Source organism: Myotis myotis, unplaced genomic scaffold (genome assembly GCF_014108235.1).
Source record: "Myotis myotis isolate mMyoMyo1 unplaced genomic scaffold, mMyoMyo1.p scaffold_m19_p_28, whole genome shotgun sequence".
NCBI classification, from domain to species: Eukaryota; Metazoa; Chordata; class Mammalia; order Chiroptera; family Vespertilionidae; genus Myotis; species Myotis myotis.
The window spans coordinates 3,369,034-3,474,265 of NW_023416333.1; the positions used below are offsets into that span (position 1 = coordinate 3,369,034).

The 105,232-nt window shown below is 60.5% G+C and overlaps 5 protein-coding genes across 8 annotated transcripts; 2 read left to right on the forward strand and 3 right to left on the reverse strand.

Annotated features, from left to right (window-relative positions):
• Positions 1 to 746: 746 nt before the first annotated feature.
• GPR32 (G protein-coupled receptor 32) lies at positions 747 to 1,739 on the reverse strand. The gene has a single exon (XM_036295960.1). It carries the CDS (start codon positions 1,737 to 1,739, stop codon positions 747 to 749), a length of 993 nt encoding a protein of 330 aa, XP_036151853.1.
• Positions 1,740 to 11,226: 9,487 nt separating this feature from the next.
• Positions 11,227 to 16,694, reverse strand: CLEC11A (C-type lectin domain containing 11A). Of its 2 annotated transcripts, none has more exons than XM_036296218.1 (4): positions 16,581 to 16,694; positions 12,991 to 13,186; positions 12,479 to 12,670; positions 11,227 to 11,927 (listed from the first exon to the last, which is right to left on the reverse strand). In XM_036296218.1, the coding sequence occupies exons 1-4, from the start codon at positions 16,668 to 16,670 to the stop codon at positions 11,482 to 11,484; spliced, it is 924 nt and encodes a 307-aa protein (XP_036152111.1). In that variant the 5' UTR covers positions 16,671 to 16,694; the 3' UTR covers positions 11,227 to 11,481. The 2 variants fall into 2 exon arrangements, with proteins under 2 accessions (XP_036152111.1, XP_036152110.1); XM_036296217.1 differs by lacking the exon at positions 16,581 to 16,694 and adding an exon at positions 13,425 to 13,831.
• A 1,139-nt stretch (positions 16,695 to 17,833) lies between these two features.
• SHANK1 (SH3 and multiple ankyrin repeat domains 1) lies at positions 17,834 to 70,426 on the forward strand. 2 transcript variants are annotated; one of them, XM_036296209.1, is made up of 24 exons: positions 17,834 to 17,894; positions 20,300 to 20,597; positions 20,764 to 20,967; positions 21,573 to 21,644; positions 24,109 to 24,217; positions 24,299 to 24,450; positions 27,032 to 27,199; positions 27,559 to 27,675; positions 33,535 to 33,612; positions 33,839 to 33,905; positions 34,192 to 34,522; positions 35,305 to 35,495; positions 39,271 to 39,384; positions 39,569 to 39,644; positions 47,931 to 48,013; positions 48,219 to 48,343; positions 48,829 to 48,964; positions 49,226 to 49,306; positions 49,839 to 49,862; positions 50,055 to 50,123; positions 50,479 to 50,597; positions 60,265 to 60,361; positions 62,455 to 65,527; positions 67,637 to 70,426. In XM_036296209.1, the coding sequence occupies exons 2-24, from the start codon at positions 20,343 to 20,345 to the stop codon at positions 68,346 to 68,348; spliced, it is 6,453 nt and encodes a 2,150-aa protein (XP_036152102.1). In that variant the 5' UTR covers positions 17,834 to 17,894; positions 20,300 to 20,342; the 3' UTR covers positions 68,349 to 70,426. The 2 variants fall into 2 exon arrangements, with proteins under 2 accessions (XP_036152102.1, XP_036152103.1); XM_036296210.1 differs by lacking the exon at positions 49,839 to 49,862.
• Positions 70,427 to 70,606: 180 nt separating this feature from the next.
• On the reverse strand, positions 70,607 to 79,619 carry CUNH19orf81 (chromosome unknown C19orf81 homolog). The gene is made up of 5 exons (XM_036296197.1): positions 79,400 to 79,619; positions 74,310 to 74,382; positions 74,084 to 74,204; positions 72,304 to 72,443; positions 70,607 to 71,333 (listed from the first exon to the last, which is right to left on the reverse strand). Exons 1-5 carry the CDS (start codon positions 79,617 to 79,619, stop codon positions 71,138 to 71,140), a joined length of 750 nt encoding a protein of 249 aa, XP_036152090.1. The 3' UTR covers positions 70,607 to 71,137.
• A 7,490-nt stretch (positions 79,620 to 87,109) lies between these two features.
• On the forward strand, positions 87,110 to 100,403 carry SYT3 (synaptotagmin 3). Of its 2 annotated transcripts, XM_036296224.1 has the most exons (11): positions 87,110 to 87,202; positions 87,837 to 87,968; positions 89,695 to 89,860; positions 91,278 to 91,800; positions 92,849 to 93,236; positions 93,968 to 94,186; positions 96,576 to 96,696; positions 97,116 to 97,287; positions 97,395 to 97,527; positions 99,245 to 99,313; positions 99,914 to 100,403. In XM_036296224.1, exons 3-10 carry the CDS (start codon positions 89,710 to 89,712, stop codon positions 99,308 to 99,310), a joined length of 1,773 nt encoding a protein of 590 aa, XP_036152117.1. In that variant the 5' UTR covers positions 87,110 to 87,202; positions 87,837 to 87,968; positions 89,695 to 89,709; the 3' UTR covers positions 99,311 to 99,313; positions 99,914 to 100,403. The 2 variants fall into 2 exon arrangements, with proteins under 2 accessions (XP_036152117.1, XP_036152118.1); XM_036296225.1 differs by lacking the exon at positions 87,110 to 87,202 and having other exon boundaries at positions 87,764 to 87,968.
• Positions 100,404 to 105,232: the final 4,829 nt, after the last annotated feature.

Consider the following 105,232-nt stretch of genomic DNA (forward strand, 5'->3'; position numbering starts at 1 on the left):
GCGTCCGGGGTGTGGGGGACCCTCCGGTTTTAGGCCTGAGAGCCCCACGTGCGGGAGTCCCGGGTGGGCCGTGAGCCTGGTCCCACGGTCCTACCTTGCGTCTGCATTCCCCGCCCGCGGCTCTCCGTCTCTCGCTGGACTGTGTCCCTGTCCGTCCATCCGTCTCTCCCCACTCCTCCTCCTCCTCCTCGGCTTCGGCCCAATGCCAGCTCCGTCCGTCTGTCCAGCCCCCCCCCCCCCCCCCCCCGCTTCCGTCTCACTCTGGGCCTTTGTCTCCAGGTCTTGTTCTGTCTCGTCTCCCAGGTGGTCCCTCCTGGCGGCCGGACCGTCTCACCCCGCCCCCTCCCTGTGGCGGCCTGGGCCTCCTGGCTGCAGGACCCCATCACCTCTGCGTCACCCACTGCTCCCCCCAGTACCTCTTCTCCCACTTCACCCGCTCTCTTCTGGGTCCCTGTCCCCCTTCACCTGGGCCCCTGTCCCCCTCCACCTGGGTCCCTGTCCCCCTCCACCTGGGTCCCTGTCCCCCTCCATCTGGGTCCCTGTCCCCCTCCATCTGGGTCCCTGTCCCCCTCCATCTGGGTCTCCGTCCCCCTCTCTCTGGTCTCTGTCTCCTTCCTTCCAGATCCCCTCCCACCCCTGCTTCACCTCACCATCTCTCACTACATCTACATCTAGTCTCACACTCTCCCCCCCTCCCCTCACTGCCCCCCTCCCTCACTGCCCCCTCCCCTCACTGCCCCCCTCCCTCACTGCCCCCCCTCAGGTCCCGGCAGGAAGGTTGGACCTGCATCCCCATCGCCCAACCCCCCCTGCCTCCTCCCCAGACCCTCCTCTGGGCAGGACCAGAGGGTCCCCCACAGCCGCTGCCTGAAGGCCTGGTCCCCGTACACATAGAGCAGGGGGTTGAGGCAGCCGCAAGCCCCCGCCAGGGCGAGCCCCAGGGGTCTGAGCAGCACCCAGACCTCGGCCAGGCCCAGACTGGCCTCTCGCGGCCCCAGCAGCCTCAGCAGCATCAGCAGGTGGAAGGGGAACCAGCAGAGGAAGAGCAGGGCCCCCAAGGCCCAGGGCAGCCCCAGCAGCGGCGGCCTCCCCGTGAGCCCGGCCAGGCGCAGCTGGGCCCGCAGGAGGACGTGGAGGGCGCCCAGGACCCCCAGGGGCACCCCAAAGCTGAACACCAGCTGGTTCAGCGCCACGCTGGACAAGTGGGGCAGCCCCCTGGCCGAAGTCCTGTTCTCAGGCCGGGCCGGGCCCCCACAGCCCCCGCCCCGCAGGCCCCGCGCCCCCAGCGCCAGCAGGAGCAGCCAGAACGCGCCGGCCCAGAAGGCCGCCCTGCGGGCACCCCGGTGGCGCAGCGCCCAGGCCGGCCAGAGGGTCGAGGCGCAGCGGTCGGCGGCCCTGCGGGCCAGCAGGCGGCCGCTGGCGTAGAAGGTCAGCAGGGCCAGGCCGGGGTCCAGGCGGCAGAAGGCCGCCCCCAGGGGCCAGCAGGACGGCGTCCAGGTGGCGGCCAGCGGCAGGAGGACCGTGAAGGCGACGTCGGTGGCGGCCTGGTGGCCGAACCAGGCGGCGGACAGCGCGGGAGGCAGGTGGGGCCCCGCCGCTCGGATCACCAGGCCGCGGCTGGCCACCTCCAGCAGGTAGGCGGCCAGGATGGCCAGGGAGTAGGCGAGAGAGAGGGCAACCGCCGGGGGGCACACGACTCCAAAGGGTGCCGGCCGCCGAGCCTCCGAAGGGTCCTCCATGGGCCGCTGGGTGCTGTGGGGACCCGCGGGCCTCTGCGTTAGCCTGTCCCACACCCATACCCCCCTCCGACCCCACCCCAGACGCCGTCCTCTCCCCGTCTCCCCGGCACCTCTCAGTCTCACTCTGACTCTCTCTGCCCTGTCCCTGCGCTCTGTCCCCACAGCCCCGGCCCGGCTCAGCCTCCACCGGCCTCCCTGCCTCCCGCTCCACCTCCCGAGCTGCCCCTCCCCGGCCCACAGGCCTCCCACGGCTCCCCAGTTCCCTGGACAAAGTCCCAGCCCTTCCACGGGGCTGAAACCCCAGTGGCTGCCCCCACCCCCGCCCCCTGCAGCCCCTCCTGCCCTTGAACTGGCCCTTCCCCATTCCCGCAGGGGACCTGTGTCCTGGGAGGGTTGCAGGAGCTGCTCAGTGGCCACTCCTAACAGCTCTGCCTTTCAGAGGGGAAACTGAGGCTGGAGAGGGAGAGTCAGGTGCTCAAAAATCAAAGCAGACAGAGCACAGGCCCAGCCCGGATTTGAACTCACGTCTGTGCGGCCTCAGAGGCCAGGATGTTAACTGGGGGACCTGCCCCCCCCCCCCTGTCCTGCTGTTTGTGGGCCTCCGTTTACCCACACGGTGCCTTTGCTGGTTGTCCTGGACTCACCAGCAGGCGGGGGTGCGGGGGTGCGGGGGTGCGGGGGCAGGCGTCTTCCAGGGCGTCTGAGCAGGAGCTGGCAGCCGGATCTCCCCTGGAGGGCCCGGGCGGGGAGGAGTGAGGAGCAGGCAGCTCACAGTGGGCAGAGGGGGGAGCGGGAGGCAGGGCCCAGGTGGAAATCAGAAGGGTCTGAGCATGAGCCGGGGTTTCCCCACCTGTGGACTGAAGGACTGTGTTCTCTTCCAGGTGCCCCAGGACCAGGTCTGAGCCCCTCAGCCTGGCAACCCGACTGTCGTGGCCCCACCCACACCGCCAGCCTCATAGCTCACCACTTCCCTTCCTTCCGCTCTGGAGTTCCCAAAACAAGCTCCGTGGTTTCACGCTCGCGTGCACACACCCAGCCTCTGTCCTCGCCGCCGGTTCCTCATCCTGGACCACTTGGCTTTACCCCATTGTTTCAGCCGGCAAACTCCTACTCATCCTCCAAAACCCTATTGGCTGCCACCTCCCTCAGAAAGCCTTCTCTGACTGCTGCCCACCCATCCAGACAGGATCAGGTACCCCCCCCTCTCTCTCTTAAATTATTTCTCCTTCTTCTCCTTCTCCTTCTTCTTCTTCTTCTTCTTCTTCTTCTTCTTCTTCTTCTTCTTCTTCTTCTTCTTCTTCTTCTTCTTCTTCTAGAAAGAGAGAGAGAGAGAAACATTGATTTGTTGTTCCACTTACTTACGCATTCAAGGGTTGTCTCTGGCGTGTGAACTGACCAGGCATTGAACCCACAACCTTGGCGTAGTGGGATGACGCTCTAACCAACTGAGCAACCCGGCCAGGGCTCACCTCTCTTGCACGCAGGGCCTCTGAGAGTGGGTTCCAGCTACACCCCTTCCCAGTATCCGTCACTCGCTCTTGGCTTAACCTTCCTGCTCTCCCTCCATTGCCCTGACAATCATGCATCACTTAAACTTTCCGTTTTGTTCCATTGTCTCTCTGCACCCTCCTTGCCCGCCCCGCCCCCCCCCCCCTCCCCCAACACTGTACCATAGATTTTCATCCCAGAGCGGTGCCTGGCACATCGCAGGTGCTCAGGAAATACTGTTGAATAAAGGGATGAGTGGGTGTGAGTAAGGACCCCATATCCATATGGCAGGCAGAGTAATAGTCCCAAAGATGTCCCTGGCCAGGGTGGCTCAGTGGGTTGGGCATCGACCTGTGCACTGAAAGGTTGCCGGTTCGATTCCCGGTCAGGGCACATGCCCGGGGTTTGGGGCTATATCCTCGGTAGGGGGCTCCTTGATGTGTCACTCTCACATCAATGTTTCTCTCTCACCCTCTCCCTCTAAAAAAATCCATTTAAAAGCTATTTAAAATAAATTTTAAACATGTCCATGTCCTTCTCCTCAGATCCTGTCTGTTGCATTAGCTGGAAAACAGGAATTAAGGGTGCTAAGCGGGTGACCCTAAATTAGGGACAGGGCCCTGGATCACCCGGGTGGGCCCAGTGTAGTTAGAGAGAGGGCGGCAGAGAGAGACGGAGATGCTGCCCACGGGCCTTGAAGCTGGAGGAAGGGGCCATGAGCCATGAGCTGGGCACAACCAGAACCAGGAAAAGGAAATGCATTCTCTAGCGCCCATGACCCAGTTAGCACCTCTGGCCCCCGCATCATGAGATAAGTGTGTGTGTGTGTGTGGGGGGGGGGTTATTTTTTAAAAGAGATGTATCCTTCTGTTTTTATTTTTTTATTGATTTTAGAGAGGAAGGGAGAGGGAGAGAGAGAGAGAGAAACATCAATGATGAGAGAGAACCATTGATCGCCTGCCTCCTGCACGCCCCCTACTGGGGATCGAGCCTGCAACCCGGGCATGTGCCCTGACTCAGAATCGAACCCAGGACCCTTCAGGCTGCAGGCCGGCGCTCTATCCACTGAGCCAAACCGGCCGGGGCAAGTTTGTGTTGTTTTGAGTAGCTACGTTTGTGGGAATTTGTTACCGCAGCCTTAGGCAACGAATACGCCCATTTTATAGGCCAGCAAATGGAGGCTCTGTGAAGGTCACGCAGACACTGCATTGCTGGCTTTGCCTCTGGAATGACAGGGGGTTGGAAGTCGGGGACAGGCCCCAGAAAGAAGGGTCTGGACCCAGGAGGGCCAAAGGGGAGGCCTGGAGGCCGAGGCCAGGCTGCGGTGGGAGGGGTGTGGCTGGCCTCCTGGAAGAGGAAAGAATGGGAGCCCTGGGGGGAAGTGGGTGCCGGGCTCTGAGGCTCCTGAGGGCCTCAAGGTGTCCAACAGGGAGGGGGCAAGGTGAGGGAGGAGGAGGGGGGTCCTGGTTTAGAGACGCTCACTCCCCCCTCTCCCTCCTGTCACTCCCTCTGGCCCCTTCTGGCCTGGCCTGCCCCCCCCTTCTCCCTCTCCGTACCTGGGCCCCAGGTGCATCTCTCTGCCCTTGGCATTGATCCTGCCCCTCCCCTGCTCACGCACCTGCCATGGCTCCCCCGGCCCCTGGACAAAGGCCCAGCCCCTCCGCCTGGCCTTGCCCGGAGGCCCATCAGAGCCCTCAACTCTTCCCCGGGAGCTCTGGGCCGCCACCCGCCTGTCACAGAGCGACCCCTCGGCAGCTCCCCGTCTGCGCCCATGGCTGGGGCCTCGTGCAGATGAGAGTCTGGGTCGGGGTCCCCGGGGGTCCCCAGCGTCGTTCACCACAGGAGCCTCACCCAGCCCTCGGTCAGGTCAACCTGAGACTGGGGGCGTGGGGGGCGGACAGCACCCACTCGCCACAGGACGTGTCCCAGGAGGGGGGGCGGGCACAGGGCCAAAGAGACAGACGAGGCCGTTAGGCTGCCGTTTCACCCCAAACAAGCCTGGGACCCAGATGGAATCCGGCCCTGACGTCGGATCGGATCGGACCGGCTGGGACCGTGGGACCGACCGTGACCGGGGCAGGTAGGTCCTACCCCGCGGGCAGCTCCGAACCCAGGAACCCAGTCTGCAGCCAGCAGGGCGGGGTGGGAGCCCCGGGAAGGTGTCGGGTGTCGGGGATGCGCTGTCTCCTGACAGCTGTTTTCCCACTGGGGTGACAGTCTGTCTGTCTCCCGCCCGCGGCTGCGGCTCCGCCTCCCTCTCTCCTTGTTGACAGAACCGGGTTGTGATTGAGAGCGTGAGGCCGCCCTCCCGCCTGGGAGGCAAGTGTCTGTGGGATCGGCAGGCAGGTCGGGGCTGGGGCTGCGAGCTCGGGGGCACGGCTGCGCTCCTGGCAGGCCCCGTGGGTGCCAGGGGGGTGGGCATCTGTAGGGACATGTGCTCCGTGCACACCGCTGGGCACAGAGTGAGCGTGGAGGTGGGGGCTGTGGGGTCTGAAGAATGAGGACTGTCTGCCCCTCCCCGCCCCCTGGCAACCCAGCCCCTCGCCCTGGAAAGTCACCCCAGCTTTGGAAATGGCGGCCCCCCTTCCCCCCCCCCCCCCAATGTAGGCTCCCCTCCCCTCCGTCTTTCTGACGCCAGTGCCTCCAGCCGCCAGTGCCTCCAGCCGTGCGGCTCACCTGGCAGGCCTTCACGAACCAGGCCTGAACGGGCTAGCGGGGTCAGACCATTCAAGTCCCGACGACCACTTACTCGCTGTGTGACCTCTGGGAAGTGGCTTTCCCTCTCTGAGCCTCAGTGGCCTCATCTGTACAATGGGCGTCATTGTGCAAGGCCTCTTTGGGGAGCCCGTGCGTTGATAAGGCTCCGCATGGGACCGGGGGCACAGGACGCGATCCATGCCCGTGAGGGTCCCTGTCTGATGACGGGAGGAGTGAGTCGCCCAATCGGCTCTTAGAGAAATCTCATTGGAGAGGGTCTTCAGTCCTTATCTGGCCCAGTAGGAATCCGAGGTAGGCAGGGCCCACCTGGCTCAGTGGTTGAGCGTTGGCCTGTGAACCAGGAGGCCGCTGTTCGATTCCCGGTCAGGGCACATGCCCGGGTTGCCGGCTCGATCCCCAGTGGGGGGCGTGCAGGAGGCAGCAGATCCATGATTCTCTCTCATCATGGATGTTGCTATCTCTCCTCCATTCCTCTCTGAAATCAATAAAACTATATTTAAAATAATAATAATAATAAAACAGAAGTCTTCCTGGAAAGGAAGGGTGGAAGGAATATGGGAAGATAACCAGGTGTCTCGCATGGAGTGATTGAGATGAGGCCATGCCAGGAAGGCCTCCTGGAGGAAGAGGCCGGGTTGTGCAGGGCCCTGCAGCCTCCCAGGGGAGAGGCTGCAAACTTTAAGGTTCCCATCATCCCCTGGGCACTTCAGCTGGGAAACGGGGTGACTGAGGAACCCCACCTCACTGCGGGCCCTGGCTTGGCATGATGAATAGGCAGTTCTTTCCCCCGTAGCCGTTCTATGTTTTTAAATGTTGAACCCAAATATAGAAAGTCCCTGGCAGAGACCGTGGCTGTGGTTGACACCATCACGCAGACCAGCGTAGGCATCATGGACGTGCCAGGAGAGGAGGGAGAGAAAGGAACGGGAAAGAAATTGAATAAGTAATGGCTGAAACTTTCCAAATCGCACTAACGGACACATCTAGGAAGCTTAGTGAATTCCAGTAGCATCAACATAAACAGACCCACAGTCAGACACATCCTACTAAAAATGTTGAAAGTCGCCCTAACTGATTTGGCTCAATGGATAGAGCATCGGCCTGCGGACTGAAGGGTCCTGGGTTCGATTCTGGTCAAGGGCATATGCAACAGGTTGCAGGCTCGATCCCCAGTGGGGGCCGTGCAGGAGGCAGCCGATCAATGATTCTCTCTCATTGATGTTTCTATCTCTCTCTTCCTCTCTGAAATCAATAAAAGTATTTTTAAAAAGAAATTACATCGGAAAATCTTTAAGAAATTAAAAAGACTTAAAAATTGTATTATTTAAAAATCAATCAATCAATTAATCAATAAAAATAATTGGTCATCCTTATGGGAAAAAATAAAGCTGGATCTCTACATCACATCTCACACACACACACACACACACACACACACACACACACACACACACAAACTTCAGATGATTACAGACTTCAATGTGGAAGTCAGATCTTTTAGAAGATAATGAAGGACAATGTGTTTATCACCTTGGGGTAGGGGAGGACTTCTTAAAAGAGTCCCCAAAAGTACCCAGCATAAATAATTGGAAAACTGACTACATTCAAATTAAGAAACTTCTGCCCTGGCCCAGTGGCTCAGCTGATTAGAGCGTCATCCCTTCCACTCTCTCTAAAAATCAATGAAAAAAATGTCCTCAGGTGCCTGGCCTGCGTGGCTGAGTGGCGACCTGTGAACCAGGAGGTCACGGTTCGATTCCTGGTCAGGGCACATGCCCGGGTTGTGGGTTTGATCGCCACTAGGGGGCGTGCAGGAGGCAGCTGATCCATGATTCTCCCTCATCATTGATGTTTCTCTCTCTCTCTCTCTCTCTCTCTCTCTCTCTCTCTCTCTCTCTCTCCGTCCCTCCCTCTCCATCTCCCTTCCTCTCTGAAATCAATAAAAATATATTTGAAAAAAATAGCAGAACATGGAAACACAGATGCTCATTTGTGAAATGCACAAACGTCAGCCAGAACAAAGCGAATTCGCTGTAGTGTCTGCCCCAGAGAACACCACACCATGGTAACAACGCAGGAACAGAGAGACAGGAGCGAATATTTGTAATACGTTTGCCTTTATTTTTATTATTTTATATTTTTATTTCAGAGAGGGAGAGAGAGCGAGCTGGAAACATCAGTGATGAGAGAGAATCATTTTTTAAAATATGTATATATATTATTGATTTCTTTACAGAGAGGAGGGGATAGAGAGCTAGAAATATGGATGAGAGAGAAACATCGATCAGCTGCCTCCTGCACACCTCCTGCTGGGGATGTGCCCCCAACCAAGGCACATGCCCTTGTTGGGAATCGAACCTGGGACCCTTCAGTCCACAGGCCGACGCTCTATCCACTGAGCCAAACCGGTCAGGGCGAGAGAGAATCATTAATTGGCTGCCTCCTGCAGGCCTCCTACCGGGCATGGAGCCTGCAACCCAGGCATGTGCCCCGAGGGAATCGAACCATGACCTCCTGGTTCATAGGTGATGCCCAACCACTGAGCCATGCTGGCGGGGGCTCAATAACTATTTCTAACCATTTTCCATGAACCTATTTCACTTATTTTAAAAATGGTTATGACCCACCCATGGAAATCCACCCGTATTTTGAAAAAAAAAAAAAAAAAAAAAAAAAAGCTTGTAGGAAAGATCTGAGCGCTAGTTACCGTCTAAACAAAAGTTAGACTCTTGAGGCTTTGGGTTTTTCTACGGATTAACGCGTGACCGGACTACATTTCCCATAGTACCTCGGGCCCAGCCCCGATGGGTTCTGAGCTCTGATTGGAGACTGCTGAGCTCTGTCTTCATTGCGAAGGGCGGGGTCCTAAGCTTGCTGGGAAATGTAGGCGAACCCCACGTGGGAGTAGAGGGCGGGGCTTGCGGAAGGACCTGCGTGAGGCACCCAATGGCTGCCGGGAAATGTGGCGGTAGGCCTGTCGCTCAGCCGCCTGGGATTTGTAGTCCTGACAAGCCCCTGCGGCTACCAGTGCTAGTTCTGCCCCAGGCTGGGTCATCCCCGGCCTTGAGCTCTTCCTCCACCACTTCCCTGGGTCCATGAATGTTTCTACCCTAATAGCTGCTGAGGCTTCCTCTGGTCCGCGGCTCCGGGCTCTCAGAGCAGGTGATCCTCCCGGAGAGCCAGGGAGGGGGCACTGGCAAAAGCTGGCCCTTGGCAGGCCTGGGAGGGTAAGGGGTCCCCTAGGCAGACCTGAGTCAGGAATAAACCCAGAACGCTGTATGTAGGCGAGCTGAGCTGATGTAGAAACTCCTTGCAAATGCCTTCCACTCACCACCTCGGACCTCTCTGCGTGCCCCAGCTCTTTGTTCCTAGGCATCTAGCGTGATGGAGGGTGTGATGGGGAAAGTCTCGGACCTGTGCAAGCCCGGGGATTTGCCAGGAAGAGAGAGCAGCAAGCAGTTCGAGACCCGACTCATCTCAGGGTCCCCGACCTGGCCCCACACAGCCATCCTCGAGGCTTCATTCAAGGGGCTCCCATGTGCCAGCCAGGGTATGCTGGGTACACGGAGTTGCTTATACCCAGCCCTGCCCTGCCCCACAGTGTCCCCCAGTCTGGCTGACCAGTGCAGGGTCAGGAGAGATGTCTCACTCACATCGGCCCAGTAGGAAGTGTCCTAGGCAGGACTAGTACTTGGGCCTTCTGGCTCGAGTCCAGGCAAGGATAGCCATTGAACTGCCCAGAATGTCAAGTCTGTGAGGGTGAACCCCTCCTGGGCCATGGCAGGAACTCATCTGCCTCATCTGCCCTGTGGCTGCCTCTGACATTCTGCTGCCCCGCCTCCAGCCTGGAAAACGAGCTTAAGGGCAAGAATTCTGAGCAAGGTCTTCCTGACCAGTGGCCACCCCCTCTCACTCTCCAGCTGGAGGGGGCGTGGTGCTCCCCCTTTTTGGAAATGACAGGGGTGACTGTCACTGGTTGGCCCAATGGTGACACTTTAGGCTGGTTGGTGCCACAGCTGAGGGAAGGGAAGAAGAAATGTCGTGATCTCTTGGTTTCTAGGATCATATCAGAGTCAGGACCCTGATGCCAGTATTGGGGGGAGACACCGGGGTGATTTCGGGGTGTCCCCATGGCCCCAGGGAATAAAGGTATGAAAAGCGGTGGGGAAGGGGAGGTCTCGCGTGGCTCATGCTCCACCATTTCCCAAGTGCTCACTCACTTCCTGGGCTCATCTGAACACCCCAAGAACCACACAAGGCAGGGGTGAGTGTGCCTGTGTTCAGATGAGGAAACTGAGGCTCAGAGCAGGAAAGGGCCTGGCTCCTGGCCTCACAGGCAGGGAGCAGAGGAGGGAACACTGGGAGGGAGCCACACTTCCAGGCTGGGTAGGTCTTCAAGTTTGCGTCTCGGACACAGGGCCCTGGGGGTGGGGTGGTGCCCCATGGGCCATCTGCTGAAAGGAGCTGGAGGCACACGAAACAAAATTAAACAAGGTCTTGCCCTAACCGGTTTGGCTCAGTGAATAGAGCGTCGGCCTGTAGACTGGAGGGTCACAGTTCGATTCTGTCAAGGGCATGTACCTTGGTTGCGGGCACCTCCCCCCCCCCCCCAGGGGTATGCAGGAGGCAGCTGATCAATGTTTCTCTCTTATCGATATTTCTAACTCTATCCCTCTTCCTCTCTGTAGAAAATCAATAAAATGTATTTTAAAAAAATTAAATGAGGTCTTTCTTGCAGGACTTGTCAGAGCCTTTAGCTCCTCTGCGATTCCCCAGATTTCTCTGATCAGGACCAAGACCTGGGACAATGATTGACAGGCCCGGGGGTCCCAAAGGCCCTGAGCAGCGGGGCACCATGGGGGTGAAGGTGTTAGTGTGTGCACTTAGGTGCTCCCGACATCTGCGTGCAAGCGTGGAGGGCCGTGTGTCACAGATGCATCGGGGTTCTCAGCTGATGGTTCTGGGGTTCAAATAACACCCGCACAAGAGGAACGGGCCAGCCCCGGCCGGTTTGGCTCAGCGGATAGGGCCTCGGCCTGCGGACTGAAGGGTCCCCCATTCGATTCCGGTCAAGGGCGTGTACCTTGGTTGCCGGCACATCCCCAGTGGGAGTGTGCAGGAGGCAGCTGATCGATGTTTCTAACTCTCTATCCCTCTCCCTTCCTCTCTGTAAAAAATCAATAAAATATATTTTAAAAAAAGAAGAATGGGACAGGCGTCCCCAAGGCCAGGTGCTCGCCTTTCCCGGCCTGCCACGCGGCGAGAGAAAGGCCCAAAGTGCTCCCACTGCCCGCTCCGGTCAGATTCCAGAGGCTTTATTGTCACCGGACCTCGCCGCTCTCAGGAGAAACACAGGCAAGGAAGGGGTTCCGGCCCCGTGGGAACCCCGCCTCCACCCCCGCCTCCGGGATCGCCCAGCCAGGCAGGGTGGGTGGCAGGGAGGGAGGGAGGGAGGGAGGGAAGGACGTTCTCGCTGGGTGCGCGGCCCTGGCCAAGGGCGGGTGCGGGATGGAGTGGAGGCGGGGGACCGGCCCCGCTAGAAGGGGAACTCGCAGACGTAGTAGAGGCGCCGCTCGCAGTCGTGGTCCCACCAGGAGCCGTCGTCCGAGGCCTGCGCCACGCAGTTCTCGAGCGCGCCGCCGTTGGGCTGGTTGGGGCTGAGCGGGTGCGACGCGGCGCTGGGCTCGCGGCCGGGCTCGGGGTCGGGCGCGCGGTGCCAGGCGAAGAAGGTCACGCGCTGGCCGTTCTCGAAGAGGTAAAGGCCCTCGGCGCGCCGGTCGTGCACGCCCAGCCACACGGGCCAGTTGTAGGGAGCCAGCGCCGTGCGCAGGTAGCGAGCGAGCGCCTCCATCTGCTGGCGGTCCGCCGGCTGCGCGAGGCTCCCGCCCCGCGCCACGCACCGCGCCTGCGCCGCCGCCTGCGCCTCGAAGTCGCGCGAGAGCAGGAAGCACTTGTGGCCCAGGCGCAGCCCCTTCAGGCAGCCTGCGGGAGGGGCGGGGTCAGGTCTTCGGTGGGCGTGGAGGGGCGGGGTCAGGCCCTCCGGGGGCGTAGGGGCGGAGTCATATCCTCCAGGGGCGTGGAGGGGCGGGGTCAGAGACTCCGCGGTCGGCCAGGGAGGAGGCGGGGTCAGGCCCTCCGGGGGCGTGGGGGCGGAGTTATATCCTCCGGGGGCGTGGACAAGGCGGGGTCAGAGGCTCCGCGAACGGTCAGGGAGGAGGCGGGGTCAAGAACCCAGCAAGGGGGCGGAGTCAAGGCCGCCGGGGGCGGGGCGATACTGTAGGGACCGGACTGCAGGGGGCGTGGCGCGTGCAGAGTGGGGTCGGCTCCCCCGCGCGGTGTGGAGTGTTTCTCCCCCACCGCCCGCCTGCTCCCGGCACTACCCCCCTCCCCGCTACTCTAGCCTCCCCATCAGCCAACAGCCCCAAGTTTCAAGGAACCCCCTCGCCCCCGACCTCTCCGGGCCCCCTCCTCCCACGGGTTCCCCGCCAGGCCGGATCGCCGTGCTTGCCCCGCCCCGCCCCGTGCGGACTCACCCTCCAAGCGGCCGTGCTCGCGCTCCGCGCGGCTCTGCGCCTCCTGCAGGACTTGCACGGCGTCGCGGGTGTCGCCCACCGCCTCCCGCAGCTGCCGCAGCCCCTTGGTCAGCTCGACCACGCGGGTGTCCAACACGTGCAGACGGACGTGCAGCTGGTGCAGGCCTGTGTCTAGGCCGGCCAGGCGGCCCACTGCAGACGGACAGGGCGCATGTTGGATGGGGACCCTGGGGGCGGCATCAGGGGAGCGGAGGACCTGGGGGGACAGGGACCTATGGCCTCTGGGGGCCGAGTTTGTGGGATGGGAGTTGGGGGACTTGGGAGTCCTGGAAGGTCGGTGGCCCCCGGCCTTTTTGGGAGGCAAGGCCGGGACCCAGAGCTCATAGGGTTGTGGGCGAGACGGGCTGGGCCGTGAGCAATTGAAAGCTTCCCCCGGTAGCGACAGGACGGTTCATTTTGGTGCAAATGATGGTGGAGGCCTGGCGGGCAGGGCAGACCTAATGATAACTCACGGATGTAAGTGATGGCGTCCTCCGGGGTGGGAGAGGGGCTGGGGCTGGGGCTGGAGGAGGGGATCGGCGTTGCTTCCTCCTCTTCTTCCTCCTCCTGCTGGCCCTCCTCAGTCTCCGAGGCCCCTTTGTCTTCAGGGGTTCCCTCAAGATTGTCGTCCCCCCTCAAAGCGGGCAGCCCCAGGGCCTCCTGTAAATGCTGAGGCAGGGGAGGGATGGCCAGGGACAGCCCGTCGCCCCATTCTGACTCCCCAGATGCTCCAACCACCCCCTCTCCAGCTGCAATCTGGCTCACTGCCCTCGAGTCCCTCCTGTGAGCCCATCACCCCCATCCTCCGGGCCTCTCCCATCCCTCCCGCTGGCCCAGTTCCCTGATCCTGCAACAGCCCCTCCCAGGGCCATGCTGGTCCCGGCCACCATCCCCCCCAGCCACTCACCTTCAGCATCAGGGCCTCCCTCTCTCGCTCCTCCTCCTGGGCGCCTCCCCAGCCCCCCTCCCACTCCCTCTCGGCTCCTCGAGCCCCATGGCTGAAGCCCAGGAGCTGGGGGACCACCAGGGCCCCAAGGAGCCAGGCTGCCTGCATCAGGGCGGGCTCGCAGCACCCAAGGCTGCGGACAAATGTCTCTGAGGAGGGGGTGTCTCTGGGGACTGGAGTGTGTCCAGATCACTTGCCCCCCGGTCCCCACCTCTCCCAGCTCCTCCCTGGTCCCTCTCCTCCCAACGCCTGTCTCTGTTCTTGGTCTCAGTTCCTCGATGTGTGTCTCTCCCCGCCTCTCTTGGCTCCCCTGAGGCCCTCCCTGCCTCTGTGGCCGGAAACCTCCAACGTTCCAAAGCCTGGATCCTGCCCTGGGTCTCCCCTCACTCCCTCCTCTTCCCACTTTCCAGAGCTCACTCCGCCCCATTCTTTCCTTCTGCCCGGGCCAAACGCCCTGATGGGCAGGAGGAGCACGGAGCTAGCTCTCCAAGGGATCCTGCGGACACAGCCTCTACCGGGAACCCCCTCAGGGGGGTTGTTGGGCTGGGCCCCTGCACCCCGCCCCTCTTCCCTACTCCCCCACCCCCACCCCCATGTCCCTGGCCACTCCTCACAGAGGGGGGGACTGCGGGGTCTCTCCAAGGTTATTACCCTGCTGGACGAGGCTTTCCCACCATTCTCAGGCTTTAGGGCACCGTCTCCCCCAGATCTCCCATCCCACCCTCCACACTCTTGCCCCAAGATGCAAGTTGAGTGTGTGGGACACCTACGAGGAGCATGCGTGTGGTTGTGTGTGCAGCCTCAGGAGGCCGGCCTCTGGGATTCATTTCCCATACGTTTTTCTGGAAGCCTGCAGACCAGGCCCTTCCTTGGTGACTGGGGACTCCAGACAGGCAGACAACAGACCGTCCCACTGGGTGAGGGGCTAGGGCAGAGGGGAGGGACGAGGATGGGTGAGGTGAGGGGGGGTGGGGGTGGTCAAGGATGCTTTCTCCAGGAGGTGGAGCGGACAGGTGCTGGGCTGGGTGCCTACAGAGCTCTGAGCAGTCAGCGAGGTTCCTCTCCAGCCTGGACCACTGCAGTCGCCTCCTCCTGCTCGCCCCCTCCTTCCTCCCTAGCCCCTCCAATCCACGCTGCTTGCCGCAGCCAGAGCAATGCTTCCAAACTGTAAATCAGAGCCTGTCACTCCCCACTCCCCTGCTCCCCCAGCTTCCCATCACAGGCAGAGGAGAAGCCAAACCCTGCCCTTGGCCAGGGTCTGGCCAGCCCCGCAGGGGGCCGGGGAGGGCGGGTCCTTTGCAATCCTGCAAGCTCATCACCCCCACGCCCCTGCCCCCTAGGATCCAGCCACACTGGAGTGTGGGTAGCCTCTTGGCTATTTCCTGAATGCTGAGCTTCTTCCCACCTCCTAGCTTTCGCACTAGTCTTTTCAGCCTTCTAGAACAAGGCTCTGTGGCTCAGCCCCTTCTCATTCCCCACATCTCAGCCCGGAGAGGCCTTTCCTGACTTTTATCTAAAGAAGCTCTACTCCTGCCCCGGCTGGTTTGGCTCAGTGGATAGAGCGTCGGCCTGTGGACTGAAGGGTCCCGGGTTCAATTCCAGTCAGGGGCACATGCCTGGGTTTTGGGCTTGATCCCCAGTAGGGGGTGTGCAGGAGGCAGCGGAACAATGGTTCTCTCTCATCGTTGATGTTTCTATCTCTCCCTCTTCTTTCCTCTCTAAAATCAATAAATTTTTTTTTTTTTTTAAAAAGAAGCTTCACTTCTGCAAATTATTTTATTAAAACACCCCCTTTGATCTTTTCAGTATACTCAAGACTGGCGTTGTCTGGTTTGTTTGTTTGTTTGGTTGGTTGGTTGGCTGTCGCCTGTCTCCTGCCAATGAAGGCAGGGGTTCTTGTTTATCGCTGGATCCCCAGAGCTAGAACAGGGCCAACCTAGCGCATAGTAGGTGCTCACTCAGGTGCCGAGTGAGAAAGGAAGTAGCCACTCATGGCACCACAGTAACAGCCCCTCCATGGGAAGCTCGACTGTTGTGCTCAAATGGCACCCTGAGGCCCAGGCAGAGGGGCATGGGAAAGGGTCGGGGCGGCCAGGGTGGACGAGGTGGTGAGGGCAGAGGGAGAGAGGATGGATGCACAGGCAAGAGAAGCAAGAGGCCAGGCCATGCCCACTCTGTGCCAGACTCGTGACTCATGCAGGGCTTTCCCCCATTTGGCCTGGCCGGTGGTGCCAGCAAGCATGGAGCTCACCGGCCAGGGATGCCAGGGCCCACTCTTCAAGGGAGGAAACCAAGGCTCAGAGAGGGGCCAGCAGCCCGCCGGAGGTCACCGGCATGCAGGCAGCTGGCCAAGGCTTCTGGCTCTACGCAAGAGCGGGGCCCCTGCCCGTGGCTGCTGGGAGTCCCAGGAGGGGCCTCGGAAACCAAGGCACCCAGGCTGCCCTCTTCCAAGGAAGCGGAGGGCAGCGTGACCTTGGGCAGGCTGCTGCCACATCAGAGCCGGTACCTCCCCGGTGCCCCTGAGGGTTCCGAGGACCCCTTCCCCAGCAGCTACAGGCCTCCAGACCTGACGCACAGACCGGGACAGGCCTCGTAAACTGTAGACGGACGCACAGCCTCTCTCGCTGCTGGCACCCGCCAGGGCAGCTGTTCTCTCCCAGGGCCCAGCTGCTCACCACCTGGGTCGCTGGCTGGGGGTGCACCAGAGGGGGGCCTCCCAGAGCTGGGCCGGCACCTGCTGCAGCTCCAGCAGAGGCACCCAGAGCCCGCAGCTGGAGATGCCCAGCACCGGCGCCTGTGCCCTGGCTGGTGGCCCTGGGGGTGCTGTTGGAGCTGGGAGAAGGGGAGAAGGCTGGGCTCTGGAGGCGATTTCATGGAAGCCCTGACTCTGTGGGTGCAACGGGGGTGGGGGGGGGGCGGGCACCAGCCTGCTGAGCTGTGAGAATGTGCAGCCATGGTGCATATGCACAATAGGGGTGTGTGAAGACTTTGAGCCTCTGAGTCCGCGCCTACCTGTCCCTGATCCCTGGCACCACCTGGGTGGCCTTGGGTAGGTTGCTTGGCCTCTCTGAACCTCAGTTTCCCTCTCTGGAAAACGGGGATGGCGACTGTCCCTACCTGGCCCATGGATTGGTGGGAGAAGTCCAACCCAGCAGTAAGTCCAGACCGGAGCCCGGCACACAGGAAGTGCTCCTGAAATGCCAGCATTCATCAGGCAGGGCAGCTGTGGCCCGGTGCCCGCATCCAAACGGGCGTGTGCACACCTGGGTGGTGGAGGGTGAGGTGGGTGGGTGGGTGGGTGTGATGGGGGACGGAGGGACACGTCTCCCTACCCTGTGTGTCAGCTTAGGGGGTGCGTGTGAGTTGGAGACCCGAGGGTGCACACGGGGTGCCTGTCCTGCGTGGGGCGCCTGCGTGGGGCGCTAACGCATGCTGTGCTGCCTGTGTGCCCTGGCGCACAGGTGTGCTGCGTACACGTCACACGTGCTGAGTGTGTGTGTGGAAGCGTACCCTCAGGTAGGTCCCCGCGCACGCCCTGCAGAGTATGTGCATGTGGGGACGCTGCACCTGCAGGGCCAGCTAGCGACTCCCTGCACCTGTGTCCTGGGAGAAGGGGTGTGTGCGCGTTTAGGGGGACAGCACGGGAGTCTGGGAGTCTGTAGCTCTCGGCATCCAATTTGAGGGCGCAGAGCTCAGCCACCAAGATTACTTGCGCCCTACTGTGTGTAGAGAGGGAGGGAGGGGCTCTGGGAAGGGGTGGTCCTGGGGTGTTGAGGGGGTACCGTTAGGGGGCGGGGCCCCCTGGTCGGGGTTTGGGGGCAAGCAGGGGTGGAGTCCGGGTTCGGGATCTGGTGGCGAGGAGGAGGAGGAGTGGGGGAGGGGAGGGGCAGGGGGCGGAGCCGGCGGTGGGGGGGGATGGGCGAGGTTTGGGGGCGCGGGGAGGGGCGATGTCTCCTCTGCCGGCTCCCGGAGGGAGGGGAGAGGGCGGAGGGAGGGAAAGAGGGAGGGAGACCGAGAGAGAGACCGGGTGAGGGAGAGACAGCGAGAGCGAGAGAGCGAGAAGGGAGACCGAGGAGGCACGGAGCGGGCGGCGGCGGCGGCCGGAGGAAGAGGAGGAGGAAGAGCCGGCGGAGCCGCGGCGCCCGGAGCGGCCGGACGGAGCCGGGGGCGGGCGAAGCCGGGAGGGGCGCGGCGGCCGCGGCTGAAAGGGGACGCTCTGCGGCCGGCCAGGCCCGGTCCGCGGGGGGGGGTGAGGTCCGCGGCCCCCCCGCCCTCCCCCCGGCCCCCGCCCGCCCCCGCCCCGGCCCGCTCGCCCTCCGGGGCGGTGGGGCATGGCCTGAGGGTCCTCCGCCTCCGGGGGGGTGGGGGGTGGGGGGAGGGGGGAGGGGCTGCGGGCGCCGCCGACCGGGACTCAGCAGCCCCGCCAGGCAGGTAAGAGGCCCGAGGAGCCGGGGGTTCGGGGGGCGCCGCGGGGCTGGGGAGGCCGGAGGGGGCGGGGGCGCCCGGACGTCCTTGGCCGCGCGTCGGGCTCCCGGCCCCGGGCGTGCGGTGCGGGGTGGGGGGTGGGGGTTCGGGAGGGGACCGTTGCCCCGGGCGACGCCAAATTGGGTTGCGCCGGGGTCCCCCGTGCCCCGTCCCAGATCGCCGACTGGATGGGAGGATGCGCCCCCACCCCCGCCAGCGGAACCCCCGGCCCGGCCACTCCCCCGCCTCCCCACCCGCCGCCTGCGCCCCGGAGCTCTCCGGCCGCCGCGCGGGCCCCTCCCCCGGCCACCCCGCGCCCACCCCCCGCAGCGGGGGTCTGGCCTCGGCCTCCCTCGCCCCCCGCGACCCCCCTCGAGGTCCTGCCTCTCCCTCCGGCTCCTCCGAGCCGCTCCGCCCGCGTCACCAGCGCCCCTTCCCCACCCGCCGCCGCCTCTCCCTTCTCCGCCGGCCGGCGCGCCCCCTCGGCGCCCGCCCCCGAGTCCCGCTGCCGGGCCCCCGCCCCCTCTCCCGCCGGGCTCTCCCCCGCGGGCTCCTCGGCCCCGGCCCGCTCCCTCTCCCGCCTCCCGCCGCCTCCTTCCCTTCTCCCGGGTCCCCCGCCGGCCTCCCCGCCGGCGCCGACCCCGGCAGCTCCCCGGGCGCCCCCTCGCTCCATCCCCCCCGCGCCGGTTGCCAGCCCGTCTCGGTGCCAGCTGCGTGCCAGCTATTCTTAGCCGCCGCGCGTTTGATTCATGCCGCCCCGGCGGCGTGTGCCCGCTGCCTCCTTCGGGCCGCAGGGGGAGGGGCCGGCGTGGTCCCGGGGTGGCGGGCAGCGCCCCCGCGCGCCGCGGCCGGGCCAGCTCCGCCTTCCTCCCAGGGGCGACCCCGTTGGTGCCGGGGTGAGGCTGGCGGGCAGCCAGGGCCGGCCGAGGGGGAGTGGCCGCGGGCCCCCTGTTGGGAGGTGCGGGGTGGAGTCGCGCGGAGCCGGGGGGAGGCCGGGGTTCCGCGGGGTTCCGCGGGGTTCCGCCAGGGCGAGGTGGGGCCGCGCCGCCCGGTACCTGGCGGGGCGGGAGCCGCACGGGCCCGAGCTCGCGTGGGGGAGTGGTTGGCCGGCGGTGCTGCTGGCTCGCCCACAGCTCTTGGAAGTCTCCTCGCATTTTGCCTTCCCTCCCCAACCCCGCCAGCCCATCCCCACTCCCCCAAAGTCAGCAGTACCCTCCACTGCTTCCCATCTCCATGGCAACGGTGCAGGAGCTGGGCCTGGTGTGGGGGGGGGGGGGGGTGGGGAGGGACCAGACCAGACATTCTGGTTTCCGGTGCTGGGGTAGGAGCGGGGGAGAAGATGAGCCAGGCGGACCCCATTGGGGACCCACTTCCCTAAGGCTGCCTCATTGGAGAAAAGTAAGGATTGGGAGATGACCGCACCCCAGTCCCCGGACCCTCACCCCACTCAGGGCTCCCAGCCCCAGTCTCCCTCAGCGTGGGGCCACCAGTGCCAGGCAGTGCTGGTCCGCCCACCCTGCATCGCCAGTTCTCAAACATGCCCACAAATCACCCCCCCCCCCCCCACCGACACAGGCCACCACACTGCTGCCCCCTGGACAGCCCTCCCAGGCCGCCTCCCCAGCCCCCCACACACCCTCCTAAGAGGCCCCCAGCAACCTGCACAGGCCGCCTGCTGTGCTTCCCTCAGGGACACCCCATGCATGATGCTCCGCCCCATGGCACCCCTTCCCGGTGCCCCTGGGACACTGGTCCCCCAGCACACCTTTGCAGCCACACTTCAGTGAAGTCACCGGCTCCACCCTCTCCGGGCACCACGTGGCCTCCTGCTCCCGCTGCCCCGGGCTCATGACACCTCCCCGTTTCCCTTACTACATCTCAGCCCCATAGCCCCCTCCCCCCACCCCGCCTCCTTAGCCAGGGAGAGGGTGGGAGGCCTCGGCTGAGGGGCCAGGCTGGGGCCAGGAGGGCAGGGTGCCGGTGGGCCGTCCACCTGTCTGTCCTCGGCTAATTTTAGCTGCATTTTCCGTGGCCTGGCAAAGTGGGCCAGTAGCTCCCGCGGTGATTCTGCGGTTTCTGGGACACCAGCACGCTGACCCAGCGGCAAACTGGGGCGCAGGCGGGGCGGGGGCTGCGAGCAGGGCCAAGGGCAGGGAAGGAGACATGTGCTGGCAGCGTGGCAGGGATGGGGGTGTGTGCACAGGCGGCCGGAGCGTCTGGGGGTGTGTCCAGCCTCCGGCCTCGGGCCTGCCCGCCTCCGGCAGCGTGGGGCCCGCTGGCCTTGACTCCTGGGCCGCCCAGTGTGCCTGGGGCCTTTGGAGGGTTGGGGCTCCGAGGCTGACCGCCGCCCTTGGCCCCCCACCCCCCCACAGCGACCTGTGATGCTGCCGTCCCCCATCGCCCCGTGTCCCCACGATGACCCACAGCCCCGCCTCAAGCGAGGACGAGGAACACCACAGCGCCAGCGAGTGTCCCGAGGGCGGCTCGGAGTCCGACAGCTCCCCAGACGGGCCCGGGAGAGGCCTCCAGGGGACCCGGGGCCGGGGCAGCGGGGCACCTGGTAGCCTGGCCTCGGCCGGAGGCCTCCAGGGCCGCTCCATGTCTGCCCTGGACGACGCCCACTTCAGCATGATGGTCTTCAGGATCGGCATCCCGGACCTGCACCAGACAGTAAGCGACCTGCCCCCGGAGGCCCCCCGCCGCCTGGCCCTCGATTCCAGACCCCCCTCCTGCTCCCCCAGACCCCCCACCTGTTCCAGCATCCCCCCCCCCCCACCCGCTTCCCCAGCCCGCTCAGGCCCCGCCCTGCGGCCTTGTCGCCCCCCTTCCCCCCCAGAAATGTCTGCGCTTCAACCCTGACGCCACCATCTGGACGGCCAAGCAGCAGGTGCTCTGCGCCCTGAGCGAGAGCCTGCAGGACGTGCTCAACTACGGCCTGTTCCAGCCCGCCACCTCGGGCCGCGACGCCAACTTCCTGGAGGAGGAGCGGCTGCTGCGGGAGTACCCCCAGTCCTTCGAGAAGGGGGTGCCCTACCTGGAGGTGAGCCCCACAGCCTTCCCAGGTGAGAGGAGGCGTGTCCCGCCACACAGCTGCCCCCCCCCCCCACCCCGTTTCCCTCCCTGCCAAGACCTGAGCAAGGAACCTTCGGGATCTCCGGGCCCCTGAGAACCACCTAAGAGTCAGAGAGGCCCAAGTCCAAGTGACCGTCGGTTCTCTGAGCGGCAGAGAGGCCTTGGGGAAGTCACGTCCCAGCTCCAGGCTTCTCCTCGCCCGTCACGTTGGGGAAGGATTCCTAGTTTTAGCAGGTGTTTGAGATCATTCCCTGATAGTCTGCACAGCAGGCCTGCGCCCCCACAGCGGGTCTGCGCCCCCACAGCCGGCCTGCGCCCCCACAGCGGGTCTGCGCCCCCACAGTGGGCCTGCACCCCCACAGCGGGTCTGCGCCCCCACAGCCGGCCTGCGCCCCCACAGCCAGCCTGCGCCCCCACAGCCGGTCTGCGCCCCCACAGCCGGCCTGTGCCCCTCTGCCCACCCAGCCCAGGCCGCGGCTGTTTGCACCCTGGCCCTGAGCTCAGCGGGAGTCCGGCCTCCTCCCCAGGCCCTGACTCTGGCCTCTGCCTCCCTTCCCCCGCCCCTCGCCTCAGTTCCGGTACAAGACCCGCGTTTACAAACAGACCAACCTGGACGAGAAGCAGCTGGCCAAGCTGCACACAAAGGTGAGAGGACCCTGCTGGCACCTGCCCCCCCCCCCCCATCTCCCTGTGCCCTGCCCGGAGCCCACTCCCCAGCCCCTGCCTCCCCCACCTCTTCCTGACAGCCCTCCACATCCCTCGACCCTTTTGTTCCTCTGCCAGGACAGCCCCCCAGCCCCCCCTCCCCGTATCGTAACTCCTGAACCTCCCCTTGTGCCCCTCATTCCTGTGCCCCGGCCCACACCGCATCTGCCTGGCTCCCACCGTCTTCATGCTTGGACTGTCCTGTCCCACCTCCTGGGTCCCTCATACCCATGCAGGGTCCCTCACCCTCCTCAGCCTGGACTGTGACGCCCAGTGCCCCTCTGCCTGGGGTTGATTCGTAGGTTCCCCGAGTCCCCCAATCCCATGGCCTAATCTCTACCCGGTCCAGGGATGCCCGTCCCCAGCCACTTCTGTCCTCCAGGCCCCTTGCCTTCCCGTGCTCGGACCATGTGTCTCTGCTGGTCCCGAAAAGCTGGGAGGAAGCCAGGGGGCTGCTTTGTTTTTTGTGTTTTGTTTTTTTTAAAATATATTTTATTGATTTTTTACAGAGAGGAGGGGAGAGGGATAGAGTTAGAAACATCGATGAGAGAGAAACATCGATCAGCTGCCTCCTGCACACTCCCCACTGGGGATGTGCCTGCAACCAAGGTACATGCCCTTGACCGGAATCGAACCTGGGACCCTTCAGTCCGCAGACTGATGCTCTATCCACTGAGCCAAACCAGCTAGGACGAGGGGGCTGCTTTGGTCCACAGTGAAGCGAAGCCCGGCCAGTGTGGCTCAGTGGTTGAGCGTTGACCTATGAACCAGGAGGTCACAGTTAGATTCCCCGTCAGGGCACATGCCCAGATTGCATGCTCGATCCCCAGTAGGGGGCGTGCAGGAGGCAGTCCATCAATGATTCTCTCTCATCATTGATGTTTCTCTCTCTCTCTCCCTCTCCCTTCCTCTTGGAAATCAATAAAAAAAAAAAAAAATTTTAAAAAACAGTGAAGTGGCCATAACCGGTTGGCTCAGTGGGTAGAGCGTCTGCCTGTGGACTCAAGGGTCCCAGGTTAGATTCCGGTCAAGGGCATGTGCCTTGGTTGCAGGCACATCCCCAGTGGGAGGTGTGCAGGAGGCAGCTGATTGGTGTTTCTAATTCTCTATCCCTCTCCTTTCCTCTCTGTAAAAAAAATCAATAAAACATATTAAAAACAAAAAACAGTGAAGTGAAGGATCCTTGTCATTTGGGGATTCCTCCTCATCTCCCGCCAGCATGCATTCAGCCTAGTCCTCCCCCCAATATTCCACCCCTCCACACCTGTGCTGTCCGCTGCGGGAGCCACCGGCCACAGACAGCTCCCCAGCACGTGCAAGTGTAGTGGGTCCCCGCGCTTAGCCAGGCTCTGAGAGTGAAATGCATGCCAGACTTCAAAGAAACATGGATGAGAGAGAAACATTGGTCAGCTGCCTCCTGCACGCCCCCTGCTGGGGATCAAGCTCAAAACCTGGGCACGTGCACTGACCTGAACCTGTGACCTCTTGGTGCAAGGGATGACCCTCAACCAACTGAGCCACACCAGCCAAGGCATTTTTTAAAATTAAAAAGTTTTATTTATTTATTGGTTGATTTAAGGGGGGTGGGGAAGGGAGAGAGAAACATCAATTTGTTGTTCCATTTACTGATGCATTCATTGGTTGGTTCTTGTATGTGCCCTGACCGGGGATCAAGCCCACAACCTTGGTGTATCAGGACCATGTTCTAACCTACTGAGCTATCCAGCCATGCTGTTCCCTGTATTTTGTTTTCCTTTCCTTTCTATTCTTTTTTTTATCCTCACCCAAGGATATATTTTCCCACTGATTCCTAGAGAGAGTGGAAAGGAGGGAGGAGGGGGAGAGAGAGAGAGAGAGAGAGAGACATTGATGTGAGAGAGACACATCGATTGGTTTTCTCCTACACATGCTCGCACCGGGGCTGGGGAACCTGCAGCCAAAGTGTGTGCCCTTCACTGGGAATCGAACCTGAGACCCTTCGGTCCAAGGGCCGATGCTCCAACCACTGAGCCAAACCAGCTAGGGGCCCCTTTCTTTTTATTTATTTATTTTTAACGTATCTATACTGATTTTTATTGACTTTAGAGAGGAAGGGAGAGGGAGAGAGAGATAGAAACATGGGTGATGAGAATCATTGATCAGCTGCCGCCTGCACGCCCCCCTACTGGAGATCGAGCCCGCAACCCAGGCATTTGCCCTGACCGGGAATCGAACCGTGACCTCCTGGCTCATAGGTCGATGCTCAACCACTGAGCCACACCGGCCAGGGCCCCCTTTCTTTTTTTAAAAAGTGGCTACTAGGGACTCCCAATGCCTTGTGTGGCTCATTGTGTATTTCACCGGAGACCCCAGCTTTACCCCCGGCTCCCTCACGGGCCTGTCCTCTCTCTTGTCCACGACCCAGACCGGACTGAAGAAGTTTCTGGAATACGTGCAGCTCGGGACGTCTGACAAGGTGGCGCGGCTGCTGGACAAGGGGCTGGACCCCAATTACCACGACTCGGATTCAGGAGGTAGGGACGGGGTCAGGGGCTCCAGGGAGGCGCCCAGCACCAGGCCTGGGGGCTGCATGTGACTGGCTGTCTCACCCTCAGAGACCCCCCTCACGCTGGCTGCCCAGACGGAAGGCTCCGTAGACGTGATTCGAACCCTGTGCCTGGGCGGGGCCCACATCGACTTCCGAGCCCGGGATGGCATGACAGCCCTGCACAAGGCCGCGTGTGCCCGCCACTGCCTGGCTCTCACGGTGAGGCGCCAGCCCCCCAGGACGCTCCCGCAGATCCGAGACACCCCCAAATTGCCGTGTTTCCCACACAGACTGTCCCCGGCAAATGGCTCCAGACCAGCGATGGCGAACCTTCTGAGCTCGGCGTGTCAGCATTTTGAAAAACCCTAACTTAACTCTGGTGCCGTGTCACATAGAGAAATTTTTTGATCTTTGCAACCAGGGTAAACCAAAGGCATATATTTTTGAGATTTATTTTATATATTTAAATGCCATTTAACAAAGAAAAATCAACCAAAAAAAATGAGTTCGTGTGTCATAGGTTCGCCATCACTGCCCCGGACCCTCCCTCCCCCTCCCCCTCCATGGTCACGCCTCCCACCGGTCTGAGATCCCCGCTCAGGCCCCAGGTGCAGCCACCTCCCAGCTCAGGACCCGCTACAGCTGGTCGTCACACGGGCCTTCCCCTGGGCCCAGGTAGATGACACGACTCTCCCGACACCCAGATACTCGGTGTCCCCCACCCCCTCTGACCCAGCAGCACCCTGTCCCTGTGTCCCTGAGGGGTAGAGACCCTCCTCCACACACACCTGCAAACACAGCCCCCTCTACCCTTCCCAGCCCAGCGTTCACTCCCCAAGCACACGCCCCCTCCGCCCGAATAGAGGAGCCACATCTACCCACAAAGTACATCCACGGAGTCAGCTTGCACAGTCTTATTTTAAGATGCTCTTCCCTTTTTCTTAAATATATCGATTGGAGAGCGACATCGACGTGTTGTCGCACTCGTTTCTGCATTCATTGGTTGATTCTTCTGTGTGGCTGACCGGGGATCGAGCCCAGAACCTTGGGGTATCAGGATGATGCTCTATCCAACTGAGCTACGCGGCCAGGGCTGCTATTCCCTTCCTCCCACCCCCTCCCGAGGGGGCTTGAGCCCTCTTCACACACAGGCCAGGATAGATCACCCCCAAAGATACGCAGCTGTGGGTAAACGCCCAGATCCACAGGTGGCCCAGCTTAACGGGCCCCCCTCCACCTCCCTTTCTCCAACCCCTTTTTGAAGAACCCCAAACGTGCCCTGGCTGGTTTGACTCATTGGATAGAGCGTCGGCCTGCGGACTGAAGGGCCCTGGGTTTGATTCTGTTCAAGGGCACATGCCCGGGTTGCGGGCTTGATCCCCAGTAGGGGGGAAGGGGGGAGACATGCAGGAGTCAACCAATCAATGATTCTCTCTCATCATTGATGTTGCTAGCTCTCTGTCCCTCTCCCTTCCTCTCTGAAATCAATAAAAATATATTTAAAAAGAAAAAGAACCCCAAACGTAGTCAAACTCCTGCCAACAAGCCTCTTATACCCTGGAACCCACAGACCCTCGTATGTCCCCCAGTGCCCTGCCCTCCCCCCAGATCCAGACCTGACCTGTCAGTTCTAGTAGCCACTAGCCACCTGGGCTGTTTACATCTAAATGGACTAAAGTGAACAAAACTCAAAACTTAGGCTTCTGGTGCCCGGCCAGTGCGGCTCAGTGGTTGAGCATTGACCTCTGAACCGGGAGGTCACGGTTTGATTCCCGGTCAGGGCACATGCCCGGGTTGCGGGCTCCATCCCCAGTGTGGGGTGTGCAGGAGGCAGCCGATCAGTGACTCTCTCTCATCATGGATGTTTCTCTCTCTCTCCCCCTCTCCCTTCCTCTCTGAAATATATTTAAAAACAAAAACCTTGGGCTTCCTGGGCTCTCTAGCCACGTGTGGTTGCTGAGTTGGGCAATGCAGCTGTGACCGTGGCCGCGGCCGCAGAGCGTGCCATTGGACGGCGCCCAGTGGGCCGTCCTCCCACAGGGCCGCGCCAACCCTGTCCTGATACCACTAGATGCCTCCAGCCTTCTGTGCCCAGAGGGGTCCCTTGAATGGACCCTCCCTGCCCCCAGGGCCCCTGGCCCCCGAGAGGCTGGCCCGCTGGCCCTGACCCAAACTCGCTCTTCCCAAGGCCTCCTCCTGGGCCCCATCCTTGGGATCTTGGTCCCAGTAACACCTCCCACTTGGCCAGGGGCCTCCTGGGGCCAGACTCAGTTCTGTCATCTGTCCCCACGGCCGTCCCACCGAGTAGGTGGGCACGAGGCCCCGCGTTCCCTCTACAGCTCATCCCACGTCCCCCTAGGCCCTAGGGCAGTGGTCGGTACACCGCGGCTCGAGAGCCACATGCGGCTCTTTGGCCCCTTGAGTGTGGCTCTTCCACAGAATACCGACTTCTGCGCACGGGCCACGAAGTTTCAGTCGCACTGTACATGTGCACCCGCACGTGGTATTTTGTGGAAGAGCCACACTCAAGGGGCCAAAGAGCCGAATGTGGCTCGCGAGCCGCAGTTGGCCGACCACTGGCCTAGGGGAAGGTTGGTCTGCAGGCCTCTTCCCAGTCCCCTCATGGTTCACTGGGGATGGGAGAGGCTCAGAGAGAGCAAGGGCCAGGCTCAAGGTCGCACAGGGCATCAGAACTGAGCTTGGCCTTGGCCAGTGGAGGTCACCGGACTCCCCGCCCGGCTGGCTCTTCAGGACGAGCCAGTCCTCCCACAACTGTTGTCTGCCTTGTCTCCCTTCCTAGGCACTCCTGGATCTCGGGGGCTCCCCCAACTATAAGGACCGCCGGGGGCTGACCCCTCTGTTCCACACGGCTATGGTGGGGGGCGACCCCCGCTGCTGCGAGCTGCTGCTGTACAACCGGGCCCAGCTGGGCGTGGCTGATGAGAACGGCTGGCAAGAGATCCACCAGGTGCTCCCGCCTGGGCTGGGGGCGGGGGGCGCGCTGGGCACGGGGCAGGGTGCCTGGGCCCACAGGGGGGCACGGATCAGGGACCCTGGTCCGAGGGGCTGGGGATCAGATGCTAGGGGCCTCACGGAGGGTGGAGGTCAGGGCACAGGGCCCCCAAAGAGGAAGCGATGGGGGTGTCGACACCGGAACCCCGAGGGAACATGGGCGGGGACGGCTCCTGGGGCTTCTGAGCGGCCAGGCCGGACGCCTGGGCCTCGGAATGACAGGTGAGGCGACGACCGGGGTCGCCAAGAGGGAACAGGGTCCGAAGGGAGCAGGGCCGTGGGTCTAACCGGCCCCTGCGGCTCCTGTCCCCCCAGGCCTGCCAGCGGGGTCACTCCCAGCACCTGGAGCACCTGCTCTTCTACGGGGCTGAGCCCGGAGCCCAGAACGCCTCGGGGAACACGGCGCTGCACATCTGCGCCCTCTACAACAAGGTCTGCACGGCCCCGGCTCCAGCCCTGGCCTCCCTGCGCTCTCTGCCCCTTCTCTGTTCCGCCCGTCCGTCCGTCCATCATCCATCTGTCCATCATCCATCCGTCCATCCATCATCCATCCAACAAGCACTTACTGAGCATGGTCCCTGTGTCAGGCCCGGAACTGGGTGCTGAGGACCAGGTAGTGAGTGAGCCGGACAGAGCGCGCAGTGGGAGCTCACGGGGATCCAGGTCCCTGCGGGAGCCCACGGGTGGGCTCGGGCTCCAGGCTGGTGCCACCTGTGCCCAGGTGAGCAGGTGTCAGCTGAGTAGAAAGCGGGGAGAAAGGGCGCTCGGGGCCGGGGCATGGCCAGGACGGAGAGAGTCGGGACCATCACCAGACGGGACAGTCTCCCTTCAGCTGCCAGCACAGCGCCTGCTGAGCACCAGTGCCCGTGGGGAGGGCCCTGCAGGGGGCAGAGGAAAGGCCAAGCCCCAGCCGCTGGAGAGGGGGCACCCCGCCCCTGCCCCCGCACCCCCGGGGACAGTGTGTTATAAATGGCAGCAATTCAGGACCAGTGGGTGGGCTCCCTCAGGCATGGAGGCGATCTGCAAAGAGCTGGCAGAGGGTCTCAGTTCCTCTGGGCCAGCTGGGTTGGCAGGAGCTGGCGCTTTCGGCCTGATGGTCAGCCCCTTGCTACTTGTGTGGCAGGCGGTCCTGGGCGGGAGCCCCTCTGAGCCTCAGTCTCCCCACCCACTTCCAAAGGCTCCCTGCCTGTCCCCCCAGGGTCGCTCAGGGCGTGGCCACCGCTGTTGGTCCACAGCCCCTTCTCCCCTCCCCCCTGCCTGTCTCCAAAACAGCCCCGCCCCCTGTGCCTCCCCAGCACTGGCAGAGCTGGGATTGGCAGGTAGCCACCGCCACCCAGCACGCAGTCTGCTTGGCGCCTGCAGAGGGGGGACTCGGGCGGGGGGGGGGGGGGGTGGTGGTGCGGTGCTTCTGTCTCTCCTGCTCCCTGACACGGCCTCTGCCCCAGCCCCCTGGCTCCCCCCTCCCCCCTTTGCATGGCCTGGGGGCAGCCCAGGGGAGGCCCCCAAACAAGCCCTGTCCCCTCTGGGAGGCTCCGTCCTCTCCCTGACTTGGGAATGGCATCAGTTGATTGAAGGGGATAAAAGATCCCGTATATTAAGTGCTCATCCCTGGAAGGCAGCTGTAATAATAATAATTATTGTCATTATCATAACCGTTATCAGTCAGGATCCAGTCAGGAGGTGGAAACCACACCATTCATTTGAGCAGGGGAAATGTAAGATGAGGAATTAATAAGGAGAACGATTCCTCCTGGCAAGTCGGATGGGCCAGCCGCTCCCCTTCCTTGGCCTCCTCCTGCTCGTCTGTGAAATGGGCCAACGGCAAAGGACCAGGCGGCTGAATTGTTTTTGCTTGCTCTTGGCCAGGTGCTTAACGAACAGACGCTCCACACGCATGAGGTCTTTCTCTACTTCTCTCCCCTTGTCTGCCCTCCCAGACTTTACGTTTCCAGGGCCCAGCGCTGGGCCCTGGCATTTCCTCACTCTCTGCTCCCCTGGCCCTCTGGCATGCCCGTCTAGCCCTGGTGGTGAAGGTCAGGTCCATGTCGAGGCCGGGAGCTCAAGGCTCGGCTAAGTCCGACCCATCCGCTGTCCCAAAGCCCCAGCACATACTAGGCCTAGAGGCATGTTTGTTGAGGGAGTGAATGAATGAATGAATGAATGAGTGATGGGTCAGCCACCTTCTTCTCCCCCAAGCCTGCAGCACCCAGCCCAGGGGTTCGCTTCAGGCTGGATTGAATGACTCAAGGAATGAATCAGTGTCTCAGCGCCGTGTCCTCCATCCCCATCCTCACTATGCCTGTTTCACATATATATGTATGTATATATATATATATATATGTGTGTGTGTGTGTGTGTGTGTATTATTGATTTCAGAGAGAAAGGGAGAGGGAGAGAGAGCGTGAAACACCAATGATGAGAGAGAATCATGGATCGGCTGCCTCCTGCACGCCTCACACTGGGGATCGAGCCCACAACCCCGGCATGCACCCTTGACTGGAATCGAACCCGGAACCCTTCCGTCCACAGGCCGACCCATGCTCTATCCACTGAGCCAAACCGGCCAGGGCCATGCCTGTTTCTTGAGCATCGACTGTGTGCGGGATGGGAGATGGATGAATCAGACTCAGCATGGCGCCTGCCCTGGGGAGGGGGAGGGGAGCCACAGTCTGGCAAAGAGGCAGACGCGTAAACAAATAATCGCCAAGCTGAGAGGTACGCGCTAGGGCACCAGTAAACACGGGGTTCCCCGGGAGAAGACGGGAGAGCTGGTGGAGCTGGTGTTGATGCTCTGGCCGTGTGCTAGGCAGGCGAGGTGTCGGCTAGGGGCGGGCAGCCACGCGAACTCACACCTGGCAGCGGTTGACACTCTAGGTGGGGGGACAGCGTGTGCGTGCGCGGGCACACGCACACACGCACACACACACACCCGTTCCTCTGCCGTGACTGGCCTGGGCCATCGGAGTGGTGAAACAGAGAAGCAGTAGGAGTGGAAGGGTTAGAAGGCCAGGTTGGAGTCCTAGCCGCGCCTCTAACAGGCTGTGCGACTTGGGCCATGGATTTGCCGTCCCTGAACTTGTCCTGCAGGACTGGCTCCTACGAGCATCGCTGGTGGATTTGTGGAGCGGAGAGGGTCAGAGCGAGGAGGTTCTTGGTGAACCTGCCGGTTCAGTTAGTGCTGGGGTCCAACCCCAGCAGGTCCAGGGGTCCCCAAAGGTGTGGACGGAGTCAGTGAAGAAGGAATGACACGGAGACAGCGTTCAGTTGATCAGCAGCCTAGCCAGGATCTCCAGCCAAGTTCTGTAGCCGGGTTCTGTTTCTAGGTTCTTTAGCCAGGTTCAGTCACCAGGTTCTAGTCAGGTTCTCTTGCCATGTTCTGTCTAGGTTCTCCAGCCAATTTCTGTCTGGGTTCTCTTGTCAGGGTCTCCAGGTTCTCCAGCCAGGTTCGGTCGCCAGGTTCTGTCCAGGATCTTTTGCCATGTTCTCTCTCTAGTTCTGTCTCTAGGTTCTGTCTCTAGGTTCTGTGTCCTGTTGTCTTGTTACATCTGTATTTATAACAGTTGATTCCAATCCTATCAATCTCTATTCCAAAGGTTAGGGCGTTTCTTATCTCCATTCCAGGGAGTAAAGATTATGTAGCTTAAGCATGATTGTTTGTAGTTAAAGTGATTAACTACCCACCTGGCACTTAGTTAAGGGGTTTTATTACCTCCCTAACTTCAGGGGAAAAATCCCTACCTGGGGAAACAACCTTTCTCGGAGAGGTGACCTTGGTTAAAACACATAGCGCTAAGTAGGGGAGCGAACATATTAAGAACAGTATGCCATATACGCCAGGTCCCTTGAAACATATGCTGTGCAGATGTTTCTTCCCTGCAGTGACTGTGTCAAGTAGCAAGGATGGATCGGCTTCCGGCAAGTTAGTATCCGGGGAGCTGGAGGAGAGTTGAACTGGGGTTCGGGGACAGGTTGGGTTTGGCCAGGCTCGGGCAAAGGCAGAGGACCGTCCCTCATTCAGCACCTGCTTATCGGACGGCTCTCCCGGGGCCAGGCACTGTTCCAGGCGGTGAGCACCACAGACAGAACCAAGCTGCTAGGAAAGGGACAGTGTAGTCGGGGGAGGGATGCTGAGGAGACCAATGAAATAGAAATGTGACTTCAGGGAGACAGTGTGAGGAAGAAGATGATCTAAAACAGGCTTAAAAGCATGCCTGGGACATAGCAGGTGTCTAAACAAAAATAAAGCAGGGGCCCGGCCAACGTGGCTCAGTGGTTGAGCATCGACCTTTGAACCAAGAGGTCAAGGTTCGATTCCCGGTCGGGGCACATGCCTGGGTTGCGGGCTCGATCCCCAGTGTGGGGTGTGCAGGAGGCAGCTGACCAATGATTCTCTCTCATCATTGATGTCTCTCTCTCTCTCTCTCTTTCTCCCCTCTTCCTCTCTGAAATAAATAAAAATACATTTTTTTAAAAAAGAAAATAAAGCAGGGAACAGGACAGAGTTCATTTTGACAGGGTGAGTGACATGAGAAATCTTTGCGCCATGCGAAGATGGCAGGGCAGAGAATTCCGAGCAGGGGAAGCAGCAGGTGCAAAGGCCCTGGGGCAGGCATGTGCCCACCCGCTTCCTTCTGGCTCTCGCAGAGCAGGGGCTCTGGGGGCAGATAGACCTGGGCTTGAACCCTGATGCTCCAGCCCCGTGACCTTGACCTCCCTGGGAAGCCTTCGTTTCCTCTTCTGAAAAATGGGAACAATACTTTCTATCTCACGCGATCATCGGGCGATTCCGCAAGCTCCCGCCTCTGAGGTGCTGAGCACCTGGCATGCAGCGTAGTAAGCCCTCCGTGAGGGTTAGGTGGGCGGCTTTCGCCCCCCTCACCCCCCGACATTTGTCACTGTCTGCTGACACTCCTGGTTGTCAGGATGGGAGGGGATGCTACTGCCATCTAGTGGTAGAGGCCAGGGATGCTGCTCCACCTCCTTGGATGCACAGGATGGTGGGGAAGCCCTGGTTTATTGATTTACTAGAGACCTGGTGCATGAAAATTCATGCACTGGGGTGGAGGGGGGTCCCTCAGCCCGGCCTGTGCCCTCTGGCAGCCCGGGAGCCCTCGGGGATGTCCAATTGACAGCTTAGGTCAGCTCCCTAGGCCGTCAGTTGGACATCCTTAGTGCTGCTGAGAAGGCAGGAGAGACTCCCGCCACCGCCACTGCGCTCACAGTCATCAGCCCGGTTTGTGGCTGAACGGAGCTCCCCCTGTGGGAGCGCACTGACCACCAGGGGGCAGCTCCTGCATTCGGCGTCTGTTCCCTGGTGGTCAGTGCATGTCATAGCGACCATGTCATAGCAACCATGTCATAGCAACCGTTCGTTCCTGGTCATTCAGCAGTTAGGGTCAATTTGCATATTACCCTTTTATTATATAGGAATTTTTTTTTTTTTTGAGAGAAGCCCTGGTTTGGATTAGCACCATCCAAGTCACGGGTATAATTTTATTTATTTTTTATTTTTAAAAAGTATATTTTTGTTGATTTCAGAGAGGGAGAGAGAGAGAGAGAGAAACACCAACAATGTGAGAGAATCATGGATCGGCTGCCTCCTTCCCGCCCCACACTGGGGATCAAGCCCACAATCTGGGCATGTGCCCTTGACTGGAATCAAACCCGGGACCCTTCAGTCCACAGGCCAACCCTCTATCCACTGACCCAAACCGGTTAGGGCCTCAGGTGTAATTTTAAATGTCCCAGAAGCCACATTTAAAAAAAAAAAAAAGAGTGAAAAAGGAACAGGTGTCATGAATTTCAGTTGCATTTTTTAACCCTTTGTAGCCAAAATCGTATCGCGGTAAAATGTCATCAACATAAACATTATTCGAGATACTCACTTTATTTGTGGCTCCTGAGCCCTTGGAGTTGTCCAGCCTGTGTTTGACACGCGGCCCCCCTCAGCTCGGCCACATGAAAGGGCTCAGGAGCCACACGTGGCAAGTGGCTGCTGTCCTGGGCAGGGCAGGCTGACATCACACTGTTCCCCAAGTTCTTTTGTTGGTTGATTGATTTTGCGAGAGAAAAACATCGATTTGTTGTTCCACGTATGGATGGGTTCATTGCTCGCTTCTTGTCTGTGCCCTGACTGGGGATCGAACCCACACCCTTGGCGGATGGGGATGGGACGCTAACCACTGCGCTACCCGGCCAGGGTCTGAAGTTCTTAGGGCGGGGCCGTGCCCACACGTGTGACCTTCGTTGTCTTCTTCCCCTTCACCCTGTGCCCCTGACCCCCGCCCTCAGGAGACCTGTGCTAGGATCCTCCTCTATCGCGGGGCCAGCAAGGACGTGAAGAATAACAACGGACAGACCGCCTTCCAGGTCCGGGGCTGTGGGATCGGGTGTTGGGGGGCGGGGGGGGCTGGTGTGAAGAACTCAGAGGGGTCAGGAAGGTGGGGTCATGAGGCCAGCTGGGAGAGAGGGAGGGCAGGCTCTGGGGTGAAGGTGTTGGGGGACGGGCAGAGGGAGCAGCCAGCTGGGGACCTGACTGCTTCCTGACCCCCCTCCCTGGGCCTGGGCCACCCCACCCCTCTGTGCCCCCCTCCAGGTGGCAGTGATTGCTGGGAATTTTGAACTGGGGGAGCTGATTCGAAACCATCGAGAACAGGACGTGGGTGAGTGGGTGGGGCTGGGCCCAGGGGAGAGCCGGGGGTACCTGGGGGTGCGTGGTAGGGTCTAGGCAGGGTCGGGGAGTCAGAGGACATGGCTCGGGGGCCAGGATGGGATTGAGGACCTCGAATGTCTCAATGGTGGTAGGGGGCGCGATGCGAGGTTCCCCCACTCTTTCTCATCTCGGTCTTTCTCCCCTGGTGCCTCTCTCACCATCTCTCGCCTGCGTGTCCCCCACCGCCCGCCTCTGTCTCCCCTCCCCTCTGCCCCCCCACCACCGTGCCCTCTCAGTGCCCTTCCAGGAGTCCCCCAAGTATGCGGCCCGGCGACGGGGACCCCCGAGCGCCGGGCTGACGGTGCCGCCCGCGCTGCTGCGGGCCAACAGTGACACCAGCATGGCCCTGCCGGACTGGATGGTGTTCGCCGCCCCGGGGGCCTCGTCCACGGGGGCCCCCGCCCCTGCCTCCGCGCCCCAGGGCCAGTCGCAGCCCTCGGCCCCCAGCACCAAGCTCAGCACCGGGACCCTCCGAAGTGCCAGCAGCCCCCGGGGTGCCCGGGCTCGCTCCCCATCCCGGGGGAGGCACCCCGAGGAGGCCAAGAGGCAGCCCCGTGGACGGCCCAGGTAGGGAGGGCTCAGCCCTGGTCCCAGGGACAGACCCCCAACTCGGCCAGATCCCCTCCTCAGAGCCACCACGCCCCAGGCCAGCTCAGCTGTCTACCTTCTGTCCCCCAGCCACCCACCCACCGCCTGGTCCCCCCAGGCCCCGGGCCTCACTCCTGACCCTTGAGGAAGGGAGGGTGTAGGAGCCAGTCCCAAATGCACCTGCTCCACACCAGGGGCCGGGGGGGGGGCACCCCAAAAGGAACGTTGCTTCTAGCCCCTGAGGACAGATAGAAAGACAGGGTGAGGTGAGAGCAGGCTGAGCAGTGAGGGGACTGGCGAGGGAGTTGGGGAGAGGTGTCCGAGCCTGGAGGTGAAGCGGAGGAGGAGAGGAGAGAGGGGGGCAGAGAGACCCCTCAGGGCAGAGGGGAGGGTGGGCTGGCTGAGGAGGGAGAGGGGGTCTGTGGCCGGAGGGAGGAGACCCTGGGACTGGGAATGCCGGGCAGGGGGCCTGGACCCCACCCCTGAGGAGGCGTCACTAGTGAGCAGCCAGGACGGGGCCGGGGTCGGGGCCCAGCTTCCGGAGGCTGGCTCAGGGGGGCCTGCAGGCCTGGGGGAGGGGGCAGCGCCGGGAGCCAGGGGGCCCCAGATGCCCCCCTCCCAGGACTCCAGCGCTGGGACACCCACTCACACCCCCTCCCCCACCCGATGCCCCATCTCTTCCTGCCCCTCCAAGGCCCCCTGTCTCCCAGAGGCGCCCTCCCTCCACCCCGCCCTGCCTCTCACGCCCTCTGTGTATGCAGCTCCAGCGGGACGCCCCGGGAACCGGCCGGGGGCACCGGGGGCTCAGGGGGGCCCGGGGGCTCCCTGGGCAGCCGCGGGCGACGCAGGAAGCTCTACTCGGCCGTGCCCGGACGCTCCTTCATGGCGGTGAAGTCCTACCAGGCCCAGGCCGAGGGGGAGATCTCCCTGAGCAAGGGCGAGAAGATCAAAGGTGAGCGGGCAGCGCGGGCCAGGGCGCGGGCAGGTGAGCCGAGCCTTCAGGGAGGGCGGGCAGGACCGACAGCTCTAGACTGTCCCGTGCACCCTGGAGGCCGCGGAGAGCCCCGAGGCGCCCCTTCTGCCCCGAGGAGCACAGGGGGTAACTGAGGTGATGCCGTCAGGAGGCCGCAGGCCCTGGCACCCCGCTGGGCATGGGAGCGGTTCCCGGCCTGGTCTCTCACTCAGGACCCTGCAGGAGGGTGGCGGATGCATCCCACAGCTGGGGGACCAGAGCCTCAGGCAGGGGAGCGTCTGGCCCGAGGCCCCCAGCTGTGCCCGCCCGCAGTCTCTCCGCTGCCTCATGGGGAGCGGGAGGCCAGCCGCCTGCCTTCCCCTCCTGCCTCTGCCAGGTCTTCTGAGAAACGCGGTGCCTACTGGCTCCCATGAGACCGCGGGTGTGTGAAGCCCCGTCCGGGCCCAGGGCTTCCTGAACAGGGACTGTTTTGTTTTGTTTTGTTTAGATTTCATTATTTTTATTGATTTTTTGTTTGAGGGAGAGAAGCACGGATCAACTGCCTCCCATGTGCATCCTGACTGCATTTGTTCATTCATTCGTTCATCTATTCATTCATTTGTTCATTCATTCGTTCGTTCATTCGTTCGTCCATTCATTCATTCGTTCATTCGTTCGTTCGTTCATTCATTCATTTGTTCATTCATTCGTCCATTTGTTCATTCGTTCGTTCATCCATTCATTCGTTCGTTCATTCATTCATTTGTTCATTCATTCGTTCGTTCATTCATTCATTCAGCAGATGCCCATTGAGGCCTCCGGTGTGCTCCACTCATCATGAACAGCATGGGGTTTGGAGACGGGAAGCTGCAGGTGTGTTGTTCACACGGGGTTGGGGAGCGACTCTTAGCCCAGCTCCAGGCTGCCAAGGAGCTGAGTAGGATAGCGGTTGAGGGCCTGGCTGCTGGGATTCAGTCCTGGCCCCACCCCCTCCTGGCTGGGTGGCCTCAGGCACATGATTTCTCTGGACCTGAGCTTCCTCATCTATAAAATGGGACCCTTGGGAAGAAGAAAGGAATCACCTCCCGTAAAGCGCGTAGAACGATGCTTCACACGTAACAAGTACAGCCGTGGGTGTCATAAGTGGCCCCCTCTCCTGGCACTTAGAGGAGAGAGACCCTGGCCACCTGGGGAAGCTGGGCGGGTCCTCCCACGGGTGAGAGTGTGCGTGGGCCAGGGATCAGGGCATCAGGCGGGCTGTGTGATTGCATCTGTTTTGTGGTCCGTCTGCCCACGGCCTGAGTTCCTGAAGCTGAGGTCACAGGGGATTGGTTTCTGGGTCGCAAGGGCCCGGCTTCATGACGTGTGGAGCACACCGGAGGCCTGAATGTGCATCTGCTGAATGAATGAATGAATGAATGAGTGAATGAATGAATGAATGAATGAACAAATGAATGAGTGAACGAATGAATGAATGAACACATGAATGAATGAATGCAAGAGCTAATGGTGGGGGCCAGGCAGTGCCTCCAGAGGCAGCGTGCAGGGGGTGGGGAAGAGAGAGAGAGAGACAGGAAGTGTGTGTGGTGTGTGTGTGTGTGTGGGGGGGGGGGGGGCGGTGGTTGGACTGTGATTTGAGGTGAGAAAGAAGAAAGGGAAACTGGGGGCAGGTGTGAGGGGCCTTCCGGGCAGGCAGAGGGCCCTGGGCGGTATCCTCCATGCGTCTTTCTGAACTGCAAGCCCAATCCTAGGGCTCAGGGAGAGGACGCACGGCCCTGTTTCCAATCTCCTTCCCTTTCATTAAAAGGCACTTTCCTGCCTCCGGGCGTGCCCACAGCCACGATGTCCCAAGTCTCGCCTCCTCCCAACGAGGTAGCGAGGCTCCCTGTGTGCTCAGGATCCAAGCCCCGGGCCTGAGCCCCGCCTACAAGGCCCTCCCTGCCCATCCACCCCCCTCATCTCCTGCCACTTCTTCACCCACAAGATCCCAGGGACCGTGTCCTGCTTGCCATCCCTCAAATGCCCGAAACGCTTCTCCACACCAAGCCCTTTGCACATGCTGTTCCTTCTGCCTGGACAGCCCCTCCTCCCTCTCCCTGCCTCCTCCGCTCCTAGGATCCTCAGGCCTCCAGGTCCTGTCTTCTGGGACGCCCTCCTGGTCCCCTTGACCATCCGATGCATATGCCCCCCTCTGCCTGTCTCTGGACACCCTGTCTTTTTCCCGTACGTGCTAACCTCGATTTCCAATCGCGAGGTCACTGGCAGACTCCCGCCTCCAATGGGCACCCGTGTGGAAGCTCCGTGAGGGCAAGAACCACATTTATGTGTCCCTTGGCTCCACCCAGCGTCTGCTCCGATGCCTGACTCACGACCGGCCCTAAATAAATCTCAGCTCAGTGAAGCCATGGCTGATGCCAAGGCTACCCACAGGTCTGGCAGATCCAGCCAAGAGCCCAGACTCCTGTCACCCCATCTCCCGTGCTCCCGCGACCTTGAGCGTCTCGGTGTCACCTCCCAGATGCTCTGTGCAGGCGGCTTGTGCAGGGAAAAGCATCACATGGCCCGACTCAAATCCTAGCACGACGGGCGCCTCCTCTGGGCGAGGGGCTTCTCTGCTACAGCGATAGCTTCTTCATCTACAACACGGGGAGACACGGGGAAACCCGCCGTTGCCTGTCAGGGTGGGCGTGCGGCTTGAGCGAGGGAGGTGTGTGTGTTGGGGGGAGGGGGGGCTGCGTGCGGACAGAACCGGGGAAAATGCTGGTGGGAGTGAGGAGCGTGTTGAGCCCAGTGCTTGGACGGGGAGGTGGCAGCCTTCCTGACTAAAAGCGTTCCCCCGGGAAGCGGACAGAGCTGTCCATTACAAGCCGTCTAACCTTGAGCCCATGACCTCGGATCCCCAAGCCTCAGTGTTCCCACCAGTAAAATGGGGGTCACAAAAGGAACCCCCCTCTAAGGGCTCTGGTTCAGAGTGAGAGCTGGATAAGCAGGCGCCGTCCCTGCCGCCCGTCCATCGCTGAGTGCCGGTGCCCGGCAAGGCTGCCAGGTGTGGCACAGGCTATTGCTCACCGGGTGCCGGGGGCGTAGAGGGAGGACCGGCAGGAAAGGCCCTCCAGTTCTGTGGGGTAGAGAGAAGAAAAGAGGTGATTCTAATCTCTTCTCCCTTCTAGATGGTGAGGGGGGGGGGAGGGGGGGCAAAGACAGGCAGGGGCAGGGCCTGGGAGCAAATGACACAAGATTAAGTGGCAAGGAGACTGTGGGAGGTGGGGGGGGGGGGGGGCGAGGATGGGGCTGCCTGGGGGGGTTTAGGGAAATGACAGAACAGCTGAGCTGTGGCCGGTTCCCGGGGGGGATGAGGGCCGCTTGTGGACGGGTCCCTACCCGGGAGCCGTGGCATGGACACGCCCTCTTCCCCGGGGCCTCTGGGGTCCCCATTGGGTCCGGAAACCTAGACGTGCTTCCCTCACCCCTTCCTCGGACATTTATTTTATTTAGCATTTTTAATTATTGATTTTAGAGAGAGGAAGGACCGGAGAGAGAGAGAGAGAAGGACTTGTTGCTCCACTTACTGAAGCATTCATTGGTTGATTGTTGCATGTGCCCTGACCGGGGATCGAACCCACAACCTTGGTGTATCCCAGCCGAGCTCCGGGCCAGGGCCTGGGACTGCTCCCCGTGCCGGGGGCGGGAATCGTGGGAAGGTTGCACATCGTTGCGCTGGGGCAGGGACCCCGCGGACACGGAGAAACGTTTCCATTTCCTGCTCCCCACCCAGTGCTCAGCATCGGCGAAGGAGGCTTCTGGGAAGGCCAGGTCAAAGGTCGCGTCGGCTGGTTCCCCTCCGACTGCCTGGAAGAGGTGGCCAACCGCTCCCAGGAGGGAAAGCAAGGTATGGGGGAGCCCGGGCTGCCTCCGATGTACCCCAGGGTGCTTGCTCAGCCCACCCCTCCCCTCCCCTTCCCTTCCCGACAGGAGGGTGCTGGGGGGAAGGGGGAAGGCTCAGGCCAGGAGGGCTGGGGGCGGGCTTGTGGTTTCGAGGATGAGGGCCAAGGCCACCCCTTGTCCCCCTGCAGAGAGCCGCAGTGACAAGGCCAAGAGGCTGTTCCGGCATTATACCGTGGGCTCCTACGACAGCTTTGATGCCCCCAGGTAAATGTCCTTATGCCCTCGGTGCCCCCTGCCTCCCTTCACCCTCCGCCTTTAAGATATTTCCACGACCGCCAAGCCCCCTTTCTCATCTGCTCCCTCCCAAGTTTGATGCAGGGGTGGGGCAAGGCCGAGTTAGCTTCTGACCACACAGCCCGGTCCCCCAACCTGCCTTGCTTGGCAGCCACTGAGACTGCTCAGCCCCGGGGTGGCCGACCACCAGTGGGGTGGACACGGCGGAGTGGGGGCGTTGCCTGGGGGCCCTGGGTCTGTGTGTCTGGCTGGCTGGAGGCCCCCCATGTGCCCTTCATGTGCCCCATCTCTGTGCATTCATGTGCAGTGGAAACCCGTGCATCCCATGTCTCGCTCTGGGTGTGGGCGGAGCCGGGCCAGGCGGGTGGGGGCGGGGAGGGGGCACACTGACACCTTTCCCCTCCTGGCTGCTGGCTGACTTGCTTCTGAAGCTTGATGGATGGGATTGGCCCGGTGAGGTGAGGGGGGGCCGGAGGGCGGGGTCAGGAATGGCAGGAAGGGGTGCCTGGGGGTGTGTGGCCGTGTGTGCGTGTGCACGACCAGAGCTGGTTTCCGGGGCGTGAACGTCTCCCACAGGCCAGCGCCCCTGTGTGGTCTCCCTGAGTGTGTTCTTGCCCATGTGTCTCTGTGGGTGTGCATGGCACGTGTCCGCACGCATGTGTGGCTGCAGGCCCCTGGACGGATAGCCCTGTGCGTGTCCGCGCTGGGCAGAGGGCCTGGCCCGCGGAGAGGGGTGCGTTGGGGGCTGTCGCTCATGGCTGCACGGCGAGGCCAGCGGTGCAGCCGGCTCTGCGCATCTGTGTTTCCCTGAGTCTGTACGTCTGAGAGTGAGGGCAGGTGTTTCTAGAGACGGCAGTGTGTCCGCTGGCGGCGTGCGGGCAGGCGGGTCCCTGCACACGCCTGTCCCTCTCCGTGCATGTCCCCGTTCGGGCGCATCAGCACATACAGTCGTGTGCATGCCTTTGCATCCGTCCGTCTGATCCGCAGCTCAGGGCCTGGGGTGTTGGGGGAGGGGGCCTAGGAGGGGAGGACTCCAGGACTTGGGCCTGCGGAAGGGCAAGGCTGTGGGGGAAGGGTGGTCCTAATTGGGCATCAAAGATGACACCCTCCCCTGCCCCTCCCCTCCCCCCCCATCAGGGAAGGGTCTCCTTGTTCGTAGCATCCTCCCATTAAATGTGTCCAAACCTCCGTGTCTGTGTCCTGCCAGTGGGGATGGGGTGGGGTGGGGAGGAGGAGGAATGACAATGTGGGGAGACAGGGTGGGGCTGGGTTGCCACCCTGCGCCCCAAGTGTCAGAGGCGCTTGACCGTTGTGCGTCTTCGCCTGGCACGTGTCCGGCTCTGGGCACCGGGTGAGTATGGAGGTCCTCCCCTCCCCGAGGCTCCCATCAGCCTCTGCTTCTTGTCTCCATCACTGTCTCCCTGGGCCTCTCCTTGGCCTTGGTCCGGGGGCCGCTGGCCCCGCCTGCCCGATGGGGGTGGTCCCTCTGGCCCTCAACTGTCCTGTCCAGAACTTCCCCTCCCCTCCTTCTCCACTTCCTGTGCCCCTGGAATGCGCTGCGGGGGGTGTGTGGTGTGTCGGAGCCTCCTGCCTGCCCTGCCCTGCCCGACCCTTTCTGTGGTGGCCTGTCCTGTCCCATGTGTGCGTCTTGCATCCCGCAGGAGCTGGGGGTTGGGGCCCCTCGGCCTGTGGCCTCTGCGCCCTCCCTCCTCCCCCGTGTGTCCCAGGGAGGGGAAGTGTGTGCGTCCCTCCGCCTGGGGTTCTTGGGGGAGGGTTGTCTCTCGGCCTTGGGGCCCGGTCTGAATGTCCTGACCTTCCCTTCCCGGCCCTTGCAGACTGTATTGGGGTGCTCGGTATGTCGCCTGTGGCGGGGGGCTGCGTGCCCCCTCCCGGGGCCTCTCTCACCGCGGGGTCCCTGCCCTGGAAGTGGGCTGGGTCAGCGCGTCCCTGCACGCGGGGCTCGAGGCATCTTGTGCGCGTTGCGTGTCCCTCTCCCGCTCTCCCTCGCTCTGCACCTGCGCGGGAGGGCTCTGGAGGGAGAGGGGGTTAGGGGGGGGCCCAGACCGGAAGTGCCTCCCCCTCCCCCCCCGCGCCTCGCCCCTCCCCCTTCTCCCGCCAAGGGGGCCCCGCGTTCCCCTCCTGGCCCCCTCCCCCGCGGCCCGGCCCCCTCCAACGCCGCCGCCGCCGCCGGGCGCAGGACGCCAAGGGGTTAAGCCTCGCGCCCGCCGCCGCCTCCGGAGCTGTCCGCGGTGCTGAAGCCGGCGCGTCCGCGGCCCCTGCGCTCCCGCGGCGGCCCGACCCGCGCCCCGCGCCCCCCGGCATGTGAGCCCCCGGCCCTGCCCTCCCCACCGCGGGAGGGTGCGCGCCCCCTCCCCCTCCCGGCGCGGGTCAGCATGAGGCGGGGCCTGGGGGCCCGGACACGGGGGTTCGGCCGAGCGGGGACGGGGACGCGGCGGCGGCGGCGGGGGCGGCCGGGACCCGGACCCGGACCCGGACCCGGACCCGGGCCAGGGCCGCGGCGGCGATGGCTTTGTCTGCGGTCGGCGGCGGCGGGGGTCTCGGGGGCGGCCCCAGCGGGGGCTCCCTGCCGCAGCCGCCCCCCGCGCTCTCCTCCAGCTGGCCGGCCCTGGGGCCCCGGCGGCGCAGCGTCTGGTACATCTACAGGTACGAGCGCTCCCTCCTGCCGGCTGGGCCCGGCGCGGGGACGACCCTCCCCCGCCGCTGGTGCCCCCCTCCCGCCTCCTCCTCGCCCCCGGGTCGCCCCCTCCTCCCCCGTCTCCCCTCACCTTCTCGGCGCCTCTTCTCCATCCTCTCATCCTTTTCCTGGGGCCGCGCGCGCACCCCCCAACCAGGAGTCTCTCCTCTACCCCGTCACAGGCCCAGCCCGGCCCCCCTCAATGTCCCTCCAAGACCTTCCCGGCAGCGAGCCCCTCCAAACGGGCCCCCCACTTTGGGGTTTGGAACCCATTCGCCCTTTCTGCCGCCCTCAGCGCCCCCACCCCGTGGAGCCCTCCCCTTGGGGAGCCACAGTGGCTCTCCCCGGAGGCGCCTCTACCCCAGGCCCCTGCTCCTCTGATCCCCGTTTCCCCACACCCCTTCCTGGAGTCGGCAAGTCCCCCCATTCATACCCCTCTCCTCCATTCACAGTCACCCCTCCCCCCCCCCCATCGCACACGCATCCCGCCAGGCCTCCTCTCCCCTCTGCTTTTTCCGCTGCGTGTCACTGTGCGACTGCGTGTGTCAGTGTGGCTGTGCCAGTGTGCATGCGTGTGTGTGCGTGTGTGTGTGTGTGACGGCCTGCAGCTGTGTGAGAGAGAGAGAGGGAGAGAGAGAGAGGGTAGGATGGGAGATGGTGGGCTCCCAGCCCACCCCCCAGCTGTGTCCATCTGTGTGTCCCTGTTTGACGGCGTCTGTCTCTGTGTGTGACTTGGAGCGATAGAGAGGCTGTCTGGGGACTGTGTGTGTGTGTGTGTGTGTGTGTCCCAGGCACTGCGGCTCTTTCCCCACACCCACCCTCCCGTGCCAGGCCTGTCCCCTCCCCCCCCCCAGCCCTCTGTGTCTCTGTGCCTGTGCGCCCCTCTCCCTGCCCCCAGGGGGCTGTGCTGTGAAGGGCACGTGTGCCGAGCCATGGCTGAGCTTCTGCACGGGGAGCTGCATCTGCTGTGTGTGCCACTCCGCGGCCTGGAAGGGGGCCGCCCGCCTGCATGGGGACCTCTGTGCCCGCCCCGGAGGTGCCCGTGGAGATGGGTACACGGGGAGGGGCTGAGGGCCAGAGGGGGCGCCGCGTGCATCAGCGGGCTCTGGGCTGTGGGCTCCTGGGTGTGAGAGGGACCTGCGGGTGGGGGCGGGGGGAGGGGACGCTGCTGCAGTCCCCGCGGGGTGGGATCCAGGGAACAAGAGCCGGCCGGCCACCGGGCTCCGAGGCCCCTGGGGTCGCCGCGGGATGGCCGGGGGGGGGGGGGGGGGGGGGAGAGCATTGTGTGTGTTCCTGCCGGGCAGGTAGTCAGCAGCGCGGATCATGAATGGGGTGCTGCGTGGGTAGCAAGACTGGAGCAGGGGGTGGGGTTAGCGGTCCGGGCGGGAGGGTGTCAGGGTGGAACGGCACACGCTGAAGTGGGGGTAACGGGACACTGGGGCATGGCGGGCGCGTGGAGTGTGCGGAGCAATGGGGTAAGGAGGGGATGCAGGACCAGTGAGGGGGGTGGGGTGGGGTTTAGGCAGCGTAGACCGAGGGTGCAGGGGATGTAAATGAAATGCAGCTGCAAGGGAAGGAGGCGGAGAGGTGTGTGATGGAGTGAGCTGAGGATGCAGAAGGAGGAAGAGGCTCTCACGGATAATGGGGCGGCGGGGGGGGGGGGGGACCAGGGAGTATGAGAGGAGCTGAGGGTGCCGTAGGGGGCACAGTGGGGTTCATACAGAGGGGACACAGTGGGGTTCATACAGAGGGGACACAGTGGGGTTCATACAGAGGTGCAGGAGGATGTGGGCAGGATGAGGGAAAGGGAGGGGGGAGAGGTCATAGGAATCTGAGGAGGACACTTGAGAAAGGGGGCGTGGGGTGTCCCTGCAAGAGCACAGTGGGGGCGCAGGGGCGACCCCAGGGTGTGATGAGGGCTTTGGGAAGTGAGGGCTGATGTGGTGGGCTAGGGTGGAGGGGAGCTGGCAGATGACCTGGAGGAGCAGGGAGCAAGCTGTAGAGAGGGGGACACACAGGAGTGAGGAGGGGGGACATAGTCTCAGGAAGCCACAGGGGCAAGAGGGCAGCTGGGGAGTCAAGGAGAATGGGGTGGGATGAGGGAGACACCACGTCTAGTGGGGACTGGGTGCGAAAGGCGCAGGAGTGGGGAGGAGAGCGGAGCGAGGAGCGTGTCTGTGACGGGGATGCATGAGAGGGAGGGGCAGAAGGGGTGCTGTGATGATCGGGGGGTGTTTGGACATTACTGGGGTACATGGGTTGCCTGTTGGGGATTCCAATCTCGGCTTTGACGCTATTCCAGCTGCTGTGGTTTTGAGCAAGTGATTTCTCTGTGCCTCGCTTTCCTCATCTGTAAAATGGGAACAGTCGCAGTCAACCCCTCTCCCCCAGGGGCGTTGTGAGGACTAAATGAATAAATCAATGGGCAGTGCTCCGAACACGGAACACACGGTCTGGCCTTCAGGAGCGGCTCAGTAACTGTTACCCATTGTTGTTGTGCTGTTGGCGTAGCCTGGGGTGAATTGCAGCCGCCGGGAGGGGCACTTGTAGTGGATTTGGGGCAGGTGTGTGTCTGGGTGCTGTGGGGAGAGAGAGGCGGCTGTGACTACTGCAGTTCCCAGGCATCTTCCCGGGGGCTGTGGAAGAATGTCATTCACTCCGTGACCTCGGGCAAGTCACTTAGCCTTTCTGTGCCTGTTTCCTGACTTGTCGAGTGGAAGCAGCACTCACACCCACCTCGGAGCTGGCTGTGGAGACAGTGAGTTATTTCGCTTGTGAGGGCTCGACGCACCGCCTTGCACACAGCCAGCACTGCTTCTTGGCGTGCACTGGGCATGGGGGGGGGGGGTTCCTTGCATTATATTGGAGGCTGGGGTGTGTGGGGGAAGGCTTGTGTACGGAGGGGGGTCGGTCAGGATAGCCTGGAGGTGAAAGAGAGATTCCAGGGGCAGGGGGAGCACATGGGGAACTTGGGGTTTGTGGCTGTGAGACATAAAGGAGAGCCGAAGGGCACTGCTGGCCACTGGGGGGCCCTGGAGACCTGGAAGGGATGTGGGGGGGGGTAGCCAGGGCAGCAGGGCTCAGAGGAGGGTGTCAGGGTGTGCGGTGGGGACAAGGGCATCACAGGGTGCCTGCATGGTAAGGAGCAGGCAGCTCTGGCCTCTCAACCTATTCCTGTTGGCCCTGTCCACTCCCTGTTCGCTGTTTGAGTCTCCTTGGCCTCCTTTCCCCCCTCCCATTCGTCCCTCCACCCCCTTCACTCCTTTCAACCCCTCCCCCCTCCTCTTCCCACACCCCCTCCTCCCAGCAGCAAAGGTGGCAGATAAAAGGCCCGAACAGGAAGTCAGGGAGGCATGGTGGGTGTGGTGAGGGCATAGGTGCTGGATGGACCCTGTGAACCTGAGCGAGGGCGGTCGCTGGGGCGAGTCTACCTGTACACACACGTGCTGTGGGTGGAGGGGGGCTGGCGTGCCCGCACACGCTGTGGTACAAACGTAGGGATTTGAAGGTGGAAGTCTTGGGGATCATGAGAGTGTAAGGGGTGCTTGTGTGGTTGGGGGGGGCGGGTGGGTATCAAAACACAGGAGGAGCGCGTTCTGTATGCTGGTGTGTGCTGGGACGTGCTCAGGGGGCGTGCTGTGGGAATATACTGAGAGCACAGTGAGGGGCGTTATGATCAGTGCGTACTGGGATGTGTGGGGCTGCCACTGAAATATACTGACGTACTCATGGGGGGCTGTTCAGCCGACTGTGTAGGCAGGTAATTGGTGTGCGCAGGGAGCACATGCGCTATTCTTAGTACGTGCTGAGGCCGGTGGAGATCACAGGGAGGCGCGGGGGGGTCTGCGTGTGCGCTGGCGGGGGGCGGGGGGGGGGTCCCACACAGGAGTGCTGGATGCTGGGGTGCAGCCGGCCATGCGTTCTGCTTGCCTTGGAATTCTCGGAGTGCGGTTGGAGCCAGGGTGTTTGGCTGTGCCTGTGGCATCCCGGGGTGCCTGGAACAGAACGGGAGTGTAACGTTGAGGTGCACGCGTGACATCGAGGCTTGGGGGTCGGATCTGAGCGAGCCCGGGCGGGCGGGTGCCGAGATACACGGAATAAGTTTGCGTTTCCCGGGCAGGTGAGCATTACCTAAACATGCGAGCAGGCCTTGGGGCCTTGCTGAGACCCACCCCCACACTCACGGGGAATTTGCATTTTGCTAGAACCCACCGGCTGGGCGCAGGCGGTACACTGGAGACATACCAGGGAACAGAGACGCCCCGCTGTCCACCGGAACCTTCTGCGGCCAGGAAATGGCCTGCATCTGTCCAGCGTGGTAGCCACCGGCCTCACGCTGAAATGTAGCTAGTGAGACTGAGGGACTGAAGGGTTCGATTTAACTTTTAATTCATTTGCGTATAAATCGCCACACGCAGCTAGCGGCCACCATATTTATTGGGCAGTGCCGAATCAGCAACGTCACAGTGGGCGTGCGGACCCGGGCAGGCGTTGCTGTAGGACGTACGTGTACATACATAGCCAAGGAGTTGGGAGAGGCATCACTGAAGTACACGTGTCCTCTTGACTTAAAGACTGGACCGGAGAAGCGGAAGCATTCCACTGAGCGTGTTGATGTGCTGGGCGCTGTGCTGAATACTATAGGGACTTCGCTGCCACGGCAACACGGCAGGTAGAGCCTGCCGTGACAGATGCCCGGCCGGCGTGGTTCTGTGGTTGAGCATCGACCTATAACCAGGAGGTCACGGTTCAATTCCTGGTCAAGGGCACATGCCCGGGTTGTGGGCTCGGATCCCAATGTGGGGCGTGCAGGAGGCAGCCGATCAATGATTCTCTATTATCACTGATGTTTCTATTTCTCTCTCCCTTTCCCGTCCTCTCTGAAGTCAATATATATTTTTTTAAAAATGAGGAGCTCTAACTGGTTTGGCTCAGTGGATGGAGCGTTGGCCTGTGGACTGAGGGGTCCCGGGTTCGATTCCAGTCCGGGGCATGTACCTTGGTTGCAAGCACATCCTCAGTGGGGGGTGTGCAGGAGGCAGCTGATCGGTGTTTCTCATCGATGTTTCTAACTCTCTATCCCTTTCCCTTCCTCTCTGTAAGAAATCAATAAAACATATTTTAAAAATAAAAAATAAAAAATGAGGAAACTGAAGATCCGAAAGGTGAAAGTCCAGGCTCAAGGTCACAGACAGGAAGTGGCTGGCAGGGGGGTTCGAGCCAGGCCCTCTGGGGACCCGGCGGTGTACCTCCCCGTCCCTGGCGCACAGTGGGCTTGGGAGCCGCTTGCTGAATGGATGGGTGGCTGCATCTCGGGTGGATGAATGAGGAACGAGTGAGTGGGAGAGCAGGCACCCGGGCTCTGCGGGGGAGGCCTGTGAGCGACGCCGTGCGCGCAGGAGCAGACGCTGCCGCTCGGAGTGGGTGAGGAGGAGCCGAGGTGGGATGAATGGTCCTGGAGCCGGGCCCTGGGCCACTGGGGTGCCCGTGGGGCCGGCCTCCGAGCCTCATGATCCCTTCTCCACCCGCCCTGCCCCCGCCCCTCCCGCCCGCCCCACCAGCGATTACATCATTAAGGAGAAGACGGTCCTGCTGCAGAAGAAGGACAGCGAGGGGTTTGGGTTCGTGCTCCGGGGGGCCAAGGGTGAGTGCCGGCCGGCCGGGAGGGGCTGGGGGACGGCCAGGGGGAGGGACCCCAGCCCGCCCACAACCCCCACCCCAGCCCCAGGGTGCTGGTCCCTCAGCCACGGCGCAGCCGCCTCCGTGACTTGGGTCTGAGCCCCATCCCCTGCTCGGCCTCTCCACCCCCTCCCCTCCCCTCCGACCCCGCCGGCTCCTCCCATCTGCAGCGCAGACCCCCATCGAGGAGTTCACCCCCACCCCGGCCTTCCCGGCCCTGCAGTATCTGGAGTCGGTGGACGAGGGCGGCGTGGCATGGCGCGCGGGACTGCGCATGGGCGACTTCCTCATCGAGGTGAGTCCCGGCCCCAGCCCCTGGCGCACCTGCCCCGGACACCCCTCTCTTCCCTGGGGCCCTGGTGACAAATCTCGGGGCCCCTTGGGATCCACACCGGGACCTGGCTGCCCAGGTCCAGCTTCTCCTTTGGCACCGGGCTGCCCAGCCTCTGCTTTCTTCATGGATTTAATCCGAAGGCCTCTCTGAAGTATCTCAAATGGTGCCCCCAGCATGGGCACGTTCTCTCTCTCTCTCTCTCTCTCTCTCTCTCTCTCAATGTGAGTGGGACAAAGAGGAAGAGAGGGGGTGCATGGGGTGGGCTCAGTCCCTCCCACAGCCCAGAGGTCAGGGGAGTTACAGGAACAGGGAGGTGGGGCCTCGCTAGGACAGGAGGGTCCGAGGGAGGGAGGAGAGCCCCCCAGGGTCACCTCCAGGGGACCCTGAGGCGGAAAGCACCCTTCCCTCACCTCCTGGGCGCGCTTGGGGGGGTGTCTGTGCCACAGGTGAACGGGCAGAATGTGGTGAAGGTGGGCCACCGCCAGGTGGTGAACATGATCCGCCAGGGGGGCAACACGCTGATGGTGAAGGTGGTGATGGTCACCCGGCACCCGGACATGGACGAGGCCGTCCACAAGAAAGGTGAGCCTCCCGGGCTGCACAGCCAGGCCCAGCTGCCGCCAGACCGACTCTCAGGAGCCCTCCCAGCCCCAGCCTTCCCTTCCTCGAGGCTGTCTGGCCACACAGCCCTTCCGGGGAGAAACTGAGGCAGGGAGGTCTCCTCGCCGCTGCTGGTGGCGAGTCTCTGAGCTCCGGGAGCGCCGCGGTGTGGCTGGGGGGTCACGGGGCTTCTCCCCGCGGTGCCGAGGCCGGACCCCGACCGACCGACCGTCCCCTTTTTAGCACCCCAGCAGGCTAAGCGGCTCCCGCCCCCAGCCATCTCCCTGCGTTCCAAGTCCATGACCTCAGAGCTGGAGGAGATGGGTGAGCCTGCGGGGCTGCCAGGGCCCAGCGTGAGGGCGAGGGCAGAGGGGGCGGGCGTCCTCGAGTCTGTTAGTGTCGTTAGTGACCAGGGCTCCTCGTCCTCCTCCTGTCCCCGTCCCCGGGCCAGAGCCTCTCTGGCCTGCGTGTGTGTCGCTGGGAAAGGGGCGTCTGAGAGTCGACTTTTCTCTGTCCTCTTGCATCTGTTTCTCTGTCGGGGTCTGTGTGTCCCACGCGGCGAGTCCGTTTCCTGCCCGGGCCCCTCTCCATCGGTCCCACCCCTGTCCTCCGCGACCTGCCACCAGCTGCCTCCCTCCCCCGACCCCCCACCCTCAACGCACAGAAAGGAGGGCAGCCCCCGCCCTCCAGGCAGCGTGGACCTGCAGGGGTCCGAGTTCCACTGACAGGGGCCGGTCAGACAGCTGACAGCCCCGCCCCGGGGCCACGCGGGAGGCGGGCGATCCAGACAGGGGGCCCCTCGCCTCCCCCTGAAGTCCTAACTCTTGGCTCCTCTACTGCCTCTCCCCCGGGCTAGTCTCCCCCTGGAAGAAGAAGAGTGGTGAGTGGGCACAGGACTGGCGGGAGGGCCCCCATCCCGACCCCTCCCCGCCCCGGCCCCTCACTGCCCCACTCGCGCCTGCGCCACGCCCACAGGGCCCCCAACCCGCGGGCCACGCCCACGGGCCCCCCTGAGCGCTCCGCCCCGCCCCCCGGGGTGCCCCTGGGCCACAGCCGCCTCCTTTGCCCACAGAGTATGAGCAGCAGCCGGCGCCCGTGCCCAGCATGGAGAAAAAGCGGACCGTGTACCAGATGGCGCTCAGTAAGTGGCCCACCCCGCTCCCCGGGTCCCGTGCCCCCTGCGGCGCCGTGTCCACTGTGTCCCTCACCCGCCCGCTGACCACCCTCACACCCAGCCTGGCCCCCCTTCTCACGTCTAAGCTGCCACCTTCCAGGATGGCCGGCTTGTTCGCGGCCCTCACGCCTCCCCATGGCTGGGTCCCCCCGCGGGGCTGGAGACTGTGTCTCCACTGGGGCTGCCTGCCCCCCAGGGTGGAGATAGGTGGTCTTTCCCGGTTCTCGGGAGCCGCCCCGTGGGCTCCAGGCTGCCGGGTCTCTGCTCGGGGGCCAAAGCATCTTCATTTCGCCGTGTCCCGCCCCTCTCTGCCTTCCCCCAGACAAACTGGACGAAATTCTGGCGGCAGCTCAGCAGACCATCAGTGCAAGCGAGAGCCCTGGGCCCGGGGGCCTGGCCTCCCTGGGCAAACACCGGCCCAAAGGCTTCTTTGCCACCGAGGTAGGCGTGGGGTGTGGGGAACCGGGGTCCTGGGGGAAGGAGTCTGGACGGGCGCACACGCCAACCTGGAGCCGCCATCCCTATCCTTGCAAACACGTCCTGGGGCCCACTCCTTCCACCCCCCTCCGGGGTCTCCTCTCCTCTCTGCCCACCCTCTTCCTCCTACTCTGCCCGCCTCCCCCAGACCCGCCTCTGGTCCCCGCTGTCTGTTCCTGCTCCTCATGCTCACTCTCTCCTGCCCGTCTCTGTCCCACCTCGAAGGTCTCAGGAAGATGAGTCGATCATGATGGAGATCCCCCTGGCACAGGCCCAGCACGTACTAGGTGCTCAACAAGTGGTCATGACTGAAATATTCATTGCGATCTCGGTCTTGGCCCTGCCTGCTTTTCCCTGCGCGGGAGGCCGACTGGGGCGGGTGTGGGTTGTATGTGGGACGCTACGGTTTACATGGGTTGTGGCATGCATTCCTGCTCAGAAGCATCCTGTGAGGGCAGGGTAGCCCATTGACAGAGGGGACCAACACGGAGGCTCAGAGAGGGAGCCCGATTTCAACCCGGGCAGTCAGGCCACTGGATCCATGGTCCAGCCACCGCCCTCAGCCCTGCTTCTTCTCCTCGGGGGGCCTGCTGGTCCCTCCCTGGCTGTGATCCCCACTGAGCTGCGCCCCTCCATGGGAGCACATTCCCCGCCAGACCCTCCCCCCACCCGCCTGAGGTCACACCCCGCCCTGCCTCGCTCTTTGCACTTTTTTCTTCTGGACCCAGGCCCTGCTCTCTGTCCCTGACCCCTGAACCCCTCTTCTCACAGGCCATACCCACCACCTGGGGGGCGGAGCCATGGTCCCCTTTAACATAGTGCTGTGAATGATGCTGATAAAGGCATATGAGTCCTAGCTGGTTGCTCAGTGGTTAGAGTGTTAGTCCTTAAACTGAAGGGTCGCAGGTTTCGTTCCTGTCCAGGGCATGTGCCTCGGTTGCAGGCTCGATCCCTGGCCCTGGTCTGGATGAGTGTGGGAGGCAACCAATTGATGCGTCTCTCTCACATCAGTGTTTCTCTCTGTCTTTCCCCCTCCCTTCTACTCTCTCTAAAAATCAATGGAAAAAAATATCCTCTGCTAAGGGTTAACAAAAGCATACGATAAAATACATAAGGTAACAAAAGAAGCCAGTTACCCTGAAGTGCAGTTATCAAAATATTTTGAAAAAGCACATTGATGATATAGTCATATCAGTGCCCTTTTTGTCACGACGTTAGCCAGCAGGATCTGGTGGCGGGCCTTATGCTCCAACCCAGTGGTCGGCCAGCTCATGAGTCAACAGAGCCAAATATCAACAGTACAACGACTGACATTTCTTTTGAGAGCCAATTTTTTTAAACTTAAACTATATAGGCAGGTACATTGTTATTAACTTAATTAGGGTACTCCTAAGGCTTAGGAAGAGCCACACTCAAGGGGCCAAAGAGCCGCATGTGGCTCTCGAGCCGCAGTTTGCCGACCATGGCTCTAACCTCAAAGACAGAGCAGCATAAAACACTGTTTTGAGAAATTGTAGCCACTGCGATGGGATCTGGTAATATCCGTGATTTCTGTTGGGTCTTGCTAACGCTAGCATGGTTTGCGGCCTGCATTTCTCATTGAGGAAATGTTGCATTTTTTTAAAAATATGTTTTTATTGACTTTTCAGAGAGAGAGGAAGGGAGAGGGATGAGAGAGGAACATCATCGATTGGCTGCCTCCTGCACACCCCCTACTGGGGATCAAGCCCACAGCCGGGGCCTGTGCCCTGACTGGGAATTGAACCAGCGAAGTCTCTTGGTTCCTGGTTCAACGCTCAACCACTGAGCATTTTAATGGCAGGATAATGAAAAAAATAAAGATGTAGTTTTTCTCCCGTCCAAGTGCATAGGCCCCCTGAAGTCTGTCCACAGCCCCTACTAAGGGTTTGACTGCTATTCTAGAGGCTCTGGTACTTTTACAAGAACCAAGTGCAGGTGGGACATTTTGTACCCAGACTGTTAGAATTTCTCAGATTTAGAAATGGGGACCCCACTGTGACTCGTGCACCCCAGATTTAGAGCCAGAGGGTCCTGGGCCACTTCTCAGGGCTTGGCAGGCCGCCCTGGGTGCAGTAGGTCCTCACTGCACGTCCATCCTTGGTTGCCCAAGGAATTTGAGATCCGTGGGCTATTAGGGTCGTCTTCCGTGCCCACTCCCCACCAAGGTCAGTGTAAGACTCACAGCATGGGCCGCTGTAGAGCCATGCAGACCTGCCTTCGCATCCCGACTCCTCTGACTTACTTGGACCAGGCCATGTAATTTCTCCGCGCCTCAGTCTACCGTTCTGTAAAATGGGACTAAAGCCGGTCCCGCTGGTTCTTAACGAGGATTGAATAAGATCAACTCCTAGTACAGCAGGCGCTGACTCATGCACCCCCAGAGACCCCACAGTAGCATATCAGGCTCAGTGCGAAGTCTCCAGTAACAGATCAGGGCATTTACTCAGCGACTCACGAAGTGCCAGGCAGCCAGGGTGCCACCCCCTCCCTGTGTGAGAACCGTGGTTACAGGAGAGACAAAACCCTGGCCCTCAAGACTTCACGTCTGAGCGCCAAAGACACCCCCAGGGAGGACCAAACCCCTGCCAGTAATAACACCAGCTGCCCGCCCCTCGCCCCTCACCTGAGTCTTCCTTGGGGCCTCCCTTCCCTCCCAGCCGGACCTCCCCTTTTCCTCTCTCCCTCCTGGGGCCTGTCCCTGGACCCTCCCTCTCACATTGCGGCTCTCTCTTTCCCTTCCCACCAGCCTCCCTGATCTTTCTCACCCTGAGTCCTCTCTCTCGGTCTGTGGTCTTGTCCTCTGTGTCTCCATCTCCCATTCGTTTCAGCTTCTGTCTCCTCTTCAGTCTCCCACTTGGACGCCCCCTGCACTGGACCAGAGGGGAAAGGTGGGCAGTGTGGCCTCTTTAAATATATATATATATATATATATATATATATATATATATATATAAATTTTAAAATTGATTTCAGAAAGGAAAAGAGAGGGAGAGATAGAAACATCAATGGTGTGAGAGCATCATTGATCGGCTGCCTCCTGCACGTCCTCTCTTGGGGATGGAGCCCACAACCTGGGCATGTGCCCTTGACTGGAATCCAACCTGGGGCCCGTCAGTCCTCAGGCTGACGCTCTAGCCACTGAGCCAAACCAGCGAGGGCCTGAGGCCTCTTTTCTCGGACCTGCACAGCTGCGAGCAAGAGCAAAATATTGTCCAAGACGCCACTGTTTACCAACTTAAGCACTGGGAGATGTCAGCCTCCCTGAAAGACAGAGCCCCACAGGGCCCAGGGAGGCCCGCGGGTGCCGGCAGTGAGGGCGCAGACCCCAGGCCGGTCCACCGCAGGCCAGGGCGCCTCTTGGGCTCTGTCTCCTCCCCTCCAGGGCTCTGCCGTCCATCTGTCTGTCCCCCCGCTCTGCGTGGCTTTGGCTTTCTGGACAACTGTTTCTGCTTCCTGCTCACTGACCCCTCCCCCACCCAGGGTCCCCTGTCCATCCTCTCTCCCCCCGTATTTGTATGGGTGCAGGTTTCAGCCTTTCTCTGGACTCGGATTCCCTCTGATAATTTTTTGAAAAGACATTTTTACTGATATCAGAGAGGAAGGGAGAGGGAGAGAGAGAGAGAAACATCCATGATGAGAGACAGTCATCAATCGGCCGCCTCCTGCCTGACCCCCCTGGGGATCGAGCCCAAAACTCGGGCATGGGAATCAAACCGTGACCCCCTGGTCCGTAGGTTCACGCTCAGCCACTGAGCCCCGCCGGCTGGGCCCTCCAGTCATTTTATCACACCCTCTCGGTTGCATGCTCTGCCTCTGTCTCCCCCGGGGCCGCTGCAGCCACTCCATTCCAGGGCCTCTCAGGCCTGACTTTCTCTCCCTGCTCACGGGTCGATTTGCCTTCCCATCGCTGTCTGTCCCCTCTCTGGACCTGAGCCTCTGTCTCCCCCATCTCTCTTTTCCCATCTCTCTATCTGTCTCTCCATCTGTCTCCCCCTCCATTCTCTCTCCCCTGACCCCTTCCCAGGGGCTGTCTCCATGGCGCGAATTGCCTAGCCCAGTGGTCGGCAAACCGCGGCTCGCGAGCCACATGCGGCTCTTTGGCCCCTTGAGTGTGGCTCTTCCACAAAATACCACGTGCGGGCGTGCACGTACACTGCGATTGAAACTTCGTGGCCCACGAGCAGAAGTCGGTTTTCGGCCAGGGCGAGCCTATTTTGAAGAAGTGGCGTTAGAAGAAGTGGGGGGGTGGTCGGTCCGGTCGGTCGAGGGGAGATGCGGCTCAGGCGGGCCCCGGCATACACAGCTCGGGGGAGGTACATTGTTTTGAGGTACGTTCGCTGAGGTCGACCCCTTCCAACTCTCCCATCCGCACTCGTCTATCTGAAACAAGACGAGTGTGGATGGGAGAGTCGGAAGGGGTCGACCTCAGCGAACGTACCTCAATCAGATTGAGGACGGTTTTAGCAAAGGCCAGCTTAGGAGCACCCTAATGAAGTTAATAACAATGTTCCTACCTATACAGTTTAAGTTTAAAAAACTTGGCTCTCAAAGAAATTCCAATCGTTGTCCTGTTGATATTTGGCTCCGTTGGCTAATGAGTTTGCCGACCACTGGGCTAGCCCATCCTCAGCCTCCGGCCCCTGAGGCAGCACCCACCCGCGAGGTGGCACAGGAGGAGGCTGGGCCCCTGGACCACTCGCTGGGGAGGAGTCTGCCCGGCAGCTGGTGACGTCACGCCCACCAGGCGCATCCTGATTGGCTGTCCCCTCCGCGCGTGGGAGAGGGTGCTGCCTGGTTGTTGGTTTGTTGATGGGGAGGTCAGCCTGTCCCACCTGGAGTCAGTCCGCCCCTCCAGCCGTCACTGCGCACCCTCAGAGGCTGTTGTGGCTCCTCTGTCTGTCCGGCATCTCCTGGGCCACGCTGACCCCTCACGACTCAAGCTCACCCATTATTTGGCCCCTCCCTTCCAATTCGACGTGTCCCCGGTCAGTTTTGCAAATCCGATGCCTCTCCCTGCACTCTGCACCCTCTTCCGTTAGGGGCACCCTTCCTCTGTCACTGTGACTCCTCTTCTCTCTCTCTTCCCACCCCCACCCTCCTGTCCCGCTGGCTCCCACCCCTCCCGTGCCCACACCTCATGCAGGATGCTTCTCGCACTCCCCTCCCCGCCTCGCAGCCATCCTCTTGCCCGCCCTCCCCAGCCTGCTTCTGCCCCCGACTGGTCCCTGCATCCTTTCTGACAGCCACATCTCTTTCCTTTACTCTTTGTACCCTCTTCCCTCTCACTTAACCTCAGCATTTTCTAGTCACTCCCGTCTGTTTCCTACTACGGCCCTGTCACCTCCTCCTTACTTACTGGCTGGCCTTGTAGGACATGACCTTCTTCTTGACTCATAGCCTCTTTCACTGCCATCAGAATGGGGGAACCAACCCTAAGAACAGGGTTGGGGATTCAGTGAGGACTTACCATAACACATAAAACAGCCGGCAAAGTGGCTTGCCCAGAAACAACGGTCTCTCTCTCTCTCTCTCTCTCTCTCTCTCTCTCTCTCTCTCAATCTCTCTCTCTCTCTCACACACACACACACACACACACACCACCACCACCACCACCACACAATCTCCTCTTTTGGGGGGTTCGGCTCCCTGATGCCACACCGATCGTTATGAGCTGCAGGACAGGATGGAAAACCAAGCAGGGTGTTGGGCTGAGGCTTAGGGAGAAAGGGCTTAAAGGGAATGTCTGAGAAAAACATGCAGCAAAGTCAGGAAGAGTTGGCAGGCTGAGAACCCTGCTCAGAGGAGATGAGAACTGGGGGAACCAGTCAAAACAGATATGCCTTGCCTAGCCAGTTTGGCTCAGTGGATAGAGCGTCAGCCTGTGGACTGAAGGGCCCCAGGTTCTATTCTGGCCAAGGGCACATGCCTGGGTTGCAGGCTCGATCCTCAGTGGGGGTCATGCAGGGGGAGGCCGATCAATGAATCTCTCTCTCATCATGCTTCTATCTCTCTCTCTCCCCCTCTCCCTTCCTCTCTGAAATCAATAAAGATATACTTAAATTAAAGAAAAAAGCAGGCATGTCTTCAGGAGACCCTTCCTGGCGCCTTCCGGGGCTGCCCGGGTGCCCATGTGGATGTCCAGGGGCACAGAACTGGCATCTGGCCTTAAGGCTGCTCCCCCGGTCTTGTTGTGAGCTTGTGTCACTTCCACTCAGTCCTTCGTTCTACAAATATTTCTTGAGCACCTACTATGTGCTAGACCTGCTGCTGGGCCCTGGGGGTGTAGGAGTGAACCAGTCAAGCAAGGTCAATTCTCTTAGAAAATGTACATTTTGGGGAGGGGGAGAGGGAGAGGTTGTGAAACTTTCAAACAACAGTGCCTGATGTGGGTCTTTCTTAGTCACTTGTTCATTTGACGTGAAGCTGTAGAGTATCAGGCCCTGTTTAGGGACTTATCGGGGAACAGGAACAACAAAGTCACTATCCTCAAGCAATTACCCATGACTTTTTTTTTTTTTTTAAATATATTTTATTGATTTTTCATAGAGAGGAAGGGAGAGAGACAGAAAGTTAGAAACATCGATGAGAGAGAAGCATCGATCAGCTGCCTCCTGCACATCTCCCACTGGGGATGTGCCCGCAACCCAGGTACATGCCCTTGACCGGAATCGAACCTGGGACCTTTCAGTCCGCAGGCCGACGCTCTATCCACTGAGCCAAACCAGTTTCGGCAACTTTTTTTTTTTTAATTTCAGAGAGGAAGGGAGAGGGAGAGAGAGAGAGAAACATCAATGATGAGAGAGAATCATTGATTGGCTGCCTCCTACAGGCCCACCCCAACCCCCGTCGGGGATTGAGCCCACAACCTGGGCACGTGCCCTGACTGGGAATTGAACCCTGAGCGCCTGGTTCATAGGTCAACGCTCAACCACTGAGCCACGCTGGCCGGGCAGTTATCCATGACATTTGTAAAAAATATATATTTTTTAATTGATTTCAGGGAGGAAGGGAGAGGGAGAGAGAGATAGAAACATCAGTGATCAGAGAGAATCATTGATTGGCTGCCTCCTGCACGCCCCCCAGTGAGCCTGATTGAGCCTGAAACTGGGGCATGTTTCCTGACGGGAATTGAACTGTGGTTCGTAGGTCAACCCTCAACCACTGAGCCACACTGGCTGGATTTATCCATGACTTTCATGGGCCTTTAGCAATTTTGCCTTCATGAGTCCCTACCTCCTAAAAAAAAAAAAAGTTTAAAAATCTGTATTTTATCACTGTGTTGATACCAAGATGAATATTATCCAGGTTGATTCTACTTTTTTCCCCTTCTGATTTTATTTTATTTTTAAATATATTTTATTGATTTTTTAAAGAGAGGAAAGGAGAGGGATAGAGAGTTAGAAACATGGATGAGAGAGAAACATCGATCAGCTGCCTCCTACACACCCCCTACTGGGGGTGTGCCGGCAACCAAGGTACATGCCCTTGACCGGAATCGAACCTGGGACCCTTGAGTCCCCAGGCCGATGCTCTATCCACTGAGCCAAAGCGGTCAGGGCTCCCCTTCTGATTTTAAAAGAAGTTAAAACATTTCCCCTAAACGTGTCAGGGGCTCTCGACAGTGTACCCTGTTAACTGGGATCATCGATGGTGCCCTCAGGGAACTGACATTCTAGGCTGGGAGACAGACAGTAAGCAAGCAGATGAGACCATTTCGGATGGAGAAAAGCTCCAGGAAGAAAGCAGGACAGGGGGACATGCGGTAGACTGTGACTGGGAGGGGACAGTGGAGTGAAGAGCGTGAAGGTGGGAAGCACCTGTGGGGGTTAGGAGGGGGTCATTGCAGAGGAAAGACCCAGGACCTGCAGGTCCAATGCAGAGCTGGGCCTCGGGGCCCTGGGGGAGCAGGGAGGGGACGTGGTGGGCCTGAGTGAGCAAGGAGGAGATACAGGTGGGACAAGATCGCACAGGGCATCTGAGCCTGGGTCTCCTATAGTTGGAGTCTGACATGGGGATTCTTTTTTTTAATATATTTTATTGATTTTTTACAGAGAGGAAGGGAGAGGGATAGAGAGTTAGAAACATCGATGAGAGAGAAACATCGATCAGCTGCCTCCTGCACACTCCCTACTGGGGATATGCCCACAACCAAGGTACATGCCCTCGACTGGAATCAAACCTGGGACCCTTGAGTCCGCAGGCCGACGCTCTATCCACTGAGCCAAACCGGTTAGGGCTGACTTGGGGATTCTTATGCCAACTAAGCAGGGGTGGGGGTGGGGGTGGGGGTGGGGGCGGAGGGGGGCTGCCATGGAGTGAGGGAGGCAGAATGGGCTGCAAAGGACAGCAGACCTGGTCCCCACTGGAGTGCGCCTCAGCCTGACCATCCCCCCCCCCCCCACACACACACACACACACAGCTCTGGAGTGTGACTTGCTGGGGTGTTGATCCTGCCTTGGACCTCCGTGTCAGTCTGTCACTGGCTGCAGGTGGCTCTCAGAAGTGGGGGCACGTAACCACTTGGGCAGGTCACCCCCTTTGGGGGAGGGTGATTCTCCAGAGCAAAAAGCAAGTGGCACACAGCAGCTGGGGTTGGGCACGGCATCCCGGCCAAGGGGGTCTGGGTCGGCTGGGCATTCCGACCTCTTCCTAGCTGAGGTGGGCTGTGACTGTAGGATTTTAAGCAGGGCAATAACATGACCTGAATTACTTTTTTAAATATATTTTTTTAATTGATTTCAGAGAGGAAGAGAGAGAGAGAGAGAGAGAGAGAGAGAGAGAGAGAAACATCAAGAGGGGATCATTGATCGGCTGCCTCCTGCACGCCCCACGCTGGGGATCGAGTCCACAGCCTGGGCCTGGGCCCCGTCTGGGAATCAAACCATCACCACTTGGTTCATAGGTCGATGCTCAACCACTGAATCAGCTGGGCCTGAATTACTTTTTGAAAAGATCCCTCTGCCCTAGTTGGTTTGGCTCAGTGGATAGAGCGTCAGCCTGCAGACTGAAGGGTCCTGGGTTCGATTCCGGTCAAGGGCAGGTACCCTGGTTGCAGGCTCCTCCCAGGCCTGGACCCTGGTCGGGGCTCATGCAGGAGGCAACCAATCTGTGTTTCTCTCACATCCATGTTTCTTTCTTGTCTTTCCCTCTCTCTTCCACTCTCCCTAAAAATCAATGGAAAAATATCCTCGGGTGAGGATTAATAACAACAACAAAAAGGTCCCTCTGGCCCTTGTGTGGAAAGCAGGCCAGAGGCGGTGGGGGGACAAGGGAGGAGGCTACTGCTGTCATCAGGCTGCTGGTGACTTGGGCCTGGGCGGCGGCAGCAGGAATGGAGAAAAGGACCCAGATGTGTACGGGATGTCTGGGAAACAGAGCGAACAGGGTTGACTAAAAATCGCTCTTTTCTTTTCTTTCTCCCCTTTGCCCGGACTCAGAAACCTTTCCGTTCACAAGAATTCCCTTCCACCTCCTGCAGGCCCCGCCCCCTGCCTGCTAAGGCCAGGGAGCCGGGATGGGGGCTGGCCGGGTACAGAGCCTGAATCCTCCTGCCCTGACTCTTCTCTCTCTGCTATCTTTTCTCTCTCCTCCCCGACGGCCACCCCAAAGTCGAGCTTCGATCCCCACCACCGCTCGCAGCCGAGCTATGAACGGCCTTCCTACCTGCCCCCAGGACCTGGGCTTATGCTCCGGCAGAAATCTATTGGTATGTCACCCGCACCGTCACCGTCACCGGAAGCGTGGGTGTGAGGGACGCGGGCGCGGGAAGGGGAGGCTGCAAGGGTGACCGTTCACGGCAGAAACAAGGGGCCTGGAAGTGTTCTCTTCCGCTTCCACACGTGACCACAGGTCCGTGGAGGTGGGCAAAGCACTCCGGCTTTGCCGCTGGGCAGACCTGGGTTTGGATCCTGGCTCTTGTCCATCCCAGCTGTGTGACCTGGGGCAGGTGACTTCACTTCTTTGGGCCTAGGGCTCTGCAGCTAGAAAATGAGATGACTGCCCCCGCCACAGCCCCTGGTTCCTTCTCTCTCATACTTGACTCCAGTCATTCATTCATTCATTTATTCATTCATTCATTCTTCATGTGCTTATTGAGCCCTACCACATGCCAGGTTAGACTGGGGGAGAGGGGGAGAGATGTCAGTGTAGAAAATAGACTAAAGGGCCCTGCCCTCCTGGAGCTTACATGATAGAAAGACAGACAACCTACTATAAGGATAAGAAACAAGAAAATGATACCATATGTTAAAGGTGCTAAGTGCTATGGAAAAACAGAAAACGTAGATATGATCAGAGAGATCACAAGTGCTGGTGGGAGCAAGTTTGGGCTGAAATGTGGAGATGAAGCAGGGAGCCATGGAGGTATCCAGAGGGGAGGCCCTCCAGGCAGCAGACACAGCCAGTGCAAAGGCCCTGGGGTAGGACCGAGCTGCCATTTGCTGAGATGGGGGCGACCAGGGGCAGGAGGAGGTCAGGAGCTCAGTTAGGGGCCTGCTGAGTTCGAGATGCCAGTGAGACCCGAAGCGGATGCGGCATTCAGGTCTAGGAGCAGGGAGCTCGGGGGAGAGCATTGGGCCCGAGACAGAGGTGGGAGTCTCCAGCAGAGAAGTAATGAATGAAGCGGGGACACTGGTCAAGGGAGAGAGAGTAGCCAGAGGCTTGCAGGAGAGGATCAAAGACAGCCCTGGCCGTGGATAAGTCGGCCAAGGACTTCGCCTCTCCACTCTTCGCTGAGGCGGCTGGCTAATTGGAGCCAGCTTTTCCTGAACGTCCAGTGTCCACAGTCTACCAGCCTGTGCCTCTCATCTGTGAGGCCTGCCTCCATCTCATCATTTCCCTAACGCCACCCCAAATCTACACAGCATCGCATCCCTACCCAAAGCCTCCTTTATTTTATTTATTTATTTATTCATTCATTCATGTGTGTATCTTATGTTTGTCATATCACTTGTCAATTCCTACAGTTTTCATTTTTGTCCACGTGCTCTTATGTGTGCGCAATTTGAGGTCCTTAATGGCTGAGACACCATTATTTTTTCATCTTTGTATTTTTTTTAATTAAATCTTTATTGTTGAAAGTATTACATATGTCCCCCTTTTTCCCCCATTGGCCCCTACCAGCCCCCCTTCCACCCCCCACCCCGACCCCAGGCCTTCACCACCCTCTTGTCTGTGTCCATGGGTTATGCATATATGCATACAAGGTCTTTGGTTGATCTCTTCCCACCCACTCACCCACCCACCCACCCCCGCCTTCCCTCTGAGGGTCCACATCAGCTCCCCCTTAAACAGTAGCTTCATCGTGAGCAGTTCTGTCTGTGAAATCCCAGGTTTGATGTGCCAGTTGCATCTCTTGTCTGCCTTTGCATGAAAAGAAATCTATACCTAATGCACATGGTATCTCTCCCTGGCTCAAGCCACTTTTGCTCACCCCAAGCCACCGCCACCAGCCTATGACTGTGCGGTTGTGTGAATTAGAGATGGCGCCCCCTTCTGGCCCGGGGTGGAAGTTCAGCTGGGTCTCACCCCAGCCCCCTTGGCTCCCTTCGCTGTTTGCGGTTGGGCCGCGCACAGGCTGTGTTACTGTGTCCAGCGGGTTCGGATGTACCGTGGCTGGGGCAGCTCTGGACTAATCCGTGGGAAGGTCTTACATGCATGGGCGCCGTTATCGTCATCATCATCATCAACAACAACAACAGCATCGTTACTATTATCACTTTCCCGATGATGTGGCTCCGCGGAATGGGGGAACAGGGAGCCCCCACCCGCCCCATTCCTGCCTCCTCTGTGTCTTCCCAGGGGCCGCCGAAGACGACAGGCCTTACCTAGCGCCCCCGAGCATGAAGTTCAGCCGCAGCCTGTCCGTGCCTGGTTCGGAGGACATCCCCCCGCCTCCCACCACGTCCCCGCCCGAGCCCCCGTACAGCACGCCCCCAGCCCCCTCCATCTCCGGCCGCCTCACGCCCTCCCCCCGGGGCGGGCACTTCAACCCCGGCTCCGGCGGGCCCCTCCCCGCCTCCTCCCCCTCCTCCTTCGACGGGCCCGCCCCTCCCGACACCCGCCTGGGCGGCCGCGAGAAGAGCCTGTACCACAGCGGGCCCCTGCCCCCCGCGCACCACCACCCGCCCCACCACCACCACCACCACGCGCCGCCGCCCCAGCCCCACCACCACCACGCGCACCCCCCTCACCCTCCCGAGATGGAGACGGGCGGCTCCCCGGACGACCCCCCGCCCCGACTGGCCCTGGGGCCGCAGCCGAGCCTGCGCGGCTGGCGGGGCGGCGGGCCCAGCCCGACCCCGGGCGCCCCGTCCCCGTCGCATCACGGCGGCGGCGCGGGCGGCGGCCCCTCCCAGGCGCCCGCGCTGCGCTACTTCCAGCTGCCGCCGCGCGCGGCCAGCGCGGCCATGTACGTGCCCGCCCGCTCGGGCCGGGGGCGCAAGGGCCCGCTGGTCAAGCAGACCAAAGTGGAGGGCGAGCCGCAGAAGGGCGGCCTCCCGCCCGCGCCCTCGCCCACGTCGCCCGCGTCCCCGCAGCCGCCGCCCGCCGCGGCCGCGCCGTCGGAGAAGAACTCCATCCCCATCCCCACCATCATCATCAAGGCCCCGTCCACCAGCAGCAGCGGCCGCAGCAGCCAGGGCAGCAGCACCGAGGCCGAGCCCCCGCCGCCGCCCGACGCCGCGGCCGGCTCCTCCTCCGCGCCCAGCCCCGCGCCGGCGTCCCCGTCGCCCGCGCCGCCCTCCCCGTCGCCCGCGCCCGCCCCCGCCTCGCCCAGCGGCCCGGCCACCCTCGACTTCACCAGCCAGTTCGGGGCGGCCCTGGTCGGGGCGGCGCGCCGGGAGGGCGGCTGGCAGAGCGAGGCCCGCCGGCGCTCCACGCTCTTCCTCTCCACCGACGCGGGCGACGAGGAGGGCGGCGACGGCGCGCTGGGCTCGGGCGCGCCCCCGGGCCCGCGGCTGCGCCACTCCAAGTCCATCGACGAGGGCATGTTCTCCGCCGAGCCCTACCTGCGCCTGGAGGCCGGGGGCGGCGGCTACGGGGGCTACGGCGCCGCCAGCCGCGCCTACGGCAGCAGCGGGGGCAGCAGCGCCTTCACCAGCTTCCTGCCGCCGCGGCCCCTGGTCCACCCGCTGACCGGCAAGGCCCTGGACCCCGCCTCCCCGCTCGGGCTGGCGCTGGCGGCCCGCGAGAGGGCGCTGAAGGAGTCCTCGGAGGGCGGGGGCGCCCCCCAGCCGCCTCCCCGGCCCCCGTCGCCCCGCTACGAGGTCCCGCCGCCCACCCCGCACCACCACGCGCCCCACGCGCACCACGAGCCCGTGCTGCGCCTCTGGGGGGCCTCCCCTCCGGACCCCGCCCGCCGGGAGCTGGGGTACCGGGCGGGGCTGGGCGGCCCGGAGAAGCCCCTGGCGGCCAGCCCGCCCGCCGCGCGGCGCTCCCTGCTGCACCGCCTGCCGCCCACGGCGCCCGGGGTCGGGCCCCTCCTCCTGCAGCTGGGCCCGGAGCCCCCCGCCCCGCTCCCCGGGGTGAGCAAGGCCTGGCGGGCCGGAGCCCCCGAGGAGCCCGAGCGGCTGCCCTTACACGTGCGGTTCCTGGAGAACTGCCAGCCGCGGGCCGGGGGGGCGGGGGGCAGGGGTCCCCCCGCGGAGGACGGCCCGGGGGTCGCGCCGCCCAGCCCGCGCCGCTCGGTGCCCGCCTCGCCCACCTCCCCGCGGGGCAGCGAGGAGAACGGGCTCCCCCTGCTGGTCCTGCCGCCGCCCGCCCCCTCCGTGGACGTGGAGGACGGCGAGTTCCTCTTCGTGGAGCCGCTGCCCCCGCCCCTGGAGTTCTCCAACAGCTTCGAGAAGCCCGAGTCGCCCCTCACGCCGGGGCCTCCGCACCCCCTGCCCGACCCCCCGACCCCGACCACCCCGCTGCCGCCCGCGCCCCCCGCCGTCGCTGCCGCCCCGCCCACCCTGGACTCCACCGCCTCCAGCCTGACCTCCTACGACAGCGAGGTGGCCACGCTGACCCAGGGCGCCCCCGCGGCTCCGGGGGACGCCCCTGCGCCCGGCCCGCCGGCCCCCGCCGCCCCGGCCGCCCCCGCGCCCCAGCCCGGGCCGGACCCTCCGCCCGGCACAGACTCCGGGATCGAGGAGGTGGACAGCCGGAGCAGCAGCGACCACCCGCTGGAGACCATCAGCAGCGCGTCCACGCTGAGCAGCCTGTCGGCCGAGGGCGGCGGCGGCGGCAGCGCAGGGGGCGGGGGTGGCGGTGGGGCCGGGGCGGCCAGTGGGCCGGAGCTGCTGGACACCTACGTGGCCTACCTGGACGGCCAGGCCTTCGGGGGGAGCGGCGCCCCCGGCCCGCCGTACCCCCCGCAGCTCATGACTCCCTCGAAGCTCCGCGGCCGGGCTCTGGGGGCCAGTGGAGGCCTGCGCCCCGGCCACGGCGGGGGACTCCGCGACCCCGTCACGCCCACGAGCCCCACCGTCTCCGTGACGGGGGCCGGAACCGATGGGCTGTTGGCCTTGAGCGCTTGTTCGGGAGCCTCGACGGCAGGTGTGACTGGGGGTCCGGGAGCCGTGGAGCCAGAAGGCGCACCGGTGCCCTTGTCGTCTGCATCGTCCCTGCCGCGGAAGCTGCTGCCCTGGGAGGAGGGCCCGGGGCCCCCGCCGCCGCCGCTGCCCGGGCCCCTGGCCCCGCCTCAGGCCTCCGCCTTGGCCACCGTGAAAGCCAGCATCATCAGCGAACTCAGCTCCAAGCTCCAGCAGTTTGGGGGCTCCTCGGCAGCTGGTGGCGCTCTGCCCTGGGCCCGGGGAGGCAGCGGGAGCGACAGCCACCACGGGGGAGCCAGCTACGTCCCCGAGAGGACCTCGTCCCTGCAGCGGCAGAGGTGAGCAGGGGCTGGTGGTGGGCGAGGAAGCCAGAGGGGGCCCACGCTGTGGGTCCCCGAGTCCCCCTTCCCCGCAGCTGTGTTCCTTTAAGATCCCCGGTGGTGGTAGAAGGAAATCAGAAGCCGGGCTGGCTGGCTGGCTCGGTGGGGTTTGCCCTGAAAGAAGCATGCTGTCCCCGGTGCTTTAAACGCCCCTGTATCTCTGTAGTAGCTTCTGTGGTCTCCTCCCATCACCATGACAACCCACAGGCTGATTCACGAACCCAGAGAGTTAGTAACAAGGGAGGTGGGAGCACAACTTGCAGATGTCATGTGTCCTTCGCGGGTTGTCAGTGCGGAAGAGCCCTGAAAATCTGCAAGTCCCTGGAGCCCTCGGGGCTCAAGACAAGATGCTTGAGGCCACAGTGGTTCCGTGTGTGGTCCTGAAGCCAGCCCTGCACTTTCTAACTGGGTGACTGTAGGCAAAGGAGTCACCCCTCTGTGGACGGGGACAGCATAGCACCCTCGCCCCCCCCCCCCCCCAAAGGCCTTTAGAGGCCTTTGTTGTAACATGAGATGGAGGAGGGGAGGGGCTTCTTACAGAAACCCAGCCAAGTATAGATGGGGAAATACCCATGGTGCCTACGGTTTCCCAAACAGCTAGCCAGCCAGGATGGCCACAAAGTTGAAGTTCATTCAAGTCTTAGGGAAAGTGGAGTCGCATTCCTGATTCAGACACCCAGAGAATGAAGAGAAGTTTTTGGGGTTTTTGAAAAATATATATTTTATTGATTTTTTTATAGAGAGTTAGAAACATGGATGAGAGAGAAACATCCATCAGCTGCCTCCTGCACGCCCCCTACTGGGGATGTGCCCGCAACCAAGGCACATGCCCTTGACCAGGATCGAACCCGGGACCCTTCAGTCCGCAGGCCGACGCTCTATCCACTGAGCCAAACCAGTCAGGGCTGTGTTTTGTCTTGTTTTTTAATTCCCTGTCCATCTGTGGGGCTCACGCTAATCGTTTGAAGGTCTGATGTCCTTTGAACGTGGCTTTATCGGGCCGTTGAGTATTCTTAAGGATTCTGGGTCCAGAAAAGGATGCTTAGTGTAGGTGACAGCTGAACCAATTATTTACCACCTACTGGGTGCTGGGTGCCCTTATGGGGGAGAGGGTGCCCCTAGTGGACAGGACAGGCAAAGTGTTGCCCAAAGACAGGTAGAGGCCAGACTGCAAAATAATTGGAATCATCCCAGGGAGGAAGGAAAAAAAAAAAAAATGCACTAAGGGGATGGTTAGAGAAGGTCCCTCAAGAGCAAGAAGAGTAGAGACTGGAGGAGGGAGGGGGGAGCAAACCCCAGAGCTACTTGGGGGAACAGCAAGCTAGGCAGAGGGAACAGCCAGTTCAAAGACCTTGAGGCTGGACTGTTCTGGAAGGAGCTAAAGGGATGAGGGGAACCTTTTTCTCCCCTTGTTTCTTCTCTCTTTCATCTCCCTCTCCTCATCTCTCTCTCTCTCTCTGTTCCCTGTCCCCTTCCATCTCTCTCTCCCCTGAACGCTCACCCTCTCTTTGTTCCTCTCCCACCGTCTCCCTGTCTTCCACTCTGCTGTGACTGGCCATAACCCTAAAAGGCAGTATAGAATAGTGGTTAAGAGCTCAGACTTCGGTGCCATCTAACCGGGCTCTGCCACTTCCTGGCTGTGTGTCCTTAGGCAAGTTACTTAACCTCTCTGTGCTGATGACAATAATAGTAACCCGCATCAGGGCTGTCGTGGGGATTAAATTGAGATGCGATATGTAAAGCACTTAGAACAATGCCTGGCACACCTGAGCATCAGTAAGTGGTGGAGATGATTATTATTATCACTTAATGTCTCTTTTTCTTTCATCTCTCTTGACTGTCACCCTCTCCCTGTCCTCTCATTTTTCTCTCCCTTCATTTCTGTCCTGACATCCATCTCCCTTCCCTCCTTCTATCTCTTCCCACCTCTCTTCTCCATCTCTTTACCCCGCCCCTATGTCTTTCTTCCTCTCTCCTTACATCTTGACCTCTTCCTCTTTCTCACCTGCCCTTACCCCCCACCCCACCCCCACCCCCTGCCCTCCACCCACCCCTGTCATATTCCAGACTCTCCGAAGACTCCCAGTCCTCGCTCCTCTCCAAACCCGTGAGCAGCCTGTTTCAGAACTGGCCCAAAACACCCCTGCCGCCACTCCCCACGGGGACCGGGGTCCCCTCCGCGGCTGCGGCCCCCGGGGCCACCTCACCCTCGGCCTCCTCCTCCACGTCCAGCCGCCACCTCCAGGGTGTGGAATTCGAGATGCGGCCACCTCTGCTCCGCCGGGCCCCCAGCCCCTCGCTGCTGCCCACTTCGGAGCACAAGGTCAGCCCTGCGCCCCGGCCCTCGTCCCTGCCCATCCTGCCTTCTGGACCCCTCTACCCGGGCCTCTTTGACGTCCGCAGCTCTCCCACTGGAGGGGCCGGGGGCTCGGCCGACCCCTTCGCCCCCGTCTTTGTGCCGCCGCACCCGGGGATGTCCGGGGGCCTCGGGGGAGCCTTGTCTGGGGCCTCCCGCTCCCTCTCACCGACCCGCCTGCTTTCGCTGCCCCCGGACAAGCCTTTCGGCGCCAAGCCTCTGGGGTTCTGGACCAAGTTCGACGTGGCTGATTGGCTGGAGTGGCTGGGCTTGGCCGAGCACCGAGCCCGCTTCCTGGACCACGAGATCGATGGCTCGCACCTGCCCGCCCTGACCAAGGAGGACTACGTGGACCTGGGCGTGACCCGGGTGGGCCACCGCATGAATATCGACCGGGCTCTCAAATTTTTCCTGGAGAGGTGATGGCTGGCTTGGACGGACCAGCCCGTCCACAGAACCCTGGGGCTCGCCGGCCCCTGGACCTCTGACCCTTGACCCTTATTCTCTCCCTGGGCCGGGGACCACGCTACACCTGTGCCCTGCCGTCATCTCCCGAGGCTGGAGGTCACCGGGGTGGCCTGATTCCAGCCAGACATTTGCACCTCACAGGAGGGGGCAGCTAATGGAGATTGTGTGTGCAGCTGGGAGCCGACGGGGTGGGCGTGGAAGAAATCAGAGGGGGGATGGAGGAGGAGGAGGGAAGGGTCGATTCTGGGGAGGGGGGACTGACAGAGCCATAGAGGGCCAGCCCCGAGCCTGGCTGGGTGGGGGGTCCGTTCCCCAGGCCGCAGGGGAAGGGGGTGCCCTCAGATTCCACCACCTGCCACCCCTCTAACAACCCTTTCCCCCCTTTCTCCAGGCCCCTCCGTTCTCCCTGCCTCCCCTCTCCCTAGCACACACAGCGGCCCCCTCAGCCTCTTGCACGCTCCTTTGCACGCCTGCTTGCCTCTCCCCCCTCCCCGGGCTACAATTTTGCACAAAGTTGCCCCCTCGCTGTCTTGCACACTCCGCCTTGGCTTCTGTCCTGCGAGGCCTCATCTCTGCTTCCCTCGGCCTCATCTCTGCTTCCCTCCCACCCGTCCCATTTCTCCCCCCAGGCGCCACGCCCCCTGCTCTCTCCAGCTCCCGCTTGCACGCTCTCCCCTCGGCGTCCGCCCCATCCCCCTCCCTCCCGACAACCTCCGGGCCCTTGCTGCAGACACACTTGGGACACCCTCCCCCTCCCCCCCTCACAGGCTCCGTGCACACGCGGATTCTCTGGAATACCGTCCTCTGTTGAACCCTTGCACACTCGCCGTCCCCCGCGCGCAACTCTCCCGACACGCTCGCCTCGGGTTTTCTTTAAGCACTTTGCCCCCTTATTCTTGATCCCCACTTTCTTCCCCTGCCCGCCGCCGCCTGTCACGTGACACCCCCTCCCCCTGCTTGCCCCGCCCCCCCCTCGCACTGTCACTTCTAGCGCGTGGCTTGCACACTGGCTTCCCAGGAACTCTTTCTCTCTCCATGTTCATCCCGCTCCTCCCCGCCAGGCTCCCGCTCCCTTGCCCCTTCCTCTTCCAAATCTCTGCCCATCCCCATCGGCTCTTCTGTGGGCCCCCTCGCACACGCATTCTCCCGCATTTCCGCTGCGCTTCGGAAACCCTTTTCTGTTCTTTAAGGATGTCCCCGCACACTGGCTTTGCTGCACACGCGTTCCTGAGTTTCGACTTGTTCTTGCCCGCTCCTGGGCGACTTTCTCCATCTCCCTTGGGGAACATTGCCTTTTGCACACGGGCCCCCTCCGCACTCCGGGGCCCCCTCCGCACTCCCAGCCTGTCTGATCGCGTCCGTTCCTGGCAGCTGTTTTCTGTCCTGTGACAGCTCCGCGCCGCCGTCACTCTGCCTGTTCTCTTCCGTCTTCAGCGCTTCTCTCTCTCTGGCAGGAGGAGCCCCTGTGCACACTCACTTCCTGCTCACCACGCGCCCTCTCCCGGCTCCAGGCTTTGCCCTCCGGCACAGGCTCCCTCCTCTCGCTCTTCCCAGTCCTTCCTGGCCATCTGTCTTTCCATTTTGCACGAAGACTATCCCCGTCCCCCCACCCCCACCCCGACTTCCCAACCCTTCAGTCTCTCCAAGAAACTGCCTCCTCCAGCATGGCTGTTCCTTCCTGCACGCTCCCCGCCTCCCTCTATCCCTGGGGCTTGGGAATTTCAAACCACCCCTTCCCCTGGGAAGCCCCCTCCCCTACTGTGGGTAAAGGGGGGAGGGCATCGCCCTCAGGTCCCCCATGTTCAGCTGCCAAAGAAGGGAGCTCCCCCTCCTTCCCCCAAGCCCATTCCCCCTCTGCTGCCCCCACCCCCGAGGGGGGGGGCTCCGTCCATGGGGGGGAGGGTGCTTGCAGCCCTCTCCCCTTACCACGTCAGGGATCTGCGGGGAACCTTGTGGGAGGGTCCTGGGAGGGGGGAAGGGTGTCAAGGAGGGGGTGGAGGTCGCGCTGGGCCCCTCCCCGCCCCCTCCCCCTTGTCGTTTGCCCCCCGTCCGCAGGGGGCCTGCGCGGCGCCCGTCTATCAAGGGCTTGTTCATTCTGGATGGGTGCCGCGGGGTTGGGGAGGGTGTAGGGGGTGGGGAGGGGGGAGGAGAGGTAGGGGTGGGAGGGGGAAGGGACTGGATGGGGCTGCAGCGCGGGGCAGAGAGGAGAGAAAAGCAAAAAGTTACAATAACAAAAGAAAATACAAAAAGAAAAAAAACAAAACCCTAGAACACACACAAAAAATCCAGAAAAAAAACAACCTGAAATAAAAGCCCGGAGAACTGTCTTCCAAGGGGGGTGGGAAGAGGAAGAAGAGGGGGGCGGGTCCGGACGTCTGCTGGTCGCCGAGCCTGGGTTCGGGACCCGGGCCTCAGTTCATCCCTCGAGGCACTGGGACCCAGGCGTCCATTTGCAGGGGCCGGGGGAGGACTGGGAAGGCGGGATTCTATTATGGGGGTTCGACCCTCCCCCCCATCATCTCCCCTGACTACCCACCAAGATTTTGCAGAGAGAAATGGCTTTTGTACCAGGTCATTCTTTATAATTAAACTCACAGTATCCACCCCCTCGAGCCGGCCCCGCCTCCTTCCTGGGGAGGCCACGCCCCCTTTCCGGGGAGGGGGAGGGGGTTCCGGGTGAATAGCCTGAACCGGCCAGGCGGTGCGCAAGCGCAGCCAGAGTCCGCCCCGCCCCCCCACACTTGTCAGTCTTCCTCGGTCGGCTCCACCCCCAGAGCCTCGAGCATGCGCCGTCGGACCAGGGAGCGGCGGAGGTGCAGGCGGTAATCGCTCAGCAGCAGTTCGTCGTGGCGCTGGAGCGGGTGCGCCGACCCGCGGAGGCGGAGCCCCGTGCGCAGCAGGCGCGAGCGGGTCTGGAAGTCCGAGACGGTGATGAGCCACCTGAGAGGGGCCGGGCCGGGAGGAGAAGGGCAGGGGTGGAGACGGCTGGGTGATCGCCGGTGCTCCCAGCCCGCCTTTGATTGTCGCAATGCCCCGTTCGTGTACCCATTCCGGTTCCTCAACCCGTCCCTCCGTCCCGAAACCCCTCCCCAGCCCTGCCCTTCGACCCGCACTGGGTCATTCTAGGCCCAGTCCTCTCTCTCAGCCTGGTTTCGTCCTCTCTGCGCGGTCTGTCGAGGCTTACTCGCTTTCAAACCGCCGCTCCCGGGCCAGACCTTCACCCCGCAGCTCTAGGCCCCGCCCCCTTCTCCGTCCAAGCCCAGCCTTCCCGTGTGGCTCTCAGGCCGGTGCTTCCCTCTCTGTCCACCCTGGGCCCGCCCCCGGCTACACGCCAATCACCCTGGGCCCCGCCCCTTCACTGCGCTCAGTCTAGGCCCCGCCCCTGCAATACGCTCAGTCTAAGCCCCGCCCCTTCACTGCGCTCAGTCTAGGCCCCGCCCCTGCAATACGCTCAGTCAAGGCCCCACCCCTTCACTGCGCTCAGTCCAGGCCCCGCCCCCGCAATGCCCTCAGTCCAGGCCCCGCCCCCCGCCTCCGGCGGGCCTGTCCTGGTCATCACCTGAGCGATTCAAAGTCCCTTCACTCCAGCTCCCGCCTTCTCTCTCACCTCACCTGGCCCTGCCCCTTTACCTCACTCATTACTTTGGGCTCCCTTCCCTGTTCCCACTCAGCCTCTTCAGCATCTCGCCCATAGTGTTCTTCTCTAGATATGCCCAGGCCCCGCCCTCAGCCCCTTAAGCCCCGCCCACCCCCTCTAAGTTGGTCCCGCCCCTCCCGGCCCCGCCCCTCTCCTCAAGTCCCCCCCCCCGTCTGCTCCTCCGGGTCCCTCTAGGCCCCGCCTGCCGCCTCACCACCCGACCTTGACTGATCTCTCCAGGCCCCATCCTCCCACCCCCCACCGCGGACTCACCGGTTCCTGCGCCCCGCGGTCCCACAGATGACGTTCATGTTCTCAAAGCGGATGCTGCTCACGCTACCGCTCTCCATGGCCCCGGGTAGTTCGGCCTCCACCGCCTCCAGCACCTCTAGGTGGGTAAGGTCCTGCTCAGGCTGGGGGAGTCGGAGAGCGAGCCTCAGCCGGGGACACCGGGTTCATTCCGGGTTCAGAAGTCCCCACCCCGAACCCCACTTGCAGAACTTGTCGGAGTCCCAGGTGGCATTCAAGGGGCAAGGATCGCACCTGAGCAGAGGGCCCCGTTCCCCTCGCGTCAGAGCGGGGAGGACAGGCATCTCCCAGGGAGAAACGCATCTACTGTCATTCAAGGTCATTCTCCAAAATATCAATTCTCCCCAACTGATTTGTCCGAAGTCACCAATGGGGCCCACTTTGCCAATCTACTGAAAACCTTTCCAGCACCCTGCACTGGACGGCAAGCTTTCAGCAACTCTTGAAGATTTTCGCAAAGATTTAAGTCACACACTTTCCCTCTTATATTCATATACTAGAGGCCCTGTGCACGGATTCATGCTCAGCCTGGCCTGCGCCCTGTCGCAATCCGGGACTCCTCGGGGAATGTCGTAGTGTAGTAGTGTGCGAAGTGGCAGGCGACCCATTGGGGAAGAGCTCCAGCCCAGTGGGGCACCACCTGCTCCGGCTCATCCCAGCCCTGTGCTCTGCTCAGTAGCGCTGCCTAGGAGGCAGGAGAGGCTCCTGCCGCCACAGTTAGGCTTGCCATCCATGAGCCAGGCAGTGTCTGGCGCCCATGGGTCAGCTGAATGGTGCTCCCACTGTGGGAGTGCACTGACCACCAGGGGGCAACTCTTGCATTGAGCATCTGCCCCCTGGTGGTCAGTGCACGTCATAGCGCCCAGTTGACCAGTCATTCGGTTGCTTAGGCTTTTATATATAGAGATTAGATCAGTGGCCACCAATGGTGGTCTGTGAGGTCCAAAAGGTTGGCGACCGCTGGATTAGATGTTCAGTTGTCAAAAACTAAGGGTCACAGGGAGTTTTAACTTCCTGTGAGTCTATTTAATGTTCAGAAACACACATTAATCATTATCACGTTTTCAGCATGAGAGTACCATGTCGAAGGTAATGCCATTGTCATGGCATATAAAATTGTAGAGGAACTAAAAGTCATGAAATTGGTCTCCTCCAGGAAGGCAAGTCTTGGGGGGGCAGTGGGAAGGAAAGGGGTCCCACGTTCAAAGCCATAAAGAAGAGAAACAATGGGATGGAGATTTGTCCCTAAAGTGAGGACAGCAGTCCTTGTGTTGGGGTGAAGTCACCCAGATCGCTGAGGGAGGGCCTCTGAGCGGTGCCCGGCGCACAGTAAATGTCCATTCATGCCCAGTCTTCTCGCTTGACTTCTGCCCGAACGAGACCCTAATAGTTATCTCCTCTGACTGAGGTCAGGGGCTGCCAAAGGATTTGTACACTGAATTACCAGTTCGCGGAATCTATTAAAAACACGAGCTTTTTCTTAGGTGTTTGCTATATCTGTAAACTTTACAGAATTTCAGAGTAGATGGGTTAGCAGACTCCCTTTGTCCTCAGTCTCCCCACTCTCTGCCCCTCTGGGATCAGCAGTGATACATCTGCCAATTGACTCTTGAACAAATTCACAATCACTTTTCAGCAACCTGTGCTGGTGCCAAGCCCACAGCTGGTAAGCCCAGAGCCTGGTTCAGCGCCTGTGCCCTTCCCACCACCCCACCCAGGGCCCCAAGGGCGAGGGGCCACTCACCGAGATCTCCAGGCACAGGCAGAGGGGCTGGGCAGCGGGTGGCGTGAGGAACTTCCGGATGCACGGGAGCTCTCGGTCCAGCGTTTCATACTCTGCTACCACCTGGCGCAGGTACTGCTTCCTGGGGAGAGAGCCAGTGGGCAGCAAGGAGCTCCAAGGCCAGGGGTCGCTGTCGCTGCACTCCAGGGACCGGAGGTCAGAAACCACGGGGCCAGGGGCTACTCACGAGGACTTGTTGGGCCTGCACAGGCTCCAAGCCTGGGTCTCTTCTGAGGTCTCGAGGTCCGCAAGGAGGGCTCCTGGAGACAGAGAACCCAGCTGCCCTGAGCGCTCCTCACATACGATTAAGCCTCCTGGTTGGAACTTGACTGGGCCCTTCTAGACAACCCCACAGGCGGCTCACTGGTCCTTTATGGCCAGCTGCTAGCTGCCTCCCATTTTCCTCTTCCTCTACAGTCCTAAAGTTCTACCTGCACGCGGTCGCCCAGCTAGAGACGACAGTTACCAGGCTCCCTGGCACCTAGGTGTGGCCATGTGACCACGATCTCACCCGCAGTGTTAGAGGGAGTGAGGGTGCATCTTTGGAGTCGTTTGTTTAAAAGAAGATTGTTCAGGATGTGGATGTGGCCAGAAGCCAGCTTCAGCCAAACTAAAGATGGGGGAGCCACAATACAGAGGGAACCTGGGTCCCTGAGTCATCTTAGGGGTGAGATGTCCCACCAATCTGGAACACCTGCTTCCCATTACACAAGAGAGAAATAAACTGTCTTTTTTTTTTCCCCCATCACCCATGAAATCCACAATAGCTTTCACTTTGAAATATGTTATTTTTATTGATTTTTTAGAGAGAGAGGAAGGGAGAGGGATAGAGATAGAAACATCGATGAGAGAGAGACATCCATTGGCTGCCTCCTGCACACCCCCTACTGGGGATGTGCCCGCAACAAAGGTATATGCCCCTGACCTGAATTGAACCTGGGACCCTTCAGTCTGCAGGCCGACACTCTATCCACTGAGCCAAACCGGTTAGAGCTAAACTGTCTTCTTAATGTCACTGTGTGTGGGGTCTCTTTGTTACAGCAGCTGAACAAAGGGGAATGCCGCTCTGGACAGCCAGGTGGCGGCCTGGCATCCCTTCAGGCCCTGCTGCTCTCTCGCTGACATAGTTTCACAGAACACCACCACCAGCCACTCCGTGACCCTGACGGACCCAGATACAATGAAGACCACTCCGGGATCACATCTCAACACAACAAAATGTGAGCGCTGCCCAAACAACCCCCGCGTGGCTCAGATGCGGCTGCTTTTCCCCTCAGAGTGTCAGCTCCATCCATTCCTCCTGCCTCAGGACTGGCCGCCACTGCCTGCCAGCATCGGGCATCGGGCCCAGAGCAGAGCCCGGCTTCCCTGGACCCTCCCAAAGTCCCCTAAGGCAGCTCAGCTCCTATAGGAAGTCCTCTCTGGCACCCCCTTACTCAGATGTTGCATGTGTTATGGCCTCCGTCATTACAAGTCAATACATTCAATGGTCTCTCTCTCTCTCTCTCTCTCTCTCTCTCTCTCTCTCTCTCTCTCTCACACACACACACACACACACACACACACACACACATATCACAACATTTGCCAGTTTTCCTGGTGTCAATACTCCCACCATGGCCAATTTCATGCTACCCATGGTTTTAACAACCAGTTTGCAAAACTCAGCGATGGGCTCCGGTGAGCCGGCACAGGCCGCCTCCAGCACTGAGCTGTCAGCACTGTGCTCCTGGTGCTCTGGGACTTCGGGGCTCTGCTCCCCGTCCCCCCACCTCCCACATGTTCCCACAGGGCAGCGGAGGTGATTTTCACGTCTCAGCGTCCCGTGCTTACAACCGTCAGCGGCTTCCTTTTGCCTTCAGGGTCCACCCCAGACCGACTGGGTCAGAACTGGCATTTTAACAAGATCCCCTCTGAGAAGCACCTGCCCTGTGTGTGGTCACTCCTGTTGGCCTCTCTGATCATCTCCCCCCCCTCCCCCATCCCTTCAACACAAGAACCTCCTCTGTCCACTTAACAGTAACTCCATGGGTACAGTCCCTTTTAAAGGGCCAAGCACCTTCACAAGCACTTTCTTCTGCATCTGCATGACAGCTTTCTGAGAGGGTGTAGTTGAGCAGATGATGAAATGGAAGCACAGAGAGGTTAAGGGGCTTGCCCAAGCTCACAGAGCCCACAGCGATAGAATCAGGATAAAAGTCTAGGTGTCTGGATCCGCAGTCCGTGCTCCCAGCCCCACAGGCTCCTGCCTCCCACCCCACTCTTGTCTAGACAACAGCCCCCTAATCCATCTCTCGTCACCCCAGCAGACTAGCATTTGAAAGTGCTGAGCGGATCATCCTGCCCACTCCCTCCCCAGACTTCTCAATTGGCAGATCCCCATTACCCTCCAGGTAAATTAAGTCCAAAGTTCTCCCTGTGGCTCACAAGACCACACCTCATCTGACCCTGCTGGTGTCTTCAGCCCGACCAGGCAGGCCATCCTCATCCCAGAAGCACTTCCGGGACTGGAACTCCCCGTCTCCTCCCGCCTTGGGGCCTTGGTCTTTATGCAAAAGAGAATATGGCCATCTGCAGGAACTTCCCAGAATTCTCTTCAGCCCCAAGACTCAGGAGCACTTACGGCCACGGTGGGTTATTAATTATTTGTGAGACGCTGTGTGTCCTGTCTGCCCTCCCTGCCTAAGAACAGGCTGCGTCATTTCATTCATTAGACTCTACAAGCAAAATGCTGGGGACCCCCCAGGGCGTTCTGATGCCCTAGGCCCGTGGTCTGCAAACTGTGGCTCGAGAGCCACATGTGGCTCTTTGGCCCCTTGAGTGTGGCTCTTCCACAAAATACCACCTGTGGGCGTGCATGTACAGTGCGATTGAAACTTCGCGGCCCATGCGCAGAAGTTGGTTTTCGGCCTGGGCGAGTCTATTCTGAAGTACTGTTGATATTTGGTTCTGTTGACTAATGAGTTTGCCGACCACTGCCCTAGGCCAAAGTCTGCAGCCGGATGAGCTGAAAACATTACTGGTTTCAAAATACCACAAAGAAAACAGCAAAACTAAACATGAACACGTGTTGATAGTCAAAACCAGCCAACTGGTCAACTCAATTCCACTCAGCTGCTCTGGAGCTAGACACAGATTACACTGATCAAGTAAGTGCCTCAGTCCAGGTTAGAGAGGACGGAAGGCGGGGTCTCCAAAAATAGAGCCCTTCAAAGACACAAGAGCAGAGGACAGCGACGTGGAGTCTGATTTGCAAGCAGGGCATTTGCTATGCCGAGTATAGCACCTGGCACCGAGTAGGTGCTTATAATAGCAGACACCCAGAAAGGAGACCTCGTCAGCCATTCCTATCCTCTCCCCTCTGTTGAGGGGGAGGGTCCATTCCTCGCCCAAGCAACTCAAGGGAGGCTCACTGATCCCCCTCGGGGATATCCCATCACATTTAAACCGATGCCTTCTGACCCCACTGTTCCTCATCCTTACCTGGTAAACATTTAAAAACTAGATAGAGTAGCCGAAACCGGTTTGGCTCAGTGGATAGAGCGTCGGCCTGCGGACTGAAGGGTCCCAGGTTCGATTCCGGTCAGGGGCATGTACCTGGGTTGCGGGCACATCCCCAGTGGGAGATGTGCAGGAGGCAGCTGATCGATGTTTCTCTCTCATCGATGTTTCTAGCTCTCTGTCTCTCTCCCTTCCTCTCTGTAAAAAATCAATAAAATATATTAAAAAAAAAAACAACTAGATAGATGCTAAGGCCCCAATCCTAGAGATTCAAGTTAAATTGGATCTGAAGTGCAATCGGGTATAGGTTTTAAAAAACTCTTCCACCTGGTGGGTAGCTGGAGCTGAGGACCACTGACTAAAAAAATTGTGATAATTTCATTCCTTCTGCCAGCAATTGAGATAAGAGTGAGCAGGTGCTGATCAGTGAAGTATGAAATCGTTTTCAGAAATCTGAAATCTGAAGAGGAAGCCCTCTGGACGCGATGCCTGGAACTGGGGCAGCCATCCTGTGACCATGAGGTTAGCTGGCGTGCAAAGCAACTATGTCCCAGACCAAAGAGCATGGACATGGAAACAGCTCTCAACGGCATCATTGAGCTGCTGACTCAACCAAACCCCACCCCACCTGTGGGCTTCATTTTGGGTGAGACAATGGCTTTCTTATTCTTGATACTAAGTCTCATTTTCTATTACCTGCTAGGCAAATGCACTTTTACCCAGATACATTATTCAATGCATGTTGAATGGGAGAACGAATGAGTGCGCAATTAGGGAGCCCTGGAACCTGAACCTGATGCTATTGGCTGGTGTTGGGCCCCAGGGGCCTGGACCACCAGGCTGAGGGTCTGGGGCGCTGTCCCTGGCGTGATGAGGAAAGAGGGAGTGCTGTGAGCAGGGGAGAGACAGAATCCGCGCTGGTGTCGGGAAGAGCCCTCTGGAGCCAGGTGGGCAATGGCTGGAGGGGAGAAACTGGAGACCAGGCAGTTAGGCTGAGAAAAGGCCCATCGGAAAGGACAGGAGCTGAGCTGGGGCTGTGGGGATGCTGAGGCAGGGGTGGGGCAGAGAGAGCGGGATGGGAAGATGGGGCTGGGGACTGATGGCTGTGGGAGGGGATGGGGGCAGCACCTGGGATCTAGCCCAGTGATCAGTTGGCGATGGGGTCATTAGAAGATGGGAAGCAGGGAGGAGGAGTGACTTTGGGGGAAGATGCTGAGCTCAGTGTGGGAGACAAGAAGACTGTGAGGCCCCCGCCGGTGTGGCTCAGTGGTTGAACACTGACCTATGAACCAGGAGGCCACCTTGGATTCCCCCGCGAGGGCACATGCCTGGGATAGGGGCTCAATCCCCAGCAGGGGGCATGCAAGAGGCAGCCGATCAATGACTCTCATCATTGCTGTTTCCCTCTCTCTCTCCTTCTCCCGTCCTCTCTGGAATCAATTAAGATTAGTTAATTAATTAATTTAAAAAGAAGAGTGTAAGGGATCAGGCAGGCTTCTGAGATAATGGCCTCAGAGGAGTGGGGGCCCCAGAGGCTCATGGGAAATGTAGTTCTGTGTTCAGCACATTGGCCAGGGAACTGCAGAGGCTTGTGGGAAATGTAGTGTGAGGTTCAAAGGGTACTGGTCCACCTAAGAGTCTGGGTGGCTCTCTCCTTGGAAGGCCAGTGACTCCCTGGAGGCTACAGGCCAAGTCTAGGACTCAATACATGAAGAAAATTCCCACGCACCCCCCCCCCCCCCACACACACACACAGACAGACGCGGCTTGGTGTACCTGCTTCCCTGTGCAGGCCGGGGGTGCCCAGGGCGGAGGAGCTCAGGGGCTCCACCTCCTGCTGCATCCTGGGAAGGCGGGTGGGGGGTGTCTCAGGAGGGTGGGAAGAGCAGCTCTGACTGGGCCACCCACCCCAGCTCCTTCTCGTCCTGGCTGCCTCCTCTTCCTTTTTGAGCCCCGGCGGAGCACACAGAGAAGCACGGGCAGGCTGGGCCCACATGGGGATCCTGGTTCCGAGGACCGCGGGGAGCCCCTGCGGGCCCCAGGACCTCCTCTCCCACTTTCCCGCTTCCTCCCCTCTCTCCCCCTGCCTCTTGGAGTCCCTTCGCTCCCCCCTCTCCCTCCCTCTGCCTCCCTCGCTCTCTCCCCATCTCTCTGCTCCGCTCCCTCGCTCCCTCTCTCCCAGTTTTGTTTCCCTGGCATCTCCTAATCTCTCCCTCCGTCTCTCCTCTAGGCTTCCCCTGGGTTTCTCTGCCCCCTTCCTCCCCATTTCTCTCCCCCTTCCTGGTTCTATCTCCCCAGTCTCTTCCTTTAACAATTTCCCCAACATCTCCCCCGACCCCCGTTCCCGCCTCTATTCATAGTCGCCTGCTTTTCTCTGACCCCCTCTCCCGCTCCCTGTCGCCTGGCCCCTCTCCCCATCTCTCCCCCGGCTCCTTTTTCCATCTCTCCCCACCCCTCCCCTCGCAGGGCTGCCTCGGCCCCACCTCTCCGCTCCTCTCCCCTCTGTCATCCCCCTTCTGTTCCCACTTGCCCTCCGTTCATCCCTGTCTCAAGCAGGAACTGGTTAGACCCGGTCAAGATTCAAACGGAAACTGGGTTCTAGATGGGGGAGGGAAAGGTGAGCAGGGGGCTTGGTTGTCATGGTACCTACAGAAGGCGGGGGTGGGGCTGGGGACTCGGACTCCTGGGTCTGCGGGGGGGGGGGGGGGGGGGAGGGGCGGGGCCTGGACTCCTGGGTCTGAGGGAGGAGGGGCTGGGGGCCTGGACCCCTGGGTCTGAGGGAGGAGGGGCTGGGGGCCTGGACCCCTGGGTGTGAGGGAGGAGGGGCTGGGGGCCTGGACCCCTGGGTCTGAGGGAGGAGGGGCTGGGGGCCTGGACCCCTGGGTCTGAGGGAGGAGGGGCTGGGGGCCTGGACCCCTGGGTCTGAGGGAGGAGGGGCTGGGGGCCTGGACCCCTGGGTCTGAAGGAGGAGGGGCTGGGGGCCTGGAGTCCTGGATCTGGAGGGGAAGGGTCTGGGGGCTCCTGGACCCCAAGTGAAGCAGGGAAAGGGTCTAACCACATAGGTGCCCATTAGGCACCCCTGTCTTTGCATCTGCCAACAGTCAGATTCCTGATGATGACTGGGGTACCTGGATCCAGCCGTGCCTGAAACCCTCTCCCACACAATCAATTCCCCCTTATGCTCAGGTCATTTGTGTTTCTGTCATTGGCAATGAAGACAGTCCAGACTTCATTAGACTCATTTCCAGACTCAGTTCCTCTGTGGCCCTGACTCCCTTCCACCTCCTCATGTCTGGGTCTCCCATCAGGCTGGCCTCCATTTCTGTCTCCAAGCCCATCCGTATAGGAAGGGAGCATCTTTCACCCCAGGCACACCTGGCGCAGAGCCCACCAGCCCCCAGGCGCTACCCCTTCTGCCCCCCTGACCCTGCATCCTCTCCTCCTCATTCCTGGGGCCAGGACACCCCCTCAGCTCCATCCTCTCTGCCTGCACCCGCTCCCGAGCCTCCTTCTGTGCTCCCGTCCCCACTCCTTTCCCCACAGGGTTCCAGTGCAGTGGTTCTCAACCCTCTGGCCCTTTAAATACAGTTCCTCATGCTGTGACCCAACCATAACATTATTTCCGTTGCTACTTCATAACCGTCATGTTGCTACTGTTATGAATCCTCATGTAAATATCTGATATGCAGGATGGTCTTAGGCGACCCCTGTGAAAGGGTCGTTCGACCGCCAAAGGGGTCGCGACCCACAGGTTGAGAACCGCTGCTCCAGCAGGTTCTTTCTGTGCCCAGAGCTGACCTGTCCCTCCCCTGCGTGCAGCCGCCCCGTGGCTCCCCAGCATCCCTGGACCACATCCCATCCCTCATCCAGGCGTCTGAGATTTGCATGATCTGGTCCCGCGCTCCTCTCCCCTCTCACCCCTTCAAACATTGTCCAGTCACCTTTGATTAATTCTCTCATTTAGCGAATCCCTCCCGGGTCACTCCTGCCTCCGCACCCACATGCTGTGCCTGCTGGAATGCCCCTCTCCACCCCCCTTTTCCCGGAGCCGAAAATGCCCTGGTCCTTTCCTAGAAGCGCAAATGCTCCCTCCTGCGGGAAGCCGCCTCTGACTCCGCCTCCTCTGCTGCTTCCCCGGACTCTGAACACTGTCCTCTCCGTCTGTCTTTTCAGGGATTTGACCCCGTGTCTGCCTCCCCCGCCGGGCCAGCAGCTCCTAACTCCCCTCCGGCCCTCCTCCGGCGTCACCCCTCGGGGAAGCGCAGAACGCGTGTGTTGAGTGAATACAGGAGCGACTACGTCCCTCTGTCGCCGTGACCCACACTCAGAGCCCCAGCCCCATCTTCCCGCCCCTTCGGTCCTCCTGAGCTACACGGGGCGAGGCGGGAACCTGGACTCTGGGGTCAGACAGGCCGGCACTGAGCCCGGTCCGGGCTGTGCAACCTCAGGCAAATGTCTTCCCCTCTCTGCGCCTCGTCTTCTGACGTGCTCTCTCTTTCCTCCATGGAAGGGTCCTCTCTCTCTCTCTCTCTCTCTCTCTCTCTCTCTCTCTCTCTCTCTCTCTCTCTCTCTCCTTCTAAAGTCTGCATCTCTGTTTCCCTCTGTGTGTCTCCATTTCTCTGTCGTTATGTTTCTTTCTTTTTTTTTTTTAATATATTTTATTGGTTTTTTTACAGAGAGGAAGGGAGAGAGATAGAGAGTTAGAAACATCGATGAGAGAGAAACATCGATCAGCTGCCTCCTGCACACCTCCTACTGGGGATGTGCCCGCAACCCAGGTACATGCCCTTGACCGGAATCGAACCTGGGACCTTTCAGTCCACAGGCCGACGCTCTATCCACTGAGCCAAACCGGTTTCGGCTGTCGTTATGTTTCTTCCTCTCTCTCTACCTGTCTGTCCTTGGAACCCTGCCTTATCTCGCTCTGTGTCTGAATTTGAGTTTCTGTTTCATGTATCTCTAGCCTATATCTTTCTGTGTCTGTCCCCATACCTTTCCGCACGTCTGTCTGCCTGTCTCTGTGTGTGTGTTTGTCTCTGTTGCTCCACTTCTCCAACTCTGTTTCTCCAGGTCCACTGCTCTGCCTTAGCCCCGCCTGCCTCCCTCTGTCACGCACGCCCCTCTCCCCCGCCGGCTCACAGCCTGGGACACGAATCCCTGAATCGGCATTTCCTCCTCTTCCGGAAATTATCTCAGCACCGCGGGGGGAGGGGCTGGCTGAGCCTGGTCAGAGGGTTTGCCTCTCCCCCCAGTGCTTGTTCTCTCCATGGGCACCCGGAGAAGAGGTGCATCTGTGTTTACACACAAGAACGCGCCTGTGGGTGTGAGACTGCATTTAGTTCGAGTCACATTTGTGTGTGAATCTGTAGGTATTTGTGCAAGCTCATTCATTCACTCATGCATTCATGCATCCATCCATGCATCCATCCATTTATCCTTACATCATCCTGCTATCCATCCATCCACCCATCCACCCACCCTTTTATCCATCCATCATCCACTCATCCATCCATCATCCACTCATCCATCCATTTATCCTTACATCATCCTTCTATCCATCCACCCACCCATCCACCCACCCTTCTATCCATCCATCATCCACTCATCCATCCACTCATCCACCCATCCATTCATCATCCACTCATCCATCCATCCGTCCATCCATCATCCACTCATCCATCCACTCATCCACCCATCCATTCATCATCCACTCATCCATCCATCTGTCCATCCATCATCCACTCATCCATCCACCAATCCCTCTATTTATCTATCTACTTGTTCATTCATTTATTCATTCAACTAACCAATATTTTTTTAAAATATATTTTATTGATTTTTTACAGAGAGGAAGGGAGAGAGATAGAGAGTCAGAAACATCGATGAGAGAGAAACATCGATCAGCCGCCTCCCGCACATCCCCCACTGGGGATGCGCCCGCAACCCAGGCACATGCCCCTGACCGGAACCGAACCCGGGACCCCTCAGTCCGCAGGTCGACGCTCCTTCCACTGAGCCAAACCGGTCTCGGCTAACCAATATTTTTGGAGTGCCTACTGTGTGCCAGGCACTGTGTCAGGCAGTGGGGACACAGCAGTAAACAGATCAAAGTGCTGCCCCCATGAAGCTTATGTGCTCAGCAGCCCCTTCTGAGCTCAGTGCAAATGTCAACACACTCACAGCACCCGGGGCTTCCCATCCTGTTCCCTGTCCCAAAGCTGGGGTTTTTGTCTTCTTTGTTCCCAGCCGCGTCCCTGGTGCCTAGAACAGTGCTTGGCACGCAGAAGGTGCTCAGTGAGTGTCCATCAAATGGCTGCATGGATGGAATTGAGTGGTTGCAGAGAATCTGTCTGTCTCTTGGCTCCCCGGTCAGTGCTCTACGCGATTCTACACTCCTGGTGGCGACAGGCAAGGCCCTCAAACTTCTTGGATGCAAGCAAGGTAGTGACGGAAAGGTGGGCTCTAGGTTCAGAGCTGCGTGGCTTTGGATCTCAACTCTGACACTTCCCAGCTGTGTGACCTTGGGCAGGGCGCTTTCCTGCTCTGAGCCTTAATTTCCTCACTTGTAAAATGCAGTCACAGAGTATATCCACAGCCCTGGCCGGGGTGGCTCAATGGGTTGGGCATCGTTCCCATCAACCAAAGGTTGCTGGTTCAATTCTCTGTCAGGGCATATGCCAGGGTTGTGGGCTGGATCTCCGGTAGGGGTTGTGCAGGAGGCCTCAGATTGAAGTTTCTCTCTTCCTCTCTCTAAAAATCAGTAAATATATATTTTAAAGAGAATACATAAGCAAATGCATGTAATTACTAATTATTACAATAACTAGAGGCCCGGTGCACAAAATTCATGCACCGGTAAAGTCCCTAGGCCTGGCTGGCGATCAGGGCTAATCAGGTTCCCCGCCTCCCTGCCTCCTCCTTCCCTCGCTCCCTCAGCACCATCTTCTGTGCCACCCCCTGGTGGTCAGCTCACATCATAGCGAGCAATCCAAACTCCCGGTCTCCTGATTGAATTCCCAAGGGGACACTTTGCATATTAGCCTTTTAAATAAATAGATACTAACCATTTTTCACCTTGCATAAATTTAATGTAATCCTCAAAATAAGTTCATGACATAGAATCTGGGTTTTTTACTTTTTCCTCATTCACCTGGCCAGTTGCTCAGTCGGTTGAGTGTCATCGTGTGCACCGAAAGGATGCCGATTAGATTCCTGGTCAGGGCACATGCCCGGGTTGCAGGTTCGATCCCCAGCTGGGGTGGGTATGGGAAGCAACTGACCAATGTTTCTCTCTCACATTGATGTTTCTCTATGTCCCTCTCCCTTCCTCTCTCTAAAAATTCAAATAAAAAAAAGAAAAAAGAAGAATGTTTTCTCACATACAAAAGGGGAAACGGAGGCCTCGAGAATATAATTCACTCAAGGTCACACAGAGCAGAGCTGGGATTTGAACTCTGGTGCTTGGCACCCAAAGTCACACACACTGACCAGAGCCCTACAGCCGCCTCCCAGTGCCTGGGCAGCCTCAGAGCCTGAGTGTCTGGAACGCGCCCGGGGAAGCTGGCAAGCCCATCTGTGCACACATCTCTGAGCGCTGCGCATGGCACACTTCCTTCCGCGAGTCTCTCCCTGTGGAACGGGGCTGCCTGTGCGCCCTGTGTGCTGGGTGCGAGGGTCAGGCTGGGCGAGTGGGCTTTGGGGAGCCTAGACCTGCGTGCCCACATTGGTGACCCTGTAGCTCTGGACCTTCTCCAAGGGGTTTAACCTCCGGGAGCCTCAGTTGTCTCCTCTGTGAAATGGGAGTAACAGAACTGCACAGTTGTCCTGGCCACTGCGGCTCAGTTGGTTGAGTGTCCTCCTGTGCACCCAGAGGTTGACGGTTCAATTCCCGGTCAGGGCACGTGCCCGGTGGGGGCTGTGCAGGAGGCAGCTGATCCATGTATCTCTCTCTTCCTCAAATCGGTAAGAACATATTTTTTAAAAAAACTGCACATTAAGCCCTAACTGGTTTGGCTCAGTGGATAGAGCATTGGCCTGCAGACTGAAGGGTCCCATGTTCGATTCTGGTCAAGGGCATGTACCTTGGTTGCAGGCACATCGCCAGTAGGGGGTGTGCAGGAGGCAGCTGATCGATGTTTCTCTCTCATCGATGTTTCTAACTCTCTCTCCCTCTCCCTTCCTCTCTGTAAAAAATCAATAAAAATATATTTAAACAAAAACACAAAACTGCACATTAAATGAGAAAACATTTTCATAGCACTTAGCCCAGGGCCCAGATCAGAGTCAGTGGTGATTATTACCATTAACTGCTATTAATACATCATTGACTATTTCCTGCTTATTTTAAGAAATAGTCATTCCCCTGGCTGGTGTGTTCAATGGTTAGAGCGTCAGTCTGCACACAGAAAGGTCATAGGTTCGATTCCTGTCAAGGGCTCCTACCTAGGTTGCAGGTTCGATCCCCCACCCAGTCGGGGCATGTTTGGGAGGCAACCAATCGATGTGTCTCTCTCACATCAATGTTGTATTTTTCTCCCCCCCCCCTTCAATTCCTCCCTTCCACTCTCTCTAAAAATCAATAGAAAGAAATATCCTCGGGTGAGGATTAAAAAAGAAATAAATATTCATTAAGCACCTACTGTGTTTCCATCCTTTTCCAATACTGACTTTCCTTCTAAAACCTCTGGATCCCTTTGGAAACAGGTTTATTGTCCATATTTTCTTTTTTTTAATTTTAAATATATTTTTATTGATTTCAGAGAGGAAGGGAGAGGGAGAGATAGACACATCAATGATGAGAGAGAATCGTTGATCCGCTGCCTCCTGCACGCCCCCCACCGGGGATCGAGCTACAACATGGGCACGTGCCCTGACCGGGCATCGAACCAGGACCTCCTGGTTCATGGGTCGACGCTCAACCACTGAGCAACACCGGCCAGGCTATCCGTATTTTTTTTGATGAGGAGATTGGGGCTCAGAGCAAAGCGCGAGATGACAAAGGCGGGAGCCGACCCAGGCAGGATTCGAACCCAGGTGCCTGCTCGGCACCTCCACGCGGGCTGAGACTCCACCGCTGGCGCCCAGGCCCCGCCTCCCCTCCCACCGCGGCCCGCGGGGCTCCTCAGACTGAGGTCCCGGGTCCTTGCGGGGGACGGGGCCGCGGCGGCGGGGACGGGGTCGGAGGGGCGGGAGGCGTGGATGCCTAGATCAGAATGGAGGCGGGCGGGAGCTCCGGACCCTGGGTCCTGGGAGAGGAGGTGGCTGGGCTCCCCGGCTCCTCTGTTTGAGAGAAGAGGGGCTGTGGGCTGGCACCCCTGGATCCTGGGGGAGCAGAAGGTCCTGGCGCCCGATCTCTGCATCCTCTGGACGCGCACTGGGTCCCTGACGCTTCGGTCCGGGGACCTCTCCCTCCTTCCTCCCAGCAGCGCGCGATTTCGGCTTTCCAGCCGCAGGTTCAGGGGAAGAGGGGGGGTGCCGGGGAGGAGCGGCGGACCTGCGCCAGGAGCGGGGGGAGGAGCCGAGCGGGCACCGCGGCGGGCGGCGGGCGTGCGGGCTGCGGCGGCGGCGGCCGCGGCTCCGGTGAGTCCGCTCCTCCCTCCCCCGGGCCACAGCCCCCGCCCCCGCCCCAGCACCATCTTTGGGGGCCGCCCGGGCTCGTGGGGGCGGGGTAGGTGCAGAGACGCGCCGATCTCCCACCGGGGAGTGGGAGTGCTGCGGCGCTCGCTGGCTGCCCCGGGGGAGGGGCAGGTGGCCCTGGAAGGGGGTGGGGGGGTGGGACCCGAAACACCTGGGTGTACCCCAGCCTCTCTGGCCGACCCCCTGGGCGTGGGGGATCGTCTATCCACTCCACGGCCCCTAAGGACTTGGGACTCCGAGGCCGCTCTAGGTCCCAGACTTCATTCCTGTCCCCTGCGGTGCTTTGGGACCCCAGCATCTCCTACCCCCCCACCTGCAAAAAAATTCCCAGCCTCTGCAGCCGGGAGAGGCATGAGGGACTTCAACTCCCAGTAGCTCCTGCAGCGCCAGGCCTATAAAGTTGCTGCAGTACGAGCCCAAGGCCTGCCGGGAATTGTAGTCTCAACGGGAGGTGGGGGCCCGGAGGTGGGAGGGGGTGGCTGGATCTGCCCGGGGTGCCCTGGGGTCAGCAGCTGGCCTGAGTAGGACAAGAGGTGAGGCTCGGACTTAAGCTTCTTCTCCCGGCCACGGCCCTCAGATCCGGCACCTCCTCTCACCACCTGGCGAGCGCGTGGGGACGGGTCCGCAGCCCCTGGCCCGCCCTCCAACCCCCATGGGCTGCCGCCCGCCGCCTCGGCTGCCACCCAGGAGCCGGCAGGGATAAGCGCAGGTGAGTGTGCCCATGCCTGCCTCAGAGCCCCGGCCTGTGCAGCATCCCCACACCTGTCTCCCCTGCACGCTCCTTCCAGCCCATCTCTGATGTCTGGCTCCCAACCATGTGTCGCTATGTGCCCTCTCCCCACCTCCACCTCTTTCTCCCGGTCGCCTCTCTTGTACGCTCCCGCCTCCAACCTTCCTTCGGGACCCATGTCTGCCTGCCCAGCCCTCCTCGGGATCCTTTTGTCCGGCTGTGCTCTCTGGCCATTATCTGTCTGTCTCTCCTTTATTTCTGCACACCAGCCATTCTCCTTCTGCTGTTTCTCCCTGAGGTCCTGCTGGCCACAGTCTGCCTGGCCCTCATCACTGCCCTCTGCCTGCCCATCTCCCACACTCCCGTGCATTGCACAGCTCTGTCCATCCCAAGTCTCCGTCCCCCGACTTCTGTCTGTCTATTCATCTGTCCCTCTCTCCTGAGCCCCAGCTTGCCTTCCCCATGGTCTCCTACCCGTGTCTTCCCCTTCCCCTCATTTCTCCCTCCCTCGGCTTGGTCCCTGTCTCTGCATCCTGCAGCTCCATCCCTCCCCAGCCACCACCACACATAACCATCTCATCTCTCCCTACCTCCATGCACCCCTCTCTCTTAGTCCTGTCTCTCTGTCTACTCCGACCTGGCCTCCTCTCCGTCCCCGGGGCCACGCCAAGCCCTTTCCCACCCTGGACAGTTGCTCATGCTGTTCCTGCTACTTTGAATGCTTTTCCCGACTCCAGCCCCACTGGCCCGCTCCATCTCATCCTGCAGGTCTGAGAGCCCCCTCCCCAGATGACCACCCGCCTCCTGGTTCCTGGTTCCTTGGTTCCTTCCGCTGTTTTTCTGAGAGTTGTGTGTTGTTTATGTGTCTACGGATTTGTTTACTCATTGTCACCTCTCAGTGGGTTGTGACACCAGGAAATGAGGGAATGCGTGAGGTGCGCTCGTTCCGGCTGGATCTGCAGCAGTTGGCGTAGTGCCTAGCATGTAGTTGGTGCTCAATGAATGTTGGTTGGAAGTATACGAATAATGAGTGACTATCCCTAAATTCTGTCTGCTCACCTCTGCACCCCTAATCTTTGTCTCCTTGTTTGCTCACCCCTTTATTTGTGCATCCTTAACCTCTGCCCCTTGTGGCCTTCCCAGTCTCTTCCTCCTGGTCCATTTGTCCCTATCCTGTCTTCTTGGCCACTCACATCCATCTCTGTCCCTTGTTTGTCAAACCCTTGTTACTATCTTCTTGCCTGTCCACCCCTAATTCCAGTCCTCCTGTCCATCAGTCCCTAATTTCCTTTTTCTTCTCCATTCATCCCCAATCTCTGTCCCCTTGCCCACCAGTCCCAATCTCTGACCCCTTGTCCATCAACCCCCAATCTCTGTCCCCTTGTCCATCAGCCCCCAATCTCTGACCCCTTGCCCGCCAGCCCCAATCTCTGTCCCCTTGTCCATCAGCCCCTGATCTCTGTCCCCTTGCCCACCAGCCCCAATCTCTGGCCCCTTGTCCATCAGCCCCTGCTCTCTGGCCCCTTGCCCACCAGCCCCAATCTCTGGCCCCTTGCCCACCAGCCCCAATCTCTGTCCCCTTGTCCATCAGCCCCAATCTCTGGCCCCTTGCCCCTCTCCTTTTCTCTTTCTCTTTCCACACTTACCCACTCTCTCCCCCATCTCGTTCCCCACCTGCACCCTCGCCGGCCCGTCCCAAGCGCAGGACCCACAGGTCACCATGTCAGGAGACTACGAAGATGACCTCTGCCGACGGGCACTCATCCTGGTCTCAGACCTCTGTGCCCGGGTCCGAGATGCCGACACGAGCGACAGGTGCCAGGAGTTCAACGACCTGCGAATCCGGGGCTACCCCCGGGGCCCCGATGCAGGTCAGCACCCCAACTGTCCCCCCAGCCCCTGCCTCCGCCTCCGCAGACCCCCTCAGCTTTCTCTTCCCTGTGGGGCTGATTCCGCTTAGAGGCCTGCCTCCATCCTGTCCACTGCTGGTCCCCCAAACTCTGATCCAAGGAGCAGGAGCTGTGTGGTCCATTTGACCCCTGACCTTGTGGAGTTTTGCCCTAGGCCCCCCCCCCCCACTGTGCTGCCGCATACCCCCTCCAGTTACCTTTGTGCATCTCGAATAGTGCGTGCGCGGGTTCAAATCCCGCCTCTCCCAGTACTAACTGGATGGCTTTGGGCAAGTAACTTGTCTGTGCCTCAGTTTCCCCATCTGGACAATGGAGACAGTGTAAGTGACTACCCCGTGGGGCAGATGAGAGACTCACATGATACCACACACGTGAAGAGTGTAGCCAAGCTGGGCACACAGTGGTCATTCCATCAAGGTGGGGAGGTTCTCATTAAACACCAGCTGTGTGGCAGGCAGCCCGCGAGGCCCGGGCCTGTTCCATCGACGACGATCAGTGGCCCTGCCCGGTACATATGATCCCCAGGGAAACTGAGGCTCAGAAGGGTGAACTGACTTGCCCCAGGTCACCCAGCTCCAAGGCAGCAGGGTTCTCAGAGCAAGGACGGGCTGGATGAGGGGCCTGCGGAAGCACGTCTGGTCCCGGGAGGCTGAGCGGCAGCTTGCTGTGCGCGGGGCAGACCGGCCAGGGCACAGCGCTGAGGGGCGAGGCCCGAGGGCTGCAGCGACTTGCTCGGGCGTCCCACACCCGTAGGCGGAACAGCCAGAACCTGACCCCGGGAAGTCAGGACCAGCCTCAGGTTCAGTGACCTCCTAGGAGGACCCACAGAACTCAGAAAAGGGGTTCCACACAGGACCGATTCTCTCCTCTCTGGCAAATGGGGGATGCAAGGCTCAGAGTGGTTAAGCAGCTTCTCAAGGTCACACAGCAAGCGGGGGTGACCCCTGACCTGCCTGCCTGTGCCATGCACTCTTTTTCGCTTTGATCGCCTCTGAGCATTTGGGGGGACCTTGGTCCTGTTTCTGGGGGTGTACCCTCTTACAGAGAGGCACCGTGTGCTAGTAATCAAGAGAACACAGTCTGGAGACAGGCTGCTGAGTTCAAATCGCAGACCTGTCGTTTACTTCCTGTGCAGCCTTCTACAAGTCACTCAGCCTCTCTGTGCCTCTGTTTCCTCATCTTTAAAGTGGGCATATAAAATACCCGCCTTGTAGGGTCATGGAGTTTAAAATAAATAACATATGTAAGTTGCTTAGGACAATGCATGGCAAATACGAAAAAAATTACTTTTTAATTATTTTTTGAAGCTTAGATCTTCGGGGAGATAAATTGTGACCCCCGCACCTTGACCCCTGACCTCTGTGCCCGCTCTCTCTAGACATCTCAGTGAGCCTGCTGTCAGTCATCGTGACGTTCTGTGGCATCGTCCTCCTGGGCGTCTCCCTCTTCGTGTCCTGGAAGCTGTGCTGGGTTCCCTGGCGGGACAAGGGCTCGGCCGTGGGCGGTGGCCCCCTGCGCAAAGAGCTAGGCCCTGGGGTCGGGCTGGCAGGCCTGGTAGGCGGCAGTGGGCACCACCTGGGGGCTGGCCTGGGTGGCCACCCTCTGCTGGGGGGCCCACACCACCATGCCCACGCCGCCCACCACCCGCCCTTTGCGGAGCTGCTGGAGCCAGGCAGCCTGGGGGCCTCGGACGCCCCTGACCCCTCCTACTTGGACATGGACTCCTACCCAGAGGCCGCCGCCGCTGCAGTGGCTGCTGGGGTCAAACCGAGCCAGACGTCTCCTGAGCTGCCCTCAGAGGGAGGGGCAGGCTCTGGGCTGCTCCTGCTGCCCCCTAGTGGTGGCGGTTTGCCCAGTGCCCAGTCACATCAGCAGGTCACCAGCCTGGCGCCCACCACCAGGTGAGACTGGTTGATGGGCTGGGGGTGCCCTCTGAACGTCTGCTCCTCCGCTGTGTCTGTTTCCCATCCTGGCTCTCCTGAGCCCTGGGGGAGTAGGGGGTTTGGGGTGTGGACTCCTGGATCCTGGGGATAAAGGAGGCGGGGGGCCCAGACTCCTGGGTCTGGGAGAGGAGGGGAGGAGCCTGGAGTCCTTGGGCCTAAGGGAGAAGGGGGCTGGAGGTCTGCTCTCCTGGAGCCAGAGGAAGAAGGAGGCTGGGGGCAGGACACCAGGGAGGTGGAAAGAATGAGGGTTAGGACACCCCCTCCCCACAACCTTCCCCCGCCCCCCGCCCACCCCCCGCAAGACCCTGAGGCAAAAGGCAGTCCACAAGGCCTGAGTGCTGGAAACACAGAGGGGGGACAAGCCCTGCCCTCATGTCATTCACAATCCAGGGGAAGTGGCCCCCGTGGGCTGTCTCGGTCCGGCCTGGCCAGCCAGGCCAGCGCTGCAGTGACGCAGCTCAGGGAACTGCGGCTGTGATATAGCTCGTTGATTGAATTGTGGATGTTGAACCATCCTTGCATTCGGGGGGTGAATCCCACCTGGTCGTGGTGGGGTTAATGCAGGCTGAATATGGTTTGCTAACTTTTGCATCTATGAACATCAAGGATATTGACCTGTAATTTTCTTCTTTTGACAAAAAGGAAAGACAGGTTAGGGAGAAGGGCAGGTCAGGGTTGAGGGGTCTGGGCCCTGTGCAGCCCCAGGAGTCCATGGGAAAGTTATTCTGAGTCACCAGCTGGAGGTTCAGAGGAGGCTCCTGGAGGCTGCTGCCCAAGCAGGTCGGGGCTGGAGCCAGCTTCGAGAAGGGGTAACCCCGTCCCCAGCATGGATGGGGAAACTGAGGCCCAGAGAGTGCAAGTGGCTGGCTCCAGGTCACAGTGAGCAAGGGTGGGGGTTTGTGACCCCTCCCTGGCTGTGGGGTTTGGGGAGGAGGCAGGGAGGAGTGTCCCAGATGCAAGATTCAGAGCCACCCACCACCCCGTGGTCTTCCCCACCCCCCTGCAGGTACCCAGCCCTGCCTCGGCCCCTCACCCAGCAGACCCTGACCACCCAGCCGGACCCGGGCAGTGAGGAGCGGCCACCCGCCCTGCCCTTACCCTTGCCGGGCGGTGAAGAAAAGGCCAAGCTCATCGGGCAGATCAAGCCGGAGCTGTACCAGGGGACTGGCCCCGGCAGCTGGCGCGGCGGCGGGGCCCTGGGCTCTGGGGAGGCCGGCGCGGGCGCACCCTGCGGCCGCATCAGCTTTGCCCTGCGGTACCTCTACGGCTCCGACCAGCTGGTGGTGCGGATCCTGCAGGCCTTGGACCTCCCGGCCAAGGACTCCAATGGCTTCTCAGACCCCTACGTCAAGATCTACCTGCTGCCTGACCGCAAGAAAAAGTTTCAGACCAAGGTCCGGGCGGCGGGCTGGGCACTGGGTCCCCCTGAGGAGGGGCTGGGAGTCTGGACGCCTGGGTCTGAGGGAGGAGGGGCTGGGGGGCTGGGGCCTGGACTCCTGGGTCTGAAGGAGGAGGGGCTGGGGGCCTGGACTCCTGGGTCTGAGGGAGGAGAGGCTGGGGGCCTGGACTCCTGGGTCTGAGGAAGGAGGGGCTGGGGGCCTGGACTCCTGGGTCTGAGGGAGGAGGGGCTGGGAGGCTGGGGGCTGGGGCCTGGACTCCTGGTCTGAGGGAGGAGGGGCTGGGAGGCTGGGGGGCTGGGGCCTGGACACTCCTGGGTCTGAGGGAGGAGGGGCTGGGGGGCTGGGCTCCTGGGTCTGAGGGAGGAGGGGCTGGGAGGCTGGGGGGCTGGGGCCTGGACACTCCTGGGTCTGAGGGAGGAGGGGCTGGGGGGCTGGGCTCCTGGGTCTGAGGGAGGAGGGGCTGGGGGCCTGGACTCCTGGGTCTGAGGGAGGAGGGGCTGGGGGCCTGGACTCCTGGGTCTGAGGGAGGAGGGACTGGGGGCCTGGGCTCCTGGGTCTGAGGGAGGAGGGGCTGGGGCCTGGACCCCTGGGTCTGAGGGAGGAGGGGCTGGGGGCCTGGACTCCTGGGTCTGAGGGAGGAGGGGCTGGGGGCCTGGACTCCTGGGTCTGAGGGAGGAGGGGCTGGTAGGCATGGTGTCTGTCCGCCCGCCCCCCCCCCCTCCCAGGTGCACAGGAAGACCCTGAACCCCGTGTTCAATGAGACGTTTCAGTTCGCGGTGCCCCTGGCTGAGCTGGCCCAGCGCAAGCTGCACTTCAGCGTCTATGACTTCGACCGCTTCTCGCGGCACGACCTCATCGGCCAGGTGGTGCTGGACAACCTCCTGGAGCTGGCGGAGCAGCCCCCGGACCGCCCGCTGTGGCGGGACATCGTGGAGGGCGGCTCGGTCAGTGGCCTCAGCCCCTCTGCTCCCTCCTGGCCCTCGACTTCATCACCTTTTAACTCTGGACCCCGGAGTTTTCTCTTAAATGTTATTTTATTGCAAAATATCGCAAGCGCACGAGAAAGAGTAGAGAATGGCCCCCTGCCCGCCACACGTAGTCAAGTAGGAACGTCTTGTCTGGGCCCAGGTTTCTCAAATTCTGACCCCGCTTGACCTCTGATGGTAACAGCTGAGAAAATGGTCACAGATGCCCAGGCACCCCCCAGGCAGCTTCATCCCAACTTCAGCCCACGACCTCATGACTTCTGCCCTCTGACCTCAGATTCCTGACCCGCCAACTTCCTGAAGCCAGAGTTCTGGCTTTCCTTTTCCTTTCCTTAAAAAAAAATGTTTTTATTGGTTTCAGCGAGAGAGGAAGGGAGAGGGAGAGAGAAACATCAATGGTGAGAGAGAATCACGGATCGGCTGCTTCTTGCATGCCGCCTACGGGGATCGAGCCACAACCCAGGCTCACGGCCTGACCGGCACTCGAACCCTGAGCCCCTGGTTCCTGGGTGGATGCTCAGCCACGGAGCCACGCCACCGGGCCGGCTTCTGTTCTTCCAGCCTCCTTCCCCTTCCCATCCCCAGACTTCCTGAGCCCCCAGCCCTTCGGATCTCTGAACACTTTACACCCCCAGCCCTTGACCTCCAAACTCTCTCCGAGTCCTAATAGCCCATCCCCCAGGCCTTAGACGGCCGGGATCCTAACGCCCGGACACCCACCCCCCAGGTCCCCAGCATTCAGATTGTAGGACCCACCGCCCCCCCTTCCTCATTTCCCATGAGCCTCAGCTTCTGGAGCCTCATCCTCCGGTATGCCCGCCCCTCCCCAGCCCCCTCCTAGGTCCTTGGGTGTCCCGATCCCTTCCTCCTCCCAGCCTCGGCCCTCTCTACCCCAATCTAGGGACCCCCACATTCCACTCTGCCAACCCGGGAAGCTGTGTGTATTGGGGGGGGGTGGTGAGCCTTGTCCTCACACCAGGGGAGGGCTGCTGCCCACATGATGGCCATGCTCGGGGCCCTTGCTTCCTCTGAGCCTCAGTTTCCCCGTATGTACAATGACGTAGTTGAACGGGGTGCCCATGGCTCTGCCTGCAGCCCCTTCACGGGGCTCTCCATGGTCTGTTCACTCAGCCCAAGCCCAGCCGCTGAGAACCAAGTGCCTAATTCCAGGATCCCTGTCCCCAAGGCCCCCATCTGTCCCTCCCCGCCCATACCCGCCCCCCGCGTCCTAACCCCACCAGAGGCCTCTCCCTGCGTCCATCTTTGTCTCCTGTGTCTGTCATTCTCGTTGTCTCGCTCCCTCTGTCACTCTGGGTCTGCACTCATTCATGTGTTCATTCATTCCCCCCAAAACTGGGCTCCTCCTGCAGGACCAGGAGCCGGGCACCCAGAGTCTGCTGTCGGGCCGCGCGAGGGACAGGAGGAGGGTCTGCTCAGGGCGGCCTGGGCTCTGGGAGCTCGAGGGAGGAGGTGACAGTTGAGCGTGAGGATTGAGAGGAGGGAACAGCCTAGGGCAGTGGTCGGCAAACCACGGCTCGCGAGCCACATGCGGCTCTTTGGCCCCTTGAGTGTGGCTCTCCCACAGAATACCGACTTCTGCACATGGGCCACGAAGTTTCAATCGCACTGTACGTGCGCGCCCACACGTGGTATTTTGTGGTAGAGCCACACTCAAGGGGCCAAAGAGCCGCATGTGGCTCACGAGCCACTGTTTGCCAACCACGGGCCTAGGGCAGGGCCTGGAGGGGGGGGCGAGTGGGGAGTCCAGGGGCCGAGGCCCAGGTCAGTGTGGTTGGGAGGCCAGGCGCCCAGAAGAGCCAAAGGCAGGCGGGGCGTGGGCCCGGCCAGCTCCGGCCGCTGCCCTGTGTCTGCGTGTCCGCGTGGGAGGGTGTGTCCCCTTGGAGCCTCCCTCTGGGCCTGGGAGTGCCGACTGGCTTCTCCGCCTGTGTCTTCTCCGCCTCTCTCGCTGTCCGGGTCCCTGTCCCTCTCGCTGGGTCTCCATCTGCCTGGGTCGCTGTGGGTCTGCCTTTCTAGCTGCAGCTCTCAGGGCTCCGTCTGCCTCCTTCTCTTCCTCCCTGACCTCCCTGACCTCCCTCTCCGTGTCCCTCCCGAGCTCTGCCCACTCCCGCCTCCTCCCATCTGCCCTGCAAACCGGCCGTGACTGTGGCCGTGGCCGTGGCGGGCAGCTGCGCGGAGTCACCAGGTGTGGCCCAGCGTCAGACTGAGTGGACGGCCGGGAAACCCGAGTCCTGGCTGGACACCAGGGAGGAAGCCCTGGAGGCTGGGGTGGGCCAGGCATTGGGGAGACTGAGGTAGGGGGTCGCTGACCCCCCGTTTCCCACGGCAGGAAAAGGCGGATCTTGGGGAGCTCAACTTCTCACTCTGCTACCTCCCCACGGCCGGGCGCCTCACCGTGACCATCATCAAAGCCTCTAACCTCAAAGCCATGGACCTCACCGGCTTCTCGGGTGGGTTCTGGGGCCAAGGTCCGAGGGAGGAGGGGCCGGGGGCCTGGACTCCTGGGTCTGAGGGAGGAGGGTTGGGGGCCTGGACCCCTGGGTCCGAGGGAGGAGGGGCTGGGGGCCTGGACCCCTGGGTCCGAGGGAGGAGGGGCCGGGGGCCTGGACTCCTGGGTCTGAGGGAAGGGGGGCTGGGGGCCTGGGCTCCTGGGTCCGAGGGAGGAGGGGCCGGGGGCCTGGACTCCTGGGTCCGAGGGAGGAGGGTTGGGGGCCTGGACTCCTGGGACAGAGGGAGGAGGGCTGGGGGCCTGGACCCCTGGGTCTGAGGGAGGAGGGGCTGGGGGAGGAAAGGCTGGGGACCTGACCCTTGGGAGGGAGGGGTCTCAGAGAGGAAGTGGGGGTTCAGCGCTCTCCACGCCCACCCCCAGACCCCTACGTGAAGGCCTCTCTGATCAGCGAGGGGCGGCGCCTCAAGAAGCGGAAAACCTCCATCAAGAAGAACACGCTGAACCCCACCTACAACGAGGCGCTGGTGTTCGACGTGGCCCCCGAGAGCGTGGAGAACGTGGGGCTCAGCATCGCAGTGGTGGACTACGATTGGTAAGGGCGCGGGGCGCGGGGCGCGGGGCGCGGGGCGGGGCGGGGCGGGCTCGCCCTCCCTCCTCCCTCCTCCCTCCCCGATGCTCACGCCCCCCCCCCCCCCCCAGCATCGGCCACAACGAGGTCATCGGCGTGTGCCGCGTGGGCCCCGACGCTGCCGACCCGCACGGCCGCGAGCACTGGGCGGAGATGCTGGCCAACCCCCGCAAGCCCGTGGAGCACTGGCACCAGCTGGTGGAGGTGAGTGGGCGCCCCCCCCCCCCATCCCGCCTCCTCCCTGTCTCCCTCGCTCAGCCGGGGCCCAGCCTCTCTGTCCGCCGCCGCCGCCGCCGCCGCCGCCGGGATCTGCCGCTCGCACCGTGAGGGTCGGCGAGTTACCGCAGGTCCAGCGCCTGCCTCTCAGCGCCGTCAGGTTTTACTATATTTGTATTGATTTCAGAGAGGAAGGGAGCGGGGGAGGGAGAGAAACATCGATGGTGAGAGAGAGCCACCTATCGGCTGCCTCCCGCACGCGCCCCGCTGGGGACCGAGCCCGCAGCCCCGGCACGTGCCCTCGCCGGAATCGAACCCGGGCCCTCCAGTCCGCAGGCCGACGCTCCATCCACTGAGCCGCACCGGCCGGGGCGGGCGTGGGGTTTTTGCAAAGCCGGGTGTGAACATCTGTGGATGGAGGTTCAGGGGATGACACTTCCTTTAATGAAGAAGAAAAGAAAGTCGGCGAGGAACAGGACAGAAGGCCGCAGGCAGTCCCCGCTGCGAGGATCGCGGTGTGAACTTGTTTCCGGTCCTCTGGGCTCTGATCCAAAAAGTTCGGCCGTCTGGAAAGTAGAAGGAACCGGCTGGGGAACGGGGCTGCCCCTTAGGGCGTCCGGGAGGGCTCCCAGGAGGGGGTGGCGTTGGTGAGAGGGGCCTGGAGGTTTGAAGGAGAAGGTTGCAGGGAGCGGGCACCTGGCACCCTAAGAGGCGGAGCGGAGACCAGGCCAGAGGCGGGAGGAGGGGCAGGGACAGCATTCCTGGTCCCTGGGGTGACGGGGCGAAGGCAGGTCGCGCCCGCTCGCTGCCCTCACCCATGTCGCCCTGCAGGCCTGGACCTTAAACTGGCGCCCGGTGAACCCTCACTGCGGCTCTCCGCCCAGCCCACCCCCTGCCCCCGCCGGCCTGTTTTCCGGGGGGTGGAGGGGTGTAAGCGGCTGAGGTGCCGCTCAGATTGGAGTTTTCAAAAGACTGGGCTCTGCTTAGGCCGACAGATGGCAGCGACGCCCTCCTGCTGGCACCCTCTGGTCTCAGGCGCGCACTCCTCATTCATTCCACTGGCTTCTCCGGAAGCTCCCGTGGCCGCGCTGGGGCCAGAGAGGCCGCACCCTGACTTCCAGCCCGTGGCTCTGTGCGGCCCCAGAGGTCTTTCTCCCCCCAGAGCGGACCCTGCCCCCCTCTCCTCACAGCCCCCCCGGGCTCCCCAGCGCCCCAGGTCGGAGTCTCCCCCCTCCCCCCCTCCTGCAGTCTGCCCCACTCACCCCGTGGCCTCATCGCTCCTCACATTCCCAGGGGCCTTATCTTTTCTTTTTAAAATATATTTTTATAGATTTCAGAGAGAGGAAGGGAGAGAGGGAGAGAGCGAGACATCAAGGATGAGAGAGAATCGTTGATCGGCGCCTGCACGCCCCCCGCTGGGGTTTGAGCCCGAAACCTGGGCTGTGCCCTGACTGGGAATTGAACCTTGACCTCCTGGTTCATAGGTCGGCACCCAACCACTGAGCCACGCCGGCCAGGCCAGTGACTTTATCTTTGTGCCTCAGTTTCCCCGTCTGTAAAAGAGGGCTGTCATTCCACTCGCCCCATCTCTTCGGAGCTGAGTGCAGAGCACTGACTGAGGACAGCCGGCCGGTCTCCTGCTGACCGTTAGCGACGTCTTTGCCTCTGCCCCGCCCTCCCGAACCTTCTGAATTTTCTGTTTCAGGAAAAGACTCTGACCAGCTTCACAAAAGGTGGCAAAGGATTGTCAGAGAAAGAGAATTCAGAATGAGGGGTAAGGGATCCAGATGAGAGGGGGGACTTGGGGTCCACACTTCTGAGTCTGAGGGAGGAGGGCTGGGGGCCTGGGCTCCTGGGTCTGAGGGAGGAGGGGCTGGGGGCCTGGACTCCTGAGTCTGAGGGAGGAGGGCTGGGGGCCTGGGCTCCTGGGTCTGAGGGAGGAGGGGCTGGGGGCCTGGACTCCTGGGTCCGAGGGAGGAGGTGCTGGGGGCCTGGACTCCTGGGTCTGAGGGAGGAGGGGCTGGGGCCTGGACCCCTGGGTCTGAGGGAGGAGGGGCTGGGGGCCTGGACTCCTGGGTCTGAGGGAGGAGGGGCTGGGGGCCTGGACTCCTGGGTCTGAGGGAGGAGGGGCTGGGGGCCTGGACTCCTGGGTCTGAGGGAGGAGGGGCTGGGGCCTGGACCCCTGGGTCTGAGGGAGGAGGGGCTGGGGGCCTGGACTCCTGGGTCTGAGGGAGGAGGGGCTGGGGGCCTGGACTCCTGGGTCTGAGGGAGGAGGGGTGGGGGCCCGCATTCCTAGTCCCTGGGGTGTGATGGAGCTACGGGCAGGTCAGGGCCGCTCTCTGCCATCACTGACATCTTCCTGCCCATCCTGCAGGCCTGGCCTAAGCCCGGGATCGGACCAGGCCCCTCAGGACCCCATTCCTTCCTGCCCGGACCATGAACTCATCTCCTCGAAGCCATAACGTCCGAGCTGCGTGGTGCGGGCGGCCCTGGGCCCGCCCATCCTTCTCCCTCCAGGAGGCGGGAGGGCGGGCGGCCCTGGGCCCAGCTCCCTGTTTCAGGGCGGGGGCATTCAGTCTCCACTGTGTCTGTCTGTCCTTCCCTGGGGCTCCCCTTCCAGGCAAGGGGCCGTGCATGTCTGGGGGACCCCAGCCCCCCAAACCCTCCGTCTGTCTCTCTGTCTTTTGCTGTTTGTTCAAGACTTGGTGTCCTGACCCTCGTGCTCACCGTGAATGTCAATGGACCAATCCTCCGTGTCCCCCCAGACACACACACACCTGGGTCTACCCCTCTGTGCGCCACCCCCCTCGTCTGGCCGATCCACCCACTGCTGCTGCTATCAACACCAGAATAAACACCGTGGGTCTCACTCCGCCCGGGCTCCTGTCCTCTCTGGGACCCGGCAGCTGGGCCCGACATCCTGGCTCCGGGTGCAGACAAATGTCCCATCCCCTTTGGCACCTGAATGGGTCTCTCTGAGCCTTAGTTTGTAAATGTCCCATTGGCCAGGTTCGCTAAGATCTAGGACACAAAATGCAACCCAGACCACCATGACCTCCAGCAGGACTGGAAGACCTCTGTCTGTGGCAAGTCTGAGCGTACAGCGGATTTCAGGCATGGCTGGATCCAGGTGCTGAAGGACTCTGCTTAGCTTTTGGCTCTGTTCCCAAGCAAGCCTTTGCAATGGTAATAAGATGGCCGTTTGGAGCCCCAGGCTTATCCTGCTGCCTCCGTCATGATGCCTTCAGCTGCGTTTCCAATGGCAAGAGCTGAAATGATAGCGACTGCTTTTGCCCAAATAACAAACCTTTCAAAGACACAGTGTCCCCGGGGTTGGCTTCTCTGAGATGCGATCTGCCTTCCCTCCTGAGTACAAGCAGTCTTCACACTCTGTTCTCACAGGGAGGCAGCGAAAACAGGAGCTGTGGACAGGGTCTCCCCTCCCTGTCGGTCTGTTTTTCTCCCTAGAAGCGTTCTCCCTACTTCTCGCTCCCCAGAACTGGGTGTGACGGCCACCCGCAGTTGGAAAGCCGTCTGGGGAAGTGAGCGTCTGTCCTTTCCAGTCTCTATCGGGGCGTGTGGGCCTTGTCAGCGATTAAGTACAGAGAGGGGAAGGATGGTTGGGTAGGAAATTAACAACACCTGCTGTAATCGCCCTCAGGCCAGGTAACTTCAGAGGAAACAAAGTCAGGGCCTCTGATTGGTTGCACTTGGATCTTGGACGACCACTTCTGGCCAATCCTGTGTCCAGCTAGCAAGCTTGCTCTTGGGCCAACCCCCAGCCATGACTGACTTCTCCTCCCCTGACCATCCTACCAGGGATTGGCTCAGGCTCCCCCGACGCCCCTCCCCTGCAGGACCTCACTCTTTCTTTTTTCTTTTTAAATATATTGTTATTGGTTTCAGAGAGGAAGGGAGAGGGAGAGAGAGAGACAGAAACATCAATGATGAGAGAGAATCATTGATCGGCTGCCTCCTGCAGGCCCCCTACTGAGGATCAAGCCCGCAACCCGGGCATGTGCCCTTGACCGGAATCGAACCCGGGACCCTTCAGTCCACAGGCTGACGCTCTATCCACTGAGCCAAACCAGCCAGCGAAACCTCACCCTTTCTGGCCCAGCTGGGAATTCATTTCCTGCAGTCATATGGTCTTTAGTAGAGAACATAAGGGTCCCTTGATTGACAGCCCCAACAGAATCAGATGGCAGTAGACAGGAACAGTCCTTCAAAGTAGTAAATGCCCCAGTCCATGCCGCTCTGGGCTGCCTGGCATCAATCCACACGCACTTGCCCAATAAACACCATCTCAAAAAGTCCTACCATGAAAAATGGTCCAACCACTGACTTCGTCCTCGAGGGCGGCTGTAATAAATGGCCATGCCAGCTGGCTGAAGACAACAGAGATGGATTCTCTCGGAGCTCTGGAGGCCGGAGTCTGCCGTCACGGCCTGAGCGGGGCTGGCTCCTTCCGAGGCTTCGGGACTCCGTCCGCCTCTCTCCCAGGCGGCCCTGGCTTGAGGATGCATCTCTCCAACCTCTGTGTCTGTCTGGCCTCCCGGGTGTCTCTCTCTCGCATCTCCCCTGGCCTTGCTCTGTTGATGCACACGCAACACGAAATTTTTCATTGCACTCTAGGAGTCTATGTACGCTCTTTTCTCAAGGAGCAAGCTGCACTCTTCAAACCCGAATAAATGTCAAGGTTATAAAGGTACAATATCATTTGTCAAGTGTAGCTTAAGGGTAAACAGGGCAGCCGATTAGGATCCGCAAGAATTGCAGGTTCATTTTAACCCAATAAAAATCTTGAAAATAGACATAAGAAGACATTGCATCATGCCAAAGACACTTACCCTTTGGATTCATGTCATACTCGCCCTGGCCATGTGGTTCAGTTGGTTGGAGTGTTGTCCCGTCCCGTTCACCTAAAGGTTTTAGGTTCAATTCCTGGTCAGGGCACATACCCTCCCAGAGGCAACCTGTCAGTCTCTCTCTCTCTCTCTCTCTCTCTCTCTCTCTCTCTCTCACACACACACACACACACACACACACACACACTTTCCTCTCTCTAAACATATCTTCAGGTGAAGATTACAAAAAATTTATATTGCCTGGCCAGTTGTGTTCAGTGGTTAAAGCACCGGCCTTTGCACGGAAGGGTCTTGGGTTCAATTCCAGGTCAAGGGCATATACCTGCCTGGGTTGCAGGTCTGATCCCCATCTCCTGTTGGGGCACTTGCAGAAGGCAACCAATAGATGTGTGTCTCTCACCTCAATGTCTCTCTCTCTCTCTCTCCCCTCCCTCTCTCCCTCCCGCTGCTCTCTCTAAAAATCAATGAAAAAAATATCCTCGGGTGACGATCAACAACAAAACATTTAATGTCATACTCTACTGGTTTCTTGGGCAGTTTGCTAGTTCTTTTTAAAAAAATATATTTTTATTGATTTCAAAGAGGAACGGAGAAGGAGAGAGAGAGCTAGAAACATCAATGATGAGAGAGAATCATTGATCGGTTGCCTCTTACACGCCCCCAACTGGGGATTGAGCCCGCGACCCAGGCATGTGTCCTTGACCAGGATCAAACCAGGGACCCTTCCGTCCGGGGCCATCGCTCTATCCACTGAGCCAAGCCCATAGGGCGCTAGTTTACTCTTTGTAATCTTTGATGGTGCCACCATCGTCAGCAAGAGTTTCTCTGGTATGCACATGAGCTTTGAAGTCAGGCCTAGATTCCAATTCCTCCTCTGTATATATTAGTGCTGTGAGTTTGGGCAAAGTTTACAACCTTGCTATGCTCCAATTTCTTTAGCTGTAACATAGAAAAAATGCCTACTTCATAAGAATGTGGGGAAGATGACATAAAATAATGCAATGAGACGCTTAGCACAGTATTCGGCATACAGTAACACGACTCAGAAATTAGCTGTTAAGCCCAGCCGGTATGGCTCAGTGATTGAGCATCGACCCAAGAACCAGGAGGTCATGGCTCGATTCCAGGCCAGGGCACCTGTCCGGGTTGCGGGCTTGATCCCCAGTAAGGGGCATGCAGGAGGCAGCTGATCAATGATTCTCTCTCATCATTGATGTTTCTCTCTCTCTCCCCCTCTCCCTCCCTCTCTCTGAAATCAAGAAAAACATATATTTTTTAATTAGCTGTTAATATTGATAATAATGGTGATTATAATTGCTAATGATTATCCTATTATTAGAGTATGTTTGCTCGTGAGGAATCTCTGTAATCACTTTACTATGGACTGACCTAATATGTAAGTATCGGCTGTTCCAGAAGGGAGCAAGATGTTTGCGCACAGGGAAATGTAACAGGACAACATTTCTACCACCAGTTTGCTCTGAAGATGCATATGCTGGTTGCAGTCATCCCTACGTGTCTTATTTTTTTCTACTTTTCTCTTATAAGGCCACCAGTCATTGGACTTAGGGACCACTCTAAATCCAGTCTGATCTTATCTGGAGATCCTTAACTGCATCCACCTTGAAAAACGGTTTAATCCTATATAATAAAAGATTAATATGCAAATTGACCCAACAGCGGAATGACAGGTCGCTATGACGCGGACTGACCACCAGGGGGAAGACGCTCAATGCAGGAGCTGTCCCCTGGTGGTCAGTCCTCTCCCACAGGGGGAGTGCTGCTCAGCCAGAAGTCGGGCTCACGGCTGGCGAGCACAGCGGCGGTGGCAGGAGCCTCTCCCGCCTCTGTGGCAGCACTAAGGATATCCGACTGCTGGCTTAGGCCCCTGAGGCTCCTGGACTGTGAGAGTGCGGGCCTGGCTGAGGGACCTCCCCAAGTGCACAAATTTCGTGCACTGGGCCTCTAGTATTAACGTAAATTGAAAATGAAACATAAATTTACCACGGGAGTCAACAATCCCACTCCTAAGATTTACCCTTGAGAAAGAAAAACTTGTCTACGCAAATATTTACAGCAACCATGTTCATAAGAGCCCCACTGTGGGACCCTGGAAATGCCGATCAACAGGATTGGGTAAACAAATTGTGGTATGTCCATGGGATAGAATACTACTCAGCAACGAAAAGAACTACCTACTGATCGACATGGCACCAAGGATACATCTCAAAAACAGTGCATCTTATGAAAGAAGCCAGACACAGAAGAGTACAAACGATGTGACTCCGTGTATGTGAAATTGTAGACTGGAGGGACAGAATCAGGTGAGGGCTGCCTGGGGCTGAGGGAGTCAGGGGGCGGGGGGGCGGATTACACACAGGCAGGAAGGAAACTTTTGGGACCGTGAGCCTGTTCTATCTCTTGGTCGTGGAGGTGGTCACACACTGTGTACAATTGTCCAGAGTCGTTGACAAGCACACTTCAGATTGGTACAGTTAAAACTTTGAATCGTGCAGGAACCGGTTTGGCTCGGTGGATGGAGCGTCGGCCTGCGGACTGAAGGGTCCCGGGTTCAATTCCGGTCGAGGGCATGTGCCTGGGTTGCGGGCACATCCCCAGTGGGGGATGTGCAGCAGGCAGCTGATCGATGTTTCTCTCTCATCGATGTTTCTAACTCTCTATCTCTCTCCCTTCCTCTCTGTAAAAAATCAATAAAATATATTAAAAAAAAACAAAAACCAACTTTGAATCGTGGGACGATACACACAACATAAATGTACCGTCTTAGCCTTTTTTTTTTTTTTTTTTTTTTTTTACATTTGTGG

Bases quoted from the DNA above. Each gene is read 5' to 3' on its own strand.
- GPR32 (XM_036295960.1), bottom strand. From the start codon at position 1,739: ATGGAGGACCCTTCGGAGGCTCGGCGGCCGGCACCCTTTGGAGTCGTG.
- CLEC11A (XM_036296217.1), bottom strand. From the start codon at position 13,571: ATGCAGGCAGCCTGGCTCCTTGGGGCCCTGGTGGTCCCCCAGCTCCTG. The intron at 13,187-13,424 runs GTGAGTGGCTGG...CCCCTGCCTCAG, and splicing joins GGGAGGCCCTGATGCTGAAG to CATTTACAGGAGGCCCTGGG. The intron at 12,671-12,990 runs GTGAGTTATCAT...GTCCGTCTGCAG, and splicing joins GGACGCCATCACTTACATCC to TGGGCCGCCTGGCCGGCCTA.
- SHANK1 (XM_036296209.1), top strand. From the start codon at position 20,343: ATGACCCACAGCCCCGCCTCAAGCGAGGACGAGGAACACCACAGCGCC. The intron at 24,218-24,298 runs GTAGGGACGGGG...TCTCACCCTCAG, and splicing joins CCACGACTCGGATTCAGGAG to AGACCCCCCTCACGCTGGCT. The intron at 34,523-35,304 runs GTAGGGAGGGCT...CTGTGTATGCAG, and splicing joins CAGCCCCGTGGACGGCCCAG to CTCCAGCGGGACGCCCCGGG.
- CUNH19orf81 (XM_036296197.1), bottom strand. From the start codon at position 79,619: ATGTGGGCCCAGCCTGCCCGTGCTTCTCTGTGTGCTCCGCCGGGGCTC. The intron at 74,383-79,399 runs GTACACCAAGCC...CTCTGTCTCCAG, and splicing joins CGGCCTGCACAGGGAAGCAG to GAGCCCTCCTTGCGGACCTC. The intron at 74,205-74,309 runs GTGAGTAGCCCC...CTCTCTCCCCAG, and splicing joins TGCAGGCCCAACAAGTCCTC to GAAGCAGTACCTGCGCCAGG.
- SYT3 (XM_036296224.1), top strand. From the start codon at position 89,710: ATGTCAGGAGACTACGAAGATGACCTCTGCCGACGGGCACTCATCCTG. The intron at 93,237-93,967 runs GTCCGGGCGGCG...CCCCCCTCCCAG, and splicing joins AGAAAAAGTTTCAGACCAAG to GTGCACAGGAAGACCCTGAA. The intron at 94,187-96,575 runs GTCAGTGGCCTC...TTCCCACGGCAG, and splicing joins ACATCGTGGAGGGCGGCTCG to GAAAAGGCGGATCTTGGGGA.